Below are 144179 nucleotides of genomic sequence, written 5' to 3'. Positions count from 1 at the left end.
TTCGGTTGGCTGTGCGATCCATTAGCGCCTAAAGAGTCCGAGAAGTGGGTCGCTGACCAACTAGCACCCGGGCGCAGCGAACCCTGCGCCTCTTCCCATATTGAGCGGACAATTTGCGCCGGTGCTAAACCTTAGTGCCCGCTCACCGGCGCACGCAGATCATGACGTCATTTCAGTGTGCAACGCCTTTGGGGCGCCCCGGACCGGAAATTCAGTGGTGCCCCCCTCCGTTCCGCCTGGTGCTAACAAGGACAGGTTACCTGGAACGTTTCCCAGTCGCAGTCAGGCTCGGGGGGCGCTCTTTAAAGGGGACTGTTCTGGATTATTCTTGGTAGCCATTTTTGGACCACAACTTCTTGGAGAGAGAGAATTGCTCAGAGACAAATGGAGAGCCATTTCTGCAGTGAGCCAGCGTTGGCAGAGGAACTTTAGCCTTCTGAACATCACTTTGCAGTTGGTGAGCTTCTCAAACAGCCTAACTTTCAGTGCGCTCTTACTATGGGGGCTGCATTGGATGGGAACGTCGTGCTTCTCAATCATATTGACAGGGCACAGAGACGCAGGGATAGAGAGGCAGGCATGGCCAGACAGAGGAGGGCCTACAGACGTCACCCCACGAGACCTTACGCTGCCAGGGTTTTCCGCCAGCAGTTTTCATATATCAACATGGCGGAGGAGCAGTGGTTCCGAAGGCTGCGCTTCAGTAAGGAGGTGGTCACTGAGCTCTGCCACCTGCTTCAGCCAGATCTGCAGCCTCAACTAAGGTGCAGGACATCTCTGTCGGTGGCTGTGAGGATCACTGTGGCTCTAAACTTCTATGCAAGTGGCTCCTTTCAGGCCGCTACTGGAGACATTGTCAACATCTCAGTTCGCGGTGCATTGCTGCATCCATCAAGTGACTAATGCCCTCTTTAGAAGGAGACGGCAGTACATCTCCTTCCCAATGACCCCGAACAAGCAGCGAGAACAGGCAGAGGGCTTCGCTACGATAGCGGGCTTCCCCATGGTGCAGGGCGCCATTGAATGCACACATGTGGCTTTGCGGGTGCCTCTAGAGAATGCGGAGGATTTCCGCAACCGAAAGGGGTTCCATTCTTTGAATGTGCAGCTGGTCTGTGACCACCGACAGCTGATACTCGCTGTGAATGCCCAGTTTCCAGGCAGCAGCCACGATGCCTTCATCCTGCGCCAGACTTCTGTGGCAGACCTTTGAGGCCCCGGCTCACCCAGGAGGCTGGCTTCTCGGGGACAAGGGCTATCCTCTGTGCCCCTGGCTGATGACCCCGGTCCGTTCGCCCAGCACCCAAGCTGAAGAATGATACAACGAGAGCCACCAAATGACCAGGAACATCGTGGAGCACACAATCGGTGTGCTGAAGCAACGGTTCCGCTGTCTGGACCATTCCGGAGGAGCCCTTCAGTACTCGCCTGAGCAAGTCTCCCACCTCGTGGTTGTGTGTTGCATGCTGCATAACCTGGTAATCCTCAGGGCCCAGCCAATGCCACCAGACATTGAAACACCAGCAGAGGAGGAGGAGGAGGAGGAGCAGCACCAAGACGGGAGGGAGGCACAAACTGCAAGGGCTGTCCGTCAGAGGCTTATAGCAAGTCGCTTCTAGGCCCCTCTGAGGGAATGCTTGCTGCCATTCCAAGAACATGAATGGAACCATTCTGCTACCCCTAAGCCGGTCAAGGGCAAAATTTGTCCAAAGAACAGACATGGCCATTGTAAATAAAGAAAGTTGTTTATTGTACAAAATGTGCTTCCTTCTCGCCTGACAAAGCAATGGCAACAGAAAGCAAAACATACAGACTGCCACATAAGTGACTCTCACACCCGGGAGACTGTCCAAAACAGAAGTGGCTCTCACACCCGGGAGACTGTCCAAAACATAACCAACTCTCACACCCGGGAGACTGTCCAAAACATAACTAACACTCAGACCAGCATCCTCGACCTTGAATGAAGCAAATTACAGGAATCAGCAGCACCTTCTACATTTTCCCCCTCGATGGTGATCTGCTTCCCTTTCGGCATTGGTCCCTTCCCGCCCTGCAGCTCCTCCGTAATGGGACCCCAGTGGCTGCAGCAAGGCTGGTGGAGGCCTGCTGACTGTCTGAAACCGCAGATGCCCCTGAGGGACGGCCTGGACGAGCTCTGGGCATGGAGGGCCCGGCTGCTGACTGCTCCAACTCTGCATGGGCAGAAGCAGTCTGTCCTACAGGTGGTGGCAGCTGCAGTGGAGAAGTGCCAGTGGTGGCATCAGGAATGCTGTCATCCTGAGAGTGGACAGCAGCTCCCTGGTCGGCCGACACACTGGCACTCTGACGGGGCAGCACCGCAGCATGCGCAGCAATCGGCTGGCGCACAGATTGCTGGCCTGCTGTGGTGCTGCAAGGGCCCCGGGGAATCCTGCCCGATCCAGCAAGGGTGGCAGCAGTCAGTGCTCGCGTGGCCTCAATCTGCGTCTGCATGAGACCAGCGAGTGACTGCGTGGCAGCACTCAGCACTTGCGTGGCAGGTGCCATTGCTTCGCTGAAGCCCTGGACAATCCTTGCCAGTGCTTCGCTGAAGTCCTGCACACTCCTTGCCAGTGCTGCGCTGAAGTCCTGGACACTCCTTGCCAGTGTCTCAATGGATTCAGGCATCCTTCCCACTACAGCCATTTGCTCAGTGTGCCTCAGCCCAGCCTGGGCGCTCATTTCAGCGAGGGCACGCACCTCTTCTGCGTTCTGTGCAGCAGGACTCGCGGCCCGACTCGCCCTCCGGGGAGACGGCCCCCGAGCTTCCCTACCCCCCTCGGTTAGCTGCAGGCCGCTGGTTCCTGCAGCTGGGTCCTCCTCAGAGCATTGCCCCCCGCTCCCCTCCAGGGAAGGAGTCTCCCCAGTCTGGAGATGGGCTGTCTCGCCTGAGGGTTGAGCGGATGTTCCGGCTTCCTCCTCCTCGTCGCCTCTGGAGTCAGTCGCAGTGGGAGCTTGAGGGCCTGCCTCCCGAGCTGGTGATGCAGCATCTGAAAGCAGGGAGGTTCAAGAGTGGCTTTAGTGAAAGGACAGGGTGGCAGCAAGGGATGCATGAGTGCTGCAATGCTCTGAATTGGGTCGAGAGTGAAAAAGCATGCTGGTGTGGGGAACAACTGGAAGGAGAGAGGTCAAAAAGGTGATGACCTTACCATCGCTGTCCACAATGGGGTCGGCATCTCCAGAGGCGACGGGGCCAGTCATCCGGCTTGCGACGATCTGGTGGACTCGCTCCTCCAGGTCTGTAAGGGTCTGCAGGTGAGGCCGGCCTCCTCCGGTCTGAAGCTGCTGCCTGCGGTTACTCGCCAGCTTGGCTTGCAAGAGAAAGGACGGGGTGTGATGAAACATGCTGGCCTGATCTGATATCACATGCCTCCCATGGTCGAATAGCCCTGACATTATGCTGGCCTGATCTGGTATCACATGCCTCCCATGGTCGAATAGCCCTGACATTATGCTGGCCTGATCTGGTATCACATGCCTCCCATGGTCGAATAGCCCTGACATTATGCACTGAGCTGAATGTGCGTGTGTGTTTCCAGAAAGGGCCATGGGTTCTGGATGACAGCTGGCCATTGGGGCTTTGCACACCCTCTGGCCATAAAGGGAGGTGCAGATGGAGGGATGAAGATGATTCTGAAAAAGGCACTCACCCTGACGACCCGAGTGAGGTCGTTGAACTTCTTCCTGCATTGCACAGGAGTCCTCGGAACCATGCTGCTGGAGGTGACTCTTTGGGAAATCTCCCTCCAAGCTCTGCGGTATTCGGTTTGTTGAGGCCTCCTGCCATTCTCCGGGTACAGCACAGATCGCCGGCGCTCCACCGCATCAACCAGAGCATCCAATGCCCCCTCGCTGAAGCGCTGCACTCTCTCCCTGGCCCTCTCCATGTGGGTGAAGTTTTGGCTGCCACAGGTAGGTTACCGCCAATTTTGAGGCCTACAAGGCGCAGAGTGTGGCTGCAGATGAGAATCAATCTGGCCCTTTAAGAGCTGGCCGGCGCCAGTGTGTCTGGGTGAAATCGATAATTGACAGCACCTGCGCTGCGCCCGCCTGCGGAGAAATTGCGTCACGCCGCCGGGTTAGCGCCTTAAGAATACCGTGCAGCGCCTGATTTAGCACCGCAATCACCTCCAGGGGCGGTGCAACCCAATATCACTTGAGGTGGCGAGAACTTGCGCCTGGCGCTAATCTTTGCGCACCGCCAATACTAGCACCCCAACCGGGGCGATACCGAATTTCTCCCCCAAAGCCTTCAGGCTTGTTTTTTTAATGCTCTTAGACCTATTAGAATTATTATTTACTGTGGCCACGTTTGATTTAAACCGTTGACTTCTCTGACTGCCACTTTTGTTTTTCTCCTTCCTATCTTTTGCTTTTATCCTTGTTTCCCTTTCCTCTGTCTCCCTGCTCAGGTTCCCAACCCCCTGCCATTTTAGTTTAAACCCTCCCCCAGAACACTAGCAAAGGCCCCGATGTTCGGCTTGTGTGTGGAATGGTCGGATTTCCCCGAATGTGGGGTTTCTGACACACATAAAAAAGTGTCAGCCAGCTCCACGCAATTTTCCCTCAAGTGGCCAATTAATTCCCAGCATGTGGGAAGCCTTGCTAATTGTCCAATTCGAGTCAGAAATCCCCACACTATGATGTCATCATTCGTGGTGCTTTCAAAGTGTCCAGCAAGCTTCTCCACCTCTGCAGGCTTCTCAACCACTCTTGCACAATGGCAGAGGAGCCTGCACCAGCTGCTGCCAGCGGCAGAGGCCGAGCTGCCCTCAAATTCGACGAGGCTTCACTGCAGGCATTATTGGATGGGGTTAGGGCCCACAGGGAGGTCCTCTTCCCTAGGTCAGGGAGGAAGAGGTCTCCCACTGAGACCAATGGTGCATGGATGCAGGTGTCAGAAGATGCCAACTCGCTGGGAGTCACCAGCAGAACCTTGGCATTACATCTCTATCTCCTTCCTTTACTCCCCCACAGTACCATCCAGAGCCCCCATCCTCACTGTGGAGGAGGAAGAGGCTGTGCAGCCAGACTCCTCAGAGGAAGCTCCAACCTCTGAGGGCGCAGCATCAGTCGTAAGCGCACCCAGCACCAGCGCAGACACTCACACCTCAGGGGGACCTTTGGGACATAGAGTAGTGTTGTCACCTGGTGTTTCACAGCTCACAAGTGAGCCTCAGCAGATTCTGGAGACAGGGACAGCAGTGGAGAGTCCTCGTCGGAGGGCGCAGGACTCTGCCAGCTCAGCTGAGCTGCGCTGCATGTCGACCCTCTGCCTCTGGGTCCATTCCCAAGAGAAGAGGTGATGGATCTCCATGCACAGATGCAGGAGTCTCTGGCAGGTTTTGTCTCCAGGGTCGCTGCGAGTGCTGAGCAAATGGAGGAGTCCATAGCGACCATGAGCAGAGCCTTTGTGGAGTCATTGGCGCATGAACGCATCACCATGGAAAGGTTGGCAACCTCCATGCAGGAGATAACTCGCCAGGGTACGGAAAACATGGTGAGTGCTCATAAGAGAATGACATCTCTTGAGGAGCGTTGGCCATCTGTTGAACAGAGAAACCAGATCTTCATGGAAGTCCTTCTGAGTAGGACTGCCAGTGCAGAAACGGGTCCCACTGGCCCCCTAAAGCGCAGCAAGGTGCTCTCAAGCCACTTCCAAGCGCTGGCCACTTCCGGCCTGTGCAGCTTCAGGTGTGTGAGCAGCAGCCTGGTGCTCATCCTGCTGTTCCTGGTTCTGCTGCTGCCGCCTCTGCTGTTGGAGATCCTCTAATGCCAGGAAGGGAACATCCCAAAGGCCTCCCATGCTTCTGGCAGATGCCTCCGTTGAGGAGGTGCTGAGTTAGAGTGGTGAAAGGGGCTTCCCAGGAGCTCACACTGGAGAAGTGTGCGAGGCGCCAACTTTCTACAGCTGCTCCTAAGGCTTCAAAAAGCTCCCCCAAGCCTTGATCAACAAGGTCCTGCAGCCTGCAAATGCTGCCTATTTAAATCTCTTCAGCCCTCAGCGACCTGCTGCTGCAAGCAAGCAAGCAAGCCAGCTGTTTTCATGCCAGCTCTCAGCAGCGGGGTTCCCCGCAGGCGGGTTTCAGGTGGGGAAAGCCCCAAAGTCGCAACGGCACGGGAAAATCCACTTCAACAAGCAGATAATTGCTTGTTAGTGCTCCGACGACCAGCCCCGCCAGCGGCGGCCGGGACTGAAGCGGGGCGCGCGGAAACGGCAGTCCGAAAGTCGGACGGGGCGGGGAATCAGGCGGGTCCCGACCCGCTTTTTCACCGATTTTCGGCCCCCGGCTGCATGAAAAGCCGCCCGACGGCGGCCAGAAAATTGGGCCAAACACTCCCCCTAGGACATTGGTTCCAGCCCTGCCCAGGTGCAAATCGTCCGGTTTGAACTGGTCCCACCTCCCCCAGAACCGGTTCCAATGTCCCAGGAACTTGATCCCTGTCTTTCTTGCACCCCATATGCAGCCCCAGAACTTCCAAAACCTCCACCACCTTAAAGGGGCTTTCCCCAACCATTCCCCGCTACTCCTTCCTGCAACCAGGCATTGGGACTTACTATAATTTACTCTGGCTCCTGAAGCTCTACAATATTCCTCCACTACCTCCATAGCTTTCCTCACTGACACCCCATTTCTCAATGTTACCACCGACACCAGCCCATAATTGGGAACCACAATCCCAACTACACCTTAATTCTTTCGCATCATGTAACCTAATGGTTCTGCTACCAATGTGTACAACAATGGGGTGAGGGGACAACCCTATCTCACTGACCTCTGTATCAGAAAATACTTGGATAAAAAACCATTACATTTAACGCTGCTAAATATGTTTGAATAAAAAACCCTTATCCACTCAATGAAATTTTCTCTGAAACCAAATACTTCCAAAACCATCAATAAAAACTCATTAAAGACCCTATCCAAGGCTTTCTCTTGATCTATCTTTAATACATAAGCCTCCATCCCAATCTCTTCCATTAGCTCTATCGCATCTCAGATTGAGACCACAGAGTCAGCGATGTCCCGGCCTATGACTCCATAGGACCGAGAGGGCTAAACTATCTGCCGCAACACCTCCTTCATACAATTTGCCATAATCTTCGCCAAGATCTTATAACCCACATTTAATAATATGATGGGCTTCCAATTCTTCAGATCCCTTCTATCCCCTTTATTTTTATAAGCTAAGCTTATGTCACCTCTCCTCATAGATGGGGCCAGGCTTCCCTCAATTTTAATCTCCTTAAAAACCTCTAAGGACAATGGACTTAAAATCTCAAATTTTTAAAAATAAAATTCTGCAATTAGTCCATCGGATCCTGGGCTCCCCCCGCCCCTCTTCATTCCACTTATTGCTACTTTTATTTCCGCTAATCCTACTTCTTTGTAACACATGCTTCTCTCACCCTCCTTTAAACCCTCTTCAATAAAAGCACTAACCTTCTCCATCGCCAAATTGAAAATGTATTCTTTTGTATATAACTCTTGATAAAAGCTGCTAGCCACCTCTACAAACTCCACACTTTCATTAATGATCTTCTCCCCAACCTTCAACTCTCCAATTAATGATAATCTCTGTCGCAACTTCTCTTGCTCTAGAAAATATCTAGTGCATCTTTTGCCCTCCAATGCATCTTTAGCCTTTGCACGGAGAATGGCCCCCTTGCATTTTTCAGCTTTCATTAATTCCCACTCTTCCTTTAAAACCCGGAACTTAGGGCTGGATTTAGCCAATGGGGAGCTTTTGGAGGCGGGACTCCCACTTGTCGGGTTTCAGTCCCGCCTCCATTGACTTCTGGCCAACCCACGCTATTTTCCCTTGTTTGACCTTGTTAAGCCTGCCCAGCGGGTTTAGCAGGCCAATTAAGGGAAAGCTGGTTACTGAGAACGTCAGTGTATGACGTTTCATCTGTCAAAACTTTTTGACAGATGAATTGTCATCGTTTGACAGCTCTGTGAAGCTGTCAAACACTGACATTCTCTGCAGTTTGATGAGTCCTTGTATTCAAGACTCACAAAACCTCTTTCTTTAGCAGAAATGAGATGGTTGTTGCATTGGAGAAGGCAGCAGCCATCTGTCATCTCTACCGCGGAGGTGCGAGACTCTCCGCATCCCCATCGAATGGAGCTTGCAGGAAGAAACAAAGGTAAGTAAACTTTTTCTAATACTTTCCACTTACCTCACATACTCACCTCTCCACACTTGCACCCATCACTTACCTTCACAGCGCACTTTTGCACCCCTCCGACCCCCGCAGACCCACTGCTCGCCTTGGTGACCCTGGCGGGGTTCACAGCCTTTGGGAAGCCCGCATTTGTGTGGGTAAAATGGGGATAATCCCCTTAATTGCATGCTAACTACCTGTTAATAGGCAGTTAAGTGGCTGTAATCCCTTTCCCACCTCCATATTATGGCTCAACTCTCCCCTCGACCCATGCTGCCCTCTGCTGCCTTTGTCCTTTTCCACTGTACTTGGTGTGTTTTTCACCATCTCCATCCTGTTCTCTGCTCTGCAATTTTCTGCCTCTTCCTGCGCTCTTTTTCTCCTTCAATTCACCAGCCTGTCCTCCACCTGCTCCGCTCCTCCGGCCATTCCACTCACACTTCCTGCTCCTTCTCCCATCTCCTCGTCACTCAAGGGGCTTCCTTCTGCCTCACCCTCACAGCGAGTGGGGTCTTTGTGACACACCCCACAGCTCTCCGCCTTGCAGCTCCGAGCGATGTGTCCAGACTCGCCGCAATTATAACAGTACAAGTCTGGACAGTTTCTTACAAGATGGTCATGTCCAAGACAGTAATAACAAACCTTCACTTGGTTATCATGCAGTACTCAGAAGTACTGCACTCCTTCCATTGTCTCGAATTTCATGCTGTACGGTAATGACTTCACCCCCTCTGGGAACCGCACGTTTACGTAACGGGTTCCATCTGCTACCCGTGTTCCTGGACAGTATCTCCTGTTTATTGCTGAGCAAATTTTAATGTCCCACAACTCGAACTTTTTGATTAGCACATCGTCCTCAACTGGCAAGTTTAAGAATGAGACCAGCACCTCTTCCGAATATAGCAGAGATACCTCCAAGAACTTATCACCAACCTTCAAACTGAGTAAAAGTCTTTCCACCTCCTCTCGGCCACTGACTGTCACCTCGAACCCAACATCCGGCTTTGGTCGGCAGGCAAAGCAGCTTCCCTCGCCGCAGTCCTCATGTACCGCTTGGATAATATCCCAAGCTCGTATCTCCTTATCCTTATCCTCGCACTGAACCACCACCGTTTTCTTTTCCAAACCTCCTAGGGTCCTGGCCCAAATCTTTGGGCCTTTTTCTCTCCCTTCCAACAACAGTTACTCCCCTGATTAAATTCATCTTGGGAACAGTGTCCTCTGGGGGGCCCGGCACTCCGGACCCCTCAGCAGCCATCTGGCTGCTGTTTATGGGCCAAAAATACCCTAAAACCTGAAACAGAACCCAACAACCCACCACCAACTTTTTACAAGCTCACTCCAACTCCCTGCAGTAATCAGGCAGCCAGCAGCACCTGCTCCCTCCTAGCCCCTCCCACCTAGAGAGTGCTGCCCACTGAGCCACGGCTGACATAGATTCACAATCATTGGAAAAAGATCGAGAGGGGAGATGAGGGGGCGACAGCGAGGCGGCAGTCTGTTTTGCATTCTCTTCCGATTGACATCAATGGAAATAAAAATGGGCAGCGACGTAAACGGGCTGTGGACTCGCTGACACCCGTTTTACACTAAAACAAAAGTAAAATACTGCGGATGCTGGAAATCTGAATTGAAAACAGAAAATGCTGGAAACACTCAGCAGGTCAGGCAGCATCTGTGGAGAGAGAAACAGAGTTAACGTTTCAGGTCGATGACCTTTCGTCAGATCTGGAACCTTTGCCAGTTCTGACGAAGGGTCATCGACCTGAAATGTTAACTCTGGTTCTCTCTGCACAGATGCAGCCTGACCTGCTGAGTATTTCCAGCGTTTTCTGGTTTTATTACCGGTTTAAACTATTACCCAAGGTCAAGATCCACCCTCTGTTGGGAGAAAGCAGAAAATTGGAACGGTTATAACCGAGAGCCTCTGACTGTTCTAAGATTCCCAGCTTCTATCGGAACGTTGGAATATTCCCTGACAGTGCAAGTCATCTGATTCCAGTGTCAACCTGACCTTTGCCCTGTTTTCTCAGCAGCGTATTAATTGTAATGCCACCTTCATCCAGCAGATGTCAGTACAAGTATGGAACAAAACCCTCTCGAAGTTGCCAGAATATGATGGATTGAAATAAAAATCTCCTTCCAATTTACTCGCCTGTTTATTTGCACCGGATCCCAGCTCTCTGGGCACTGGAAGCCCTGCAGGCAAGTGATCATTCTTCATGTGTGATCTTTTCATTTATTCTCGGGATGAAGCCCATCCACCACCTTAAACATTCACTCCCTCCACCACTGGCGTACCGTGGCTGCAGTGTGCACCATCTACAAGATGCACTGCAGCAACTCACCAAACCCGCGACCTCTTCCACCTAGAAGGACAAGGACAGCAGGCGCATGGGAACACCAGCACCTCCAAGTTCCCCTCCAAGTCACACACCATCCTGGCTTGGAAAGAAATCGCCGATCCTTCATCGTCGCTGGGTCAAAATCCTGGAACTCCCTCCCTAACAGCACTGTGGGAGCACCTTCACCACACGGACTGCAGCGGTTCAAGAAGGCAGCTCACCACCACCTTCTCAAGTGTTGCTGAAGAAGCCTTGGCGAGTTGCTGCAGTGCATCTTGTAAATGGTACACACTGCAGCCACGGTACGCTGGTGGTGGAGGGAGCGAATGTTTAACGTGGTGGATGGGGTGTTAATCAAGTGGGCTGCTTTGTCCTGGATGGTGTTGTGTATTTTGAATGTTGTATTTGAATTGTCCCACATAGCTTACCATAGTTGTGATGTGCAATGCACTATGGGAAATAGAGTGCATAAAGTTGAGAAGCTCTCTTGAAAGTAATGGCTGTTAACTGAACTCTGTCTCCTGCGTACTCTTTTAATTGTTATACAGCAAGGTTATTAAACTCTTGAGATTTAACAAAAGTGGCGACGAGGACATCTGCACTTACGTGGCTCTGCTGTGTGGAGGATAGTCGGGTTTTACATGTTTAAAACTGTTATTTTTACCGTGGACAGTTAATTAAAGTGAGGCTGGCTCGAGGATAAAGGAGTTTGCAATGGCGGGAAGACGAGATGGCGTATAAGGTACTAACGACTTGAGGAAGGGGAGGAAAAGCAGTGAGTAAATCGGGAAGGACATTTATTCAACTGTGAAACGATCTGTGAATTGAAGCACTAAATAACAGAGTGATTTTAGTTGAGTCCAACATTGGAAGGATCCTTAGTGAATGATAATTAGGAGCCTGAGAGAAGGCAAATGGCTGGAATTATCGGTAACATTGGACCGTTTGATGAGAATGTCGAACAATGGAGCTCATACACAGAACGATTTGAATACTTCACACAAGCAAATGACATTGGAGGGAACAAAGTAGTACCTACATTGTTAAGTGTGTTGGGACCAAAGACTTTCAATCTTTTGTATACTTTAGTGCATCCAGATAAACCAGGGACTAAACAATATAGCAAAATTGTGGCGCTACTAAAAGGGCATTTTTCACCCAAACCCCTAGTCATAGCTGAGAGGTTTAGGTTCCACAGGTGTAACCAGGAAGAAGGAGAAAGAGTGACCGTGTTTGTAGCTGCACTAAAAAGACTATCAGAGCACTGTGTGTTTAATGACGTGCTAAATGATTATATAAGAGATAGGCTAGTGTGTGGTATGAGAACTGAAGCCATACAGAAGAGACTATTAACGGAGAGTAATCTGACTCTACAAAAGGCCATTGAAATCAGTATTTCCATGGAATTGGCAGCTAAGGAAGCTCAACAGTTGGGTGCAACAGAAAAACTGCACAAAGTAAGAACAGAGAGTCAAGGGCCATGTTTCCGTTGTGGCAAAACGGGGCATCTTGCGTCTGCATGCTGGTGTGTGGACATGGATTGCCACAGCTGTGGTAAAAAGGGACATATTCAGCGCGCATGCAGAAATAAAAAGGACACAGAGAAAACGTCAAAGACGGAAGGAAGAAAAAAAACATTCAGACAAAAGACAAAGAAGCATGTCCGCTCTGTAGAACAGGACAAAACAGAGGCAAGTGACACGTCAGAGGAGGAATTATCACTGAACGTGCTGACTGTAACTGGGGATTCGCATGGCTACTGGGTCTCACCCTTGCTAGAGGGGCAGCCTGTGCGAATGCAGATCGATACCGGGGCAGCAGTATCTCTTATGTCAGAGACAGTCTACAAAAAGACATTAAAGCACCTTCCACTTCAGCCAGCTAACATAGCGTTAAAGACATATACCGGTGAAAGAGTAACCGTGAGAGGTATCACTGAGGTCACAGTTCAGTTGCATGGACAAACTAGGAAGTTACCACTCTACGTAGTTAAAGCTGGGACGTTCATGGATGGAGAGAATAAAATTAGACTGGTCATCAGCCTACATGATGTCACACAATGATCCAGGCTTACCCGCCATCTTAAAGAAACATGCAGAAGTCTTTAATGGAGAACTGGGTAGCATGAAAGATATTACTGTGAAGCTTCGTATTAAGCAGGATAGCAAACCCAAGTTTATGAAGGCACGACCCGTACCTTATGCCATCAGACCAAAAGTCAAGGCTGACTTAGAAGCCCTAGTTGAAAGCGGAGTACTAGAACCAGTCAGCGTGAGTGAATGGGCAACGCCCATCGTACCAGTGCTCAAGAAAGGGGGTGGAGTTAGGATATGTGGAGATTTTAAAGTAACCGTTAACCCTGTATTGTCCGTGGAGCAATATCCGCTCCCCCATATTGATGATTTGTTTGCGGGACTTGCTGGGGGCCAGAAGTTTAGCACAATCGACCTCTGTCAAGCCTACCTGCAAATGCATGTGGATGAACAGTCACGAGAAATGCTGACTATTGTGACGCACGAGGGCCTATTTAGGTATCGTCGACTTCCTTTCAGAATTACATCAGCTCCAGCGCTTTTCCAACGTGCTATGGACCAGATCCTTAGTGGATTGCCTGGAGTCCAGTGCTACTTAGATGATATCTTAGTTACTGGGTGTGATGACCAAGACCATCTGCGTAACTTGGACACAACGTTACAGAGACTGAGGGATTACGGACTCAGAGTTCGCAGGGATAAATGCGATTTTTTTCAGGCATCAGTTGAGTACCTCGGTCATGTGATCGATGCCACAGACCTTCACAAGGCACCGTCCAAGACCAAGGCAATCGTGGATGCCCCAGCACCTGAAAATATCAGCCAGCTGCGTTCTTTTCTAGGGTTACTGAACTACTATGGATGGTTCATACCGAACCTAGCCTCGATGCTGAGGCCACTGCATTGGTTGCTATGTAAAGACAAGAAGTGGGAATGGACTAACAAGTGCCAGGAGGCGTTCATGACAGCAAAGGACACGCTCCTGAAGTCAGAGGCTTTGACGCATTTTAACCCTTCATTACCAATACAGTTAGCTTGCGATGCATCGTCATATGGTGTGGGTGCAGTCGTTTCTCATATCATGCCAAACGGAGAAGAAAAGCCGATAGCATTCGCATCTAGGACTTTGAACAGAGCTGAAACTAACTACGCCCAAATAGAATGAGAAGCACTGAGCATTGTTTTTGGCGTTCGCAAGTTTGACCAGTATTTGTACGGGAGACAGTTCACCCTACTAACAGATCACCGCCCTCTCATGACCATCTTCGGGCCACATACAGGGATTCCGTCACTTGCTGCGAGCAGAGTGCAAAGGTGGGGGCTGCTGTTGTCTGCACACACATTTGACATTAGATATCGCAAGTCTGACCTGCACGGCAACGCCGACGGTCTTTCCAGGTTGCCGCTGCCTGTCACCAAGCCTATGACGTGTAGCATGGACATCTGCTATTTTAGGCAGGTGGAGGACGCGCCTGTTACTTCGACACAGGTCCGATGAAACACCAGAAACGACCCAGTGTTGTCTGCAGTGCTGGACATTATCATCAGGGGCAAGCTTGACAGCGATGACCCAAACCTGAAACCATATCTCTTAAGGAGAAACGAACTGTCGGTGCAGTCTGGATGTTTGCTGTGGTGGAGGAGAGTGGTTATTCCACCATCGCTACGGAAACCAGTGTTACAGCAACTACACTCCGGACACTGCGGAATGGTTCGTATGAAAGAAATAGCGAGGAGCTACTTCTGGTGGCCGGGTATGGATGGACAGATTGAGGACAAAGCTAAAACCTGTTCCTCATGTCAGAGAGTTTGTAATGTGCCACAGCTTGCACCTCTTCACCCCTGGGACTTTCCGGAGGAAGCATGGCACCGCATTCATGCAGACTTTGCAGGTCCATTCGAGGAGAGAATGTTCCTGGTGGCTGTTGACGCGCACAGTAAGTGGCCAGAGGTTGTTATAATGAGGTCCACCACCGCTGAGAAGTTAGGTGAGGTGTTCAGCCGATTTGGATCTCCGATGCAACTTGTCTCAGACAACGGTCCACTGTGGGTGTCACAAGAAATGGCTACATTCCTGCAGGTGAATGGCGCACAACATATCAGGGCTGCACCATACCACCCTGCGACCAATGGTCTAGCTGAGAGGTTTGTTCAGACCATGAAACACTCTAAAGGCATCGTAAGGCCAGGGAACACTTCATCAGTGCCTGAATAGTTTCCTGTTGAGTTACAGGAACACACCACATGCGACCACAAAAGCATCACCTGCCACTCTACTGCTCAAAAGAAAGCTATGAACCAACTTCGACCTGCTGAAACCACCAAAGGTGAAAGACGTGGTACAGTGTCAGCAGGACAAGCAGATCAAGCGACGTGAACAACGCTCCAAAGACAGAGGCCTAGAAATTTGGTGACGCCCCGCCAAGCTCGCCTGGGCTCCGGAATTACCGCTCCGGACGGAGCCGCTTGCGCCAGCACGATATTCAGTTTCAGCGACCCAAACGGAAGCGGGGCGCTGCTAGAGGCGCCCCGCGTCCCTCTTGGGGCGCTGAAACTTAATATCGCAGCGCAACGTGCCGCAGCGCCACACGCTGCGGCATGGCGCGCTGCGGTACTGCAGGCCTTCCTCCCCTTCTTAAAGGGGAGGGGCCTGCACCAGCACGATCAGAGATCGCGAGTGCCGGCAAAAGAGCCCGGCACCGAGGAGAGGTGCCGGGCTCTTGGGACATATCCGGCACTGCCCGGGGGGGGGGCTCAGGAGGCTGGGGATGGTGGTGCGAGGAGGTGCTGGCAGGCGGCCAGCAAAAAAATGGCCGCCCTGCACCTCCCCTTTAATTAGCGCCACTACCGCCGCAGGTCGGCTCCCCTGAACCGGTCACAGATTGCGACCGGCGTTACAGCGGGGGGTGCGACCCAATATCGCGATCGGGGCGGTAGCGGGGTGCTGTGCACACCGATGACATCATCGGTGGTGGCGCAGCGCTACAGGCTAACGCCACCATTAGTGCCCCGCTACATTTCGCAGGGGGCGTGGCCAGTGGCGCTAAAGCCACTACGTGCCCTCTTTGGGCACTAACTGGTGGCGCAGCCCACCGAATTTCTAGGCCAGAGTCTTCAGTCCAGGTGAACATGTGTTGGCATGGAACTACAGTGGCGGACCTAAGTGGGTTCCTGCTACTGTCATTGCACAGACTGGTCCAGTATCCTGCACTGTACAGACACTCAAGGACATTGTCTGGAAGAGACACAGCGATCAGCTTCTACGAAGTGCAGCAACACCCACTAAACCACCAACAGCAGTTTATCTGCCATTGGGTGACGCTGTGGGTCATCCGCCTTCTACACCGAGAGGCTCACCTTCTGAGGAAGCAGCCGCTTCAGCCCCTATCTCATCAGCAAGGGAGACCTGTATACAGGCACCTCAGCCGCCTACACCTGTGCTGACGTCACCTGTGAGAGACAATGAACTGGAGAGCCAGGTTGACCGCCGGTATCCTACCAGAGAGCGGCGGGCCCCTATACGTTTGAACTTATAGTTCAGAGGCTTACCCTTTATCTGGGGCAGAATAATCCCCATGGGTATAGCCATGGTTGGAGGAAGTCTACCCTCACTCCCAGGTTATTGTGTTTTAAAAATTTTGTGGTTCTATTGGGACATTAAATGTAAGAGGGGAGGAGATGTTGTGTATTTTGAATGTTATATTTGAATTGTCCCACATAGCTTACCGTAGTTGTGGTGTGCAATGCACTATGGGAAATAGAGTGCATAAAGTTGAGCTCTCTTGAAAGTAATGGCTGTTAACTGAACTCTGTCTCCTGCGTGTAGTGTATGTAACCTGTACCACCTTAAGAGGATACCTTAAGGTGATGGACTACTTTTTGATGGCTCCTGTACATTGTAGTACCGGTGGTGACCACACCGGTATATAAACCCTGCAGAGCAAAGTGTATCCCAGTTCAGCCCTGACCCTCAATCACTAAAGACCTATTTAATTATTTCTGTAGTCTGTGTCCTGTTATTCAGCATAACTACAATTGAAAACACAGACTCAACAGTGACGACGAGTCTGATCTTACCTAGCGGCAGTTGCATCAAAGGAAGCTTCGTCCTCTGAAACGGGCGTCGAACAAGGACATCCACCCTCAACATCCTGCTGGGCACTGCATCGCACGGGAGGCCATCGGGAACCCGGGTTGGTTTCTGGCCACGAAGTCAAACATCAGTGAACATCCCTTCGACGACAGCGGCGGGTAAGCCCGATCGAGCGGCACGGGGGGGAAGTCGGCTGAGTTGTCAGTAAGAGAAGGGGAGGGAAACGACGAAAAGGGCGGAGAACATGACCGCAGCCGGTGTCGGGGCCGGACTGCAATCGGGGCAGAGACGTGCAGCAGCCAGAAAAGCGTTTATGACCACAAGGACCGCGGGAGCGGTGGGGAACAAGAGCAGCAGCGTAGGGGAAAATAAAGGACCGCTGGGAGGCGTGAACGGCAACAGCGCGGGAATCGCCATTTTGAGTCAGCGGGGGAAGAAGACAAGCGCGGGAAAAGCCGCCAAGCGCGGGAAGCCGCCATTTTGAAAAAAAATTAAAAATAAATAAATAAAATAATAATCATATCCGAAGGAAAGGAAACTCAACAAGGATGCCAAAAACAGGTAACATCGCTGCTTTTGATAACGATGTGGAAGATTGGGCCACTTATGTGGAACGCATCGAAGTTTACTGTACAACGAATGAGGTACCGGAGGATAAGAAAGCACTAACCCTATTAAACTCGATGGGTGCGAAGACGTACGGGTTATTAAGGAACCTTGTAACACCAGATAAACCGGTAGGGAAGAGTTTCGCGGATATTGTTACTATCCTGCAAGAGCATTTAAGCCCCACGCCGCTGCTGATAGCGGAACGATTTAAATTCTACAAAAGAATTCAACTTAAAGAAGAAAGCAACACTGAATTCCTAACCGAACTGCGCAAGTTATCAAAGTACTGTCAGTTCAGTACAGGACTAGCAGATGCACTGAGAGATAAGTTTGTGTGTGGGCTCCTAAGGGAAGGAACCCAGAAGCGACTGCTAGAGGAAAAGGACCTTACGCTTTCAGCATTGCAGCAATGCACGAGGCAGCAGCACGAGGCGCTGCAGAGATACAGCAAAGGCCATTGGAATTCAGCACCAATGAAATGGCATTGGGCACAGTAAAGTGCTATCATTGTGGAAGGACAACGCATGACCAGAACCAGTGCTGGTTCAAAGATAAAGAATGCAGGCAATGTGGCAAACTTGGTCACATAGCGAGAGTATGCTGGTCAGGAAAGAAGACCAGCAGCAAAAAGTCACCGCAGGAGAAGTACAAAAAGGTACACAAGGTGACAGAGAACAGTTCGGATGAACAGAAGAATTCCAGAAATTCATGAAAAAGAATGGGGTGAAACACTATACATCTGCCCCATATCATCCGGCTACAAATGGGTTGGCCGAGAGATTTGTTCAAACGTTCAAAAAGGCGATAAAGGCCATGAGTGAAGACCATATTCCACTACAACACAAGGTGGACAATTTCCTGATGGCGTATCGAAACGCCACACATTCAGTGACAAATCAAAGCCCTGCCATAATGCTCTATAACAGAAGGTTGCGGTCCCAGTTGGATTTGTTAAAACCCAATGTGCGAAGGGAAGTCGAAAACAAGCAATTCCAGCATGTAAATAACAAGGCCACTCGTAGTTTCGAAATAGGACAACCAGTGTTGGCCAGGGATTATAGGGATGATAAATGGCAACCTGGAACAATTCGTGCCCGACAAGGACCCTTGATGTACACGGTAGACGTTGGAGAGAACGTAATACGACGTCATGCTGACCAACTTGTGGAATCGAGAACAAGGGTCGACCCCATGTCTACGGCAGAGACACCAGTTGAAGAAGTTATTGAGCCTGTAGCACCTACCTCAGACTCGAACGTACATGATGATGTTCAATCCATAGGAGATCAAGTGGATGAGTCACCAACGAGAACCAGAGACCCCTGAAAGGCGTTATCCGGGCCGGATCAGGAGGCCTCCTCAGAGACTGAATCTTTGAACAGTTGTGTGTAAATTGTATATATGTTATCCATGTAATGTTTAATTTGGGGTGTACACTGTTAAGCTAAAAGGGGAGGAATTGTAGTGTATGTAACCTGTACCACCTTAAGAGGATACCTTAAGGTGATGGACTACTTTTTGATGGCTCCTGTACATTGTAGTACCGGTGGTGACCACACCGGTATATAAACCCTGCAGAGCAAAGTGTATCCCAGTTCAGCCCTGACCCTCAATCACTAAAGACCTGTTTAATTATTTCTGTAGTCTGTGTCCTGTTATTCAACATAACTACAATTGAAAACACAGACTCAACACTGCGTACTCTTTTTTTAATTGTTATACAAGCAAGGTTATTAAACTCTTGAGATATAACAGATGGGGTCGAGCTTCTTGAGTGTTGTTGGAGCTGCACTTATCCAGGCAAGAGGATAGTATTCCATCACACTCCTTACCTGTGCCTTGTAGATGGTGGAGAGGCTTTGAGGAGTTAGAAGGTGAGACACTTACCGCAGAATAGCTAGCCGCTGAAGTGCTCTTGTTGCCACAGTAATTATGTGGCTGGTCCAGTTAAGTTTCTGGTCAATGGTGACCCCCCAGGATGTTGATGGTGGGGGATTCGGTGATGGTAATGCCATTGAATGTCAAGGGGTTGTTGTTAGACTCTCGCTTGTTGGAGATAGTCATTGCCTGGCACTTGTGTGGCGCGAATGTTACCTGCCACTTATCAGCTCATGCCTGAACGCCGTCCAGGTCTTGTTACACGCGGGCATGGACTGCTTCATTATCTGAGGAGTTGTGAAAGGCACTGACCACTATGCATTCATCAACGAAGATCCCCATTTCTGATCTTATGTTGGAGGGAAGGTCATTGATGAAGCAGCTGAAGATGGTTGGGCCTAGGACACTGCCCTGAGGAACTCCTGCAGTGATGTCCTGGGGCTGTGATGGTTGACCTTCAACCACCACAACCATCTTCCTTTGTGCTCGGTATGACTCCAGCCAGTGGAGAGTTTCCCCCCCCCTCCCCCGATTCCCATTGACTTCAGTTTTACTAGGGCTCCTTGATGTCACACCTGGTCAAATGCTGCCTTGATGTCAAGGGCAGTCACTCTCATCTCACCTCTGGAATTCAGCTCCTTTGTCCATGTTTGGACCAAGGCTGTAATGAGGTCGGGAGCCATGTGGTCTTTGCGGAACTCAAACTGGGCATCAGTGAGCAGATTATTGCTGAGCAAGTGCCGCTTGATAGCACTGTCGATGACAGCTTCCATCACTTTGCTGATGATTGAGAGTAGACTGATGGGACGGTAATTGGCTGGATTGGATTTGTCCTGCTTTTTGTGGCCAGGACATACCTGGGCAGCTTTCCACATTGTCGGATAGAAGCCAGTGTTGTAGCTGTACTGGAACAGCTTGGCCAGAGGTGCGGCTAGTTCTGGAGCACAAGTCTTCAGCACTACAGCCAGGATGTTGTCGGGGCCCATAACCTTTGCTGTATCCAGTGCGCTCAGCTGTTTCTTGATATCACGTGGAGAGAAGTGAATTGGCTGAAGACTGGCTTCTGTGATGGTGGGGACATCGGGAGGAGGCCGATATGAATCATCCACACGGCACTTCCGGCTGAAGATGGTTGCAAATGCTTCAGCCTTGTCTTTTGCACTCACGTGCTGGGCTCCACCATCATTGAAAATGGGGATATTCATGGAGCCTCCTCCTCCCATTAGTTATTTAATGGTCCACCACCATTCATGACTGGATGTGGCAGGACTGCAGAGCTTTGATCTGATCTGTTGATTGTGGGATCGCTTAGTCCTGTGTATAGCATGCTGCTTCTGCTTTTTACCATGCATGTAGTCCTGTGTTGCAGCTTTCCCAGGTTGGCACCTCATTTTTAGGTATACCTGGTGCTGCTCCTGGCATGCTCTTCTACACTCCTTATTGAACTAGGGTTGGTCCCCTGGCTTGGTGGTAATGGTAGAGTGAGGGATATGCCGGACCATGAGGTTACAGATTGTGGTGGAATACAGATTTGCTGCTGCTGATGGCCCACAGTGCCTCATGGATGCCCAGTTTTGAGCTGCTCGGTCTGTTCTGAATCTATCCCATTTAGCACGGTGGCAGTGCCACACAACACGATGGAGGGTGTCCTCAATGTGAAGACGGGACTTCGTCTCCACAATGACTGTGCGATGGTCACTGCTACCAATACTGTCATGGACAGATGCATCTGCGACAGGTAGATTGGTGAGGATGAGGTCAAGTAGGTTTTTCCCTCGTGTTGGTTCTCTCACCGCCTGTCACAAGCCCAGACTGGCAGCTATGTCCTTCAGGACTCGGCCAGCTCGGTCAGTAGCGGTGCTACCGAGCCACTCCTGGTGATGGACTTTGCAGCCCCCCATCCAGAGTGCATTCTGTGCCCTTGCTACTCTCAGTGCTTCTTCCAAGTGGTGTTCAACATGGCGGACAACTGATTCATCAGCTGAGGGAGGGCGGTAGGTGGTAATCAGCAGGAGGTTTCCTTGCCCATGCTTGACCTGAAGCCATGAGACTTCATGGGGTCCAGAGTCAATGTTGAGGACTCCCAGGGCCACTCCTTCCCGACTGTATACCACTGTGCCGCCACCCCTGGTGGGACAGGCCATACCCAGAGATGGTGATGGAGGAGTTTGGGACCTTGGCTGAACGGTATGATTCTGTGAGTATGACTATGTCAGGCTGTTGCTTGACGAGTCTGTGGGACAGCTCTCCCAATTTTGGCACAGATGTTGGTGAGGGTTGTGTGAGATGACGGCGAAGGATTAGGAATACAGAGACCCTGATCATAGGCCCCTCCAGTGTCACCAGTGGCCATGATGGACGGGATGGTCTTCTCCATGGGGGTGAGTATGTGAAGGTGCGCTGGTACATCACCAGTTTTTTTCCTGCTGCCTCCTGTTATGTGACACCTTCGCCTGCAAGAAAGAGGGAAGTGTGTTAGTAAGTGTCCTGTGACATGTCTGGCTGATGTGGCTCTCATGGTGGACTAGCTCCCAATGTGAGTTGTGGTCGTGAAGGTTGCTATAATGCCGAGTGTTTGAGGGTGAGATTAAGCATATGAATTGAAGTGTTTAATACTCATTGATGAAAAATGTGGAGGATGGGGTGGTGTGAATGCAGCAGTTGATGAGGCTTGTGGTGCAGATGTTAGGGGAAGTCATTTGAAGATTGATCTTACCTTGAAAACTCCTGTCAGATCATTGAACTTCTTTGTGTGATTTGATTGTGTGTGAATGTAAGTCTGAATGTGTATTAGAGATTGTAATTCAGAGTAAGTGTAGATGAGTGTGAGAAATTGTAAATCTGAGTGTGTGTGGGTGAATGTGTGTGTAAATCAGAGTGTGTCTGGGTAATTGAGTGTGTTAATCAGAGCGTGTCTGGGTGATTGTGTGTGTAAATCTGAGTGTGTCTGGGTAATTGAGTGTGTTAATCAGAGCGTGTCTGGGTGATTGTGTAGATCCAAACCCCAAAGATCCAAACCCTATAGACCCAAACCCTATAAATCTAAACCCTATAGATCCTAACCCCACAGATCCAAAGCCTATATATCCTACCCCAAGGATCCATACTTCACAGAATCACAGAATCACAGAAACCCCACAGTGCAGATAGAGGCCATTTCGGCCCATCAAGCCTGCACTGACACATATCCCACCCGATCCCCGTATCCCCTACACCAACACATATCCCACCCTATCCCCGTAACCCCACGTATTTAATCCCCCTAACACTAAGGGTCAATTTATCATAGCCAATCAACCTAACCTGCACATCTTTGGACTGTGGGAGGAAACCGGAGCACCCGGAGGAAACCCACGCAAACATGGGGAGAATGTGCAAACTCCACACAGACAGTCACCCGAGGCCGGATTCGAACCCGGGTCCCCGGCGCTGTGAGGCAACAGTGCTAACCACTATGCCACCGTGCTGCCCGTGAGGCTACTTATAGAGGCAAAACCTATACATCCAAGCCCCAAAGATCCAAGCCCCGCAGATCCAAGCCCTATAGATCTAAACCCTATGGGGGAAAAATTGGGTAGCGCCCATTTTGGGGCACTAAAATTTAGTGCCCAGTGCTAATTATCGCCTCCGATTGCAAAATTTGCCTCTGTCACCCCTGGAGGTGATTTAAGCGCTAAATCAGGCGCTACACACCTCTCTCAAGACGCTAACATCGGGGAGCGAGGCGCTACCTCAGAATGCTACCGAAGCTCAGGCAATGTCCGTTACCATGGAAGCCAGACAGACTGACGCCGTCCAGTTCTTAAAGGGGAGGGGCCATCTTGCTGGCCAGCCACCCCCTGCTCATTGCAGCCTTGAATCTCGACCTGGAGAGAACTCAAAAGCAATTGTGTTGGAAGCACTAATGGATAGGCCCAGGGAAAGAGCTCGGCGCTGAGGAACCTCAAAAGTGGTGCTGAGGGCCAAAACTCCTTAGGACAGCGTTAAACCTCTCCAGACGTCTCTCTTCCTCTCAACCTGCGTGTACCAAAGGTTTTGCCAACAAGAAAAGGCAGGAAGCGCACGCCTTTAAATAGCGCTCCCCCCGCCCTTTCCCAACTTGTAAATGTTCCCCTCTACCTGTCGTTCCTAGCGGCAGGCGCTAAGGCAGGTGGCGCAACTCAATATCCGGTCCGGGATATTGACTGACATCACAATCTGCGGGCGCAGGAGAGCGTGGCGGTACTGTGTAACGCCGCCGCGAAGCGACTGGTCAATATTGCGAGCGGCGCTAAACTCGCCGCGCTCGGGCGCTAAGTTCCTAGCGCCATGTTAGCACGCCCCGGAGGCGCTAACAGGAGGTGCTGACCAACCAAATTTTTCCCCCTAAGTGCCTTTACACCACCTCCTGGATCCAGCACCACTGCCTAACCCACTCCCCGCGATCGGAGACGCCCCTCGAGGCCTCTGATCCCCCTCTGTTAGATCCGTGGTTCAGTGGATAAATAATTACACGGATGCTGTACATAAACAAATAACAGGTCTTTACTGGAGGAGGGTAATCTCTAGACTGGGGTACAGAGGCATGCGCACAGCTTATATACCGGTGTGGTTACTGCCGGTACTACAGTACACAGGAGCTGTAAAAAGTAGTTCTGACTTAAAGCACATACACTACAATTCCTCCCTTTTTAGATTAATAATACCCCCTTAATATTCAAATAACAATTACATTTTTACATGTACATTCAATAACAAAAGTCCATTTATAGATTCAATCTTTGGGGCGGCTTCCTGACCCTTTCGGGATAGCGCCTTTCCGGAGGTTCTTGTTCTTGGTGCAGAGGCGATTCTGACCCCCATTCATCGGGTAGTTCATCGGGTTCCACTGCTACTGGGTCTGAAGTAGATGCTACCAGTATGTCGGGTTCATCCCCAGGTACTCGAGACATGGGGTTGACGCATTCCTTTGACGCTAAGATCTGATCGATGTGGCATCTCACAATATTCTCCCCGACATCCACTGTGTACATTAATGACCCCTGCCTTGTACATATCGTTCCGGGTTGCCACTTCTCTGTTCGATAGTCCTGGGCCAAGACTGGTTGCCCTACATTGAAGCTCCTTGTCGGCTTCTCGTTGATGTGCTGGAATTGTTTGTCCTCAACATTTCTTCGCACATTTGGTCTGAGCAAGTCCAGACGAGATCTCAACCTTCGGTTAAAGAACATCACGGCCGGGGTCTGGTTGGTAACTGCATGTGTCGCGTTTCGTTAGGCTAATAAGAAATTGTCCATCTTATGCTGTAGTGGAATTTCCTCGTCGCATATGGCCTTTATCGCCTTCTTAAAGGTTTGTACGAACCTCTCAGCCAATCCATTGGTGGCTGGATGATACGGGGCGGATGTGTAATGCCTTACCCCATTCCTTTTCATGAATTTTTGGAACTCGTCGGACACAAACTGTGGTCCATTATCAGAGCAGATCTGCTCTGGCAACCCGTTTCTGGCAAATATGGTCCGTAGGACTGCAATCGTTTTCTCTGTAGTGGTTGAAGACATCTTTATCACCTCAGGCCACTTTAAATGAGCATCCACTGCTATTAAGAACATTGAGTCCATGAATGGACCTGAAAAATCAATGTGCACCCATTGCCATGGAGAGGAGGGCCACTTCCATGGGTGTAGAGGGGCATGTGGTGGTGCATTTTGGACCTTCTGGCATCCTAAGCAGCTCTTAGTTAGGCCTTCGATTTGTTGATCGATTCCCGGCCACCACACATAAGCCCTAGCTAGGCTTTTCACTTTCAGTCCCCCCAGATGACCTTCATGTAGCTCATTTAGCACTCTCTCCCTTAACTTGGGTGGAATCACCACTCTGGATCCACACATCACTGTCCCCTGGCATACTGACAGCTGTTCTCTTCTGGATGAGAATGCTGGCAACAGTGAGTCGCCATGTGTTGGCCATCCCCTCACCGTCAATTCATATACCCGTGAAAGCGTCGGATCATTGCGGGTCTCCTTCTCTATATCCGCGTTTGTTACTGGCAATCGTTCAATTATCGACGAATAAAATATCTCGATAGGGTCCACTGCTGGTGCTTCCTCCACAGTAGGCAGTGGCAGGCGCGATAGCCCATCAACGTTCCCATGCGGTCTCGTGCATTTATATTCTATTTCATATTGATTCGCCCCTAGAAACAGGGACCATCTTTGTAACCGCTGTGCAGTCATTACTGGCACGCCCTTCTTAGGATTAAAGATGGAGACAAGTGGTTGGTGGTCAGTCAGCAAGGTGAACTTCTGTCCATGCAGATAGTGGGTGAATTTTTTTACTCCCCATACTAAGCTGAGGGCCTCCCTGTCAATCTGGGCGTAGTTGCGCTCGGCTGAGGTTAGTGACCGAGACGCAAAGGCTACTGGCCTCTCCAACCCGTCTGGGAATTTGTGCGACAGCACCGCTCCAATGCCGTAGGGTGATGCATCACATGCCAAACGAATTGGTAGTGCTGGGTTGAAATGGGCCAACACCTCTTTTGATGTGATCAATTCTTTACACTTCTGGAAAGCTCGTTTACGTTCGTCATCCCACTTCCATGTTACCCCTGTTTGCAGTAGGGTGTTCAGCGGGTGTAATACCGTAGACAAATTTGGTAAGAACTTGTGGTAATAGTTTACCAGCCCGAGGAACGACCTCAGTTGTGACACATTTTCCGGTGCTGGAGCCTTGACTACTGCCTCTATCTTGTCAGGGGACTTATGTAACCCCTCTTCATCGATGACGTGGCCACAATACGAGATCTGTTTCTGGAAAAACTCGCACTTGTGGCGATTAGCTCGTAGCCCATATTCCTTTAATCTGGCGAGCACCTTCTCCAAGTTAGCGAGGTGATCACCGTCATTTTCGCCCGTGACCAAGATGTCGTCCAAATAACACTGGGTCCCTGGAATCCCTTGCAGGACCTGATCCATCACCCTTTGCCAGATAGCCGGAGCCGAGGCTACTCCAAACACCAGCCGGTTGTATTGATAGAGACCTTTATGGGTGTTGATCGTAAGGTAATGTTTCGAAGCTTCTTCTACCTCCATTTGCAAGTGCGCCTGGGCTAGATCAATTTTGGTGAAGCGTTTACCACCAGATAGCAAGGCGAAAATATCCTCAATTCGTGGAAGCGGATATTGCACCGTGTGAAGGACTGGGTTCACTGTCACCTTAAAATCCCCACAGATGCGGACCTTCTTTGGTTCCCCAGGCGTATTACTCAACGACCTCTTCATTACAGGAATGATGGGTGTAGCCCACTCGCTCCAGTCCACTTTGGACAGTACTCCTGAACGTTCCAACCCTTCCAGCTCTGCTTCAACCACTGGTCTGATCGCATAAGGCACTGGTCTGGCCTTCAGAAACTTTGGGCTTGCATTATCCTCTATTTTAATTGTTGCTGTTATTCCTTTTAGTGTTCCTAGTCCCTCCTGGAACACTTCTTTTGTGTCAGTTAGCATTTTTGACAGTCGTCCAGGTGTGACGTCGTCATCCTTTTTGGCCTCCACCTTCAGTGCCTGTATGGAATGCCAATCTAAATGTATCTTCCGGATCCATTCACGTCCTATCAGTGGTGGTCCTCCATTTGGCAATACATATATATCCATTTTAGGTATTTCCTGAACTTTATATGTCACTTTCACCCTTATTTTTCCTTTGGGGTAGACTTTTTGCCCCGTATACGTCTTCAAGACAATCTCTGTAGCTTTCAAGGGTATGTGTGAAAATAGCCGCTTGTAGTCTCTTTGATTTATGACTGTTAGAGCTGACCCTGTGACCAATTCCATTTCCACTTGGACTCCGTCTATCTTGAGTGTAACCCAGATAGTCTGGTGATCCTCCATTTCTGTTACATTATGTAGTTTCAGACAACCCAGCTCCTTGCTTCCGGAGTCTGTGTCACTTTTCTGTGCGTCTGAACCACTGTCCATCACCTGGTGTACCTTTTTGTACTTCTCCTGTGGAGATTTCTTACTGTTGGTTTTCTTCCCAGACCTGCAGACTCTTGCTATGTGTCCTGCTTTCCCACACTGTCTGCACACTTGGTCCTTGAACCAACAATCTTTCTGGTCATGTGTTGTTCTGCCGCAGCGATAGCACTTCCCTGTTCCATAGGTCATTTCGTTGGTGCCATATTCTTGCGGTCTCCATTGTATCTCTGCAGCGCCCCTTGCGGCTGCTTCGTGTGATACTGCCATACTGAAAGCTTTGTCCAGCGTAAGGTCCTTTTCTGATAGAAGCCGTTTCTGGGTTCCTTCACTTTGTAGCCCACACACAAACTTGTCCCTTAACGTGTCTGCTAGTCCTGCTCCAAACTGACAGTATTTCGATAGCTTGCGCAGTTCCGTTAGGTACTCAGCGTTGCTTTCGTCTTTGTGTTGGTTCCTTTTATGGAACTTAAATTGTTCTGCTATCAGCAGCGGTGTGGGGTTTAAGTGGTCCTGTAGGATTTCTACTATGCTTTCAAAATTCTTGTTTACCAGCTTCTCTGGGGTTATTAGATTTTGCAGTAACCCATAAGTTTTTGCACCCATGGAATTTAACAGAACCAGTGCTTTATTAGCATCTGGCACTTCATTCGCCCTGCAGTACACCTCAATACGTTCCACATATGTCGCCCAATCTTCGACTTCATTGTCGAACGTAGAGATACTGCCACTCTTCGGCATCCTTGGTTGTGCGTTAACTATCCCCAATGGCGCCTCCCGCGCTTCCCCTTCTTCTCCGCTGGCACAAAATGGCGTCTCCCGCACTTTCCTTCCTTCCCGCGCTCACCCGTCTTCTCCGCTGCGGCTTCGCAAAATGGCGTCTCCCGCGCTCTTCCTTCTTCTCCGCGGCTCAATGGTGCCTCCCGCGCTCTCCCTGCTTCTCCGCGGCTCAATGGCGTCTCCCACGCTCTCCCTGCTTCTCCGCGGCTCAATGGCGTCTCCCCTTGCTTCGCCCCGCGGACCCTGATCAGCCCGTGATCCCTGGCTGTGCTCTGCGCGTTCTTCTCTTGATATTTGTCGACGCCGCTCAGTCTAGAACCCGGCTGTTTCTTACCCTCTCTCTCTCCGGTTTGTAGTATTTTCCCTCGACGCCACTCGGTGATCAACCCCCGGCTGCGCCCTGCTCTCTTCACCCTCTTTCTTACCCCATCAACGCTGCCCGGCTCTCTCTCTCTGCTGTCGGTCGGCTCCAGCCGCCGCTGCTCAGGAAGGGTCTGCTCTGGACCTGTCGTCGGTCTCTTACTGCTCGTTGTGGCTGGGGAACCAAACCCGGCTCTCCACAGCCTCCCCAGCGAAGTTGGATCTCTGCCTGACTGCTGGGCGGTTGCTCGCGGTCGACGCCCGTGTTCCTGGACTCGACTATTTTTTTATTTTTATGTTGCAGGTAGATTCGCATCAACACTCGTCGCCACTGTTAGATCCGTGGTTCAGTGGATAAATAATTACACGGATGCTGTACATAAACAAATAACAGGTCTTTACTGGAGGAGGGTAATCTCTAGACTGGGGTACAGAGGCATGCGCACAGCTTATATACCGGTGTGGTCACTGCCGGTACTACAGTATACAGGAGCTGTAAAAAGTAGTTCTGACTTAAAGCACATACACCACACCCTCCTCACAGGCCTCTGATTCCGCACACGCCCCCCCCAGGCCTCCGGTCACCTTCCCAGCCTCCACCCCCACCAATGACCTTCAGACCACCCCCGATGTACTCTGCCTCGCGCCCCCCCCCCCCCCGCCGTGCTCTACCGACTCTCCAGTGTTTTCCGCCTCCCCCCATGCTCCTCCGGTCCCCTGAAGCTTGAGTCCGGCCCCCCGAGCACCCACCCGAGCAACTCCCCTGGGCCACCCCAATTATCCTCCGCCCCCCAACCGATCATCCCCAGCCCTCCCCCCGCCGACCATCTCTGGCCCCACCCCCGGACACACCCCCCAGCCCCCACTCAATCCCTCCCTCCTCTCTGCGGCCTAGTGCTTCAGGCCTAACTGCTTGCAGTCAGCCAGCCTCTCCATCTGGCTGCGGCTGGGAAATAGAGGCTTCAAATGCAAATCCAGCCCTGCCGTTAAATTCAGCAGGGACTGTGGGAAATCCATTCTCCCGGGATTCCCGACCGCTTCCGAGCCCCCAGCCCCCACTGCAAACCCGGCAAAGGATTAAAATTCAGCCCATAATCACAATAGGAAGTGATTTCTGTCCTGATTCAATCTCACTTCAGATAATTTTTCTCGTACCCAATTCAAAATCCATTTCCCCAGTGAGCACTTACTCGCTCTGGACTGAAACATGACCTGCTGCACAAATTATTCTAGTGTTGCAGGCCTCAGGGTGAACAACGAACCCCTTATATCATTAAGATGGACATTAGGACCAGTAAGAATCTCACTGTCCCTTCCTGATCACTCCGACTGCTGAGAAATAACAAACTAACAGACCACCAGACTCAGAAATACAAATCACGTTTATTAAGAATTAAGGTTACCAGAAACAAGATTAAAGCAAGCAGCAGATTTCACAGATTATAATACCTAAATACTGGAACACAATCTTGCAGTTGCAGACCCATCGATCCAATGAGGTGGCCTAGAAACCATGTGAGCAAGGGAGCTGGGGGTAGATTGGGAGGTGGGATGGGGAGGTGGGGGTAGATTGGGAGGTGGGATGGGAAGGTGGGGGGGAGTGGGAGGAGGGATGGAGTGGGAGGTGGGATGGGGAGGTGGGATGGGGAGGTGGGATGGGGAGGTGGGATGGGGAGGTGGGATAGGGAGGTGGGGAGTGGGGGAGGAGGGATGGAGGGTGAGGTGGGATGGGGAGGTGGAGTGGAGGGTGAGGTGGGAGGAGGGATGGAGTGGGAGGTGGGATGGGGAGGTGAGATGGGATAGGGAGGTGGGGGGTGGGGGAGGTGAGATTGGGACTGAGTTGGCATCTCGACTGGGATCAGATTTGAGTGAAACTAAGGCCATCTGCTTTTCTATCTACACTGAGTGCTGCAGAGAGCAGGAACTGTTGATAATCCACGACATCCCTCACAGGAGGAGGAGGCAGTGCCCGGTTTCCAAGTGGCACTGTGAGTTTGAGATTCCCGGAGCAGCTTTGCTCCAATGGGCCTGAGCTGGAGGGATGTGAGGAAGCAGAACCCGCTGGTGTACAAACACTGCACTGGCACTTTTCAACATTCCGCAAAACTAGATCTGGTTCACCACAGTACAGGACAATAGGGACATTCCACCACGTGGGCCTTCGCATTGCTGGACTAAGATAAAGGGGTAAAACTGAGTGTCCAGTGGGCTTTGGGACAGTTCCAATCAGGAGAGGAGGGAGGGAGAGCCCTGGCCACACACCCACCATACCGACACCGGCTCAGGGCAGCTTACCCATTGTACATGTACTGAACATTTAAAAATAGATTCACTTTCCACTTAGCACTGACTGTAACCTTAAGCAAAATAGCATTATGGTGATTTCTCACAGATGAAATTACGAAGACCATCACATGATTGATCATTCCACGTTCCAGTAACATACATTTCGGCACAGTCTTCATTATTATGATTGTTGGGTTCCCCCTTGTTCCAAAACCTAAATAACAAAACATGAAGAGAATAAAATTAATTACAGAATTTCCACTTGAAACTGATGCTCAATGATTAAGCAGGCCGTGATATCCCAGTGAGAATAATGTGGAGCTGATTAACTCCAGTGTAGCAATGTACCCAGGAATCATTCAACATGTGTTCAAGAGAAACCTGTTAGACTGTGGGAAAGGGCAGATCCAGGGTAGTAATCGAGAGAGAGGGAGGGGGCGATGGAGAGGGAGGGGGGCGATGGAGAGGGAGGGGGGCGATGGAGAGGGAGGGGGGCGATGGAGAGGGAGGGGGGCGATGGAGAGGGAGGGGGCGATGGAGAGGGAGGGGGGCGATGGAGAGGGAGGGGGGCGATGGAGAGGGAGGGGGCGATGGAGAGGGAGGGGGGCGATGGAGAGGGAGGGGGGCGATGGAGAGGGAGGGGGCGATGGAGAGGGAGGGGGGCGATGGAGAGGGAGGGGGGCGATGGAGAGGGAGGGGGGCGATGGAGAGGGAGGGGGGCGATGGAGAGGGAGGGGGCGATGGAGAGGGAGGGGGGCGATGGAGAGGGAGGGGGGCGATGGAGAGGGAGGGGGCGATGGAGAGGGAGGGGGTGATGGAGAGGGAGGGGGCGATGGAGAGTGAGGGGTGATGGAAAGGGAGGGGGCGATGGAGAGGGAGGGGGGCGATGGAGAGGGAGGGGGCGATGGAGAGGGAGGGGGCGATGGAGAGGGAGGGGGCGATGGAGAGTGAGGGGGGTGATGGAGAGGGAGGGGGCGATGGAGAGGGAGGGGGCGATGGAGAGGGAGGGGGCGATGGAGAGTGAGGGGTGATGGAGAGGGAGGGGGCAATGGAGAGGGAGGGGGCGATGGAGAGGGAGGGGGCGATGGAGAGGGAGGGGGCGATGGAGAGTGAGGGGGCGATGGAGAGGGAGGGGGCGATGGAGAGGGAGGGGGCGATGAGGAGGGAGGGGGGTGATGGAGCGGGAAGGGGTGATGGAGAGGGAGGGGGTGATGGAGAGGAAGGGGGGTGATGGAGAGGAAGGGGGGTGATGGAGAGGGAGGGGGCGATGGAGAGGGAGGGGGCGTTGGAGAGGGAGGGGGCGATGGAGAGGGAGGGGGCGATGGAGAGGGAGGGGGGCGATGGAGAGGGAGGGGGCGTTGGAGAGGGAGGGGGCGATGGAGAGGGAGGGGGCGATGGAGAGGGAGGGGGCGATGGAGAGTGAGGGGTGATGGAGAGGGAGGGGGCGATGGAGAGGGAGGGGGCGATGGAGAGGGAGGGGGCGATGGAGAGGGAGGGGGCGATGGAGAGTGAGGGGGCGATGGAGAGGGAGGGGGCGATGGAGAGGGAGGGGGCGATGAGGAGGGAGGGGGGTGATGGAGCGGGAAGGGGTGATGGAGAGGGAGGGGGCGATGGAGAGGAAGGGGGGTGATGGAGAGGAAGGGGGGTGATGGAGAGGGAGGGGGCGATGGAGAGGGAGGGGGCGTTGGAGAGGGAGGGGGCGATGGAGAGGGAGGGGGCGATGGAGAGGGAGGGGGGCGATGGAGAGGGAGGGGGCGTTGGAGAGGGAGGGGGCGATGGAGAGGGAGGGGGCGATGGAGAGGGAGGGGGTGATGGAGAGGGAGGGGGCGATGGAGAGTGAGGGGGCGATGGAGAGGGAGGGGGGCGATGGAGAGGGAGGGGGGCGATGGAGAGGGAGGGGGGCGATGGAGAGGGAGGGGGGCGATGGAGAGGGAGGGGGCGATGGAGAGGGAGGGGGCGATGGACGGGGGGGCGATGGAGAGGGAGGGGGCGATGGAGAGGGAGGGGGGCGATGGAGAGGGAGGGGGGCGATGGAGAGGGAGGGGGGCGATGGAGAGGGAGGGGGCGATGGAGAGGGAGGGGGCGTTGGAGAGGGAGGGGGCGATGGAGAGGGGGGGGTGTTGGCCCAGTGATGGAAAAGCACCCAGAATGGGTAGAATTGCAGCAACGTCCACTGGGAAACTGCCAGAAAGTCGGAGTTCAATGTCAAGGAACATTGAAGAGTCCGGCACCAACTTGGCACAGGGCTTAGCACAGGTCATGGAGCCCACCTTTCCAGTATAGACTGGGTGGCTGCCTCCATCAACGTGCCTGTGGAGCAACTAACCAGTAAGTAGTTAATGATCCTATAAATTGCACTGGTCAGGGGTCCTTAATGCCATTGAATTCCTATTCAGCTGTGTGATATTAAGAGAGTGTGTAGGCTGGAGCATGACGCTCCCTATAGACAGCACAATGATTGACGTCATGATCTGCAAGCTCTGCATGCTTCCAGCGGATGTTAGGTACGGGTATGCAAATCCCTTTTCCAACATGGCTTCCAGCGCACTTCGCGTCAGAAGTCCGTGCCCGCAAGCAACGAACATAGAAACATAGAAGATAGGAGCAGGAGTAGGCCATTCGGCCCCTTGAGCCTGTTCCGCCATTTAATGAGATCATGGCTGAACATCCAAATTCAGTACCCTGTCCCTGCTTTCTCCCCATATCCCTTGATCCCTTTAGCCTTAAGAAATATATCTAACTCCTTTTTGAATATATTTAATGAATTGGCCTCAACTGCCTTTTGTGGTAGAGAATTCCACAGGTTCACCACTCTCTGGGTGAAGAAATTCCTCCTCATCTCTGTCCTAAATGGCTTACCCCTTATCCTTAGACTGTGACCCCTGGTTCTGGACTCCCCCGCCATTGGGAACATCCTTCCTGCATCTAGTCTGTCTAGTCCTGTTAGAATTTTATAAGTTTCAAAGAGATCCCCTCTCATTCATCTAAACTCCAGCAAATATAAGCCCAATCGACCCAATCTCTCCTCATAAGTCATTCCTGCCATCCCAGGTATCAATCTGGTGAATCTTCGCTGCACTCCCTCCATGGCAAGAACATCCTTCCTCAGATAAGGCGACAAAAACTGCACACAATACTCAAGGTGTGGTCTCACCAAGGCCCTGTTCAACTGGAGCAAGATATGCTTGCTCCTGTACTCAAATCCTCTCGCTATGAAGGCCAACATACCATTTGCCTTCTTAACCGTCTGCTGCACTTGCATGCTTACCTTCAGCGACTGGTGCACAAGGACACCCAGGTCTCGTTGCACTTCCCCTTCTCCCAATCTATTGCCGTTCAGATAATAATCTGCCTTCCTGCTTTTGCCACCAAAGTGAATAACCTCGCACTTATCCACATTATACTGCATCTGCCATGCATCTGCCCAATCACCCAACCTGTCCAAATCATACTGAAGTTTCTCGGCATCCTCCTCACAGCACACACGCTCACCCAGCTTTGTGACATCTGCAAACTTGGCGATATTACATCTAGTTCCCTTGTCTAGATCATTAATATATATTGTGAATAGCTGGGGTCCAAGGACCGATCCCTGTGGTACCCCACTAGTCACTGCCTGCCACTCGGAAAAAGACTCCTTTATTGCAACTCTTTGCTTCCTGTCTGCCAACCAGTTCTCTAATCAAGTCAGTACCTTGTCCCCAATCCCATGTGCTTTAACTTTATCTCTTATGTGGGACCTTATCGAAAGCCTTCTGATAGTCCAAATACACCACATCCACTGGTGCTCCCTTATCTATTCTACCACTTACATCCTCAAAAAATCCAGTAGATTCGTCATGCACGATTTACCTTTTGTAAGTCCATGTTGACTTTGTCCAATCCAGTCACTGTTTTCCAAGTGCTCTGCCATTACATCTTTTACAATGGACTCTAGCATTTTCCCCACTACCGATGTCAGGCTTACATTCCTGTTTTTTCTCTACCACCTTTTTTGACTAGTGGGGTAACATTAGCTACCCTCCAAAGCATGGGAACTGTTCCAGAGTCTATAGAATTTTAGATGATGACCATAGAAATATAGAAACATGGAAAATAGGAGCAGGAGTAGGCCATTCGTCCCTTCGAGCCTGCTCCGCCATTCAATGAGATCATGGCTGATCATCCAAATTCAGTACCCTGTCCCTGCCTTCTCCACATATCCCTTGATCCCTTTAGCCTTAAGAAACATATCCAACTCTTTCTTGAATATATTTAATGAACTGGCCTCCACCGCCCTCTGTGGCAGAGAATTCCACAGGTTCACCACTCTCTGGGTGAAGAAATTCCTCCTCATTTCAGTCCTAAATGGCTTACCCCTTATCCTTAGACTGCATCTACTATTTCCAGGGTCACTTACTTAAGTACCCTAGGATGTAGATTATCAGGCCCTGGGGAATTATCGGCCTTCAATCCCATCAATTTCCCTCACACCATTTCCCTACAAATACTGATTTCATTCAATTCCTCCCTCTCATTAAACCCTATGTTCCCCGACATCTCCGGGAGGTTATTTGTGTCCTCCTTTGTGAAGACAGACCCAATGTATGTATTTAGTTGGTCAGCCATTTCTTTGTTCAGCATTATAACTTCCCCTGATTCTGACTGCAAGGGACCTACGCTTGACTTCATCAATCTTTTTCTCTTCACATATCTATAGAAGCTTTTACAGTCAGTTTTTATGTTCCCTACAAGCTTACACTCATACGCCATTTTGGAACTTTAAGGGGCCTCGTAGAGCCCAGAAAACGAACATTCCCGAGCCCCTTTGCCTCTAAATTGCTTCTCCTGTTCAGCTAAATATCTGAAGTTGAAACTTTAAAACAAATCCAGCTTTCTGTTTAATGTTCAGCATCACAGATATTGTACAGAATGTGCAACTGAAAAGGGAACTCACTTTACAGAGGAAGTATAATTCGTCCCATCCACCCAGCGCCAGTCACCTTCAGAGATCGAATCACTGAGGCCAATCCAGTGATATTGTCTTTTTATCCATCTTCCTATAAACGTCTGTCATGTAAATAAAAGTGTCACTACAGTATATGAAGCAACATAGATTGTCAGTAATACTGGAGACAAACCCTCTACTTGGCAATCTTCTGTCTGAGGCCTTAACCCATTTATATTAAACCAGCTAACCTCCCAACTGAAATAGGGGACAGAGGAATGGGAGATGAATGCAGTTTCAGCTTGGTTCAGTTGCTAGCACCTCTGATTGAATCAGAAGGTCAAGGGTTCAAGCCTCATGCCAGGACTTGAGTGCATAATCTAAGGTAACACTTCAGTACAGTACGGAGAAGGTGCTGCCTTTTGGATGAGACAATATTGTGGTGTTTTTTTTACTGGACTCGTAACCCGGAGAATTTGGGATCAAATCCCTCCATGCCAGTTTGAGAATTTGAATTCAATTTTTAAAAATCTGCAAATAATAAGCTGGTATCAGTAAAAGTGACAGTGAAGCTGTCGGATAGTTGTTTAAACCCATAATTGTTGCTAATATTTCATATGAGGCATAAATAAGGAGATCAGAGAAGCCTGTTGCAAAAGCAGAGTGGTTATAATAGGAGACTGTAGCGGTACCACCGAGTGTCCCTTACTTATTATACATAATTCCCTTTAACTTACCTGTTTGGGGTGTTGCCCCTTTAAGAAGTTCAGAGTTTGCATGTACGGGACGTCGTCCCTTTAAGAGCGCGACCTAACGCAATGACGTCACGTCGCGCATCACGTGACTCACCCAGGCGCGAGCCGGCCCAGCTCGGCCTCCCGCTCCCACGGCAATTTCCGGCCCGGCTCGGCCTCCCGCTCCCGCGACTTCGGCAGCAACGGCCAGCTCCAATGCTGGGTGCCGGGTAGACGTGATAACGTCATCACGCGAGTCACGTGACGCCCCAAGCGCGGGAAACACGAGCAACGCGATGATGTCACGACGCAAACACGATGACATCATCGTACAAACCTCCGGACTGCCCGGTCAGTCCTCGTGGCATCCCCACTGGGGAAAGACCTGTTCCACGACTTTCCTGCATCGGTCCTTTTGTTTGCTGTATTTCATCTAATTCAACATTAAAATCCTGTTTGTTGTTCTTCCGAGTCAAGCTCCGTTATTTGTTAGGAATACACCTATTCCTACAAGACTTTAATTTTCACCAAGACTGGGAGAAGCAGAACAGCTCAAGTCCCAATGGCAGCGAATTTTTTGAGTGTTTACTGGGACAATGTGTTCTTGAACCAACAAGAGGACAAGCCATTCTAGATTAAGTAATGAGCCAGAATCAATCTAATGGTATGGGAACACCGAGCTAACAGTGACCTTACATCATCGAGTTCGATATTTGTTGTTTTAAACAATATTCTGTTGTTCACTGCAATTGTAACGAATTCAGTCTTCTTGTTACAATCAATTTATTTGTTCTACTTTAACATAAAAAATAATCTAAAAGTTGAGTCTAATTTCTTCAGTGTATAATGCGATTTACAAGCGAAGTTTTGTGAGTAGATTTGAATGTAGGCAAGTGCTCATCCTTGTACATTTCTCTCTTCTAAAACATAGAAAAAGAGCTTCTTTTTTACACATTGTTTTCTCTTTATCCAACTGAAAATGGGTTAGCTTTATATCATTTGGGCCTAGGTCAATGCACCATCCTTCAGTCGGTTCTTACGCACACAAGTTTACCTTTCTCTACAGCATACATACATCAACAGCCTTTCACTTGCCCTTGTTGTTGTGACTGGAATAGTTATAATCTAAACCTTCTATTATGGCACCACTAAAAACATCCCAAGGCCTTACTTCAATCTTGAACACTGGCTGTTGCTCAGGTGATGTGTGATTCTTTCTCGCTCTCTCTCTCGACAAGGCTAGGGTATCTCTTTCCCTCATAGACCAACAATATTCGGTTTGAGAAGGAGAAGGTTGAGTCAGGAACCAGGCTTTTAAATTTAGGTAAGGCTGAATTTAAAGGGAGAAGGCAGAAATTGACCACAGTGTAACTGTAAATGGGTAAAAATACAGATGAACAGTAGGAAGTGTTCAAAAAGTATTTTTTTTAAATTTATTCATTCACGGGATGTGGGCGTCCCCGGCGAGGCCAGCTTTTATTGCCCATCCTTTAAAGAACTACATGAGCTCCCCACACTTGTTGATGGAGGGGAGGGTGGAGGACGCAGGGGAGCGGGGTTTATGAAGACGGTTTGTAGTAGAGGAAAGAAGCCAGCGGTTATAGCTGTATTCCAGGATGGTCCTGGAATAGTCAGCAGATTTGGCAGAGGAAAGCAGGACAGCTTCATGTGGTCCAGCCAGATTTGGCAATGAATGGCAAAACCACGTTCATTAAAGTTTGCGTCCATGGACGCAAGGGAGCAGAGGCAGTATCAGGGGAAACAAACTGGTGGGTGACAGAGAGAGAGAGAGTAAAGGTTTTAATGGGAACCAGGGCATCAAAGGTGGAGGTGATGGTATGGTGTAGGCATGTGCTCATCCTTGTACATTTCTCTCGTCTAAAACTTAGCATAAAACCTTCTTTTTTATACAATAGCTGCAGAAATGTCAGTGAAAACACTGCACTACTAGGACAGTGAGTCACACACTGCACTACTGGGACAGTGAGTCACACACTGCACTACTGGGACTGTGAGTCACACACTGCATTACTGGGACAGTGAGTCACACACTGCACTACTAGGACAGTGAGTCACACACTGCATTACTGGGACAGTGAGTCACACACTGCACTACTGGGACAGTGAGTCACACACTGCACTACTGGGACAGTGAGTCACACACTGCACTATTGGGACAGTGAGTCACACACTGCACTACTGGGACAGTGAGTCACACACTGCACTACTGGGACAGTGAGTCACACACTGCATTACTGGGACAGTGAGTCACACACTGCACTATTGGGACAGTGAGTCACACGCTGCACTACTGGGACAGTGAGTCACACACTGCATTACTGGGACAGTGAGTCACACACTGCACTACTAGGACAGTGAGTCACACACTGCACTACTGGGACAGTGAGTCACACACTGCACTACTAGGACAGTGAGTCACACACTGCATTACTGGGACAGTGAGTCACACACTGCACTACTGGGACAGTGAGTCACACACTGCACTACTGGGACAGTGAGTCACACACTGCACTATTGGGACAGTGAGTCACACACTGCACTACTGGGACAGTGAGTCACACACTGCACTACTGGGACAGTGAGTCACACACTGCATTACTGGGACAGTGAGTCACACACTGCACTATTGGGACAGTGAGTCACACGCTGCACTACTGGGACAGTGAGTCACACACTGCATTACTGGGACAGTGAGTCACACACTGCATTACTGGGGCAGTGAGTCACACACTGCACTATGGGACAGTGAGTCACACACTGCACTACTGGGACAGTGAGTCACACACTGCATTACTGGGACAGTGAGTCACACACTGCATTACTGGGACAGTGAGTCACACACTGCACTATTGGGACAGTGAGTCACACACTGCACTACTGGGACAGTGAGTCACACACTGCATTACTGGGACAGTGAGTCACACACTGCATTACTGGGACAGTGAGTCACACACTGCATTACTGGGACAGTGAGTCACACACTGCACTACTGGGACAGTGAGTCACACACTGCACTACTGGGACAGTGAGTCACACACTGCATTACTGGGACAGTGAGTCACACACTGCATTACTGGGGCAGTGAGTCACACACTGCATTACTGGGACAGTGAGTCACACACTGCATTACTGGGACAGTGAGTCACACACTGCATTACTGGGACAGTGAGTCACACACTGCATTACTGGGACAGTGAGTCAGACACTGCACTACTGGGACAGTGAGTCACACACTGCACTACTGGGACAGTGAGTCACATACTGCACTACTGGGGCAGTGAGTCACATGTTGCACTACTGAGACAGTGAGTCACAAACTGCACTACTGAGACAGTGAGTCACACACTGCATTACTGGGACAGTGAGTCACACACTGCACTACTGGGACAGTGAGTCACACACTGCACTACTGGGACAGTGAGTCACAAACTGCACTATTGGGACAGTGAGTCACACACTGCACTACTGGGACAGTGAGTCACACACTGCACTACTGGGACAGTGAGTCACACACTGCACTACTGGGACAGTGAGTCACACACTGCACTACTGGGACAGTGAGTCACACACTGCATTACTGGGACAGTGAGTCACACACTGCACTACTGGGACAGTGAGTCACACACTGCACTACTGGGACAGTGAGTCACACACTGCACTACTGGGACAGTGAGTCACACACTGCATTACTGGGACAGTGAGTCACACACTGCATTACTGGGACAGTGAGTCAGACACTGCACTACTGGGACAGTGAGTCACACACTGCACTACTGGGACAGTGAGTCACATACTGCACTACTGGGGCAGTGAGTCACATGTTGCACTACTGAGACAGTGAGTCACAAACTGCACTACTGAGACAGTGAGTCACAAACTGCACTATTGGGACAGTGAGTCACACACTGCACTACTGGGACAGTGAGTCACACACTGCACTACTGGGACAGTGAGTCACACACTGCACTACTGGGACAGTGAGTCACACACTGCACTACTGGGACAGTGAGTCACACACTGCATTACTGGGACAGTGAGTCACACACTGCACTACTGGGACAGTGAGTCACACACTGCACTACTGGGACAGTGAGTCACACGCTGCACTACTGGGACAGTGAGTCACACACTGCATTACTGGGACAGTGAGTCACACACTGCACTACTGGGACAGTGAGTCACACACTGCACTACTAGGACAGTGAGTCACACACTGCATTACTGGGACAGTGAGTCACACACTGCATTACTGGGACAGTGAGTCACACACTGCATTACTGGGACAGTGAGTCACACGCTGCACTACTGGGACAGTGAGTCACACACTGCATTACTGGGACAGTGAGTCACACACTGCATTACTGGGACAGTGAGTCACACACTGCACTACTGGGACAGTGAGTCACACACTGCATTACTGGGACAGTGAGTCACACACTGCACTACTGGGACAGTGAGTCACACGCTGCACTACTGGGACAGTGAGTCACACACTGCACTACTGGGACAGTGAGTCACACACTGCATTACTGGGACAGTGAGTCTCACACTGCATTACTGGGACAGTGAGTCACACACTGCACTACTGGGACAGTGAGTCACACACTGCATTACTGGGACAGTGAGTCACACACTGCATTACTGGGACAGTGAGTCACACACTGCACTACTGGGACAGTGAGTCACACACTGCACTACTGGGACAGTGAGTCACACACTGCATTACTGGGACAGTGAGTCACACGCTGCACTACTGGGACAGTGAGTCACACACTGCACTACTGGGACAGTGAGTCACACACTGCACTACTAGGACAGTGAGTCACACGCTGCACTACTGGGACAGTGAGTCACACACTGCACTACTGGGACAGTGAGTCACACACTGCACTACTGGGACAGTGAGTCACAAACTGCACTACTGAGACAGTGAGTCACAAACTGCACTATTGGGACAGTGAGTCACACACTGCACTACTGGGACAGTGAGTCACACACTGCACTACTGGGACAGTGAGTCACACACTGCACTACTAGGACAGTGAGTCACACACTGCATTACTGGGACAGTGAGTCACACACTGCACTACTGGGACAGTGAGTCACACACTGCACTACTGGGACAGTGAGTCACACACTGCACTACTGGGACAGTGAGTCACACACTGCATTACTGGGACAGTGAGTCACACACTGCATTACTGGGACAGTGAGTCACACACTGCATTACTGGGACAGTGAGTCAGACACTGCACTACTGGGACAGTGAGTCACACACTGCACTACTGGGACAGTGAGTCACATACTGCACTACTGGGGCAGTGAGTCACATGTTGCACTACTGAGACAGTGAGTCACAAACTGCACTACTGAGACAGTGAGTCACAAACTGCACTATTGGGACAGTGAGTCACACACTGCACTACTGGGACAGTGAGTCACACACTGCACTACTGGGACAGTGAGTCACACACTGCACTACTGGGACAGTGAGTCACACACTGCACTACTGGGACAGTGAGTCACACACTGCATTACTGGGACAGTGAGTCACACACTGCACTACTGGGACAGTGAGTCACACACTGCACTACTGAGACAGTGAGTCACAAACTGCACTACTGGGACAGTGAGTCACACACTGCACTACTGGGACAGTGAGTCACACACTGCACTACTGGGACAGTGAGTCACACACTGCATTACTGGGACAGTGAGTCACACACTGCACTACTGGGACAGTGAGTCACACACTGCACTACTGGGACAGTGAGTCACACACTGCATTACTGGGACAGTGAGTCACACACTGCACTACTGGGACAGTGAGTCACACACTGCACTACTGGGACAGTGAGTCACACGCTGCACTACTGGGACAGTGAGTCACACACTGCATTACTGGGACAGTGAGTCACACACTGCACTACTGGGACAGTGAGTCACACACTGCACTACTAGGACAGTGAGTCACACACTGCATTACTGGGACAGTGAGTCACACACTGCATTACTGGGACAGTGAGTCACACACTGCATTACTGGGACAGTGAGTCACACGCTGCACTACTGGGACAGTGAGTCACACACTGCATTACTGGGACAGTGAGTCACACACTGCATTACTGGGACAGTGAGTCACACACTGCACTACTGGGACAGTGAGTCACACACTGCATTACTGGGACAGTGAGTCACACACTGCACTACTGGGACAGTGAGTCACACGCTGCACTACTGGGACAGTGAGTCACACACTGCACTACTGGGACAGTGAGTCACACACTGCATTACTGGGACAGTGAGTCTCACACTGCATTACTGGGACAGTGAGTCACACACTGCACTACTGGGACAGTGAGTCACACACTGCATTACTGGGACAGTGAGTCACACACTGCATTACTGGGACAGTGAGTCACACACTGCACTACTGGGACAGTGAGTCACACACTGCACTACTGGGACAGTGAGTCACACACTGCATTACTGGGACAGTGAGTCACACGCTGCACTACTGGGACAGTGAGTCACACACTGCACTACTGGGACAGTGAGTCACACACTGCACTACTAGGACAGTGAGTCACACGCTGCACTACTGGGACAGTGAGTCACACACTGCACTACTGGGACAGTGAGTCACACACTGCACTACTGGGACAGTGAGTCACAAACTGCACTACTGAGACAGTGAGTCACAAACTGCACTATTGGGACAGTGAGTCACACACTGCACTACTGGGACAGTGAGTCACACACTGCACTACTGGGACAGTGAGTCACACACTGCACTACTAGGACAGTGAGTCACACACTGCATTACTGGGACAGTGAGTCACACACTGCACTACTGGGACAGTGAGTCACACACTGCACTACTGGGACAGTGAGTCACACACTGCACTACTGGGACAGTGAGTCACACACTGCATTACTGGGACAGTGAGTCACACACTGCATTACTGGGACAGTGAGTCACACACTGCATTACTGGGACAGTGAGTCAGACACTGCACTACTGGGACAGTGAGTCACACACTGCACTACTGGGACAGTGAGTCACATACTGCACTACTGGGGCAGTGAGTCACATGTTGCACTACTGAGACAGTGAGTCACAAACTGCACTACTGAGACAGTGAGTCACAAACTGCACTATTGGGACAGTGAGTCACACACTGCACTACTGGGACAGTGAGTCACACACTGCACTACTGGGACAGTGAGTCACACACTGCACTACTGGGACAGTGAGTCACACACTGCACTACTGGGACAGTGAGTCACACACTGCATTACTGGGACAGTGAGTCACACACTGCACTACTGGGACAGTGAGTCACACACTGCACTACTGGGACAGTGAGTCACACACTGCACTACTGGGACAGTGAGTCACACACTGCATTACTGGGACAGTGAGTCACACACTGCATTACTGGGACAGTGAGTCAGACACTGCACTACTGGGACAGTGAGTCACACACTGCACTACTGGGACAGTGAGTCACATACTGCACTACTGGGGCAGTGAGTCACATGTTGCACTACTGAGACAGTGAGTCACAAACTGCACTACTGAGACAGTGAGTCACAAACTGCACTATTGGGACAGTGAGTCACACACTGCACTACTGGGACAGTGAGTCACACACTGCACTACTGGGACAGTGAGTCACACACTGCACTACTGGGACAGTGAGTCACACACTGCACTACTGGGACAGTGAGTCACACACTGCATTACTGGGACAGTGAGTCACACACTGCACTACTGGGACAGTGAGTCACACACTGCACTACTGGGACAGTGAGTCACACGCTGCACTACTGGGACAGTGAGTCACACACTGCATTACTGGGACAGTGAGTCACACACTGCACTACTGGGACAGTGAGTCACACACTGCACTACTAGGACAGTGAGTCACACACTGCATTACTGGGACAGTGAGTCACACACTGCATTACTGGGACAGTGAGTCACACACTGCATTACTGGGACAGTGAGTCACACGCTGCACTACTGGGACAGTGAGTCACACACTGCATTACTGGGACAGTGAGTCACACACTGCATTACTGGGACAGTGAGTCACACACTGCACTACTGGGACAGTGAGTCACACACTGCATTACTGGGACAGTGAGTCACACACTGCACTACTGGAACAGTGAGTCACACGCTGCACTACTGGGACAGTGAGTCACACACTGCACTACTGGGACAGTGAGTCACACACTGCATTACTGGGACAGTGAGTCTCACACTGCATTACTGGGACAGTGAGTCACACACTGCACTACTGGGACAGTGAGTCACACACTGCATTACTGGGACAGTGAGTCACACACTGCATTACTGGGACAGTGAGTCACACACTGCACTACTGGGACAGTGAGTCACACACTGCACTACTGGGACAGTGAGTCACACACTGCATTACTGGGACAGTGAGTCACACGCTGCACTACTGGGACAGTGAGTCACACACTGCACTACTGGGACAGTGAGTCACACACTGCACTACTGGGACAGTGAGTCACACACTGCATTACTGGGACAGTGAGTCACACACTGCATTACTGGGACAGTGAGTCACAAACTGCATTACTGGGACAGTGAGTCACACACTGCACTACTGGGACAGTGAGTCACACACTGCATTACTGGGACAGTGAGTCACACACTGCATTACTGGGACAGTGAGTCACACACTGCATTACTGGGACAGTGAGTCACACACTGCACTACTGGGACAGTGAGTCACACACTGCATTACTAGGACAGTGAGTCACACACTGCACTACTGGGACAGTGAGTCACACACTGCACTACTGGGACAGTGAGTCACACACTGCACTACTGGGACAGTGAGTCACACACTGCATTACTGGGACAGTGAGTCACACACTGCATTACTGGGACAGTGAGTCACACACTGCATTACTGGGACAGTGAGTCACACACTGCACTACTGGGACAGTGAGTCACACACTGCACTACTGGGACAGTGAGTCACACGCTGTACTACTGGGACAGTGAGTCACACACTGCATTACTGGGACAGTGAGTCACACACTGCATTACTGGGACAGTGAGTCACACACTGCATTACTGGGACAGTGAGTCACACACTGCACTACTAGGACAGTGAGTCACACACTGCACTACTGGGACAGTGAGTCACACACTGCACTACTGGGACAGTGAGTCACACGCTGCACTACTGGGACAGTGAGTCACACACTGCACTACTGGGACAGTGAGTCTTACACTGCATTACTGGGACAGTGAGTCACACACTGCACTACTGGGACAGTGAGTCTTACACTGCATTACTGGGACAGTGAGTCAAATGCTGCACTACTGGGACAGTGAGTCACACACTGCATTACTGGGACAGTGAGTCACACACTGCACTACTGGGACAGTGAGTCACACACTGCACTACTGGGACAGTGAGTCACACGCTGTACTACTGGGACAGTGAGTCACACACTGCATTACTGGGACAGTGAGTCACACACTGCATTACTGGGACAGTGAGTCACACACTGCATTACTGGGACAGTGAGTCACACACTGCACTACTAGGACAGTGAGTCACACACTGCACTACTGGGACAGTGAGTCACACACTGCACTACTGGGACAGTGAGTCACACGCTGCACTACTGGGACAGTGAGTCACACACTGCACTACTGGGACAGTGAGTCTTACACTGCATTACTGGGACAGTGAGTCACACACTGCACTACTGGGACAGTGAGTCACACACTGCACTACTGGGACAGTGAGTCACACACTGCACTACTGGGACAGTGAGTCACATGCTGCACTACTGGGACAGTGAGTCACACACTGCACTACTAGGACAGTGAGTCACACACTGCACTACTGGGACAGTGAGTCACACACTGCACTACTGGGACAGTGAGTCACACGCTGCACTACTGGGACAGTGAGTCACACACTGCACTACTGGGACAGTGAGTCTTACACTGCATTACTGGGACAGTGAGTCACACACTGCACTACTGGGACAGTGAGTCACACACTGCACTACTGGGACAGTGAGTCACACGCTGCATTACTGGGACAGTGAGTCACACACTGCATTACTGGGACAGTGAGTCACACACTGCATTACTGGGACAGTGAGTCACACACTGCACTACTGGGACAGTGAGTCACACACTGCACTACTGGGACAGTGAGTCACACGCTGCACTACTGGGACAGTGAGTCACACGCTGCACTACTGGGACAGTGAGTCACACACTGCACTACTGGGACAGTGAGTCACACGCTGCACTACTGGGACAGTGAGTCACACACTGCACTACTGGGACAGTGAGTCACACACTGCACTACTGGGACAGTGAGTCACACACTGCATTACTGGGACAGTGAGTCACACACTGCACTACTGGGACAGTGAGTCACACTCTGCACTACTGGGACAGTGAGTCACACACTGCACTACTGGGACAGTGATTCACACACTGCACTACTGGGACAGTGAGTCACACTCTGCACTACTGGGACAGTGAGTCACACACTGCACTACTGGGACAGTGAGTCACACACTGCACTACTGGGACAGTGAGTCACACACTGCACTACTGGGACAGTGAGTCACACACTGCACTACTGGGACAGTGAGTCACACACTGCACTACTGGGACAGTGAGTCACACGCTGCACTACTGGGACAGTGAGTCACACACTGCACTACTGGGACTGTGAGTCACACACTGCACTACTGGGACAGTGAGTCACACACTGCACTACTGGGACAGTGAGTCAGACACTGCACTACTGGGACTGTGAGTCACACACTGCACTACTGGGACAGTGAGTCACACACTGCACTATGGGACAGTGAGTCACACACTGCACCACTGGGACAGTGAGTCACACGCTGCACTACTGGGACAGTGAGTCACACACTGCACTACTGGGACTGTGAGTCACACACTGCACTACTGGGACAGTGAGTCACACACTGCACTACTGGGACAGTGAGTCACACACTGCACTACTGGGACAGTGAGTCACACACTGCACTACTGGGACAGTGAGTCACACACTGCACTACTGGGACAGTGAGTCACACACTGCACTACTGGGACAGTGAGTCACACACTGCACTACTGGGACAGTGAGTCACACGCGGCACTACTGGGACAGTGAGTCACACGCTGCATTACTGGGACAGTGAGTCAGACACTGCACTACTGGGACAGTGAGTCACACACTGCACTACTGGGACAGTGAGTCACACACTGCACTACTGGGACAGTGAGTCACACGCTGCACTACTGGGACAGTGAGTCACACGCTGCACTACTGGGACAGTGAGTCACACGCTGCATTACTGGGACAGTGAGTCACACACTGCACTACTGGGACAGTGATTCACACACTGCACTACTGGGACAGTGAGTCACACACTGCATTACTGGGACAGTGAGTCACACACTGCACTACTGGGACAGTGAGTCACACGCTGCATTACTGGGACAGTGAGTCACACACTGCACTATGGGACAGTGAGTCACACACTGCACTACTGGGACAGTGAGTCACACGCTGCGCTACTGGGACAGTGATTCACACACTGCACTACTGGGACAGTGATTCACACACTGCACTACTGGGACAGTGAGTCACACACTGCACTACTGGGACAGTGAGTCACACACTGCGCTACTGGGACAGTGATTCACACACTGCACTACTGGGACAGTGATTCACACACTGCACTACTGGGACAGTGAGTCACATGCTGCATTACTGGGACAGTGAGTCACACACTGCACTCCTGGGAAAGTGAGTCACACTGCACTACTGGGACAGTGATTCACACACTGCACTACTGGGACTGTGAGTCACACACTGCATTACTGGGACAGTGAGTCACATGCTGCACTACTGGGACAGTGAGTCACACACTGCACTACTGGGACAGTGAGTCACACACTGCACTACTGGGACAGTGAGTCACACACTGCACTACTGGGACAGTGAGTCACACTCTGCACCACTGGGACAGTGAGTCACACTCTGCACTACTGGGACAGTGAGTCACACTCTGCACCACTGGGACAGTGAGTCACACACTGCACTACTGGGACAGTGAGTCACACTCTGCACCACTGGGACAGTGAGTCACACTCTGCACCACTGGGACAGTGAGTCACACACTGCACTACTGGGACAGTGAGTCACACAGTGCACTACTGGGACAGTGAGTCACACACTGCACTACTGGGACAGTGAGTCACACACTGCATTACTGGGACAGTGAGTCACACACTGCATTACTGGGACAGTGAGTCACACACTGCACTCCTGGGAAAGTGAGTCACACACTGCACTACTGGGACAGTGAGTCACACAGTGCACTACTGGGACAGTGAGTCACACACTGCACTACTGGGACAGTGAGTCACACAGTGCACTACTGGGACAGTGAGTCACACGCTGCGCTACTGGGACAGTGAGTCACACACTGCACTACTGGGACAGTGAGTCACACGCTGCACTACTGGGACAGTGAGTCACACAGTGCACTACTGGGACAGTGAGTCACACACTGCACTACTGGGACAGTGAGTCACACACTGCACTACTGGGACAGTGAGTCACACACTGCATTACTGGGACAGTGAGTCACACACTGCACTACTGGGACAGTGAAGGAACACCAGCTCTCAACGTTTACACCTTGGGTTCCTGGTATCTGTAATGTATGTACCTTTAAGGGGAGAACTACTTTTTACAGCTCCTGTATACTGTAGTACCGGCAGTTACCACACCTGTATATAAACCCTGAGTAGTGATTTGTACAGTCAGTTGCAGTTTGAACCTTCATTCAGTAAACACCTGTTGATCGTTCCCTGCAGTCTTTTGTCTGATTATTGAAGGACACAACATTAAGATACCTGGATCTAACATTGGCGACGACGCAGATTCGAACCTACCTGCAACTCTGCATCACCTCCCAGGGATTCACTCCTGGAGAACAGTGGAAGGAGGTCGAGTCCAGAAGCACGGGCGTCGACCACGGGCAACCGCCCAGTCATCCAGCGGAGATTTGTGCATCGCAGGGGAGGCTGTCGAGAGCCAGGCTTGGCTTTCCAGTCATGGTGGTCCAGCGAAATGGGCTGGCAACAGGTACTGCGCAGACGCTTCCCGGACAGCGGCGGCTAGAGACGACCGAGCGGCGTCAATGGGGGAGAGAGGCGAGAGAGAGCAGAGCGCAGCCGGTGTTCAAGGGCCGAGCAGCGTCAACGGGGGAGAGAGGCGCGCAGGAAAACGCGAGGCACTGCCATTGCCACGAGGACCGCAGAGAGCGGCATTGGCAGCAGCGCAGGAGCAGTGCACGAAACCCACAGGGCATCGCCATTTGCCACGAGGACCGCCGAGAGCGGCGTTGGCAGCAGCACGGGAGACGCCATTTTAAGCCGCAGCGGGGAAGAAAGGAAAGCGCAGGAGACGCCATTTTAAGCCGCAGCGGGGAAGAAAAGAAAGCGCGGGAGATGCCATTTTAAGCCAGTCTAACCACACCCAAAAATGCCGAAGAGTGGCAGTATCACAGCGTTCGACAATGAAGTCGAAGATTGGACGACATATGTCGAACACATAGAAGTATACTGCAAGGTGAATGAAGTGCCAGATGACAAGAAAGCGCTGGTATTGTTGAATTCAATGGGTGCAAAAACGTATGGCTTACTACGAAACCTAGTAACCCCAGAGAAGCCAGTAGAAAAGGATTTTGAAAACATAGTGTCAATCCTACAGGACCACTTAAACCCCACACCACTGCTGATAGCAGAAAGATTTAAGTTTCACAAAAGGAACCAGCATAAAGATGAAAGTAATGCTGAGTATTTAACGGAACTGCGCAAGCTATCGAAACACTGCCAGTTTGGAACGGGACTAGCAGATACTTTAAGGCACAAGTTTGTGTGTGGGCTTCAAAGTGAAGGAACCCAGAAACGGCTTCTATCAGAAAAGGATCTTACGCTGGACAAGACTTTCAGCATTGCAGTATCACACGAAGCAGCCGCACGGGGCGCTGTAGAGATACAATGGAGACCGCAAGAATATGGCACAATTGAAATATCATACGGAACAGTGAAGTGCTATCACTGCGGCAGAACAACACACGACCATAATGATTGCTGGTTCAAGGACAAAGTGTGCAGACAGTGTGGAAAAGTAGGACACATAGCAAGAGTCTGCAGGTCGGGAAAGAAAACCAGCAGCAAGAAATCTCCACAGGAGAAGTACAAGAAGGTACATAAGGTGACGGAGAGTAGTTCAGACGAACAGAAGAGTGATACAGACTCCGGAAGCAAGGAGCTGGGTTGTCTGAAACTACATAATGTGATCAAAATGGAGGATCACCAAACTATCTGGGTCACGCTCAAGATAACAGGAGTCGAAGTGAAAATGGAATTGGACACAGGATCAGCCCTAACAGTCATAAACCGAAGGGACTACAAGCGACTATTCTCACATATACCCTTGAGAGATACAAAGATTGTCTTGAAGATGTACACGGGGCAAAAAGTCTACCCCAAAGGAAAAATAAGGGTGAACGTTATATATAACGGCAAGGAAACACCAAAAATGGACCTGTATGTATTGCCAGATGGAGGACCACCACTACTAGGACGTGAATGGATCCGGAAGATACAGCTAGATTGGCATTCCATACAAGCACTGACTGTAGATGCCAAAAAGGATGACGACGTCACACCTGGATGACTGTCAAAAATGCTAACTGACGCACAAGAAGTGTTCCAGCAGGGACTCGGAACACTAAAAGGCATAACAGCGATGATCAAAATAGAGGAAAATGCAAGCCCAAAGTTTTTTAAGGCCAGACCGGTACCTTATGCGATCCGCCCAGCCGTCGAAGCAGAGCTGGAAGGTTTGGAACGTTCAGGAGTACTGTCCAAAGTGGACTGGAGTGAGTGGGCTACACCCATCGTTCCTGTAATGAAGAGGTCATTGAGTAATACGCCTGGGGAACCAAAGAAGGTTCGCATCTGTAGTAACCTGGGAGGTTATGAGTAACCACCAGGTGGTGCTGTGGCAATTGCTCTCCTGAGTTAAGTCTGATCTGTACTGGTTGTACTCTTTGTTTTTGCTGCCTCATGGCAGAAGCTTTTATGTGCAAGTGTTGATTAAACCATGTTAAGGAGTTAACCTGTGTCTGTCTCCATCTATGGCCACCTCAAGATACCACATATGGTGACGAGTATAAAGGACGGAAGAGTTTTGGAGTATTCGGAAGAGGTGCTTGGGTTGGTTAGCAAACTAGTCGGAAAAGCACGAGGCTAGGCCGCGGGAGTCGAAACAGAGTTTGATTTTTTGGCTGAAGTGACCGGACTCCAAGGATGGCAGGAACGGTAGGCTCCGTGGCACCTTTTGACGGCAAGTCGCAGTCTTGGGAGGAGTATATTGAAATACTGAGCCATTTCTTTATGGCAAACGAGGTGGACAGTGCTGAAAAGAAAAGGGCCATTTTACTGAGTTGTGTGGGAGCGCAAACCTATACACGGATGAGGAATCTGCTGAGCCCGGAGCGGCCAGGAGAAAAATCTTTTGACGAGTTAGTGAGTCTACTAAAGAATCATTTCAATCCGAAACCTAGTGAAATAGTACAGAGATGGAAATTCAATTTGAGGATTAGGAGGCCGGAAGAAAGCGTTACTGAGTATGTGGAGGAGCTTCGGAAGCTTGCACAGGACTGTAATTTTGGAAATACGCTCACAGTCATGTTAAGGGACAGACTAGTATGCGGAGTTAACGACGACAGTATACAGCAAAGGTTGCTGTCAGAAGAAGGATTAACGTTTGAGACGGCACTTAAAAAAGCACAAGCCATGGAGACGGCTAACAAGGACATTAAGGACTTAAACAGTATGAGCAATGAGAAATGGAGTAAACCAGTGGGAGGAGCTGTTTTCAAGATGGAAGCTGGCGCGAAAAGTCCACCAGTCGGGGTTGGGGATTGCTACCGATGTGGCGGGACGAGCCATTATGCAAAGGACTGCAGGTTTGCAAAGACAAAGTGCCACAATTGTGGAAAAATAGGGCACTTAAAGAAAGTCTGTAAAAGGGCAGTGAGTGAGAGAAGCAGTGCTAAAGGGGCAAAGCATGCAAAAGGGGGGAGGGAGAAGTACACAAAGCGGGCAAATTACATACAAGAGGAGGAAGAGTCTAGTGAGTCTAGTGAGGAGGTTTTCACTGTATACAGTATAGACACTTCAAGGCCCAACGTACCCCCTCTCACTCAGTATTTGATAGTGACCGGAAGTCAAGTAAAGTTTGAGATTGACACCGGATGTAGTGTAACCATAATGTCGCAGACTGAGTACGCCAAGCTATGGGGGGAAGCAAAAGTACCAGAGCTAGGTACATGCCCCATTAGTCTCAAAACCTACACAGGACAGAAGGTGGGCATTTTGGGGACGGCCGAAGTACAAGTGGAACACAAAGGAGTCACCAAAGAGCTTACGGTGGTAGTGGTAGCAGGGTCAGGGCCAAACCTGTTAGGGCGAGGGTGGATCAGTGAGTTGAGTGTGGACTGGCAGGCAATGAATAAAATGGAGGACAGTACAGAGGCACTGCAAGAAGTGCTGATGAAGCATGAGTTAGTGTTCAAGGATGAACTGGGCACCTTAAGGGGAGCCACAGCCAAGATTCATGTAGCCAGTGATGCCACGCCTCGTTTCTTTAAACCAAGGTCGGTACCTTTTGCAATGAAAACCAAGGTTGAGGCAGAACTAGATCGCGTGCTAAAGGACAAAGTAATAGAACCAGTGAAATTTTCAGACTGGGCGGCACCAATAGTCCCGGTATTGAAGCCCGACGGTAACGTAAGGGTGTGTGGTGACTATAAGTTAACAGTGAACAGAATATCATCACTGGAACAGTACCCCATTCTGAGAATGGAGGACATGTTAACATCGCTCGCTAGGGGAGAAAGATTCAGCAAACTGGACATGAGTCATGCGTATCAGCAGATATTGCTAGATGAAGAATCAAAAAAGTTTGTCACGGTGAACACGCACAAGGGGCTGTTCACGTATGCCAGGTTACCATTTGGTGTCAGTTCTAGCCCAGCAATATTCCAACGGACTATGGAGGGCATTCTGCAGGGCATTCCAAAGGTGGCCGTGTACTTAGATGATATTCTGCTAACAGGAAGTGACGATCAGGATCACTTAAAAACACTGGACAAAGTGCTACAGCGGCTGGAAGAGGCGGGGCTACGCCTGAAACGGAGTAAGTGTAGTTTCATGGAGAAGGAAGTTACATTCCTGGGACATCGGGTGGATGCCACAGGCCTCCATCCATTACCAGGGAAAGTGCGGGCAGTGCAGGATGCACCGGCACCCACCTCAGTGCCTGAACTGAAAGCCTATCTAGGGCTCCTGAATTATTATAACCGGTTTCTTCCAAACTTATCGATGCTGCTGGCACCCCTGCACAAACTGCTGAGAAAGGAGGAGCCATGGCGTTGGGGGCCAGAGCAAGCGAAAGCTTTTCAGCAGTCAAAGGAGCTACTTCAGTCCAGCAGGGTGTTAGTGCATTATGACGAGAAGAAGGAGCTGATAATGTCCTGCGACACATCACCCTATGGAGTGGGGGCAGTGTTGGCCCACCGCATGCCAGATGGAGCAGAAAGGCCCATCGGGTTTGTTTCACGCACGCTCACAGCTGCGGAAAAGAACTATTCACAGCTTGATAAAGAGGGGTTGGCCATTATATTTGGAGTAAAGAAATTCCATAAGTACATATATGGGAGAAGTTTATAATCAGTACTGACCACAAGCCTCTTATTAGCTTACTGAATGAGATGGAAGCGGTGCCTCAAATGGCATCACAGAGAATAATGAGATGGGCAGTAATACTAAGAGCCTATGAATATGTGATCACGTACAGAGCCGGCACGGAAAACGGGAACGCGGATGCTCTCAGCCGCCTGCCCCTCTCAAAATCTCCTCGCAGTACTTCCCCTGAGGAGCACGTCCTGATGCTGGATCAGGAGATCAGTCCCCTGATGACTTCAGCGCAAATCCAGGGCTGGACAGCCAAGGACCCCGTTCTGTCAAGGGTCCGTGAGTATGTGTTGAAAGGCTGGCCAGATCACCGTGAGGGACCGGAGTTCGCGCCGTACAGACAGAGACAGCACGAGCTCAGTGTCCAAGATGGATGTGTGCTATGGGGAGCACGCATCATAGTCCCAGAGTGGGGACGCTCTACTTTGATGGACCAATTGCATCAATCGCACCCAGGAATGACTAGAATGAAAGGACTGGCTAGAAGCTACCTGTGGTGGCCTAACTTGGATGCTGAAATTGAGTCAAAGGTAAAGTCATGCACTATATGTCAGGAACAGAGGAAAGCACCTGCTGGGGCACCACTCCATCCATGGGAGTGGCCCAGCAAACCCTGGAGGAGAATTCACATAGACTATGCGGGACCTTTTATGGGCAAAATGTTTTTGGTGCTGGTTGACGCTCACTCAAAGTGGATCGACGTTTATCCAGTGAGCTCTGCAACGACTGATGCCACACTGAATTGTCTCAGGAACAGCTTCAGCACGCATGGTATTCCAGAAATGATTGTATCCGACAATGCACAGTGTTTTGTTAGTGAAGGGAGCAAAGAATTCATGGTAAGGAATGGAATCACACATGTCACCTTGGCTCCAACGGGTTAGCCGAGCGAGCCGTGCAGACTTTTAAGGAGCTCTTGAGGAAGAGCTCAGGTGACACCCTGGAGACCAAGCTCAATAGAGCCTTGTTTAGTTATCGTATAACACCCCAAGCTACCACGGGGCTTTCTCCGGCTGAGTTGATGATGGGGAGAAAGTTGCGGTGCACGTTAGACCTGATACACCCAGATCTCAAAAGTAAGGTTGAGACAAAACAAACAAACCAAAAAGCGTACCATGACAAACATACTAAAGCTCGACATTTCGCCATAGGGGACTCTGTGTACATCCGGAACTTCGGCTATGGACCTAAATGGATACCAGGACTAATCCAGGACATGACAGGACCTGTGTCGTACTCCGTGTTACTAGGGGATTGTCGAGGGGTTTGTCGGCATGTGGATCAGCTTTTCAGCCGGCAGCAGGGGGAACTGCCTCAGATGGAACAAAGGGCAGTAGAGGAGGTTGTTCCAGGACCCAGCACGGCTTATAAGGTGCCAGTGGACACTGGTACTGCCAGGCCACAGCGGGACAGAGTAAAACCAACATCAGAGACTACTCCAATCTCAAGTGCGAATGAATCTGAGAATCCACCACAAGTGGAATTAAGACGTTCACAAAGGATTCGCAAGCAACCAGAAAGACTTATACAAACCTGTTAAATTAGTCAGGGGTTAACCATGGTTAGAGCATATTGGTTAATTAAAACGTAAGGGGGGAGGAATGTAGTAACCTGGGAGGTTATGAGTAACCTGATCCACCAGGTGGTGCTGTGGCAATTGCTCTCCTGAGTTAAGTCTGATCTGTACTGTGGTACTCTTTGTTTTTGCTGCCTCATGGCAGAAGCTTTTATGTGCAAGTGTTGATTAAACCATGTTAAGGATTTAATCGGTGTCCGTCTCCATCTATGGCCACCTCAAGATACCACAGCCTCTGTGGGGACTTTAAGGTGACAGTGAACCCAGTCCTTCACACTGTACAATATCCGCTTCCGCCAATTGAAGATATTTTCGCCTCGTTATCTGGAGGGAAACACTTCACTAAGATTGATCTGGCCCAGGTGTACCTGCAAATGGAGGTAGAAGAAGCCTCGAAACAGTACCTCATGATCAACACTCATAAAGGTCTCTACCAATACAACCGGCTGGTGTTCGGCGTAGCATCAGCTCCGGCTATTTGGCAAAGGGCAATGGAACAAGTCCTGCAAGGGATTCCAGGGACCCAGTGTTATTTGTATGACATCCTGGTCACGGACGAAAATGACAGTGATCACCTCGCCAACCTGGAGCAGGTGCTCACTAGATTGAAGGAATATGGACTCCGAGCTAATCACCACAAATGCGAGTTTTTCCAGAAGCAGATCTCGTATTGTGGCCACGTTATTGATAAAGAGGGGTTACATAAGTCCCCTGAAAAGATTGAGGCAGTAGTCAAGGCTCCAGCACCGGAAAATGTGTCACAACTGAGGTCGTTCCTCGGGCTGGTGAACTACTACCATAAGTTCTTGCCAAATTTGTCTACCGTACTACACCCACTGAACACCCTACTGCAAACGGGGGTACCATGGAAGTGGAGTGACGAATGTAAACGAGCTTTCCAGAAGAGCAAAGCATTGATCACATCAAAAGAGGTGTTGGCTCATTTCAACCCAGCACTACCAATTCGGTTGGCGTGTGATGCATCACTCTATGGCATTGGAGCGGTGCTGTCGCACAAATTCCCGGACGGCTCGGAGAGACCAGTAGCCTTTGCATCTCGGTCACTAACCTCAGCCGAGCATAACTACGCCCAGATTGACAGGGAGGCCCTCAGCCTAGTGTGGGGAGTGAAAAAGTTCAATCACTATCTGCACGGGCAGAAGTTCACCTTGCTGACTGACCACCAACCACTTGTCTCCATCTTTAATCCAAAGAAGGGCGTTCCGGTGATGACTGCGCAACGGCTACAAAGATGGTCCCTTTTTCTAGGGGCGCACCAATATGAAATCGAGTATAATGGCACGAAACAGCATGGAAACGCTGATGGGCTATCACGCCTGCCACTGCCTACTGCGGAGGAAGCACCAGCAGTGGATCCTGTCGAAATATTTCATTCGACTATAATTGAATGCTTGCCAGTAACTAACGCTGGTATAGAGAAGGAGACCCAAAATGACCTGACACTGTCTCGGGTATATGATTTGACGGTGAAGGGATGGCCAGCACATGGCAACTCACTGTTGCCAGCATTCTCATCCAGAAGAGAACAGCTGTCAGTATGCCAGGGGACCTTGATGTGTGGATCCCGAGTGGTAATTCCACCCAAGTTAAGGGAGAGAGTGCTCAATGAGCTTCACGAAGGTCATCTGGGAGGGGTGAAAATGAAAAGCCTTGCTATGTGTGGTGGCCGGGGATCGATCAGCAAATCGAGGACCTGACAAAGAGCTGCTCAGGATGCCAGAAGGTCCAAAATGAACCACCACATGCCCCTCTACACCCATGGGAGTGGCCCTCATCTCCATGGCAACGGGTGCATATTGATTTTGCTGGTGCATTCATGGACTCAATGTTTTTAATAGCCGTGGATGCGCACTCGAAATGACCTGAGGTGATCAAAATGTCCTCCACCACCACGGAGAAAACTATTGCAGTCCTACGGACCATTTTTGCCAGGAACGGCTTGCCAGAGCAGATTTGCTCTGATAACGGACCACAGTTTGAGTCCGAAGAGTTTCGAAGATTTATGAAAAGGAATGGGGTAAGGCATTACACATCCGCCCCGTATCATCCAGCCACAAATGGATTGGCTGAGAGGTTCGTACAAACCTTTAAAAAAGCAGTAAAGGCCATGTGCGATGACGACATTCCACTGCAGCATAAGGTGGACAATTTCCTGTTAGCCTACAGAAATGCGACACATGCAGTCACCAACCAGGCCCCAGCCATGATGTTCTTTAACCGAAGGTTGAGATCTCGTCTGGATTTGCTCAGACCAAATGTACGAAGAGATGTTGAGAATAAGCAATTCCAGCACATCAATGAGAAGCCGACAAGGAGCTTCAATGTAGGGCAACCAGTCTTGGCCCACGACTACCGAACAGAGAAATGGCAACTAGGAACGATATGCACACGGCAGGGGCCACTAATGTACACAGTGGATGTTGGGGAGAACATTGTGAGACGCCATGCTGACCAGATACTAGAGTCACAGGAACGAGTCAACCCCATGTCTCAGCCATACGTACCTGATGAGGAACCCGACATACAGGTCGCATCTACCTCAGAAACAGTAGCATCGGAAGCTGATGAACCAACCGACGACAGGGGGCCAGAATTGCCTCCGCACCAAGAGCAAGACACTCGGGAAAGGCGCTATCCAGAAAGGATCAGGAAGCCTCCCCAAAGACTGAATTTATAAACAGACTATTTTCAGCTAATGTTGCATGTTAAAAGTGTTAATTGTAATTAGTTTGATATTTAATTGTTAAATGAGTGTTATGGTACTGTTAATCTAAAAGGGGAGGAATTGTAATGTATGTACCTTTAAGGGGAGAACTACTTTTTACAGCTCCTGTATACTGTAGTACCGGCAGTGACCACACCTGCATATAAACCCTGAGTAGTGATCTGTACAGTTAGTTCTAGAATAACCCTCATTCAGTAAACACCTGTTGATCGTTCCCTGCAGTCTTTTGTCTGATTATTGAAGGACACAACATTAAGATATTCGGATCTAACAGTATCCACAGTGACATGCAATGAATCAGCATCTTTGTCCTGCACCATTCTATTAAGAGTATAACTGAGACCCTTTATTGTCACACACCCAGTTACAGGCCCTTCAGCAGTTAGCCGTCGCTGCAGATAAAGCTGGACTTCCCCACAGTGATGTCGTCCCCCAGCACAGGGAATCATTGTTTGTCCACATGGATTCACTCATGTGTTTATCTATAATCCCCCTGGGATACTCACATCAGAAGGTTATTGCTCCGTCAACGTGCAAATGGTGTGTGACTCCGATCAGACGATCGAGCACCTGAATGCACACTGCCCAGGGGAATGAAGCCATTCTAAGGCAGCAGAGGGAAGGATCTTGTTTTGAACCCCAGAGATATGGACTGTTCAGTGATTATAACATAAATTAAAAAGGAATTAGTAAAGTATTTGAACAGGAATATAAAATGATATGGGGAAAGGTCAGGGATATATGTTTAATGTAGCTAGATCCAGTTAACGAGCTAGTAACAGCACAGGAGTGCGGGCCGAATGGCCTCTGTCTCTGGCCTTATGGATCTACATCATCACTGAGCACGCTGACAAATTATCAGCTGTTGGTGAGTTTGAAAATATAATAAACTCCTACCTGTTCCTCAGCACTGTTAATGACAAGAAGATTGGCATCCTTTGATTTACAGCATCTTTGGGCATTTACCCAATTTTTCATGTTTAATGAAATGTAATAACAGTTTTGCTGGAACCGGCTCCAGTGGTCAGGACAATGGAAACGAGGCAGATCTGTGAAGACATTTAAGTAAATGTTAGAAACAGTTGGGGCATTACAGCACCTCACAAATCTCCTCATTTACCGAGGGTTTACCCAGCATTGTAAAACTACCGGTTACACACCATCGAGTATCCACCCCAGGGCATGTCCAACTCAGAGGCTCACACTACAGGGCCGAGTTGAACTACATAGACTACATTGGATTACACAATGTTTCTGCACTGGATTACACTGTAAACCATTTAGGACAGAGATGAGGAGGAATTTCTTCACCCAGAGAGTGGTGAACCTGTGGAATTCTCTACCACAGAAGGCAGTAGAGGCCAATTCATTAAATATATTCAAGGAGGAGTTAGATATATTTCTTAAGGCTAAAGGGATCAAGGGATATGGGGAGAAGGCAGGGACCGGGCACTGAATTTGGATGATCAGCCATGATCTCATTGAATGGCGGAGCAGGTTCGAGGGGCCGAATGGCCTACTCCTGCTCCTATCTTCTATGTTTCTATGTTTAACTGCTGTGTCTCTATCTCTGAAAAGATATAAAGATTTTTATCTTTAATCTTCCGGCTGTGTGTCTGCTGAACTGGTTCTACTGGTTTTTCAGCTCTGCTGGTTTGTAGGTAGCAGCTCCACTTGCTGTCCGGTGACTCGTTTTACCCATATTCAGCTTTGCTGGTCACTAGTTTATGGTTTTATTTTTTCTCCACCACTTTCATCTACGCTGACCTCCAACTTGCGTCAATTTCGCCTTCATCTCTCTGCATCGCTACCGACTCTCATTCCTGCAGCAACAACCACCATCCTCGAACTCTCTACCTTCAAATAGCTTCTGGACAGCGGTTCATCGATGCTCCGTACCGGCTCCATCCTGCTCACGTTGGCTTTGTCCTTCCATGGGATCTCTGACTTTGACCCTGGTCTTCCTACTATTGTCCCCAACCTATTCCCTGCTACCAGGAAATATGCATACCATTCATTATTACAGTTAAACAGGCCTATGTAACCTGAGCTTTTCCCGTGCACTTTGGCTGCTGCTCCGGACCCGAGCCATTCCACTTTTTCCCCCTATTTTCCTTTTCTCTCTATCCCTCCCTGACTGCACTCTCCTGTCATCTTGCCTCCTTTCATCTCTCCTCTCTCGGATACACTGCCCTCCCAAATCGCTACCCCAACCCTTCATTACTCTTCGACCTTTCTACTCTCCTGCCGCTGTCCCAGACTTCACTCCCTCTTAGATAAGCCCACAGCTTCCCTCTGTGCCTCTCTTGACATCCTACGAAGGTCCCACTGAGGCACTCGTTGCTGCCTCATTTCGAGCAGCAACCCCAACTGTCCTATCCGACTCTCTCGCCGACCTTCCCGCCCAACGCACCTACTGGCCGCAAACCTTGCCAATCTCCTCCCCGTCCAATTCATCCCCTCTCAGCGCTGACGCTGTGGACGCCGGCAGTGGGGCAGCCATCACCGACCCTCTCCGCATCTCCCTCCAGAATGTCTGTTCACTTGCGAACAAGGCCCTTGTCATCCATGAGCTTATTGTGGATGATTGCATCGACATCATGGCCCTGACGGAAACTTGGCTGAGGGGTGATGACAGATTCAGATTAGATTTATTTGCCATATGTAACAAGTACAATGGAATGCTTGTTCCCCGTGGGGACGTGTCAGCTATACAGACAGCGCCGCGTTCAGAGTCAATACAATGGCTTCCCGTGGCAGTGGGAGCACGATGTCCCTCAGCCACTCCGTCCTCCTCCTCACCGTGGCCTCCTCCTCACTGTTGCCGGCTCCACGTGTGGTGGCCTGCTTCTCCCGCTCTGGCCACCATGCCCGGCTCCCCTCCTCCCATCCGGACTGCGAGTTACCCGAAATGGAGCTGCCGGCCGACGTGCTGCAGCTTGTCGTTGAGTCTGCTGCTGCTGCTCGTTGCGCTGCGCTGCCTCCGCCCGACTCGCCGAACACATCGTCGGGATGTGAATGCTCCAATGCGGCCTCCTCTTCAACGTCGCCAGCTCCACGTTCCACGGCCCGGGGCCTACTTCTCCCTCTCCCGGGTCGGCCTATGGCCGCCATGCTCGGCTCCCCTCCTCCCAGTCGGAATTCCTTCCCGCCGAGGAGCTGCCGGCCGATGTGCTCCAGCTGGTCGGCTTGGCTGCTGCTGCTGCTCACCATGCTGCGCTGCCTCTGCCCGACTCGCCGAGCACCTTGCTCCGGTTGCGGGAGCGAGCGGCGAGAGCTGGCCGCCCGAAACAGGGAGAGCGATCTCAGCACCAGACCGTCACGGCCGCCATCTTGATCATGCTTCCCCACCTGGCTATACTTTCCACCACTTGCCCCGCTCAGACCGCCGTGGTGGCGATGTGGCTCTCATCACCAAATCACACCTTGGTCTGTCCCTCTACTCCTCCGGCACTTTCTCCTCCTTTGAGCATCGCACCTTATTTCACCCCTCTCACCTCTCATTTAAAGTTCATGTTCTCTACCGCCCATCCAAGTACCATAAAAATTTTATTACTGAGATATCGTCACTGCTTTCCTCTCTCAGCCTCTGAACCGAATGACTTCACATCCTCGGTGATTTCAACCTCCATCTCAATTCATCATGCTCTCTCTCCTCTGAGTTCACTGCTCTCCTATCCTCCCTTAATCTCTCCCTCCATGTAAACTCCCCAACCCATACTCACAGCCACTCCCTCGACCTTGCCATCTCTCGTGGCCTCGCTACTCCCATCGTGTCAATTGCAGATAAGGCCTTCACTGACCATTTCCTCGTATCGCTCTCCACCCACATCCCCCTTTCATCCACCCCATCTCAACCCTACTTCCTTCTGTGTCCGCCCCTGGAAAAAAATTCTCTTACAACTGCACTTATGAAATCCCAACTGTCCACCTCTGGCCCTCCATTCACCATGACATTCCTGCTCAACCGCACCCTCACCACCACCTTTGATGCCCTAGTCCCTACTAAAACAATTACCCTCTCTCACCCTGGCCACTCCCCCTGGTACGACTCTCATCTGCACTCCCTTAAGTCCAAGGGACGCAGACTTAAACGGATATGGTGGACAACTGGTTTAGCCATTCACCGCCAGGTCTGGCTGGACCACATAAAGTACTATCAGGCCCTGCTCTCGTCTGCCAAAATTGCTCACTATTCCAGAATCATTCTGGAATGCAAAGATAAACCCCGGCTCCTATTCTCTACTGCTAACCGTCTTCTTAAACCCCTCTCCCCTGTCTCCTCCACCCTTACCTCCGATAACAAATGTGAGGAGCTCATGGACTTCTTTGTCTCTAAGATTGAGACCATCCATTCAGCTCCCTCTGCCACTTCCCTTCCTTCCCCTAGCCCACTGAGCCAAGCTTCCTCTAAAGGCTCCCCCCTGCCCTAGCCCTGAACTCACATCTTTCTCCAGTTTATCTCCGATCTCCCCTCATGACCTATCCATGCTCATTGCTCATCTTGTCTATGAGAACCACCTCCTGCTCCCTCGACCCTATTCCCACCAAACTGCTGACCACCCAACTTCCTTTTCTGGCTCCCATGTTAGTGGATATTGTTAACGGTTCTCTCTCCTCAGGTACTGTCCCCCCCTCCCTCAAATCTACCATCATCACCCCTCTCCTCAAAAAAACAAATCTTGACCCCTCCATCCTTGCAAACTACTGCCCCATCTCCAACCTCCCTTTCCTCTCCAAAGTCCTTGAACGTGTTGTTGCCTCTCAAAACTGTGCCCATTTTTCCCGCAATTCCATGATTGAATCCCTCCAATCAGGTTGCCACCCTTGCCACAGTACCGAAACAGCTCTCATCAAAGTCACAAATTACATCCTTTGTGACAGTGACAAAGGTAAACTATCCCTCCTCGTCCTTCTTGACTTGTCTGCAGCCTTTCACACATTGACCACTCCATTCTTCTCCAATGCCTCTCCACCGTTGTCCAGCTGGGTGGGACTGCACTCGCCTGGTTCTATTCTTATCTATCTAATTGTAACCAGAGAATCACCTGCAAAGGCTTCTCTTCCCGCTCCCGCATCGTTACCTCTGGTGTCCCCCAAGGATCTATCCCTGGCCCCCTCGTATTTCTCATCTACATGTTGCCCCTTGGTGACATCATCCAAAAACACAGCGTCAGTTTCCACATGTGCGCTGACGACACACAGCTCTACCTCACCACCACTTCTCTCGACCCCTCCACGGTCTCTAAATTGTCAGACTGCTTGTCCAACATACAGTTCTGGATGAGCAAAAATTTTCTCCAATTAAATATTGGGAAAACCGAAGCCATTGTTTTCGGTCCCCGCCACAAACTCCGTTCCCTAGCCACTGACTCCATCCCTCTCCCTAACATCTGTCTGAGGCTGAACCACACTGTTCGCAACCTTAGTGTCATAGTTGACCCTGAAATGAGCTTCTGACCACATATCTGCAGCATAACAAAGACCGCCTACTTCCACCTCCGTAACATCGCCCATCTCCGCACTTGCCTCAGCTCATCCGCTGCTGAAACCCTCATCCATGCCATTGTTAGCTCTAGACTGGACTATTCCAACGCACTCCTGGCCGGCCTCCCACATTCCACCCTGCGTAAACGTGAGGTGATCCAAAACTTGGCTGCCTGGGTCCAAACTCGCACCAAGTCCCGTTCACCCATCACCCCTGCGCTCGCTGACCTACATTGGCTTCCGGTTAAGCAGCGCATCGATTTCAAAATTCTCATCCTTGATTTCAAATCCCTCCATGACCTCGCCCCTCCCTATCTCTATAATCTCATCCAGCCCCACAACCCCACCCGAGATACCTGCGCTCCTCTAATTCTGCCGTCTTGAGCATCCCTGATTATAATCGCTCAACCTTTGGTGGCCATGCCTTCTGTTGCCTGGGCCCTAAGCTCTGGAATTCCCTGCCTAAACCTCTCCACCTCGCTACCTCTCTTTCTTCCTTTAAGACGCTCCTTAAAACCTACCTCTTTGACCAAGCTTTTGGTCACCTGCCCTAATTTATCCTTCTGTGGATTGGTGTCAAATTTTATGTCTTAAAATACTCCTGTGCAGCACCTTGGGACGTTTTACTGCGTTAAAGGCACTATATAAATGCACGTTGTTGTTGTTGTTGAGTAATTGGATCTCGCCTGAATCAGACGCGATCTCGGTGCAGCGCACACTGCGCGGCTAAAGCGGCCCATGGCAGGACCATGGGAAATTGATCCTCCGGCCCCAATGGTTTACTACCGGCGAGCTGCAGGCCCCAGTCACAGTCCCAGAGTGCGCTCCCCAGACCCAGGCCCCAGAGGCAGCTCCCCAGACCCAGGCCCCAGACGCAGCTCCCCAGACCCAGGCCCCAGAGGCAGCTCCCCAGACCCAGGCCCCAGAGGCAGCTCCCCAGACCCAGGCCCCAGAGGCAGCTCCTCAGACCCAGGCCCCAGAGGCAGCTCCCCAGACCCAGGCCCCAGAGGGAGCTCCCCAGACCCAGGCCCCAGAGGCAGCTCCTCAGACCCAGGCCCCAGAGGCAGCTCCCCAGACCCAGGTCCCAGAGGCAGCTCCCCAGACCCAGGCCCCACAGGCAGCTCCCCAGTCACGGCCCCAGAGGGAGCTCGCTGGTCCCAGGCCCCAGAGGCAGCTCCTCAGACCCAGGCCCCAGAGGCAGCTCCCCAGACCCAGGCCCCACAGGCAGCTCCCCAGTCACGGTCCCAGAGGGAGCTCACTGGTCCCAGGCCCCAGAGGGAGCTCACTGGTCCCAGGCCCCAGAGGGAGCTCGCTGGTCCCAGGCCCCAGAGGGAGCTTGCTGGTCCCAGGCCCAAGAGGGAGCTCCCCAGACCCAGGAAGCACCATGATTGGCTGACCCAGACACCAGCAGAGGTAGTTTGGAGAGCTCGGGGTTGAGGGGGCGGGCAGTCAGGAGGGGGAGTGGAGAGATGGTCGGGGGAGGGTAGGCAGTCGGCGGGGTGGGGTGTGTGGCGGGTGGGTGAGAGGTTGCAGGCAGCGGCCCATAGAATTAATGTGGGTTGGGAGGAGAATTCCTGCTCTTCCCGGCTTCACAATGAGGTAAGTAAAAATATGATTACTTCACCATTCAGGTGTCAGCCTCCAGGGGTCCCTTTAAGGATGGCTGGTTTGGTTGCCAAGTTGCTGAGATTACTGATCGCAGCGAGCACGGCGCACGCTGCAGTCACTCACTGACAGATTGTGTAAAGGCCTCAGGCCCCCTAGTTCCATGTGCAAAGTGTCAAACACATGTTTCAGGCACACGCCCTGGACGCCTTTGGAGGAACCTTTAACAATATGGGGACCAGCGCACTTCCAGCGCGGAATGAGCGCGCTCCCCACCCGCCATATTGGACCCTTAAGCACCAGTACAATGGGCTCAGTCTGATTCAATTTCTCCGCCAAGATTTCTTGAGCCTCTGACCAGGAATGAGTCGCTGAGGTGTTTCCTGTTGCCTTCCGCACAGGATTACATAATAACATAAGAAATAGTGTAATGATCAATAACATGTCATTCTATAGTGGACACTAGGTGGAGCCGTAGAGCTGTGTAGAGCTGTATATAGCTGTATGTATAAGACTACACTACCCAGCTGTATATATATTAAGACTACATTACCCATGAGGCACTAGGCTACCCACAAGGCAGCAGTCAAGGTGGAAGCCTCTACAGATACTGTACCTAGTCCACATGTTCTCAATAAAAGGTCTAGCAAAAGCTAGCTGTGTTCATAATAAGAATGTCTATTTATTAATGAACATAACATGGTACCAGGATGGTGAAGATCTGCTGAAAATTGTGAAAAGTGAAATGGAGAATTTGAAGCCACCAGAGCATTTGAAACTCACAGGACACATCGACTACAATTGGCAGACTCTTAAACAACAATTCGAACTCTACATTGCAGCCATCGGATTCGGTACGAATCCAGACGCAAGGAAGATAGCGTTGCTGCTTACGGTTGCAGGCCCACAGGCGATAGAGGTATTTAATACATTTGTATTTAATCCAGTGGAGAACAGGGACAAATTAGACGATGTGCTACAGAAATTTGATGCACATTGTTCTCCCAAAAAGAATGAGACGTATGAAAGATACATCTTCCGTTCTCAGACACAGCAACAAAATAAGACTTTTGATAGCTTTATAACTGATCTGAAACTGAAAGCACAGACATGTAATTTCTCTGAGCTCAAAGCATCCATGATTTGTGACCAGATTGTGTTTGGTATTCATGATAAAAAAGTCAGGGAACGTCTGTTGAGAGAAACCGAACTAAATTTGGAAAATGCGGTGAAAATATGCCAAGCCAGCAAGCTAGCTCGAAAGCACGCGAAGACTTTCAGTGAAATCAATAATGATGCGATTGTAATGAGTGATAATGCTGCTGTCGGTGCTGTGTCCTACAAGGGGAAGAAACGTGGGCAGAACAGAAATGAAAAGCAATCGGAGGATGAAATTTTTAATTGTAAACGCTGTGGTTACAAACACCAGTTAAAACAATGCCCAGCTTTTGGAAAAATGTGCACAAAGTGTAATGGAAAGAATCACTTTGCCAAACAATGCTTTTCAAAAGTAAAAACTAAGAATGGGCAACGAGTTAATGTAATTGAGGACACTGATTTAAGTGAGACATTTTTTGTACGAATGGTGTCATGTGACAATATCAAAAAGGATACAGAAAAAGTGCAGCCCTCAGAAATGGACAATGCTGAACATAAAGTTAATGCAGTAAAAGAGGACAAATGGATGATCCCACTGCAGGTAAATGGAGCATTAGTTACCTTGAAACTAGACACTGGGGCAAAAGCAAACTTAATCAGTATGAGTGACATTAACAATATGAAAGAAAAGCCCAAAATACAGAAAAAGTCAGTACTACTGAAGGACTATAATGGACAGAAAATAGATAGCTTAGGTGTATGCAGACTTAAAGTGACAGTCAAAGACAAAGTGCATCATCTCATGTTTTCTGTTGTGGCTGAAAGACTTGATTCTCTACTAGGTGACAAAGCTTGTGAGGACTTAGAACTGATCAAGAGAGTCTACCGTATAAACTGTGCCATAAGCAGACCAGATGACTCGGTGGATTCTGTTGTGAATAATTTCCAGGATGTGTTCAAAGGATTTGGAGTTCTACCATTCACTTACAAGATCCAGCTAAAGCAGGATGCTCAGCCAGTGGTACATGCTCCACGAAGAGTTCCAGCACCCCTGCGTGACCGGCTCAAGAATGAACTGGACAGAATGACCACACTAGGAGTCATCAGGAAAGTCGAAGAGCCAACAGACTGGGTTAACTCCATGGTATGTGTAAAGAAAAAGAACAATGATCTAAGAATATGCATGGATCCAAAGGACTTAAATGCAAACATAAAACGTGAACACTACCAGATTCCCAAGCGAGAAGAAATCACCAGTGAAATGTCAGGTGCCAGATACTTTACAAAGCTCGATGCCTCACAAGGATTTTGGCAACTAAAACTGGATGAAGAGAGCACCAAATACTGTACCTTCAACACACCATTTGGCAGGTATTGTTTCCTCAGAATGCCTTTCGGGATAATATCTGCATCTGAAATCTTTCATAGAGCGATGGAACACATAATTGAAGGTCTGGAAGGAGTTCGGGTCTATGTTGATGACATCATCATCTGGGGCTCCACACTGAAAGAACACAATGAGAGATTGACTAAAGTGCTACAGAGCATACGCCGGAATGGACTGAAGCTCAACAAAGCCAAGTGTCAGTTTGGCGTCCAGGAAGTCACTTTCCTAGGAGATAATCTAACTGGTAAAGGAATAGAGCCAGATATGGAAAAAGTAAACGCCATACTCAAAATGCCCTGACCCACTGACAAAAATGGAGTGCTACACATCATGGGGATGATAAACTTCATTGGAAAGTTCATTCCTAACTTGTCAGCCAAGACAGCCTGTCTGCGAGACCTGCTACATAAAACAAATGAGTTCGCATGGACAGAAAGACATGAACAAGAGTGGATAAACCTCAAAACAGTGCTGACAACCACACCTGTGCTAACCTTCTTTGACCCAACAAAAAGAATCAAAGTGTCAATGGATGCATCAAAAGATGGCCTAGGTGCGGTCTTGCTGCAAGCAGAGGGTGAAGATTGGAAGCCTGTTGCCTATGCCTCCAGGTCTATGACTGATACTGAGTGTCGATACGCCCAGATTGAAAAGGAATGTCTAGGCTTGGTAGTTGGACTAGAAAAGTTTCATGGCTACATATATGGACTTCCCACCTTCACAGTTGAGACAGACCACAGCCCTCTGGTTGCCATCATTAAAAAAAACCTGAAAGAGATGTCTCCAAGGATTCAACGGCTCATGATGAAGCTGCAAAGATATGACTTTGAACTGATCTACACACCAGGCAAATACATAGTGTTAGCAGATGCACTATCCCTGTAGTGTATGTACCCGTCTACCTTTAAGAGAACTATTGTATGTAACCGTCCACCTTTAAGAGAACTACTTTAGGTGTTGCACTACTTTGTTGGCTTCTGTATACTGTAATACTGACGGTGACCACACCGGTATATAAGTGCTGTGTCAGGATTATTGGGCAGATTCGCCCTGACCTTCGAATAGTAAAGTCCTGTTTTAAGTTACTCTTGGAGTCTGTGTATTAATTAACTAAACAACCCACAGACTTTACAGTGGCGACGAGTCCGATCGTACCCTGCGGCAACAATACTTCCGAAGCAGTTAACGAGCGTCGAGAAGAGGCACCCGCCCTCGTCGTTCTGCTGGGAGAAAACTCGAGGCTGCAGAACTAGAAAGGAGGAAGAATTTAGAGACAAAGACTTCCATCAGCAACAGGCACTGACTGTCCCTTCTGCCACGGTGAGGAGTGAGCCGATCAGCACGAGAAGCAAGGCGGCCACGATGACTGTGAGTAAGGGAAAGTAAAAAGAATAACCGGAGGATAAGGGCGGTGCACTCGACCACGGTCGAGGGGGAAAGGAGCCGGACAGAAGTCGGGTCCAGAGGCGCTGAGACTGGGACATCGTGGAGCAAGGAAGCCGCGGTACAGACAGGCTGGGGACGCAACGGCGTCGTGAGACAGCTAGACCGCGACCGGCGAAAAAGGCCGGGCTGCGACTGAAGCCACGAAGCGCTGCGACCGGGAACGTAGGCGCGGGAAGAGATAAACTCAGCCGCAGCCGGGGAGGGAAGCACCGGACTGCGAGAGGGCTGGGAGGCGCGATTGGGAGCCGAGCGAGCGGGAGAGGCAGAGCCGACCAAGGGAGACTGAGCGAGAGCCAGTCCAGCGGCTGAAACTGTTCTCCGTCAACGGGGTGTACCCAGCGCCGGTAGAGCCGAGCGAGCGGGAGAGAGACAGAGCCCGAGCAAGGGGAACTGAGCGAGAGCCAGCCCAGCGGCTGAAACTGTTCGCCGTCAACGGGGTGTACCCAGCGCCGGTTGCCCTGCTGAGAAAAGGGAAAGCACTGAAGCCGACGCGCAGGCTGTGAACCTGAAAGCCAGCGGCCGTCGCCCGTGGGGAAAGTGTACCCCTCCCGCCAGGGGAAGAAACGCGGGAAACCGCCATTAGGCGGAGAAGAAGACAGAAGTGGGGAACCGCCATTGAAGTGGGCGGGGAGAGAAGATAAGCGCGGGAAACTGCCATTTTCGCGGGAACCGCCATCTTGAAAAAAAAAGAAAATTTAAAGAAATAATCCGTGGTGTTATCAGGAAGAGAGGAAGATGCCTAAGCGTGGTAACATCAACGATTTTAACTCCGAGGTAGAAGACTGGGCCACGTATGTGGAACGCATTGAGATCTATGGTGAGGCCAATAAAATAGAAGAAGATGACAAAGCTATAACCTTGCTAAACTTGATGGGCGCGAAGACATACGGGCTCTTGAAGCATCTACTAGCACCAGCTAAACCGGCGGATCAGACTTTCGATGATATTGTTGCTGTCCTGAAGGATCATTTTAACCCCGCACCACTGATGTTAGTGGAACGATCCAAATTCTATGCGAGAACGCAAAGGAAAGATGAAAGCAACGCAGAATACTTGGTCGAACTGCGTAGACTAGCGAAACACTGCCAGTTTGGAGGGAATCTGACAGAGGCATTGCGAGACAAGTTCGTGTGCGGGTTGTCAAAGGAAGGAACGCAAAAGCGACTACTCGAAGAGAACGACCTTACACTTGACAGGGCTGTCCTTATTGCAGCATCGCACAAAGCCGCAGCGAAGGGAACTGTGGAAATGCAGCTAAAGGCAGCGGCACTCAGTGTGGATCAAATTACCTCGAGTACAACAAAATGCTATCGTTGTGGGAAGACAACACACGACCAGAACCAATGCTGGTTTAAGAACCAGGAATGTAGGAAATGTGGCAAACTGGGTCACATAGCTAAGGTATGCCGGTCAGGGAAGAAGACCAACAACCAAAGGAAGCCATCACAGGAAAAGTACAACAAGGTACACAAGGTCACAGAATTACAGAAACCCCACAATGCAGATAGAGGCCATTTCGGCCCATCGAGCCTGCACCGACACACATCCCACCCGATCCCCGTAACCCCTACACCAACACACATCCCACCCTATCCCCGTAACCCCACGTATTTAATCCCCCTAACACTAAGGGTCAATTTATCATAGCCAATCAACCTAACCCGCACATCTTTGGACTGTGGGAGGAAACCGGAGCACCCGGAGGAAACCCACGCAAACACGGGGAGAATGTGCAAACTCCACACAGACAGTCACCCGAGGCCGGATTCGAACCCGGGTCCCTGGCGCTGTGAGGCAACAGTGCTAACCACTATGCCACCGTTCAGACGAACAGAATTCGGACTCAGACCCAAACGGCCAGGAGCTGGATAGTCTGAGAATTCACAATGTGAGTAATGAAGCTGACCGACAAGCTATCTGGATCACACTACAGATTGCAAAAGTCCAAGTGAAAATGGAACTGGACACCGGATCGGCGTTGACGGTCATGAATAAGCATGATTATAAAAAGTTATTCAAGCATATTCCCCTACGGGATACGGAACTAGTATTGCAGACATACACGGGGCACAAAGTATACCCCATCGGAAAGATAGAAGTCAAGGTGAGATACAAGGACAAAGATCACCAAAGGATGGACCTGTATGTGTTGCCTGAGGGAGGTCCACCACTTCTGGGACGGGAGTGGATCAGGAAAATAAAGATAGACTGGCATTCACTAAACACCATGACGGTAGATTCCGGAAAGGAAGATGTCAAATCTGAACGGTTGTCCAGAATATTGGACGAAGCTAAAGAGGTATTCCAGCAAGGACTGGGAACACTGCGAGGAATTAAAGCAAAGGTTAAGATTGCAGAACATGCAAGCCCAAAATTTTTCAAAGCCAGATCGGTACCTTACGCGATACGACCTGCTGTGGAGGCAGAACTGGAAGAACTTGAACGATCAGGGGTACTGTCAAAAGTGGACTGGAGTGAGTGGGCCACGCCCATTGTTCCCGTCATGAAGTCTTCACCAAGTAACAAGCCAGGGGGACCGGGGAAGGTCCGCATCTGCGGAGACTTCAAGATCACAGTGAATCCGGTGCTTCACACGGTACAATACCCGCTTCCGCGGATTGAAGATATCTTTGCTTCGTTGGCTGGAGGGAAACACTTCACCAAGATAGACCTGGCACAGGCATACTTACAAATGGAAGTCGAGGAAGAGTCGCGTCGGTACCTCACCATCAACACACACAGAGGCTTGTATCGTTATAATAGACTGGTTTTTGGGGTAGCTTCGGCTCCAGCAATTTGGCAGAGGGCCATGGAGCAGGTATTACAAGGAATTCCAAGCACGCAGTGTTACTTAGACGATATCCTGATTACGGGAGAAGACGAGGAAGAACACCTCACAAATTTGAAACTGGTGCTCACTAGGTTGAAGGAATATGGCCTTCGAGTTAATCGCAAGAAATGTGAGTTCTTCCAAAAACGGATCTCGTACTGCGGTCGTGTCATTGACCGAGAGGGGCTGCACAAGTCACCTGACAAGATAGAAGCTGTCGTGAAGGCCCCCGCTCCGGAAAACATATCACAGTTAAGATCATTCTTGGGGTTGATTAATTATTATCACAAGTTTCTGCCGAATCTATCCACGGTGCTGCATCCGCTGAATGCTCTGTTGCGGAAAGAAGTACCATGGAAGTGGAGTGAGGAATGTAAGAAGGCCTTTCGCAGAAGCAAGGCATTGATTACCTCTGAAGAAGTGTTGGCTCATTTCAACCCAACGTTACCTCTTCGTCTAGCTTGTGATGCTTCCCCCTATGGAATTGGAGCAGTACTTTCACACAAGTTACCAAATGGCTCAGAAAGGCCAGTGGCATTCGCGTCCCGATCATTGACCTCCGCGGAGCGAAATTATGCTCAAATAGATAGGGAGGCCCTCAGCCTTGTGTGGGGCGTAAAGAAATTCAATCATTACCTGCAGGGCAAGAAGTTCACATTACTGACAGACCACCAGCCGTTGGTGTCCATATTCAACCCTAACAAGGCCGTTTCCACCATGACAGCGCAAAGGTTACAGAGGTGGTCCGTGTTACTTGGGGCACACCAATATGACATCGAATACAAAAGGTCCAAACAGCATGGAAATGCTGATGGGTTATCGCGCTTGCCATTGCCGATAGTAGAAGAAGCGACTACAGTGGACCCGGTAGAGATGTTCCACTCATCCATAGTGGAATGTCTACCAGTAACAAATTCGATGATCGAAAATGAAACAAGAAATGACCCGACTCTCTCACGAGTCTATGATTTAACGGTGGAGGGATGGCCAGCACAGGGCGAACCAACGCTGCCAGCATTTTCGCAGAGAAAAGAACAGCTGTCAGTGTGTCGAGGAACCCTGATGTGTGGATCTAGAGTGGTGATTCCACCCAAACTTCAACAGAAGGTGTTAAAGGAGCTGCACGAGGGATATCTGGGTGGAGTGAAAATGAAGAACCTAGCAAGAGCGTTCGTGTGGTGGCCAGGCATTGATGGGGACATCGAAGAAATCACTAAGAGCTGTCTAGGATGCCAGAAGGTCCAAAACGCGCCACCACAGGCTTCTCTGCATCCATGGGAGTGGCCCTCATCTCCTTGGCAAAGGGTACACATCGACTTTGCTGGTCCATTTATGGACTCAATGTTTCTAATAGCGGTGGATGCACACTCCAAGTGGCCGGAGGTAATAAAGATGTCCACCACCACCACGGAAAAAACCATCACAGTGTTAAGGACCATGTTTGCTAGGAATGGGCTGCCGGAACAGATCTGTTCTGATAATGGACCGCAATTTGTGTCCGAAGAATTCAAGAAATTCTTAAAGAGCAATGGGGTTAAGCACTACACGTCAGCTCCATACCATCCCGCCTCCAATGGATTGGCTGAAAGGTTTGTCCAGACCTTCAAGAAGGCCATAAAGGCCATGGGTAATGAAGCCATTAACTTACAACATAAGGTGGATAGCTTCTTGTTGGCGTACAGGAATGCAACACATGCGGTCACAAATCAAACTCCCGCCATGATGTTTTTTAATAGACGACTAAGATGCCGGCTGGATTTGCTTAAGCCGAACGTCAGAAGGGACGTAGAGGACCGGCAATTCCAGGGCATGAATGAAAGGCCAACTAGATCTTTTCAGATAGGTCAACAAGTTTTGGCCCGGGACTACCGTACCGAGAAATGGCAGCCTGGAACTATTGGAAAAAGGCTAGGGCCGTTGATGTATACGGTGGACATTGGGGACAGTATAATAAGGCGCCATGTTGACCAGATCATAGGGTCAGCCACAAATGGCCAACCTACTCCACCACCTTACACGGTTAATGTTGAGACAGAGATACCCAGAACACCTACCTCCGATCTGGTAATACTGGAATCAGATGAACCTGACACTGTCCTTCAAGCCAAATCGACCTTGCCAGAAGCACCTACTACCCTGCCGGGTGTTACGACACCACCGAGGCGTTATCCGGACAGAGTCCGGAAACCTCCAGAGAGACTGAATCTGTGAACTGTCTTGCATAAAGTTGTATATATGTTATAATGTATGTTTAATGGGGAATCAGTATGTTGTAAGCTAAAAAGGGAGGATTGTAGTGTATGTACCCATCTACCTTTAAGAGAACTATTGTATGTAACCGTCCACCTTTAAGAGAACTACTTTAGGTGTTGCACTACTTTGTTGGCTTCTGTATACTGTAATACCGACGGTGACCACACCGGTATATAAGTGCTGTGTCAGGATTATTGGGCAGATTCGCCCTGACCTTCGAATAGTAAAGTCCTGTTTTAAGTTACTCTTGGAGTCTGTGTATTAATTAACTAAACAACCCACAGACTTTACAATCCCGAGCACCCACAATGAGTCATGTGAGCTCTACTGAAGAAGACGTGGATGTTCATGTGAGTATGGTCACTGCTGCGCTGCCCGTGTCAGACACAAAATCAAAGCAAATAACAGAAGAAACAGTAAAAGATACAGTATTACAAACAGTAATAGAGAACATTCATCATGGTTGGCCAAAAGGTTCCTGTCCAAAATATTTTCACATAAGGTCAGAATTGAGTGTCGCAAGTGGACTATTACTAAAACAGAACAGAATAGTCATTCCACAGGCTCTACGTCAAGACATGCTCAAAAGGATTCATGAGGGACACCTCGGAATTGAAAAATGCAAAAGGAGAGCAAGAGACACTGGCCTAGAATTTCAGTATAGCCAGTTTTGGGGCGCTAACGTTAGCGCCCGCCCGAAGTTAGCGCCCGCCCCAAAGTTGCGCCCCCTTGCCGGAAATTCAGTCGCTTCGCCCTAAGAGGTTGCTGGAGCGCTAAAAGAGGCGTTCCACTACTATCTTTAGGCGCTAAGCCGGCGGTGCAGAGGGATAGCGCCGAGGCAGGGCGCAGCGCAGGTGCGGTCATTTTTTGATTGACAGCAGACCCCGTGGCGCCGACCAGCTCTTAAAGGGGGAAGGGACGATTTGGTCTGCTGCCACACCCTGCACACTGCAGCTTTGCAAATAGGCCTCAACACTGCTGCTCAGCCCCAGGGAGTCATGGCAACGCCAGAGAAGGCCCGTGAGCGTGCCCTGCGCTTCTCAGAGCGTGATCTGGGAATAATGGTGACAGCTCTGGAGAAGAGGCGCAGGATCTTGTTCCCAGAGACTGGGAGGAATCCGACCCACCAAGAATACACCAGAGCCTGGAAGCAGATCGCCAACAGGGTGACGGTCACCGGCGATGCCCCCAGGACCCACACCCAATGTCGGAAAAAATACAACGACCTGACCAGGATTGTCAGGGTGAGTACCCTTTCTAGTCTCCTCCTCATTCTTGCATGTACACCTGACATGATGGGCAAAGGGAGCTGAAAGGCCTAATGGCCAGCCCTCAGCCAGCAGCTTTGGGACAGTCATGAGCATCAATTGCCCATTCTGCACTCTACACTCTGGCCAAGCTATTCCACCATGGGAGGCAGTGCACAGTACATCAGGGCTACACTCTGGCCAAGCTATTCCACCATGGGAGGCAGTGCACACTACATCAGGGCTACACTCCGTACTTACAGCCCGTCCTTTCTCTTGCAGGCTAAACTTGCCAATAATCACCAGGCCCGTGCCAGGACCAGGGGAGGCCGCGCCAAGCTGCAGAAGCTCACTCCCCTGGAGGAGCGCGTGAGTGGGCTCATGGGAGCCCGGCTGATCGTGCCCACAGCGTGCGGAGTAGCCGACCCTCCACTGCCCGGCAATGGTAAGGACCTCGCCTTTTGGCCCTCTCGCATCGCACTTGCGCATCCGAGCTACCTCCTTTGCCACTGTCCCACCAATGCGCTGAATGCCACCAGTCCTGACTCCCTCGCTGATGCCGTCTCCTCACTCTGAAGCTACTCTTGTGCATTCCTGCTTTCAGCTGGTGACGACCAGGTCCCTGAAGCTGCCAGTGACAGCCCCTCTGAGCAGGAGGAGGAGGAGGAGGAGGAGGAGGAGGAGCAAGAGCAAGCCGGACCATCAGGGGAACACTCAGTTCCCGCAGGAGAGGACGAAATGATTGACACGTCCTCACTGGACGAGTGCCTGGACCAACTGTCGCAGGGGATTGCAGCTGCTGGGACCAGTGGCGTCCAGCCACCCAGGAGCCCTGCGCGTGGGCCGCGGCCTTCCCCCCAAAGGGGGGAAGGATCAGAGGGGAGTGCAGTTGATCGGGACACTCGCCGCCACCAACGTGGCAAGGTTCCCCTAGTTCGGTCCCCTGCTCCCCAGCGGGAGAGTCCCGACTCCAGTCCGGCCACCTTCAGCTCGGAGGAGGCGCGGAAGCTGGACAAGATGGCCGAGGATTCGGACCGGCGCCACACGGAGCTCATACGCGTAGTGGGGCGCATGCCTGAGGCCATCGAGTCGCTGGCGACCAGTGTGCGCGAGTTCGGGGCATCAACTGCCGCGAGTGGCCGCATGCTCACTGATGCCGTCAAGTCCCTGGCGGGTGTGATGCGGGTGTACACCAGGACAACAGGGGCACTCACTGCTGCCACACGCGCTGTCTCAGGCAGGCATCGCCAGGGCACCCGCCGCGCTGCAGCATCCCAGCGAGCCGCCCCTCGGCTGATTGGTGCGGATCCTGCAGTGCGGGCCCGGCCGAGTGCCAGCGCGCCACAGCACCAGCCAGCGCATCCCAGACGCCAGCTTGCCCACATTGCGCCATCCGTCGCCGCCACTCCCCCACTGGGGCGTCAAGGGCAAGCGGCTGGAGCTGATGGTGGCCAGGCTCAGGTGCGCCACTCAGCAGCCGGCCCCTCGAGGCCCAAAGGCCGTGTAGGCCGCCCCCCAAGGGCATCTGGCGGAAGGACATCTGAGCCTCAGGCGCCTTCCCCCAGCCTCGCAGCAGCCACTGGGCAGAGCTTGCGAAGGAGCAGCAGGCCGGGCAGGGGAGTCAAAAGGCTGGACAAGGTCTCGCCCTCGCGGGCCACTCAGTAGAGGGTGTGGCCAGCTTTCGTTTTATATGGCGGTGGCCATCTTTCTTTTGCCCATGGTTGTTTGGTTCGTGGGCTTATTTTTTGCGTTAAGGCCGAGGTTGAGGCCAGGATTGTACAAATGTGGAGTTACTCCTCCCCAGTTTGTGGGAGTGAGTCGTTTGTTGGGCTTTTTGTGGGGCCCGTTGATTGTTTATGGGGATTCATGTGGGAAGGGGTTTTCATTTTTGTGTAATAAATAATTATCTTTATTCATAGAGTCTCCATGGTTGTTCTTGTTAGTGTTTGTTGGCTTCGCCGGCTGAGGGCTTGTGGAGCGGCTGCATTCATCTTCCCTCATGGCCACAAGGCATTCCCTGACAGGGGGCTTAGAAGTAACGTGTAATAAGGTGGCGTCGCGCGGCCCTTGGCCCTGGTCGCTCCCTCCTGGGAACGTACTCCTGCTCCTCCTCCTCCTCCTCCTGCTCCTCCTGCTCCTCCTCCTGAGGTGGTGGTCCAACGTCAGGTGGCAGTGCCTGAGTCCTGCGGATAGCCAGGTTGTGTAGCATGCAGCAAACTACCACAAATTGGGAGACCCGGTCCGGCGAATACTACAGAGATCCTCCGGAGCGATCAAGGCAGTGGAACCGCTGCTTGAGGACCCCAATAGTTTGCTCGATGATGTTGCGGGTGGTTTGATGGCTCTCGTTGTATGCCTCTTCAGCAGCGGTCCTGGGCGCGCGGAGCGGGGTCATGAGCCAGGTACACAAAGGATAGCCTTTGTCCCCGAGTAGCCATCCTCTTGGGGGAGGCTGTGCCTCGAACATGTCATGCACAGTACTCTGCCGCAGGATAAACGCATCGTGGCTGCTGCCTGGAAAGCTGGCATTGACAGCCATGATGCGCTGCTTGTGGTCACACACCAGCTGCACATTCAGAGAATGGTAGCCCTTCCTGTTGCGATACTGCTCGCCATGCTCCAGAGGGGCCCGCAAAGCCACATGCGTACAGTCAATGGTGCCCTGCACCAAGGGGAAGGCCGCGAGTCTTGCAAATCCCAATGCGCGCTGATGCTGGCTCTCCAGGGCCATGGGGAAGGAGATGAATTGGCGTCTCCTTCTGAACAGTGCTTCGGTCACCTGGCGGATGCAGCGATGCGCGCCGTACTGGGAGATGTTAGCTATGTCCCCAGCAGCGGATTGGAAGGAGCCGGTGGCATAGAAGTTCAATGCCACCGTCACCTTCACTTCCACCGACAGAGACGTCCTGCACCTGAGCTTTGGACGCAGATCTCTGCGAAGCAGGTGGCAGATCTCTGCAACCACCTCCTTTCGGAATCAGAGCCTTATAACACATCGCGCGCCAGTCATGTTGAGGTAGGAGTGCTGCTGGCGGTATAGCCTGACTGGGTAAGGCCTACGTGGCCGACGCCTGTTGCCCCCTCTGCCTCTAGCCAGGGCTGCCCCTCTCACAATGCGTCTGCAAGCCCTACGGACATGGCGCTGCAGCTCCGCGTTGGCACCCCATGCAACCCCCATCAAATCCTGGCAAACAGTCAAATTTCCAAAAGGCCACTTGCAGCGCTCTGGCCTGAGTCCAAAAATACCTGAGCTGTTGCTGCTTGAAACCAGTTAGCTATCCTCCTTGTTGTGTGTCCAGAAATGCGTTGCACAAGAGTGTTTGCTGCAAAATGGCTGGCCTTTATACTGGAGGGTACGTCCCCTTTAATTTGCGCCCCCCGGGGCCCGTGCTGGCTGTGTTGCGTTCCCTTTTTCAAACGCTCCGGCCACCAGCCGCACAATGGGGCGGTCCGATTGAAGTTTGGAATCGGGGCGGCCAAAGGGCGTTGCACGAGGATGTGACGTCATTTTCTGCGCGCGCATCCGGGCGGGCGCTAAACTTTGCGCCGGCGCTAACGGCCAACTTAATTTGGGGTGAGGCGCAAACTGCGCTGCGCCCGGGCGCAACACGCATAGCGCCCGACATTCACTTTTCTTTAGGCGCTAACTGCTGGCGCAACCAACTGAATTTCTAGGCCATGGAGTTATACAGCACGGATAGAGGCCCTTCGGCCCATCGTGTCCGCGCCGGCCATCAAGCCCTGTCTGATCTAATCCCATATTCCAGCATTTGGTCCGTAGCCTTGTATGCTATGGCATTTCAAGTGCTCATCCAAATGCTTCGTAAATGTTGTGAGGGTTCCTGCCTCCACAACCCTTTCAGGCAGTGAGTTCCAGACTCCAACCACCCGCTGGGTGAAAAAGTTCTTTCTCAAATCCCCTCTAAACCTCCCACCCTTTACCTTGAATCTATGCCCCCTAGTTATTGACCCCTCTACGAAGGGAAAAAGCTCCTCAGCATCCATCCTATCTATGCCCCTCATAATTTTGTACACCTCAATCATGTCCCCCCTCAGCCTCCTCTGCTCCAAGGAAAACAAACCCAATCTGCCCAGTCTCTCTTCATAGCTGAAGCGCTCCAGCCCCGGTAACATCCTGGTGAACCTCCTCTGCACCCTCTCCAACGCGATCACATCCTTCCTGTAGTGTGGCGACCAGAACTGCACACAGTATTCCAGCTGTGGCCTAACCAGTGTTTTATACAGTTCCATCATAACCTCCTTGCTCTTATATTCAATGCCTCGGCTAATGAAGGCAAGTATCCCATATGCCTTTTTTACCACCTTATCCACCTGTTCCGCCGCCTTCAGGGATCTGTGTACTTGCACACCCAGATCCCTCTGACCCTCCGTCTTGCCTAGGGTCTTACCATTCATTGTGTATTCCCTTGCCTTGTTAGTCCCCCCAAAGTGCATCACCTCGCACTTTTCCGGGTTAAATTCCATTTGCCACTGTTCCGCCCATCTGACCAACCCATCTATATCATCCTGCAGACTGAGGCTACCCTCCTCGCTATTTACCACCCTACCAATTTTTGTATCATCCGCGAACTTACTGATCATACCTTTTACATTCATATCCAAGTCATTAATGTAGACCACAAACAGCAAGGGACCCAGCACCGATCCCTGTGGTACCCCACTGGCCACAGGCTTCCAGTCACAAAAACAACCTTCGACCATCACCCTCTGCCTTCTGCCACTAAGCCAGTTTTGTATCCAATGTGCCAAGGCACCCTGGATTCCATGGGCTCTTACCTTCTTGACCAGTCTCCTGTGCGGGACTTTATCGAAGGCCTTACTGAAATCCATGTATACCACATCCACTGCGTTACCCTCATCCACACACCTAGTCACCCCCTCAAAAAATTCAATCAAATTAGTCAGACATGATCTTCCCTTGACAAAGCCATGTTGACAATCCCTGATTAATCCTTGCCTCTCCAAGTGGAGACAAATTTTGTCCCTCAGAATTTTTTCCAATAATTTTCCTACCACTGATGTTAGGCTCACTGGCCTGTAGTTCCCCGGTTTTTCCCTACTTCCCTTCTTGAATAATGGTACTACATTAGCGGTTCCCCAGTCCTCTGGCACATCCCCTGTGGCCAGAGAGGTCCTGAATATATGTGTTAGAGCCCCCGCAATCTCTTCCTTTGCCTCACACAGCAGCCTGGGATACATTTCATCCGGGCCTGGGGATTTATCCATTTTTAGGCCAGCTAAAACCGCCAATACCTCCTCCCTCTCGATGTGAATATGTTCGAGCATATCACAGTCCCCCCGCCCTATTTCTATGTCTACATCGTCCTTCTCCATAGTGAAAACAGATGCAAAAAATTCATTTAGAACCCCTCCTACATCTTCCGGCTCCACACACAGATTGCCACTTTTGTCCCTAATGGGCCCTATTTTTTCCCTAGTTATCCTCTTACCCTTAATATACTTATAAAACATCTTAGGATTTTCCTTTATTTTGCTCCCCAGTGTTATTTCATGGCCCCTCCTTGATCTCCTAATTTCTTTTTTAAGTATCCCCCTGCACTTTTTGTACTCCTCTAGGGCTTCCTCCATCTTTAGCCTTTTGTATCTGCCAAAAGCCCTCCTTTTTTTCCTAATCCATTCTCGTATATCCCCTGACATCCAAGGTTCCCTGTGGTTTTTGGAACCACCCTTGACCTTTACAGGAACATGTTGCCATTGTATGATCCCAATCTCCCTTCTGAAAGCCTCCCATTGCTCCGATGCGGATTTTCCTACAAGTAGCTGATCCCAGTCCATTTTGGCCAGATCCTGCCTTATCCTATTAAAATCGGCCTTCCCCCAATTTAGAACCTTTATTTCCGGCCCATCCCTGTCCTTTTCCATGACCACCTTAAATCTTACCATATTATGGTCACTGTCACCAAAGTGCTCACCTACTAGCACTTTTTCCACTTGGCCGGCCACATTCCCTAGAATTAGGTCCAGTACCGCCCCCTCTCTTGTAGGACTTTCTACATGCTGGCTCAAAAAGCTCTCCTGGATGCACTTTAAGAATTCTACACCCTCTGAGCCTTTCACACTCTGACTATCCCAGTTAATATTGGGGAAGTTGAAATCCCCCATTATTATTACCCTATTATTTGCACATTTCTCTGAGATTTGCCTACATATCTGTTCCTCTATCTCCCCCTGACTGTTTGGAGGCCTATAGTACACTCCCAGCAAAGTGCTTGCCCCCTTTTTGTTTTTAAGCTCCACCCATATGGCCTCATTAGAGGAACCTGCTAATATATCATCCCTCCTTACTGCAGTAATTGACTCCTTAATTAATATTGCGACACCCCCTCCTCTTATACCTCCCCCTCTGTCTCGCCTGAAGATTCTGTACCCCGGAATATTGAGCTGCCAGCCTTGCCCCTCCCTCAGCCATGTCTCCGTGATAACAACAATATCATACTCCCATGTGTTTATCAACACCTTCAGTTCATCCACCTTATTTGCAAGACTCCTTGCATTAAAATAGATGCCATCCAGCCTTGCCCTTATATATTTGCCCTGTCTACCAAGCTGACTTGTTTTTTTCTCTATAATTGGCAGCACATCACCCCCTATTTCAGCTCCCCTCTGTATCCCATCCCCCTGCCAAGTTAGTTTAAACCTCCCCCAACAGTGCTAGCAAACCTCCCCGCAAGGATATTTGTCCCACTCTGGTTCAGGTGCAACCCGTCCGACTTGTACAAGTCCCACCTTTCCCAGAAGCAGGCCCAGTGATCCAGGAAAGTAAAACCTTCCCCCCTACACCAACTCTTTAGCCACGCATTCATCTGTTCTATCCTCCCATTCCTATATTCACTAGCACGTGGCACTGGGAGTAATCCAGAGATTACAACCTTTGAGGTCCTGCTCTTTAATCTGTTACCTAGCTCCCTAAATTCTTGATGCAGGACCTCATCCCCCTTCCTACCTATGTTGTTGGTCCCAATGTGGACCACGACCTCTGCCTGCTCACCCTCCCCCTTAAGAATGCCCTGTAGCTGCTCAGTGACATCCCTGACCCTGGCCCCAGGGAGGCAACAAACCATCCTGGGGTCACGTTTGCGGCCACAGAAACGCCTATCTGTTCCCCTTACGATAGAATCCCCTACCACTATTGCTCTCCCACTCTTTTTCCTCCCTTCCTGAGCAGCAGAAGCGTCCCTGGTGCCAGGAAGCTGGCTGCTGCTGCCTTCCCCTGGTGAGTCATCCCCCTCAACAGTATCCAACTTGGTATACCTGTTTGAAAGGGGGATGTCCGCAGGGGTTCCCTGCACTACCTGCCTGCCTTTGTTGCTCCGCCTGATGGTCACCCCCTGTGCTGCCCTACCCTGAGGCATGAACAACTCGCTAAACGTGCTATCCACGACCCTCTCAGCATCGCGCATGCTCCAAAATTCATCCACCCGCAGCTCGAGCGCCGCAATGCGGTCTACAAGTAGCTGCAGCTGGATGCATTTCCCGCACACATGGTCATCAGGGACACTGGCAGCGTCCCTGACTTCCCACATGGAGCAAGAGGAGCAGAACACGGGTCTAAACTCTCCTGCCATGACTTACTCCTTTAATTAATTAAAAAATTTATTCAATACCCCAGTTACAGGTATACTCTAGGGCGCTTTATTTACCAACTGTCCCCATTACACCACAGAAATTTAACACCACAGAATTCAAGCTTGTATTGAAGAGAGAGAAATACTCACCAACCAATCACTTACCTGCTCCCTGGTGACGTCACACTTGGATTACTTTTTACCTCTCTCCTGGAACCTGGATTGGTGCCTCTGACTGCTCCCTCTCAAGCCTTTAAGCTCTCCCGCCTCGGGCTGCTCCCGCGCAGGTCCGCTGCTTCTCCGGTCTCGGGGCTGTGGGCCTCGGTGCCTCTGACTGCTCCCTCTCAAGCCTTTAAGCTCTCCCGCCTCGGGCTGCTCCCGCGCAGGTCCGCTGCTTCTCCGGTCTCGGGGCTGTGGGCCTCGGTGCCTCTGACTGCTCCCTCTCAAGCCTTTAAGCTCTCCCGCCTCGGGCTGCTCCCGCGCAGGTCCGCTGCTTCTCCGGTCTCGGGGCTGTGGGCCTCAACCAGACAAGGGAAACATCCTCCCTGCATCTACCCTGTCAAGCCCTGTAAGGATTTTGTATGTTTCAATGAGATCACCTCTCATTCTTCTAAACTCTAGAGAATATAGACCTAGTCTACTCAATCTCTCCTCATAGGACAATCCCCCCATCCCAGGAACCAGTCTGGTGAACCTTCATTGCACTCCCTCTATGGCAAGTATATCCTTCCTGAGGTAAGGAGACCAAAACTGTACACAATACTCCAGGTGTGGCCTCACCAGGGCCGTATATAATTGCAGTAAGACGTCTTTACTCTTATACACAAATCCTCTTGTAATAAAGGCCAACATACCATTTGCTTTCCCAATTGCTTGCTGTGCCTGCATGTTAACTTTCAGTTATTTGTGTATGTAGGGTTCTCAAAATTCCCACATTCCCCAAAATTATGGATAAAGGGACCCTGTATGGACAAGTTATGAAAAGACAGGGTACCCAAAATGGCTTCTGCAGCTTCATGACCAAAAGGACAGGATTTTAAAAGCAAGGCTCTGAAAGCAGGCAGGCACCTTTTTTTTCAAGCCTGGAACGAAACTTAAAATGCATAGACCTGTGAATAGACTCTGTGGGGCCAGACAAAGCAAACAGAGAATATGCATTCCATTCGCCTTGAAACAGATCAGGTTAGAATGGGCCTCAATCAAGGCCATCAGGTTTCTGCATATTTTAATCGGTAACAGCTCACAGAAGCCATCAAGTCAGGTAAACTCGATTAAGTCTCATACATAACCAACAACCAGGACATCGAAACCATTATAACACAGAGACAGCCTTTTCAGGAGTCGTTAAAGTAAATGGCTGTAATCAGTTTAAATGAGCCCGCCAAAAGTTAGACAAAGGACTGACCTGATTTGGCGCGCAGATAAGGAATGAAGAATCAGGTATAATTGTAGGCCCATCGGTAGTGATCAGTCTCATAGCTCTTGCTCTCGTGCCCTGGCCTCGTGGCGGGCTCTCTTCTCGCTCCCCGCGCCGCTCAACAACCAAGGACGCCCATTACACCGGGGCCAAACGCGGGAGGAGAACGAGACCCGAGTTCAAAACCACACAGGACACACAGGCCACAAACGAGCAGACGAGACGAGATGAAGAATACGGTAAAGGAAGAGAAGGGCAACGGAAAGACGTGTGGGGGGACAAACGCCCAGTTATAAGCTGGTGTTTGGTGAATAAATTGGCATTTGATGCATGGACAGTAAACTCAAGACAAACAGCCTAGTTATAAGCTGCCATTTGTGAGAATAAGTTGGCATTCAAAGCCTTTGAAAATAAACTAGCATTTAAAGCCTGGCTAGAAAATTGGACAGTAATAACCCAGGTAATGAACGAACTGGCGTTCGAAGCATGGGTAGCAAAATCATTTAGATGGTAAAGACCGCCAACCGACCCCCAACCGCAGCAATACCGCCGACGACCGCCCGAGGAAGAAGAAGAAGACCCATCGCGACTCGACGACGACGGTAGCTGATGGAAAGGAGGGTGCTTCGCACAAACAACTTCAGCACCGCGCCCTGTGACCACGTGGTGACGGGATACCCCAGAGAACAGGAAGAGCGGACCTCAAACCCCACCATCTAAAGCAACAGGTTTTGAATTGGTGAGCATGAATTCCTGGCCCCTCATAGCTTAATCTAGTTAGGCATAGGGGGTGGGATTAAGGATAAGGGGATTTTTAATGTATTTGTTTCCCTCGATGTGCCGTGTGTTCCCCATTCCCACATAAGTGTATTACCTATTTTATGCCTGTAACTATAACAGTGATTCTCAGTAGTATTGTGTTTTATTCAGCCTTTTAATAAAATTTTGGTTTTCTTGCACCAAACCAGTTGTCTACTCGATTTCCTGTATTGCTGCCTGTACCTAAGTCCGGTGTCTAGAACCCAGAGGGTGTGGGAGTGATTCGAACCGCTCAGAGGCAGTCAGGGGCAGAGCTGACCGGGCACACACGCCAAAACCCCCGACATGTACAAGGACACCCAGGTCCCTCTGAACACCAACATTTCCCAATCTCTCACCATTTAAAAAATACTCTGCTTTTCTATTTTTCCTACCAACATGGATAACTTCACATTTCTCCACATTATATTCCATTTGCCATGTTCTTGCCCACTCACTTAGCCTGCCTATAACCCCTTGAAGCTTCTTTGCATCCTCCTCACAACTTACATTCCCACCCAGCTTTGTATCATCAGCAAACTTGGATATATTACATTTGGTCCCCTCATCCAAATCATTGATGTAAGTTGTGAACAGCTGAGGCCCAAGCACTGAACCTTGTGGTACCCCACTAGTTACAGCATGCCAACCCGAAAATGACCCGTTTATTCCTACTCTCTGGGCTGGATTTTCATTCAGCAATCGGGAAGGAGGCTGGTCTACAACTTTTGGGTTTTAGTCCCGCCTCCATCGACATCCAGCCAATCCACACGATTTTCCCTTGATTGACCTTGTTAAGCCCGCCCAGCGGGCTCAGCAGGCCAAGTAAGGGCTACCCGACAACAGGTGACGTCACAGACTGCAATTTCATCTGTCAGGACGTCCTGACAGATGAAATATCAGTGTTTCACAGCTGTTTGAAGCTTTCAAACACTGACAGTCTGACTTCTAACCTGAGTCCTTCTACACAGACTCAGTTAGAACTCTCCCCAGCACTGAAAGCTGAAGGCTGTTACTTTTGACAGCTCGCAGCCATTCTGCTTTCAGTGCCGGTTGAATGATGGACTCCCGAAGCCTAGAGGAAGAAAGGCTGTCGAGGTAAGTGCAGGTAATTTAAACTTCGTTAGACACTTTAGACACACCAAACACACTTACCTTTGCACTCATGCACCCATCACTCACCTGAACACTGACATCGTGACCCCTCCAAGTCCTTCAACCCGACGGCCCGCCTGCTCTAACCTGGCGTGGTTTGGAGCCGTCGGGAATCCTACACACCTCTCAAAATAGGGATTAGGCTAAAAACTGCCTGTTAACTTCCTGTTAACAGGCAGTTAATTGGCACTAATCCCTTCCCGCCTCAGATCGGCGGGTCCCAGTGCGGGGCGGGTACCCGCCTCCCTTGAAACTTACGTGGAGGCGGGTTTTGGGCGGGATGGTGTCGGGACCCCCGAATTCGGGATTTTTGCCCCCCGCACGCCTAAAAGCCCGCCTCACGGCACACTGAAAATCCAGCCCTCTGTTTTCTGTCCGTTAACCAATCCTCAATTCATGTTAGTATATTGCCCCCAATCAAAGCACCATCTCCACCAAGGCTAAAGGGCTCACCTACCCTCCGGATAAGTGGGGGCCTCTGACACTCCTCAGACATGAGTACTGGGCTGGCATCCAGCAGGGTTTTGAGAGACTCTACTCTGGGCTCCACTCGCTGGCACTGTCTGCAGTGGGATTCGAACCCTGCACCTTCTGACTCCGAGGCAGGATTGCAACCATTGAACCAAAGGCTCATTCCAAGGTGCTGGATGCAGCCCAGATTACAGAAGTGGAGATGGGACTTTGTTTTCCCCAGGACTGCGCAGGGCTCACTCGGACCAATGCTATGGTCGACAGACAATTCTGTGACGAGCAGGTTGGAGTGGACGAGGTGAGATAGTGTCTATTTTTATGATGGTTTCCTCACATGTTGCAGCTCCAGTCTGGCCGCTGTGTCACTCAGAACGTGGGGAGCTCAGTCATTGGCCGCACTGTTGAGCCACGCTGGGTAGTGGACACTGAAGTCCCCACCCGGGTATATTCTGAGCACTTGGTTCCCTCAGTCCTTGCTCCAAGTACTGTCCAACGTGGAGGAGTGCTGATTCGTCAGTTGAGGGGGGAGTGGAGGTGTGATTGTGAGAGAGTTTCTTGGCCTTGCTTGACCTGAAGTCAAGGAATAATCGAATCACAGAAACTTACAGAACAGGAGGAGGCCATTCGGCCCGTCGTGCCTGTGCTGCCTCTCTGAATGAGCAGTCGCGCTCAGTCCCACTCCCCCACTCTTTGTCCGTAACCCTGGAAGTTCCTCATCCTCAAATACCCGTCCAACTCCCTTTTAACATTATTGATGAATCAGCTTCCACCACCTTCTCAGGTCGAGCGTTCCTGATCCCCACAACTCTCGGAGTGAAAACATTTCTCCTCATCTCCGCTCGAGATTCTTCCACTGATTTTGAATCTATGACCCCTGGTTATTGACCCCCTCGCCAGAGGGAATAGTTTTTCTCTATTTACTCGATCATCTTGAAAACCTCTATTAGGTCACCTCTTAACCTTCTCTGTTCCAAGGAGAACAGTCCGAACATCTCCAACCTCTCCTCATAACTGAAGCCCCTCATCCCTGGTAACATCCTGGTAAACCTCCTCTGTCCCCTTTCTAAGGCCTTTACATCTTTCCTGAAGTGCGGGGCCCAGAATTGTCCACAATTCTCCAGCTGAGGCCTAACCAGTGGTTTATAAAGTCCGAGCCTGATCTCTTTGTTTTTATATTCTGGGCCTCTATTTATAAACCCAAGCAACCCATTGGCTCTTTTAACCACCTGATCAACTTGCCCTGTCACCATTAAGGATTTGTGTGTATATGGACACCAAGGTCTTTCTGCTCATCTACACTTTTCATAATCGTGCACTGTCTTTCCCCTTTCCTGCCTCTGCTCCATCTCCATGTCATGCTGCAGCCCAAGGGGACTGCAAGTAGAGCCTCCAGGACTGGGAGCCAGTGATGTTCAGAGGCCTTCCTTTAGGAGCCAAAGCCTTGCAAGCATCCAGCAGCACTCCCTGCACACTTTAACAACTTTTTAAATGTATTACATCAAGCCATGACTCCAACAAAATGTAAAGAGACCAGGACACACGCAAAAATCTTTAAAGTTGTGTGTGTCCCTTTAAGAACTGCTGTTGGGGGGTTTAGTTGTATTACTGCACTTTGTGCGTGCTTTGGAGAGGACGTTAAAAGGAACGACAACGTCCAAAATACCAGATCGTACGTTAATTCAGCGTTGCACTTCGATTGACATCACGATCTGGCTCATCTAAATATCTGGAGCGAACGCAGGCAATGGCAGCATTGGCAATCTGACCAAAATGGCGGCTGCCGTATTCTGCGCCGGAAGTGGGCGGAAGCGAAGCGGCTGCCATTTTTTCTTCCAAACCAGCCTTAACGGCTGTCACAAGTGGGTCCAATTTCACGGCCCTTGTCTTTGTTCTGCTTGTAGAAATAAAAACTAAAATGTTGAAAGTTAAATTTTATGTGGGAACTAAACTGAATGATGCATGATATCACCGTGGACCTTTCCTCACAGGTCTATCTCTTCTAGGAACATAGGAACAGGAGGAGGCCGTTCAGCTCCTCGAGCCTGCTGCACCATTCAATGAGATCATGGTCGATCTGTACCTCAACTCCATTTACCTTCCTTTGCTCCATATCCCTTGAAACGCTTATCTAACAAAAATCTATCCCGCTCTGTCTGGAAAGTGCCAATTGAGCCCCAGCATCCACAGCCCTTTGTGGAGAGAGTTACAGATTTCCACTACCCTTTGTGTGAGAACGTGCTTCCGGATTTAGCTCCTGAACAGCCTAGCTCTAATGTTAAGATTATTACAAAGAGTCCACAGCACAGAAACAGGCCACTCAGTCCAACTGGTCCATGCCAGTGTTTATGCTCCACACGAGCCTCCTCCCGCCCCTCTTCATCGAACCCAATCAGCATATCCTTCTAAAATAACAACAGAAAATGCTGGAAATACTCAGCAGGCCAGGCAGCATCCGTGGAGAGAGAAACAGAGTTAACGTTTCAGGTCTGGGACCCTTCATCAGAACTGGAAAAAGCAGGAGATGTAACAGATATTAAGGAGGTGCAGAGACGGGAGGGGGGGGGGTTAGGAGGGGAGGAAGAAATAGAAAGGACATCCTGTACTTTTGTAACCCTCATGTGCTTATCTAGCTTCCCCTTCAATGCATCTGTGCTACTCGCCTCAACTTCTCCATGTGGTAGTGAGTTCCATGTTCTAACCACTCTCTGAGTAAAGAGGTTGTTCCAGAATCCCCGATTGGATCTATTTATAGCCCCTAGTTTTGATCTGCCCCACAAGTGGCCACATCAACTTTTCTAAAGCAAAGAGTCCCAGCCTGGTCAGTCTTTCCTGATAGTTATTGTAAAGTCTGTGGGTTGTTTAGTTAATTAATACACAGACTACCAGAGTAACTTAAAACAGGACTTTACTATTCGAAGGTCAGGGCAAATCTGCCCAATAATCCTGACACAGCACTTATATACCGGTGTGGTCACCGTCGGTATTACAGTATACAGAAGCCAACAAAGTAGTGCAACACCTAAAGTAGTTCTCTTAAAGGTGGACAGTTACATACAATAGTTCTCTTAAAGGTAGACGGGTACATACACTACAATCCTCCCTTTTTAGCTTACAACATACTGATTCCCCATTAAACATACATTATAACATATATACAACTTTATGCAAGACAGTTCACAGATTCAGTCTCTCTGGAGGTTTCCGGACTCTGTCCGGATAACGCCTCGGTGGTGTCGTAACTCCCGGCGGGGTAGCAGGTGCTTCTGGCAAGGTCGATTCGGCTTGAAGGACAGTGTCAGGTTCATCTGATTCCAGTATTACCAGATCGGAGGTAGGTGTTCTGGGTATCTCTGTCTCAACATTAACCGTGTAAGGTGGTGGAGTAGGTTGGCCATTTGTGGCTGACCCTATGATCTGGTCAACATGGCGCCTTATTATACTGTCCCCAATGTCCACCATATACATCAACGGCCCTAGCCTTTTTCCAATAGTTCCAGGCTGCCATTTCTCGGTACGGTAGTCCCGGGCCAAAACTTGTTGACCTATCTGAAAAGATCTAGTTGGCCTTTCATTCATGCCCTGGAATTGCCGGTTCTCTACGTCCCTTCTGACGTTTGGCTTAAGCAAATCCAGCCGGCATCTTAGTCGTCTATTAAAAAACATCATGGCGGGAGTTTGATTTGTGACCGCATGTGTTGCATTCCTGTACGCCAACAAGAAGCTATCCACCTTATGTTGTAAGTTAATGGCTTCATTACCCATGGCCTTTATGGCCTTCTTGAAGGTCTGGACAAACCTTTCAGCCAATCCATTGGAGGCGGGATGGTATGGGGCTGACGTGTAGTGCTTAACCCCATTGCTCTTTAAGAATTTCTTGAATTCTTCGGACACAAATTGCGGTCCATTATCAGAACAGATCTGTTCCGGCAGCCCATTCCCAGCAAACATGGTCCTTAACACTGTGATGGTTTTTTCCGTGGTGGTGGTGGACATCTTTATTACCTCCGGCCACTTGGAGTGTGCATCCACCGCTATTAGAAACATTGGCCTAGAAATTGGGTTTTGGCTTAGCCAGGGCTTTAGCGCCGGAAGTTAGTGCCGGCGCTAAGTCCCCCTGCGCGCGCCAAAAATTCAGTAGCGCCGCGCCCAAACGGCTGCCGGCGCTACTGAAGGGTCTTAGCGCCTGGAAAAGGGCGCTAACTGCCGTTTAGCGCCGCAATTCCGGCGCTGCGGCACCCGATGCGGTGCGGCAGGCTGGGGAAGTGCAGGCCTCCTCCTTCCGTTAAGGAGGAGCTGCCTGCACCCGGCCGCGGCCCGCGCAAAGCTGTTTAAAAATGAGCCCGGCACCTCGGACAAGTGCTGGGCTTGCATCTGTTCCGGGGGGGGGGGGAAGTCCGGGGAGGGAGCTGCGGGCAGGCGGCCGGCGGGAAAGCGGCCGGCCGCCGCGGGGCCTTTAATGCGCCGGCGCAAACACGTGTTGGACTCTGTTGCCAGAGTCTTAGTTGCGGCTGCCACGGGTGAGGCGGCCGCAACTGAATTTCGGCGCTGGGGCCCGTCGGCATGGCAACCGGGACGCTGCGCACACCGATGACGTCATCGGTGCCGGCGCAGCGCTACCGGTGCAACGGCGCTTTAGGGCCCCAGGGAATTTTTCAACTGGCCATAACTCTGGCGCTAGTCCCTCTAGCGCCTCAAAAGTGGCGCTAAGGCTAATGAATTTCTAGGCCATTGAGTCCATAAATGGACCAGCAAAGTCGATGTGTACCCTTTGCCAAGGAGATGAGGGCCACTCCCATGGATGCAGAGGAGCCTGTGGTGGCGCGTTTTGGACCTTCTGGCATCCTAGACAGCTCTTAGTGATTTCTTCGATGTCCCCATCAATGCCTGGCCACCACACGAACGCTCTTGCTAGGTTCTTCATTTTCACTCCACCCAGATGTCCCTCGTGCAGCTCCTTTAACACCTTCTGTTGAAGTTTGGGTGGAATCACCACTCTAGATCCACACATCAGGGTTCCTCGACACACTGACAGCTGTTCTTTTCTCTGCGAAAATGCTGGCAGCGTTGGTTCGCCCTGTGCTGGCCATCCCTCCACCGTTAAATCATAGACTCGTGAGAGAGTCGGGTCATTTCTTGTTTCATTTTCGATCATCGAATTTGTTACTGGTAGACATTCCACTATGGATGAGTGGAACATCTCTACCGGGTTCACTGTAGTCGCTTCTTCTACTATCGGCAATGGCAAGCGCGATAACCCATCAGCATTTCCATGCCGTTTGGACCTTTTGTATTCGATGTCATATTGGTGTGCCCCAAGTAACACGGACCACCTCTGTAACCTTTGCGCTGTCATGGTGGAAACGGCCTTGTTAGGGTTGAATATGGACACCAACGGCTGGTGGTCTGTCAGTAATGTGAACTTCTTGCCCTGCAGGTAATGATTGAATTTCTTTACGCCCCACACAAGGCTGAGGGCCTCCCTATCTATTTGAGCATAATTTCGCTCCGCGGAGGTCAATGATCGGGACGCGAATGCCACTGGCCTTTCCGAGCCATTTGGTAACTTGTGTGAAAGTACTGCTCCAATTCCATAGGGGGAAGCATCACAAGCTAGACGAAGAGGTAACGTTGGGTTGAAATGAGCCAACACTTCTTCAGAGGTAATCAACGCCTTGCTTCTGCGAAAGGCCTTCTTACATTCCTCACTCCACTTCCATGGTACTTCTTTCCGCAACAGAGCATTCAGCGGATGCAGCACCGTGGATAGATTCGGCAGAAACTTGTGATAATAATTAATCAACCCCAAGAATGATCTTAACTGTGATACGTTTTCCGGAGCGGGGGCCTTCACGACAGCTTCTATCTTGTCAGGTGACTTGTGCAGCCCCTCTCGGTCAATGACATGACCGCAGTACGAGATCCGTTTTTGGAAGAACTCACATTTCTTGCGATTAACTCGAAGGCCATATTCCTTCAACCTAGTGAGCACCAGTTTCAAATTTGTGAGGTGTTCTTCCTCGTCTTCTCCCGTAATCAGGATATCGTCTAAGTAACACTGCGTGCTTGGAATTCCTTGTAATACCTGCTCCATGGCCCTCTGCCAAATTGCTGGAGCCGAAGCTACCCCAAAAATCAGTCTATTATAACGATACAAGCCTCTGTGTGTGTTGATGGTGAGGTACCGACGCGACTCTTCCTCGACTTCCATTTGTAAGTATGCCTGTGCCAGGTCTATCTTGGTGAAGTGTTTCCCTCCAGCCAACGAAGCAAAGATATCTTCAATCCGCGGAAGCGGGTATTGTACCGTGTGAAGCACCGGATTCACTGTGATCTTGAAGTCTCCGCAGATGCGGACCTTCCCCGGTCCCCCTGGCTTGTTACTTGGTGAAGACTTCATGACGGGAACAATGGGCGTGGCCCACTCACTCCAGTCCACTTTTGACAGTACCCCTGATCATTCAAGTTCTTCCAGTTCTGCCTCCACAGCAGGTCGTATCGCGTAAGGTACTGATCTGGCTTTGAAAAATTTTGGGCTTGCATGTTCTGCAATCTTAACCTTTGCTTTAATTCCTCGCAGTGTTCCCAGTCCTTGCTGGAATACCTCTTTAGCTTCGTCCAATATTCTGGACAACCGTTCAGGTTTGACATCTTCCTTTCCGGAATCTACCGTCATGGTGTTTAGTGAATGCCAGTCTATCTTTATTTTCCTGATCCACTCCCGTCCCAGAAGTGGTGGACCTCCCTCAGGCAACACATACAGGTCCATCCTTTGGTGATCTTTGTCCTTGTATCTCACCTTGACTTCTATCTTTCCGATGGGGTATACTTTGTGCCCCGTGTATGTCTGCAATACTAGTTCCGTATCCCGTAGGGGAATATGCTTGAATAACTTTTTATAATCATGCTTATTCATGACCGTCAACGCCGATCCAGTGTCCACTTCCATTTTCACTTGGACTTTTGCAATCTGTAGTGTGATCCAGATAGCTTGTCGGTCAGCTTCATTACTCACATTGTTAATTCTCAGACTATCCAGTTCCTTGCAGTTGGAGTGTGAGTCCGAATTCTGTTCGTCCGGACTCTTCCTAGTCACCTCATGTACCTTTCTGTACCTCTTTTGTGGTGACTCATTATTGTTGGTCTTCTTTCCTGACCGGCATACCTTAGCTTTGTGACCGAGCTTGCCACATTTCCTACATTCCTGGTTTTTAAACCAGCATTGGTTCTGGTCGTGTGTTGTCTTCCCACAACGATAGCATTTCGTTGTACCCGAAGTAATTTGCTGCACACTGAGTGCCGCTGCCTTTAGCTGCATTTCCGCCGCTCCTTTCGCTGCGGCTTCGTTCGATGCAGCAATAAGGACAGCCTTATCAAGTGTAAGATCGTTCTCTTCGAGCAGTCGTTTTTGTGTTTCTTCCTTCGACATTCCGCACACGAATTTGTCTCTGAGTGCCTCTGCCAGGTTTTCCCTAAACTGACAGTGTTTCGCTAGCCTACGCAGTTCAATCAGGTACTCCGCGTTGCTTTCCTCTTTCCGTTGCGTTCTCGCGTAAAATTTGGATCGTTCCACTAACATCAGTGGTGCGGGGTTAAAATGATCCTTCAGGACAGCAACAATATCATCGAAAGTCTGATCCGCCGGTTTAGCTGGTGCTAGTAGATGCTTCAAGAGCCCGTATGTCTTCGCGCCCATCGAGTTTAGCAAGGTTATAGCTTTGTCATCTTCTTCTATTTTATTGGCCTTACCATAGATCTCAATGCGTTCCACATACGTGGCCCAGTCTTCTACCTCGGAATTAAAATCGTTGATGTTACCACGCTTAGGCATCTTCCTCTCTTCCTGATAACACCACGGATTATTTCTTTAAATTTTCTTTTTTTTTTCAAGATGGCGGTTCCCGCGAAAATGGCGGTTTCCCGCGCTTATCTTCTCTCCCCGCCCACTTCAATGGCGGTTCCCCGCTTCTGTCTTCTTCTCCGCCTAATGGCGGTTTCCCGCGTTTCTTCCCCTGGCGGGAGGGGTACACTTTCCCCACGGGCGACGGCCGCTGGCTTTCAGGTTCACAGCCTGCGCGTCGGCTTCAGTGCTTTCCCTTTTCTCGGCAGGGCAACCGGCGCTGGGTACACCCCGTTGACGGCGAACAGTTTCAGCCGCTGGGCTGGCTCTCGCTCAGTTCCCCTTGCTCGGGCTCTGTCTCTCTCCCGCTCGCTCGGCTCTACCGGCGCTGGGTACACCCCGTTGACGGCGAACAGTTTCAGCCGCTGGACTGGCTCTCGCTCAGTCTCCCTTGGTCGGCTCTGCCTCTCCCGCTCGCTCGGCTCCCAATCGCGCCTCCCAGCCGTCTCGCAGTCCGGTGCTTCCCTCCCCGGCTGCGGCTGAGTTTTTATATCTTCCCGCGCCTACGCTCCCGGTCGCAGCGCTTCGTGGCTTCGGTCGCTGCCCGGCCTTTTTCGCCGGTCGCGGTCTAGCTGTCTCACGACGCCGTTGCGTCCCCAGCCTGTCTGTACCGCGGCTTCCTTGCTCCACGCTGCCCCAGTCTCAGTGCCTCTGGGCCCGACTTCTGTCCGGCTCCTTTCCCCCTCGACCGTGGTCGAGTGCACCGCCCTTATCCTTCGGTTATTCTTTTTACTTTTCCCTTACTCACAGTCACCGTGGCCGGCTTGCTTCTCGTGCTGATCGGCTCACTCCTCACCGTGGCAGAAGGGACAGTCAGTGCCTGTTGCTGATGGAAGTCTTTGTCTCTGAATTCTTCCTCCTTTCCAGCTCTGCAGACTCGAGTTTTCTCCCAGCAGAATGACGAGGGCGGTTGCCTCTTCTCGACACTCGTTAACTGCTTCGGAAGTATTGTTGCCGCAGGGTACGATCGGACTCGTTGCCACTGTAAAGTCTGTGGGTTGTTTAGTTAATTAATACACAGACTCCAAGAGTAACTTAAAACAGGACTTTACTATTCGAAGGTCAGGGCGAATCTGCCCAATAAATCCTGACACAGCACTTATATACCGGTGTGGTCACCGTTGGTATTACAGTATACAGAAGCCAACAAAGTAGTGCAACACCTAAAGTAGTTCTCTTAAAGGTGGACGGTTACATACAATAGTTCTCTTAAAGGTAGACGGGTACATACACTACAGTTATAAACTCTCAGTTCATAGACTGTTGGAATAGTACAGCACAGAAGGAGGCCATTCGGCCCATCGAGTCTGTGCCAGCTCTTTCAAAGTGTAATCCAGTCAGTCCCACTCTCCCGCTCTTTCCCCATATCCCTGCAGATTTTTCCCCTTCAAGTATTTATCCAATTCCCTTTTGAAGGCTGCTATTGAATCTATATCCACTGCCCTATCAGGCAGCGCATTCCAAATCCTAACCCCTCATTGCGTAAAAAAGTTTTTCCTCATGTCGCCTCTGGTTCTTTTGCCAATCACCTCTGGTTATCGACCCTTCAGTTTCTCTTTATTTACTCTATCTAAACCCTTCATGATTTTAAACACCTCAATCAAATCTCCTTTTAGCCTTCTCTGCTCCAAGGGGAACAACCTCAGCTTCTCCTGTCTACCCACATAACTGTAATCCCTCATCCCTGGAACCATTCTAGTAAATCTCTTCTGCACCCTCTCCAAAGCCTCCACATCCTTCCTACAGGGTGGTGCCCAGAATTGCACCCAATACTCCAGCTGGGGCCGGACTAGTGTTTATATTGGTTTAGTGTAACTTCCTGCCTTTTGTACTCTCTGCCTCTATTTATAAAGCCCAGAATCCCACGTTAACGGCTTTGTTAACCTGTCCTGCCACCTTCAAAGATTTGTGCACAAACACCCCCAGGTCTCTCTGTTCTAGCACATTCTTTAAAATTGTGCTATTTATCCACAAGCAGGACTGCCCTGGTAGACCCATCGTTTCAGCCTGTTCTTGCTCCACCGAACTATTTGTTCCTATCTCAACTCTATTTTTTCTCCCCTTGTCCAGTCTCTTCCCACTTACATCTGCAACTCTTCCGGCGCCCTCCACCGCTTTAACAATTTCCAGTTTCCTGACTCTAACCATCTCCTTTTCACCATGGACGTCCAATCCCTCCATCCCCCACCAGGACGGCCCGAGGGCGCGCCGCTTCTTCCTTTAACAGAGGCCCAACCAGTCCCCATCCACCACCACCCTCCTCCGCCTGGCTGAACTTGTTCTCACATTGAACAACTTCTCCTTTGACTCTACTCACTTCCTCCAAATAAAAGGTGTTGCTATGGGAACCCGCTCAGGTCCCCTCCCTCACCTCTTTTTCCGGTACATTGGTGACTGTATTGTTGCCATTTCTTGCTCTCACCCTGAACTGGAAAATTTCATTCACTTTGCCTCCAATTTCCACCCTTCCCTCACCGTTACATAGTCCTTCTGTGACTCTTTCCTTCTCTTCATCGACTTCTATGTCTCCATTTCAGGGGATAGGTTATCGACCAACATTCACCAGAAGCTCATTGACTTACACATCTACCTGGACTACACTTCCTCCCACCCGGCTTCCTGTAAGGGCTCTATTCCATTCTCCTAGTTTCTCTATCTCCGTCACATCTGTTCTGACGATGCCACCTTACATACTAGTGCTTCGGATTTGTCTTCCTTTTTCCTCAACTGAGGATTCCCCTCTACTGTGGTTGACAGAGCCCTTGTCCGAGTCCGTTCCATTTCCCACACTTCTGCTCTCACCCCTTCTCCCTCCCAGAACCACGATATGGTTCCCCTCACCTTTCATCCCACCAGCCTCCACATTCAACGGGTCATCCTCCGCCATTTCCGCCACCTCCAGCGTGATCCCCCCACCAAACACACCTTCCCCTCCCCCCCTTTCACATTCCGAAGGGACCGTTCCCTCCGCGGCACCCTGGTCCACTCCTCAATCACCCCCAACACCCCTTCCCCTTCCCACAGCACCTTCCCGTGCAAGCACAAGAGATGCAACACCTGCCCTTATACCTCCTCCTTTCCTACTCTCCCGGGCCCCAAACACTCCTTTCCAGGTGAAACAGCGATTTACTTGTACTTCTTGAAATTTAGTATACTGTATTCACTGCTCACGATGCGGTCTTCTCTACACTGGGGAGACCAAACGCAGATTGGGTGATTGCTTTGCGGAACATTTCCATTCAGTCTGCAAGCGTGACCTTGAGCTTCCAGTCGCCTGTCACTTTAATTCTCCGCTCCACTCCCACTCTGATCTCTCCATCCTCGGCCTATTACACTGCTCCAATGAAGCTCAACGTAAGCTCGAGGAACAGCACCTCATCTTTCGATTAGGCACTTTACAGCCTTCTGGATTCAACATCGAGTTCAATAATTTCAGATCATAACCTCTGCCCCCATTTTTTCAGACAGCAGCAGTTGATGATTCTGCTATTCCCATTTACACCTCCTCTGGACCCATCTTTAGTTTCTTTACTTGTCCCCTTACCATCTACTTTTGCCTTGTACAATCATACCTTTGGTCATTTACCCTCTCCGGCCCTCCACCCCATCCCAGACCTTCCCTTTTGTCCTTTCCTCCCCTCCCCTTTCCCAGCCCCTGCACTTGCTTAAAATCTGTTACATCTCAAACCTTTTCCAGTTCTGATGAAGGGTCATCGACCTGAAACGTTAACTCTGTTTCTCTCTCCACAGATACTGCCTGGCCTGCTGAGTATTTCCAGCATTTTCTGTTTTTATTTCAGGTTTCCAGCATCTGCAGTATTTTGCTCTTCCAATTAGCTTGTATTGTCTCTACTCATTCTTCCTACCAAAATTGTGCCCTATTCCCCCAAGTCCAAGTCATTAATGTATATCCAAAACAGCTGTGGCCCTAGTACTGAACCCTGGGGAACATCACTGTATACCTCGCTCCAATCCAATAAACACCCATTCACCACAACTCTCTGGGCTAAAAATTCCAGTGTGCCGAAAACCTGCCGGTGCCACCGTGGTCCGCAGTTAACGGCTGCCCGAATTAATCGCGCAAACCGGTATTTTGGTGCTGCCTGCTGTTTAACATTAGCACAGCGCTAAACTTACCATGTAAGGCTGGCTTTCAGGCACTACTCTTAACAAGAGGCCTAATGTATCGTGGCCGTAGCCCCCCTGGAGCTTTAAGTTCTCTTAAAGCAAGGCTGTCATTTTAGAAAACAGTGTTGGTCCCTTAAAGGGGAACTGCTTTCTAAAATGAAAAATAATTTAAAATCATTTAAAAATAGGCAGTTTTTAGCCCTTAAAGCTCAACTGCCTTCTGAAAAAACAAAACATTCATAATAATTCCCAAATGGCAGTCTTCAGCTCTTAAAGCTGAGTTGTCTTCCGCACCTAAAAAAAATGCTAAAAGTGCTTCAGCACTAAACAAATGTCTCAGCAAGCTGGGGAAGGAGCACCCAGGGTCTTGCTCACAGCACTCCAGCTTTATGTAGGTGGTCAACACTGCAAGAGAGGTCCTCTACCCACAGGGGCCAGGAGGCCCTCCAGAAAGAACGATGGACCAGATCATCGAGGCAGTCACTGCCATCACCGTCACCCCCACCACCTGGCTCCAGTGCCCAAAGCTGTTTCATGACTTCAGACCTGTGGTCAAGGTCTGAGAATGCATCTTCAAAGGCCGTCTCCTACCAACTGCACCACCAGCCTCGCACACTGCTCAATGCACGGCCAAACACCAGTCACACCTCCCATTCCAAGCTGCACCTCATCCCCTTGGAGGAGACGGTGCTGGTCATGTCTGACAGGGGCATGGCTGAGCCCTTGGCCAGCGGCGGGGCTGAAAGGATACAAGATGCTGGTATCCTCATACATTATCCTCCTTCTACATGCACCTCTTGCTTTCCCGCCCTCCCCTCTCCCCTCACCACGACTCCACCCTTCCGCCTTCCTCATTTCACACACCCAAGAAATGCAGCCTGTCCAGCCAGTGGTTGACCAAGAAGAGGGAGAGGAGAGTGATAAAGCAGAAGAAACACCGTCACTCGATTCAACACTCCCAGCCACCAGTACCTCAAGGTCATCCTTCAAGGCCAGCTGCAGTCTCCCCCACTGAGGTGTGGGACAAATATTAAAAGGGGAATTGGGGTTGTGGTCACTGGTACCTCAGGTGGACAATTCCATCCCGGATAGCCCGGCCAGAAAGGGGCTGTCTGTGTTGCATCCTTCCTTCTGCTTCCTCCTCTTCCGCTTCCTCCTCTTCCGCGTCTTCCTCTTTCGCGTCTTCCTCTTCCGCGTCTTCCTCTTCCGCGTCTTCCCCTTCTGCGTCTTCTTCTTCCGCATCTTACCGGAGAGCGGTAAGTACCTGAATTTCTAGGCCTCTGTTTTCTGTCCCTGAGCCAATTTTGTATCCATGCTGCTGCTGCCCCTTTTATCCCATGGCCTTCAATTTTGATAACAAGCCTAATATGTGGTACTTTATCAAACGCCTTTTGAAAGTCCATATACACAACATCAACCGCACTGCCCTCATCCACCCTCTCTGTTACCTCATCAAAAAACTCAATCATGGTAGTCAAAGACGATTTGCCTTTAACAAATCCATGCTGGTTCTCATTTATTAGTTCTGGTAAATCTTTTTGCACCTTTGTTTTCCAGTGCCTTGATATTCTTGCTATAATATGCAGACCAGAACTGTGCACACTACTAAACAAGGTTCAATGCAAGTTCAACATAACTTCTATGCTTTTCAATTCAATCCTTCTAGAAATGAACCCCAGTGCTTGTTTTACATTTTAATGGCCTTATTAACCTGCATTGCTACGTTTAGTGATTTGTGTATCTACCCCAAGATTCCTTTGCTTCTCGACCTCATTTAAACTCTTATTATCCAAGACGTATGTGGCCTCTTTATTCTTCCTAACAAAATGTAACATCTCACACTTATCAATATTGAAATGAATTTTCCAATGACACCCCCATTACCTCCCGGGCTAGCTGGAAACCCTGGGGTATCCTTTCCCCCTCCTGTCAGTCAGGGACTGAGTGTCCCCAGGAGCAGAGAGCGGAGGGCAATTGTTTGCTGATGTGATCACACCTGATACAAATGTATGTAGTAACCAGAGCCGGTGGTCAGTATCTGTGCAGTATTATCAATCCACCCGATCCCAGTGTCACCAACCATTCTGGTAGTTTCCAGAATGAATAATTGGAGATCAAAGGTCCCTCTGATGGTTATTAAACTTACTCTTCTTCAGCTGTGAAATTTCAGTCCTAAGTTCAGCGAGTGAGCTTCTTGTCTCCTCAGACATTCCTGTAACTGAAAGAGGAACAACACTTTAGATCGTGCAGCACTGTTTCTCCATGAGATCATTATCACCTTCGCTCCAGATTTACTTTGAAGCGCAGTGATACTTGCCATCACATTATCGAGCTTTATATAAAAATATTAAAAACTTGGCCGAGAAATTGGGGAATGCTGGAAACCTGCCGGTAACATTATCGATCTTTATAGAGTTGCCTCCCCGACTCCAGCTGGTTCCGTTTCTCGTCTCCATTGAGCGGGAGTCGGCACTCTGTGCAGGCAGAGGAGCGGGGGCAACATCAGTCAATGGGGGGGGGGGAATGTTACACAGTGGGGGGACACTCTTTAATATTTACATAAATGGATTGGCAAAACTACTTGAACAATCTACAGCACCCGGCCTCACCCTATATGAATCCAAGGTTAAATTCCTCCTCTATGCAGACAACCTGGTTCTGCTGTCACCAACTAAAGAGGGGCTACAGCAGAACCTGGACCTGCTAGAGTCGTACTGCCAGACTTGGGCCCTGACAATAAATCCCCAAAAAACCAAAGTCCTTGTGTTCCAGCAAAGATCCAAACATCAGGGACCCAAAATAAATTTCACAGTAGGAACAACCAAAATTGAACAAACCACTAACTACACATACTTGGGCTTAAAAATCAGTTCTACGGGAAACTTCAAACTGGCTGTGAATGAACTGAAAGAGAAAGCAAGAAGGGCTTTCTATGCCATCAAAAAATCAATCCAAATAGAAATCCCAATTAGCATTTGGCTCAAAATTTTCAAATCAGTAATTGAACCAATTGCACTCTATGGCAGTGAGGTATGGGGACCGCTAACTCAACAAGAATTTACAAAATGGGACAAACACCCAATTGAGATCCTACATGCAGAATTCTGTAAAAGTATCCTCCGGACTCAAAGGAAAACAGTAAACAATGCATGCAGGGCGGAACTAGGCTAATATCCATTAATAATCACTATCCAAAAAAGAGCCACCAAATTTTGGAATCACCTACAAATGAGCAACCCCCAATGCTATCACTACGACGCCCTGAAATGCCAAGAGCTGACCATAAAGAAGAATACCCTCAGTCAACTAGTCCTGGGACTCAGTGAAGTAACTACTAACAATACTAACAATAACCAGCCCCAGGACAGTGACAGGGTAACACAAAGAATTCGACCCAACACAATCGTCGCTAAGCAAAAGGAAAAATATCTGACATATTGGGCAGAAACAACAAAAACCCAAAGCAAACTCAATTGCTACTTGGCCCTAAACAGACAATACAACATAGCTGATTACCTGACCATGGTAAAGGATAACAAACTGAGAAGAACCTTGACAAGGTACAGACTTAGCGAACATAGCCTAGTGATCGAAAAAGGCAGACACAGGCAGACCAGGCTGCCAAGAGAAGACAGGATATGCTCTCACTGCAGTCAGGGAGTAGTGGAGACAGAGATGCACTTCCTCACAGCCTGCGGAAAATATCAGGGCATCAGGGAGAATTTCTACCAAAAATTCTCACAAATATGCCCTGATTTCAGAAATCTGAATGACAACCAAAAACTCCCATTCCTACTGGGAGAGGAGAGAAGCTGTGTAACACTGGCGGCACACTATGTTACAGCTTGCCATGAACAGAGGGACAACCAGTAAACTAAGAAAAGAATATATATAAACAATGCGAATGTATATTTATACACTCAGGGATATACCTGTTTATACACTGTATGAATAGAACTGCGTTTATGTGCTAAACCATAAATGTATTTTGATGCTTTGGCAACATAAGATGTAACTTATCATGCCAATAAAGCGATTTGAATTGTGAATTGTGAATTGTGATGTTACACAGTGGGGGGGGGGGGTGATGTTACACAGTGGGGGGGGTGATGTTACACAGTGGGGGGGGGTTGATGTTACACAGTGGGGGGGGTGATGTTACACAGTGGGGGGGTGATGTTACACAGTGGGGGGTGATGTTACACAGTGGGGGGGGGTTGATGTTACACAGTAGGGGGGTGATGTTACACAGTGGGGGGGTGATGTTACACAGTGGGGTGGTGATGTTACACAGTGGGGGGGTGATATTACACAGTGGGGGGGGTGATGTTACACAGTGGGGGGGTGATGTTACACAGTGGGGGGGGTGATGTTACACAGTGGGGGGGTGATGTTACACAGTGGGGGGTGATGGTACACAGTGGGGGGGTGATGTTACACAGTGGGGGGTGATGTTACACAGTGGGGGGTGATGTTACACAGTGGGGAGTGATGTTACACAGTGGGGGTGTGATGTTACACAGTGGGGGGGGTGATGTTACACAGTGGGGGGGGTGATGTTACACAGTGGGGGGGTGATGTTACACAGTGGGGGGGGTGATGTTACACAGTGGGGGGGTGATGTTACACAGTGGGGTGGTGATGTTACACAGTGGGGGGGGCGATGTTACACAGTGGGGGGGTGATGTTACACAGTGGGGGGGGTGGTGTTACACAGTGGGGTGGTGATGTTACACAGTGGGGGGGGGTGTTACACAGTGGGGGGGGTGTTACACAGTGGGGAGTGATGTTACACAGTGGGGTGGTGATGTTACACAGTGGGGGGGTGATATTACACAGTGGGGGGGGTGATGTTACACAGTGGGGTGGTGATGTTACACAGTGGGGGGGTGATATTACACAGTGGGGGGGGTGATGTTACACAGTGGGGGGGTGATGTTACACAGTGGGGGGGGTGATGTTACACAGTGGGGGGGTGATGTTACACAGTGGGGGGTGATGGTACACAGTGGGGGGGTGATGTTACACAGTGGGGGGTGATGTTACACAGTGGGGGGTGATGTTACACAGTGGGGGGGGTGATGTTACACAGTGGGGGGGTGATGTTACACAGTGGGGGGGGTGGTGTTACACAGTGGGGTGGTGATGTTACACAGTGGGGGGGGGTGTTACACAGTGGGGGGGGTGTTACACAGTGGGGAGTGATGTTACACAGTGGGGTGGTGATGTTACACAGTGGGGGGGGCGATGTTACACAGTGGGGGGGGCGATGTTACACAGTGGGGGGGTGATGTTACACAGTGGGGGGGTGATGTTACACAGTGGGGGGGCGATGTTACACAGTGGGGGGGTGATGTTACACAGTGGGGGGGTGATGTTACACAGTGGGGGGTGATGTTACACAGTGGGGGGGTGATGTTACACAGTGGGGTGGTGATGTTACACAGTGGGGGGGTGATGTTACACAGTGGGGGGGTGATGTTACACAGTGGGGGGGGTGATGTTACACAGTGGGGGGGTGATGTTACACAGTGGGGTGGTGATGTTACACAGTCGGGGGGTGATGTTACACAGTGGGGGGGTGATATTACACAGTGGGGGGGGTGATGTTACACAGTGGGGGGGTGATGTTACACAGTGGGGGGGTGATGTTACACAGTGGGGGGTGATGGTACACAGTGGGGGGGTGATGTTACACAGTGGGGGGGTGATGTTACACAGTGGGGGGGTGGTGTTACACAGTGGGGTGGTGATGTTACACAGTGGGGTGGTGATGTTACACAGTGGGGGGGGTGATGTTACACAGTGGGGGGTGATGTTACACAGTGGGGGGTGATGTTACACAGTGGGGGGGTGATGTTACACAGTGGGGGGGTGATGTTACACAGTGGGGGGGTGGTGTTACACAGTGGGGGGGTGATGTTACACAGTGGGGGGTGATGTTACACAGTGGGGGGGTGATGTTACACAGTGGGGGGGTGATGTTACACAGTGGGGGGGTGATGTTACACAGTAGGGGGGTGATGTTACACAGTGGGGGGGTGATGTTACACAGTGGGGGGGATGTTACACAGTGGGGGGGTGATGTTACACAGTGGGGTGGTGATGTTACACAGTGGGGGGGTGATGTTACACAGTGGGGGGGTGATGTTACACAGTGGGGGGGTGGTGTTACACAGTGGGGGGGTGATGTTACACAGTGGGGGGGTGATGTTACACAGTGGGGGGGGTGATGTTACACAGTGGGGGGGGTGATGTTACACAGTGGGGGTGATGTTACACAGTGGGCGGGTGATGTTACACAGTGGGGGGGTGGGGGGTGATGTTACACAGTGGGGGGGATGATGTTACACAGTGGGGGGTGATGTTACACAGTGGGGGGGGTGATGTTACACAGTGGGGGGTGATGTTACACAGTGGGGGGGGCGATGTTACACGGGGGGGGGTGATGTTACACAGTGGGGGGGTGATGTTACACAGTGGGGGGGGATGATGTTACACAGTGGGGGGGCGATGTTACACAGTGGGGGGGGTGATGTTACACAGTGGGGGGGGTGATGTTACACAGTGGGGGGGTGATGTTACACAGTGGGGGGGGTGATATTACACAGTGGGGGGGTGATGTTACACAGTGGGGGGTGATGTTACACAGTGGGGGGGTGATGTTACACAGTGGGGGGTGATGTTACACAGTGGGGGTGTGATGTTACACAGTGGGGGGGTGATGTTACACAGTGGGGGGGGTGATGTTACACAGTGGGGGTGTGATGTTACACAGTGGGGGGGGTGATGTTACACAGTGGGGGGGTGATGTTACACAGTGGGGGGGGTGATGTTACACAGTGGGGGGTGGTGATGTTACACAGTGGGGGGGTGATGTTACACAGTGGGGGGGTGATGTTACACAGTGGGGGGTGATGTTACACAGTGGGGGGGTGATGTTACACAGTGGGGGGGGCGATGTTACACAGTGGGGGGTGATGTTACACAGTGGGGGGGTGATGTTACACAGTGGGGGGGTGATGTTACACAGTGGGGGGGGTGATGTAATTTAAAAGTCCCAGCTGACCAGGGCTACTGAAGGAGGGCCCGGGAGATTTGCTTCATTCCAGGAGACTCGGCAAACCCGAGGCTCAGGACACCATGGGCTCAATGAAACTGTTCCGCGGGCCGTACATTTGACTCTCCTGAGATAGACTATAACAACAAACTACACAACATCCTATCCATGCAGGCTGGGTACTAGATTTTAGCTTCAGTCACAAACCAAAACCTTGACCAAAATACAGAATATTTGTTCCAGCGACTTCCACCCAAACAGGACCATCCGCCTTTGCTGTATCTTCCACAGGAGGAGCTCGAATCCCCCAGACTCAAAAGGAGCTCAATACGGTCTCAGGGTGAGTGTCTAGAGAACAACCAGACTGCCTGAAAAACTAGAGAACTCTCTGAATTGGAGACACAAAGATCTGTAAGATGGGTTTTCACACTCACCATTGCTCTTCAACTGGGAAAGATCTGTCTTGAAATCAGCATCTGATGTCTTCATTGCACGGAACATCTGGGAAACTGAAATGGAAACAATGCTTTGACTCTCACACATTAGCATAAACTGGATTTGCCTCCACTGTCCCTCATGGAGAAAATCACACGGTGAGGCCAGCCTTTGTGTTCCCACCCTAAACACAATTTCCCTTCTCCCAACACCCACACCCCGAACACACACGTAAACACAAAGCTATATTATACGTACATGTTTACGTGTTTGTATATGTGTGTTTTTGTGTACGTTTGTGTGTGTGTTACTGAGTGTATTTCTGTTTTTGTTTGTGTGTGTGTATATGTGTGTGTGTCTGTGTCTATGTGTGTGTGTCTGTGTCTATGTGTGTGTGTCTGTGTCTATGTGTGTGTGTCTGTGTCTATGTGTGTGTGTCTGTGTCTATGTGTGTGTGTCTGTTTCTATGTGTGTGTGTAGGAGTGTGTTTGTGCATTTGTGTGCCAATATGCTGACCCTCTCCCTTTATACACTTTTGTATCGGTTCCTGGGGAATACTGAATCTCTCCTAATATACAGTTTCTAATCTCTGATCCTGGGGAATAAGGACCCTGTCATTTTATACACTTATCCGATCCTGCGGCATAATCACTCTACCTTTACATACTTTCTTATCTGATCCTGGGAATACTGTCTTAAAAAACTCCTGTGCAGCGCCTTGCGATGTTTTACTACGTTAAAGGTGCTATATAAATACAAAGTGTTGTTGTTGTTGTAATTGGCCAGGTTGGACATGTCCTGCTTTTTGTGGAACGGACATACCTGGGCAGTTTTCCACATTGTCGGATAGATGTCAGTGTTGTAACTGTACAGGAACAGCTTGGCTAGAGGTGCGGCTAGTTCTGGAGCACAAGTCTTCAGCACGATAGCCGGGATGTTTTCAGGGCCCATAGCCATTGTTGTATCCAGTGCGCTCAGCCGTTTCTTGATATCACGTGGAGTGACTCGAATTGGCTGAAGGCTGGCTTCTGTGATGGTGGGGGACCTCAAGAGTAGGCCGATATGAATCATCCACTCGGCACTTCTGGCTGAAGATGGTTGCAAACGCTTCAGCCTTGTCTTTTGCACTCACGTGCTGGGCTCCACCATCATTGAGGATTGGGGTATTCTTAGAGCCTCCTCCTCCCGTTAATTGTTTAATGGTCCACCACCATTCATGACTGGATGTGGCAGGACTGCAGAGCTTTGATCTGATCTGTTGATTGTGGGATTGCTTAGCCCTGTCTGTAGCATGCAGATTCCGCTTTTTACCATGCATGTAATCCTGTGTTGCAGCTTCCCCAGGTTGGCACCTCATTTTTAGGTATACCTGGTGCTGCTCCTGGCATGCTCTTCTACAGTCCTCATTGAGCCAGGGTTGGTCCCCTGGCTTTATGGTAATGGTAGAGTGAGCGATATGCTGGGCCATGAGGTTACAGATTTTGGTGGAATACAATTCTGCTGCTGCTTATGGCCCACAGCGCCTCATGGATGCCCAGTTTTGAGCTGCTAGATCTGTTCTGAATCTATCCCATTTAGCACGGTGGTCGTGCCACACAACGCGATGGAGGGTGTCCTCAGTGTGAAGGCGGGTCTTCGTCTCCGCAATGACTGTGCAGTGGTCACTGCTACCAATACTGTCATGGACAGATGCATCTGTGACAGGTAGATTGGTGAGGATGAGGTTAAGTCGTTTTTTCCCTCGTGTTGGTTCACTCACCACCTGTCATAGGCCCAGACTGGCAGTTATCTCCATCAGGACTCGGCCAGCTTGGTCAGTAGTGGTGCTACCGAGCCACTCTTGGTGATGGACATTGAAATCCCCCACCCAGAGTATATTCTGTTACCTTGCTACTCTCAGTGCTTCTTCCAAGTGGTGTTCAACATGGAGGAGTACTGATTCATCAGCTGAGGGAGGTAGGTAGGTGGTAATCAGCAGGAGGTTTCTTGCCCATGCTTGACCTGAAGCCATGAGACTTTATGGGGTCCGGAGTCAATGTTGAAGACTCCCGAGGACTCCCACTCCTTCCTGACTGTACACCACTGTGTTGCCACCCCTGGTGGGTCTGTCCTGCCGGTGGGACAGGACATACCCAGGGATGATAATGGAGGAGTTATGCCTGGTGCTGCTCCTGACATACTCTTCTACACACCTCACTGAAAGAGGATTGGTCATCTGCCTTGATGGTGATAGAGGAGGGAGTGAGTGATATGCCAATCCATGAGGTTACAGATTGTGGTGGAATACACATCTGCTACTGCTGATGGCCCTCATGGATGCCCAGTTTTGAGCTGCTAGCTCTCTTCTTTATCTCTCCCTCTTAATACGGAGGTAGTGCACATGGCAGGATGGCGGGTGTCCTCAGTGTGAAGACGGGGATTGATCTCCACAGGGACTGTGCTATGTTCACTCCTACCAATGCTGTCATGTACCGATGCAACTGAAACAAGTTGAGGAAAAGGTCAAGCGGGGTATATCGTGGTGATTTTACTGGACTAGTAGTCCAGAGATTCTGGGCTAGAAATTTGTTTTAGCCAAGGAATGGGCAGTATCAGTAGAAATGTTGAAGAATTAGCGCTAGGCGCAAATGCTTTAGACTGCACAAAAAATTTGTGCTCACTGCTCAATAAAACGATTGGAGTCCTAAATCAAGTCTTAAAACCTAAGCTCATTCGCATTAGACTGAAAGGGTGGAGCAATATCAGGTGCTGTCTAATAGCAACTTATCATTGCCACAGCCTTTTTTCACTACTTAAAGGGGAGGTTCACTGATGCTGCACCACTTCATTCTCAGCATGGCTGGCTGTGCAGCTGCCTCAGCTAGCAGGAGCAGGACAAAGAGAAGGAGCTGGAGGACTGAACTAGGTATTATACTCATGTTCTTTCCCTATTCACCGTATCAAAAACCTTCATAATTTTAAAGACCTCTCTTACATCTCCTTTAGCCTTCCCTGCTCCAGTGAGAATAGTCCCTGTATCTCAAGCCTCTCCTCATATATTTATAGCTTCCCATCCCTAGCATCATCCTGGTGATTCTACACTGTACACTCTTTATATCTTTAATGTTCTTTCAATAATGGGATGCCCAAAACAGCAAACAGATCTCCAACTGTGGCCTAACCATTGCCTTGTACGGATTTACTATTTCTTGTTTTTTCTCCAGTACGCCCCTCATTATACATCTCAAGGTGTTATTGGCCATCAACAAATTGTGTTTGAACCCCCAGGTCTCTCTCTTCATTCACAACCTTTCACTGTCTTTCCATTGCATGCATATGCCCATTCCTTCTCATTTCCATCCCAAACTGCATCATCTCACACTTCTCCACATAAAATTGCATCAGCCACCTGTCTGCACATTTCACTAACTTGTCTATGTCTTCATGAAGTTTTTTATATCCTACTTCACTCATTGCAAAACTCTTACTTTTGTGTCTTCAATCATTGTGGGATTGGGCTCGCTGCCAAATTCCAAATCATCTTAAACCAGGAACAAATGTGCACCCAGCTCTGGCCCCTGGGACACCATTTCCAACCCTTCTCCAATCTGAGTAACGCCCATTAACACTAACCCTTTGTTTCCTGCCTAACAACAGATTTTCTGCTACATTTCTGCTTCTGCAATTTCCCTGAATATTCGTCACTTGCCTGTTGTAAGAAACAAGCTTCTGGACCAGAGATAAGAAAGTGTATAAAGGGTGTTGGTCAGTATTCATCAGGAATGGATAAGAAAGTGCAAAGAGTGAGAGTCAGTATGCCCCAGGATCAGAGATAGATCCTCGGGAATAATGATCATAGTATCATAAGTTATCTACTAAGTTCGATTAGTTATGGAGAAGGAGAATAAACATACTTAAATAGAGGAGGGCTAATTTCATCAAATTGAGGAGGGATCTGGCCTGGGTAAATTGGAGTCAAAGACCAGCAGGCAGAAATGTAATGGAGTAATGGTCGGCCTTTAACGAGCAGATGGTTCGGGTACATTCTAGATGCATTCCCACAAGGGGAAAGGGAGGGCAACCAATGCCAGAGCTCCCTGGATGAATAAGGAGATAGAGAGTAGGATAGAGCAGACAAAAGGGGGTGTATGACAGATGTCAGCTTTACATATGATTACATCGGATATACGGCACAGAAACAGGCCATTCGGCCCAACCAGTCCATGCCGGCGTTTATGCTCCACTCGAGCCTCCTCCCGTCTTTCCTCATCTAAATCTATCAGCAGAACCCTCTACTCCCGTCTCCCTCATGTGTTTGTCCAGCCTCCCCTTACCTGCATCTATACTTTTCACTTCAACCACTCCCTGTGGCAGCGAGTTCCACATTCTCACCACTCTCTGGGTAAAGAAGTTTCTGCTGAATTCCCTATTGGATTTCTTGGTGACTATCTTCTATTGATGGCCTCTGGTTATGCTCTTCCCCACAGGTAGAAACATTCTCTCTGTAACCACTCTATCAAAACCTTTCATAATTTTAAAGACCTCTATTAGGTCACCACTCAGTCTTTTTTCAAGAGAAAAGAGACCCAGCCTGTTCATCCTTTCCTGATATGTATACCCTCTCATTTCTGGTATCATCCTTTTATATCTGCACTGCACCCTCTCCAGTGCCTCGATGTCCTGTTTAGAATATGGCGACCAGAACTGTACGCAGTAGTCTAAGTTTGATAATACAAGGGAGAATAAAGATGAATATAAAAAGTACAGAGGAGAAGTGAAAAGCAAACAAAGAGAGCAAAGAGACAGTCCGAGAATAGATTGGCGGCTAACATCAAATGGAATCTAAAGGTCTTCTGTAGGCTTATTAACAGTGAAAGTTTTGTTAGAGGAGTGCTGGGGTCGATTAGGGACCAAACTGGAGATCTATTGATGGAGGCAGAAGGCATGGCTGAGGTGCTAAATGAGTACTTTACATCGGTGTTTACCAAGCAAGAGGCCTTTGCCAAAACTATGGTAAACAAGGATGTTGTCAGGATACTGGATGAGATAAAATTAGATAAAGAGGAGGTACTAGAAAGGCCGTCAGTACCTAAAGTGGATAAGTCACCCGGTCTGATGGGTGGGTCCTAGGTTGCTGAGGAGAGTAAGGGTAGAATTTGCGGAGGTGCTGGCCACAATCTTAAGAAATAGGAGCAGGAGTTGGCCATTCAGCCCTTCGAGCCAGCTCCGCCATTCGATGGGATCATGGCTGATCTTCTGCCTCAGCTCCATCTTCCAATCCTCGTTAGATATAGGGGTGATGCCCGAGGACTGGAGGATTGCAAATGTTACACCTTTGTCCAAAAAAGGGGAGAAAGATAAACCTGGCAATTGCAGACCAGTCAGTTTAACATCCGTGGTGGGGAAGCTTTTAGAAACAATAATCCGGGAGAAAATTAACAGCCACTTGGACAAGCACGGACTAATAAAGGAGAGCCAGCACGGATTTGTTAAGGGCAAATCGTGTTTGACTAACTTGATTGGGCTTTTTGATGAGGTAACAGAGAGGGTGGATGAGGACAGTGCAATTCATGTTGTGTAGATGGACTTTCAAATGGCGTTTGATAAAGTACCACATAAGAGGCTTGTTAGCAAAATTGAAGCCCATGGGATAAAAGGGGCAGCATGCAGCATGGATACAAAAGTGGCTCAGGGATAGAAAACAGAGCTGTGGTGAATGGCTGTTTCTCGGACTGGAGGGAGGTATACTGTGGAGTTCCCCAGGGTTCAGTACTGGGGGATGGAGGGAGGTATACTGTGGTGTTCCCCAGGGTTCAGTACTGGGGGATGGAGGGAGGTATACTGTGGAGTTCCCTAGGGTTCAGTACTAGGGGATGGAGGGAGGTATACTGTGGAGTTCCCCAGGGTTCAGTACTAGGGGGTGGAGGGAGGTATACTGTGAAGTTCCCCAGGGTTCAGTACTAGGGGATGGAGGGAGGTATACTGTGGAGTTCCCCAGGGTTCAGTACTAGGGGATGGAGGGAGGGATACAGTGGAGTTCCCCAGGGTTCAGTACTAGGGGATGGAGGGAGGTATACAGTGGAGTTCCCCAGGGTTCAGTACTAGGGGATGGAGGGAGGTATAATGTGGAGTTCCCCAGGGTTCAATACTGGGGCCACTGCTGTCTTTGATATACATTAAAGACTTGAGGGGAGAAATTGAATATGGGACGATACCCTTAGCGTTAATGAAAAAGTAGAGCCGGGCGCTACGCCAGTGGATCCGACATGAACTTCGGGTTTAGCGCTCCAGGAAGGAAGTGGAGCGCTAAATCAAATGCTACCACTTTGCTTGGAGCGCTATAGTTCGGCAAGATGGGCGGCAGCAGCACAGCGCTGCCCAGTGCCGAGGGCAGCGCTGTCGGGAACAGAGGCTCCTACCCTCCCTTAAAGGGAAGGGTCATTGGTGCAGGCTCTGCATTAAATCGATGTCCATCATCGCCGACAGCAGCCACGATCCACGCCGATCAGCCCCAAGCATTCGAACAGAGTGCAGGGCTGATCAATCGCGGCACAGGAAAATGTAAAAAAAAAACCTAAGGGGTGAAAACAAATTCTTCATTGAGAGAAGCGGCCTTACCTTTAAGTAGCGCTCCCCAAGCGGCCGGCCTCCCTGACAACGCCTCCTGCAGCTGTCGGTGTTATCGCCCAGAGATGCTGCAGGGGGCGGAACCGAAGCTCAGATCCCAGGCGCTACCGGGACGCTGCGCAGCCAGATGACATCACGATCTCCAGGCGCAGGAGATTGTGGTGCTAGTGGTTACCGCCGCCGCAAACCACCACGTCAATTTCACGGGTGTCGGTACTATTGTCGCAAAGCCAGTTGCGCTCCGATATCACCCCCCGGAGGTGCTAACGGGAGGCGCACAGGCGGTGAATTTCTAGCCCTTGGACTTGGAGGGACAGGGCACAATTTTGACATTTGCTGATGACACAAAACTTGGAGGTGGAGTAAACAGTGAGGAAAGTAGTAATAGACTTCAAGAGGACACAGATAGGCTGGTGGAATGGGCAGACAAACAGCAGATGAAATTCAATGCAGAAAAGTGTGAGGTTGTGGCGGTACCACTGGTTGTCCCTTACATTGAGACACATAATTCCCTTTAACTTACCTTTTGGGGCCGTTGCCCTTTTAACTTACCTGTTGGGGCCATTGCCCCTTTAAGGCGCGCCCTAGCGCGCTGACGTCACGTCACGTACGACGTGATGTGCGTGCGCCGGCACAGCCCAGCCTAGCGTCTTCGGCCTCAACGGCCAGCCGACGGGAGCGACGCGATCTTCCGCTCTCGCGGCAAGCACCGGCACAGCCCGGCCTCCCGACTTCGGCCTCAACGGCCAGCGACGCAATGACGCACATCACGTGACGCCCTAAGCGCGGGAAACGCAAACAACGTGATGACATCACAACACAAACCCGATGACATAATCACGCTCCCCACAGGACTGCGAACTCAGTCCTCGTGGAGTCCCCGCTGGGACAAGACCTACACCACGGTGCTCCTACAGTCAGCCATCTTACCTGCTATCTTACCTGATGTAATTAGTCTGTTCCTGTAAATAAACAACCTGTTAATAGTTTGTCGAAGTCAAACTCTCTTATTTAGTGGCGATCTACACGAACCGCTACATTGGTGACCCTACGACGTGAGTACGGGAGCTCATCAATTCCAACGCTACAATTGGTGAACCCGTATCCGTGAACGATTTTCACGGTAGCAATGCGCGCCTGAACCTCGTCTTCACTCAAGTCGACCAACGCACAACCGACGAACAACCACGGAACAGCAACTGCCTAACACCGATTCCACCAAAAGCGACCCCGTCTTTGCGTACGTATTCGCAATGGAAGCGCAGCTTGGAGGTGAGCCCGTTTTTCATGAACGATGTCACAGAGGTAGAGCACGACCAACAGCAACCGTCATCCACCAGCGCTACAATTGGTGGGTTTGTGAACGTCTTTCACAAACGAAGCACGCTATGGAAGCATCAGCCGTTCTGCTGTCGCTACCGCAATCCAGGGAGCCACGGTCTCCCTCGTGCTTTATGCAGGTAGAAGCCCTGTTCGCCGAGAACATTGATGCGGCACAGACCACGCACGTGCTCACGGTCTCCGTATTCAACTCTTCTACCGCCACACGGATCGTCCGCCTCTACATCCAAAGCAACAGCAAGTATACATCTCTCCAAGCGCGGGGTACAGCATGTTCGGGCCCACAAGATCGGAGTGCGCCCCGCGGGGATACCACGAGGACTCACCCCCGCAAAACACGAGGACGCACTCCTCGCGCACGAGGACCCATCCCTCGCGAACCACGAGAACCCATCCCTCGTGAACACCGACGACTCTTTCCCCGCCGACGACGCACCAGCCCTTCAGCCTGCTGGTTGTGTTACCTACTACACATTTCGGCATCAACAAAAAGCGTGCCGCCCTCCCGGCTGTTTTCTCCTAAATCTACAACTGTTACAAGTGTTGCCGCCCTCCAGGCAGAGTAACCCCTCCTGAAAGCAACAACAACCTGGACCGTTGCCGCCCTTTCTCCAGTTTTCCCTTTAACAAACGCAAACGTCGACTGAAGCTGCACACATCGAGGACGGGTCCAACGGGCATCCTGCGGCCGTGATCAGCCATGTGAAAGTTGCTAGCCTCACCGATCACTGATCAACGCAGCAACTCTTCACCCTCCGTTGTGTTCACATCGTAGCACTATGGCATGCACCGTTCCGTGCGTTCCAGCCTCCCGAAGGTTTCGCTCACCAGCCAACGGAGACATCGCCCGCGTCCGCCCAACCTGCCCGTCACTCTGACAAGGCCTGCTGTTTCACACGTCTCCACGGTCCTTCGCCTGACAGATACGTTTTATTCGCCACGACGCGCGTAAGGATCCGCTCACGAGCAGCATCTTCATACCTCGCCTACCAAGCCGAGACAGAACGACCGCCGAGACCACCACATCTCATCCTTGGACTTTCGTTAAAGCGAATTCTGGGGGGGCCTATGTGGCGGTACCACTGGTTGTCCCTTACATTGAGACACATAATTCCCTTTAACTTACCTTTTGGGGCCGTTGCCCTTTTAACTTACCTGTTGGGGCCATTGCCCCTTTAAGGCGCGCCCTAGTGCGCTGACGTCATGTCACGTACGACGTGATGTGCGTGCGCCGGCACAGCCCGGCCTAGTGTCTTCGGCCTCAACGGCCAGCGACGCAACGACGCGCATCACGTGACGCCCTAAGCGCGGGAAACGCAAACAACGTGATGACATCACAACACAAACGCGATGACATCATCACGCTCCCCACAGGACTGCGAACTCAGTCCTCGTGGAGTCCCCGCTGGGACAAGACCTACACCACGGTGCTCCTACAGTCAGCCATCTTACCTGCTATCTTACCTGATGTAATTAGTCTGTTCCTGTAAATAAACAACCTGTTAATAGTTCATCGAAGTCAAACTCTCTTATTTAGTGGCGATCTACACGAACCGCTACAAGGTGATACATTTTGGTAGGAAGAATGAGGAGAGACAATACAAGCTAAATGGTACAATTTTAAAGAACAGAGAGACCTGGGGGTGTTTGTGCACAAATCTTTGAAGGTGGCAGGACAGGTTAACAAAGCAGTTAATATGGGATCCTGGACTTTATAAATAGAGGCAGAGAGTACAAAAGGCAGGAAGTTACACTAAACCAATATAAACACTAGTCCGGCCCCAGCTGGAGTATTGGGTCCAATTCTGGGCACCACACTGTAGGAAGGATGTGGAGGCTTTGGAGAGGGTACAGAAGAGATTTACTAGAATGGTACCAGGGATAAGGCACTTCAGTAATGTGGAGAAATTGGAGAATCTGGGATTGTTCTCCTTAGAGCAGAGAAGGTTAAAGGGAGATTTAATAGAGGTGTTCAAAATCATGATTTACTGGAATGGTTCCAGGGATGAGGGATTACAGTTACGTGGATAGACTGGAGAAGAAAACTACAGGCCAGTTAGCTTAACCTCTGTCATAGGGAAGATGTTAGAAGCTATTATTAAATACGTTGTAGCAGGGCACTTAGAAAAGTTCAAGGTAATCAGGCAGAGTCAACATGGTTTGGTGAAAGGGAAATCATGTTTAACCAATTTATTGGAGTTCTTTGAGGAAGTAACATGTGCTGTGGATAAAGGGGAACCTGTGGTGTACTATACTTAGATTTCCAGAAGGCATTTGACAAGGTGCCACATCAGAGGTTATTGCGGAAAATAAAAGCTCATGGTGTAGGGGGTAACATATTGGCATGGATAGAAGATTGTCTAGCTAACATGAAACAGAGAGTAGGCATAAATGGGTCATGTTCTGGTTGGCAAGATGTAACAAGTGGTGTGCCACAGGGTTCAGTGCTGGGGCCTCAACTTTTTACAATTTATATAAATGACTTGGATGAGGGGACCGAAGGTATGGTTGCTAAATTTGTTGATGACACAAAGATAGGGAGGAAAGTAAATTGTGGAGAGGACATAAGGAGGCTACAAAGGGATATAGATAGTTTAAGTGAGTGGGCAAAGATCTGGCAAATGGAGTATAATGTGGGAAAATGCGAAGTTGTCCATTTTGGCAGGAAGAATAAAAAAGAAGCATATTATCTAAATGGTGAGAGATTGCAGAGCTCTGAGATGCAGAGGGATCTGGGTGTCCTAGTGCATGAATCACTAAAGGTTAGTATGCAGGTACAGCAAGTAATTAGGAAAGGTAATAGAATGTTATCGTTTACTGTGAGGGCAATTGAATACAAAAGTAGGGAGGTTATGCTTCAGTTATAAAGAGTATTGGTGAGACTACATCTGGAGTACTGTGTACAGTATTGGTCTCCTTATTTAATGAAGGATGTAAATGCATTGGAAGCAGTTCAGAGAAGGTTTATTAGACTAATACCTGGAATGGACGGCTTGTCTTATGAGGAATGGTTGGACAGGCTAGACTTGTATCTGCAGGAGTTTAGAAGAGTAAGAGGTTGTAATGATATCAGCAAATAGTGATGGTATTTGCCTGTTTGATTATTTATGCCTTACCAGCATATTTGCCTGATTGATTATTTATGCCTGACCAGCAGAGGGCATGTGAGAGACAAGCAGTTTAGTTTTAGTTTCATTTTAGATGGATCTCTAAGATGGTGTCTCCTGTAATGCTGTTAACTGAGTTGAACATACTTTAGATAAAAAGTCATTCTCTTTCAAGAATGTGTCGTCATTGAACCCACATACAAATCAATACATGGTGTCAGAAGTGGGATGAAAGAGATGAAGAGGAAAAATCTGAAGTTAAATCAGCTCTCCACATATTAGCAAGCCAAAAGAGAACATCGTTACTTACCATTGGAGAATAGCTAACGAAGTGAAAAAATGGAAGGTTTACTCCCACCGGTGAAGCTTCAGTTGACAGGTAATGTGGCTGAAAATTGGAGGAGGTTCAAACAACATTTGGAGTTGTATTTAGCGGCAATCGGAGCTGACGAGAAAAGTGATAAAATGAAAGCGTCAGTGTTCTTACATGTCGTGGGTGATGAAGTGCTGGAGGTGTATAATAACTTCACATTCGCTGCTAATGGAGACAAAATGAAGCTGGATAAAATAATGGAACAGTTTGAGGCCTACTGCATACCTAAACGTAACGTGACGTTTGAGAGGCACAGATTTTTCACATGTGTACAGAAAACGGGAGAGAATATTGATCAGTATGTGACTGAACTGAGAAACAGAAGCAAAACATGTGAATTTGGGGGACTGACAGACTCGCTGATAAAAGACAGACTGGTGTGTGGTATTCCAGATAATGGTCTAAGGGAAAGACTGCTAAGAGAGCAAGATCTAGACCTGGGAAAAGCCATAGCACTGTGTAGGGCTACAGAGACTGTGAAGTTGCAGGCAAAGGAGCTGTTCAGTGACAGTAGCTGCAACGTGGATGCAGTGAGAATGAACGGACACAAACCGTTTAACAAAAAGAGCGCCAATGTGAAAAAAGAGGCGTGGCCAGCGAACAAAAATGAAAGGGGCAATCGAAAGTCATGTAGTCGATGCGGTACACAGCATCCACCAAAAAAATGTCCAGCATACGGTAAAACATGCATTAGTTGCAACAAAAACAACCATTATGCCCGTTGCTGTAAGAACCAAGCGCAACAAAGCAAGGTCCATGCAGTAGATGAAAGCGAGATAGAGGAGTTCTATGTGGATGTCGTGTCTCAAAACAAAAAAGAAAAAAGAGACTGGATGTTGACACTAAAAGTGAATGACATACACATTCCTTTAAATTGGATACTGGAGCACAAGTTAATGTGATATCAGAGACTGATTTTAAGAAAATTAGACCCAGACCAAAGATACATGGAATAAAAGTGAAAGTGACAGGATACTCAGGTACTGATATACCAGTGAAAGGAAAATGCATTGTCAAAGTGACACACAAGGACAGAGAGCACACGCTAGCATTAATCGTGGTGCCAAAGGATGTGCAGGCCATACTAGGTTTAAAAGCCTGTGAGAGACTGAACCTGGTAAAGAGAATCCTCGTTGTAGAAAGCGAAGGAGAGACAGTCTATGATGAATTCATGAAAGAGTACAACGACCTATTTAAGGTTCTAGGCTGCCTTCCAGGCGAACACACGATCAGAGTAGATAAAAGTATGCCAACGGTCATACATCCATGCAGAAAAGTTCCGTTTGCTCTTCAAAAGCAACTGAAGGCAGAGTTGGACAGGATGGAAAGCCTGAACGTGATTCAGAAGATAGATGAGCCAACTGAGTGGGTGAGTTCCCTCATCGTTGTGGACAAAAAGAATGGAAAGCTCAGAATTTGCCTGGATCCAAGAGATCTAAACAGAGCAATAAAGAGAGAGCACTTCAAGCTTCCTACACGTGAGGAAATCATGTTACAGTTTGCAAATGCAAAGTATTTCAGCAAGTTAGATGCATCATCAGGATTTTGGCAGATGAAACTGGACGAGGCAAGTTCAAGACTGTGCACGTTCAACAGTCCATTTGGCAGATACAGATTCCTAAGGTTACCATTTGGCATTGCCTCAGCTCCTGAAGTGTATCACAAAACTATCCATATGATCTATGAGCACCTGGAGGGAGTTGATACATCAATGGATGACATCATAGTATGGGGAACCACGAGAACTGAGCATGACGAGAGACTGAAAAAAGTGCTGGAAGCAACAAGGAAAACAAACCTGAAGCTGAATAGAGAGAAATGCCAGCTCGGGGTGACAGAACTGACATTCGTGGGAGATATCCTTAGCAGTGAGGGCATCAGACCAGATCCCAGAAAGGTGTCCGCCATTGAGAATATGCCAAAGCCACAATGCAAAAAGGACGTGCAGAGGTTTAATGGAATGATCAACTACATAGGTAAATTCATATCCAACCTCTCAGAAAAGATGGCGCCACTGAGAAGACTAACTGAAAAGAACATAGAATGGGAATGGAATCATGAGCATGAGAAGTCATGGAGCGATCTAAAGAAACTGCTCACAGAGGAACCAGTTCTGAGGTTTTATGACCCAGCGAGACCCATCAAGATATCATCAGATGCATCACAGAGTGGGCTCGGTGCCGTTCTTCTGCAAAAATATGACTACTGGCAACCTATTGCATATGCATCGCGCTCAATGACAGACGCGGAGACGCGATATGCTCAAATAGAAAAGGAGCTGCTCAGCATCACATACGCCTGTGAAAGATTTCACCAGTTTGTGGCAGGACAAGCAATCAGTGTAGAGACTGGCCATAAGCCCTTGATTGCATTGTTCCAAAAGCCACTAAATAGCTGTCCGCTTAGAATACAAAGAATGATGATCAGGCTGCAATGCTATACACTGAATGTTGCGTACACACCGGGTAAGCTGATGTATACAGCAGACACGTTGTCCACAGCTGTAGACCCAAGTGAGCCCGCAAACACCAAAATGGATGAAAAAGTGAACGCCTACGTGGACATGATCACAAGTGCACTGCCCATAGCAGATGCAAAAATGGAGCTCATAAAGACAGAGACAAACAAAGATGAAACAATGAGACGACTGAGGAAAAGCATCTTGGATGGATGGCCCAACATGAAGCAAGACTGCTTACCTGACATGGCAGAGTACTGGAACTGCAGGGCGGAACTATCAGTGGTCGAAGACATCATCTACAAAGGAAGTAAAATAGTTATCCCAAAGAGTCTGAGAAAAGAGATGCTAAAAAGGATCCATGGAGGACATCTGGGAATCGAAAAGTGTAAGAAAAGGGCACAAGAGGTGATGTACTGGCCACGAATCAACCAAGATGTGACAAATGAGGTGTCAAACTGCACAATATGCCTGAAATATCGAGCAAGCAATCCGGTAGAACCACTAAAGCCACACCCAGCGCCAGACAGACCTTACCAGAAGGTAGGCGCTGACCTATTCGTATGTCAAGGGAAAGACTACCTTGTAGTCACAGACTATTACTCCCTGTATCCAGAGGTTTGTAGACTGTACACCACCACTGCAGATGCTGTGATAACATGTATGAAAGCCATATTCTCCAGACATGGCGTGGCAAGCGAGGTCTTCACAGACAACGGACCCCAGTTTTACAATGCAAGTTTCCGACACTTTGCCAAAGAGTGGGACTTTGTCCACACAACATCAAGTCCTCACTTTCCACAGTCCAATGGTCTAGTGGAAAAATCGGTCCAGACAGTGAAAAGACTGATGTACAAGGCAAAAGACAGTGGAACTGACTTCTACCAGAGCATGCTTGTATACCGCACAACGCCGCTCGAGTGTGGTATGTCACCAGCCCAACTCCTTATGGGACGTCTGCTAAGGTCAAACCTACCCATCCCGGAGAACCTCCTGAAAACAGAAGAGGGGGAGAAAGTGAGGAAGTTCAAAGAACAACAGAAAGAAAAGCAAAAGTACTACTATGACAGAGGAACACAAAACCTACCTGAACTCCACACTGGTGACCAAGTAAGGTTCAAAGACAAAACAAACATATGGACTCAGAAGGGAACTGTCCTGAGTGAAGTTCAACCAAGATCATACACCATTCAGACAGATGAGGATGCTGTTCTGCGAAGAAATCGTCGGGATCTTCTCATGGGACCAGCCACAGCAGGTCAAAAGACTGATACTGTTGAACAACCTGATCACACAGCAGGTCAAAAGACTGATACTGTTGAACAACCTGATCACACAGCTGAGAAATCATCATCTGAGGCAACAACTCAGATTCAAGGACAATCAATCAGAAAATCCTCAAGACGCGTGAAGCCTCCTGAGAGACTCATTGAGCAAGTTTAAGGACTCTTGTTATAGAAGGAAGTAATGTTACCTTATTCTTTCTTCAAGTTCTAGGTATTTACATATTTCATGTGAACACACAAAACAAGGTTAAAAAACCTTGATAATGATAATGTAAGTTCATTAATTGTTACAGTTAAAATGCAGAGTAATACAAAGAAAACATGTTGTTAGATAAAAGTAAAATACTTTTGTTTTAAGAAAGGGAGATGTAATGATATCAGCAAATAGTGATGGTATTTGCCTGTTTGATTATTTATGCCTTACCAGCATATTTGCCTGATTGATTATTTATGCCTGACCAGCAGAGGGCATGTGAGAGACAAGCAGTTTAGTTTTAGTTTCATTTTAGATGGATCTCTAAGATGGTGTCTCCTGTAATGCTGTTAACTGAGTTGAACATACTTTAGATAAAAAGTCATTCTCTTTCAAGAATGTGTCGTCATTGAACCCACATACAAATCAATACAGAGGTGACTTGATTGAAACATATAAGATCCTGAGGGATTTTGACAGGGTGGATGTGGAGAGGATTTCCTCTTGTGGGGGAATCTAGAACTAGGGGTTACTGTTTAAGTGTAAGGGGTCGTCCATTTAAGACAGAGATTAGGAGAAACTTTTTCTCAGTGTATCGTGAGTCTTGGGAACTCTCTTCCTCAGAGGGCGGAGGAACCAGCCTCTTTGAATATTTTTAAGGCAGAGGTAGATAGATTCTTGATAAGCAAGGGGATGAAAAGTTATCGGGGTAGCAGGAATGTGGAGGAATCAGATCAGCCATGATCTTATTGACTGGCGGGGCAGGCTCGAGGGGCCGAGTGGCCTACTCCTGATCCTAATTCGTATGTTTATCCAATTAGATTCACTCCACGTGATATCAAGAAATGGCTGAGTCCACTGCACACAGAAAAGTCCACGGGCCCTGACAAAATCCCGGCTGTAGTGCTGTAGACTTGTGCTCCAGAGCTAGCCGCGCCTCTAGCCAAGCTGTTCCAGTACAGTTACAACACTGGTATCTACTCAACAATGTGGAAAACTGCCCAGGTATGTCCTGTCCACAAAAAGCAGATGGAGTTCAATGCGGAGAAGTGTGAAGTGATGCACTTTTGGAGGACTGATATGGAAAGACAGTACACTATAAATGGAATGATTTTGAAAAGTACAGTTGGTGTCCATATACCCGTAGCGGTATCGAAAAAGTATCGCCGGGTGCTATGCCAGTGAATCCGACGCGAACTTCGGGTTTAGGGCTACGGGAAGGAAGTGGAGCGCTAAATCAAACGCTACCACTTCACTTGGAGCGGTAAAGTTCTGCAAGATGGGCGGCAGCAGCGCAACGCTGCCCAGTGTCGAGGGCAGCGCTGTCGGGAACAAAGGCTCCTTCCCTCCATTAAAGGGAAGGGTCATTGGTGCAGGCTCTGCATTAAATCGATGTCCATCATCGCCGACAGCAGCCACGATCCACGCCGATCAGCCCCAAGCATTCGAACAGAGTGCAGGGCTGATCAATCGCGGCACAGGAAAACGCTGAAAAAACAACCTAAGGGGTGAAAACAAATTTTTCATTAACACAAGCGGCCTTACCTTTAAGTAGCGCTCCCCAAGCGGCCGGCCTCCCTGACAACGCCTCCTGCAGCTGTCGGTGTTATCGCCCGGCGATGCCGCAGGGGGCGGAACTGAAGCTCAGATCCCAGGCGCTACCGGGACGCTGCGCAGCCGGATGACGTCACGATCCCCAGGCGCAGGAGATCGTGGCGCTAGTGTTTACCGCCACTGCAAACCTCCACGTCAATTTCACGGGCGTCGGTACTATCGCTGCGCCCGGTCGCAAAGCCGGTTGTGATCCGATACACTCCCCGGAGGTGCTAACGGGTGGCACAAAGGCGGCGAATTTCTAGCCCTTGGACTTGGAGGTAAACGGCACAATTTTGAAATTTGCTGATGATACAAAACTTGGAGGTGGAGTAAACACTGAGGAAAATAGTAATAGACTTCAAGAGGATACAGACAGGCTGGTGGAATGGGCAGACACACAGCAGGTGAAATTCAACACAGTAAAGTGTGAGGTGATACATTTTGGTAGGAAGAATGAGGAGAGACAATACAAGCTAAATGGTACAATTTTAAAGAATGTGCGAGAACAGAGAGACCTGGGGGTGTTTGTGCACAAATCTTTGAAGGTGACAGGACAGGTTAACAAAGCAGTTAATATGGGATCCTGGACTTTATAAATAGAGGCAGAGAGTACAAAAGGCAGGAAGTTACACTAAACCAATATAAACACTAGTCCGGCCCCAGCTGGAGTATTGGGTCCAATTCTGGGCACCACCCTGTAGGAAGGATGTGGAGGCTTTGGAGAGGGTGCAGAAGAGATTTACTAGAATGGTATCAGGGATAAGGCACTTCAGTAATGTGAGAAATTGGAGAATCTGGGATTGTTCTCCTTAGAGCAGAGAAGGTTAAAGGGAGATTTAATAGAGGTGTTCAAAATCATGATTTACTAGAATGGTTCCAGGGATGAGGGATTACAGTTATGTGGATAGACTGGAGAAGGAAACTACAGGCCAGTTAGCTTAACCTCTGTCATAGGGAAGATGTTAGAAGCTATTATTAAATACGTTGTAGCAGGGCACTTAGAAAAGTTCAAGGTAATCAGGCAGAGTTAATATGCTTTGGTGAAAGGGAAATCATGTTTAACCAATTTATTGGAGTTCATTGAGGAAGTAACATTTGCTGTGGATAAAGGGGAACCTGTGGTGTATTATACTTAGATTTGCAGAAGGCATTTGACAAGGTGCCACATCAGAGGTTATTGCGGAAAATAAAATCTCATGATGTAGGGGGCAACATATTGGCACGGATAGAAGATTGTCTAGCTAACATGAAACAGAGAGTAGGCATAAATGGGTCATGTTCTGGTTGGCAAGATGTAACAAGTGGTGTGCCACAGGGATCGGTGATGGGGCCTCAACGTTTTACAATTTATATAAATGACTTTGATGAAGGGACCGAAGGTATGGTTGTTAAATTTGCTGAGAAAACAAAAATAGGGAGGAAACTAAATTCTGGAGAGGACATAAGGAGACTACAAAGGGATATAGATAGTTTAAGAGAGTGGGCAAAGATCTGGAAGGAAAAGTGGAAATCCAGCGGACTGGGGAGCTATAAAGAGCAACAAATGGAAACAAAGAAAGTAATGTGGTACAAATGGGCCAGAACTTCGGTTCACCACGGATGAGTACGCGTTGGGTACCCACGTGTAGGCCCAACGAAAGTGCCGGTTTCGTGCATGCACTGCGCATGCACGCGAAACTGGAACTTCCGTTCCCTTAAAGGAAGGCGTTCACAGGTCGAACGCATGCGCCGGAGAGGCAGCGCGTATGCCTGGAACTTCCGATTTTTTTGCAGGTTTCTCCGGGAAGGTAAGGCCTGCTTTTTACAAGGTAAGTGGTGAATTAAGTCAAATTAAAACATTTTTCCACAGGTTTATTATTTTTAAATACTTTAAAGAAAGGTAAGTTTAATTTAAGCCCTGTTAGAAACTGTAATTATTTTTTTCAAAAATTTAAATTATTGTTAAAAATAGTTATTTTATGTAATTTATAGTTATTTTAAAAATATGATTTAAAAAAAAAATTATTTGAAGTTTTAGTGATGTTTTGGGGCTCTCTGGCCTAGAAATTCACTAGCCTTAGCACCGCTTTTGAGGCGCTAGAGGGACTAGCGCCAGAGTTATGGCCATTTGAAAAATTGAGTGGGGCCCTAAAGCGGCGTTGCACCGGTAGCGCTGCGCCGGCACCGATGACGTCATCGGTATGCGCAGCGTCCCGGTTGCCGTGGTAACCCGCCCGAACTCCGAAATTGAGTTGCAGCCGCCTCGCCCGTGGCAGCCGCAAGCAACGTTCTGTAAAAGGTGCCTTGCTGAAGTTAGCGCCGGCGCATTAAGGTCGCGTGGCGGCCGGCCGCTTCCCCGGCGGCCGCCTGCCCGCACCTCCCTCCCCGGACTCCTCCAAGGCCCCCCCCGTGGCACAGATGCGTGTGGGCCGCGAGCCCGGCACTTCTCCGAGGTGCCGGGCTCATTTTTATTCAGCCGTCAACGGCCAGCGGTCGGGTGCAGGCAACTCCTCCTTAACGGAAGGAGGAGGCCTGCACTTCCCCAGCCTGCCGCACCACATTGGGCGCCGCAGCGCCGGAACAGCGCCGCAATGGGGCAGGTAGCGCCCATTGGGAGGCGCTGAAACCCTCCAGTAGCGCCGGCAGCCATTTGGGCGCGGCGCTACTGAATTTTTGGCGCGCGCAGGGGGACTTAGCGCCGGCACTAACTTCCGGCGCTAAAGCCCTGGCTGCGCCAAAACCCAATTTCTAGGCCATAGTATTTATAGGTTTGACAGCTTTTCCTGTCAAAGTTATGAATGGGCATTCCCTGCTAACATTGGCTCTCCATGGCCCACGTGATCCCAGGGGACGCTTTGAACTAACTGCGCCCCTGGGATATGCAAGCACTGCGCGCCGGCAGTTGGAGGAGGCCCAGGATCGGAATCCCACGCGGGCCCACAGCTCAACAGCCGGTGCGGTAGGTAAGTGCAGGTCGGAGGCATGCACCCGCGGGAAGACTCCGACCCGAATTTCTGGGCCAATATGAAAAATAACTTGCAAGCGATATCAAAGCAAACAGCGAAATATTTTGGCGACAGACTTCTGGATGGGGCCCTTCAACGCGGTTTGGCCCCTAATTTGCATATTTAATATGTAGAACCCCCAAGTCTCAATACAGAACTAACCCCAGTCCCAATCAAACACCCCCGATTCCCAATCTCCTGAACCCTTGAGTCACAATACAGAACTTACCCCAGTCCCAATCAAACACCCCCCATTCCCAACCTCCTGAACCCCCGAGTCCCAATACAGAACCAACCCCAGTCCCAATCAAACACCCCCCATTCCCAACCTCCTGAACCCCCGAGTCCCAATACAGAACCAACCCCAGTCCCAATCAAACACCCCCGATTCCCAATCTCCTGAACCCCCGAGTTCCAATTCCACTGCCCCCAACCCCCACCACCCCCGCCCCCGAGCCTTGTACTAAATAAGTCCTGGAAGGAGCTCAAGACGATCTCAGGGTGAGTGTTTAGAGATCAACCAGAACGTCTAAAAATCTAGAGAACTCCCTGAATTGGAGACACAAAGATCTGTCAGATTGGGATTTCACACTCACCATTACTGTTCAACTGGGAAAGATCCATCTTGAAATCAGCGTCTGATGTCTTCATTGCACGGAACATCTGGGAAACTGAAATGGAAACAAGGCTTTGACTCTCACACATTAGCATAGACTGGATTTGCCTCCACTGTACCTCATGGAGGAAATTGCACGGTGAGGCCAGCATTTGTGTTCCCACCACAAACTCAATTACCCCTCCCCCAACCCCCTGCTGGGATTGCTGTGATTACCCACCACACAGAAATTATAGCAAGGTGGCAGGGCCTGGCAAACCGCCCATTTCCCAAACTTCAACCATAGCAGCAGGGATAGAAAATCGTTTGCTGGCAGGAAACAAAGGTTTTAGTTTAATGGGCATTACTCAGATTGGAGAAGGGAAGAAGTGGTGTCCCAGGAGCCAGAGCTGGGTCCACTGTTGTTCCTGGTTTAGATGATTTAGAAGTGGATAAATGTGAGGTTATCCACTTTGGTGGCAAAAACAGGAAGGCAGATTATTATCTGAATGGCAATATATTGGGAGAAGGGGAAGTGCAACGAGACCTGGGTGTCCTCGTGTACCAGTCGCTGAAGGTAAGCATGCAGGTGCAGCAGGCGGTTAAGAAGGCAAATGGTGTGTTGGCCTTTGTAGCGAGAGGGTTTGAGTACAGGAACAAGGATGTCTTGCTGCAGTTGTACAGGGCCTTGGTGAGACCACATCTTGAGTATTGTGTGCAGTTTTGGTCGCCTTATCGGAGGAAGGATGTTCTTGCCATGGAAGGAGTTCAGCGAAGATTCACCAGGCTGATACCTGGGATGGCAGGAATGACGTATGAGGAGAGATTGGGACGATTGGGCTTGTACTCGCTGGAATTTAGAAGAATGAGAGGGGATCTCATTGAAACTTATAAAATTCTGACAGGACTGGACAGACTAGATGCAGGAAGGATGTTCCCGATGGTCGGGGAGTCCAGAACCAGGGGTCACAGTCTAAGGATACGGGGTAGGCCATTTAGGACAGAAATGAGGAAGAATTTCTTCACCTAGAGAGTGGTGAACCTGTGGAATTCTCTACCACAGAAGGCAGTAGAAGCCAATTCATTAAATATATTCAAGAAGGAGTTGGATATATTTGTTAAGGCTAAAGGGATCCAGGGGTATGGGGAGAAAACAGGGACCGGGTACTGAAATTGGATGATCAGCCATGATCGCATTGAATGGCAGAGCAGGCTCGAGGGGCCGAATGGCCTACTCCTGCTCCTATCTTCTATATTTCTATGTTTCTATGAATTTGGCATAGCTCAATCCCACAATGCCCAAAGGCACAAAATAAGGGTTTTGCAAAGAATGAAGTAGAATGTAAAAGACTTCAGGATGTCAGACAGGTTAGTGAAATGGGCAGACAGGTGGCAGATACAATTTCATGTGGAGAAGTGTGAGATGAGAGGTGAGAGAGAGAAACCAGGATGTTACAAAGCTGTTAGTCTAACATCTGTTGTGGGGAATTTATTGGAAGCTATAATTAAGGACTGAGTAACTGAGCATTTAGTGAAATTTGAGCTGATTAGAGAGAGCCAGCATGGACTTGTGAAGGGTAGGACATGTTTAACGAACCTAATTGAATTTTTTGAGGAAGTACCTAAAGTAGTAGACAGGGGAATGTCTATGGATGTCGTTTATATGGACATCAAGAAGGCATTTGATAAGGTTCCACATAAGAGGTTAGGAGATTGGTTTGGCGGTCGAAGACAGAGAATAGGGATAATGGTTATGAACTTGAATTGGAAGGAAATGACTAGTGATGTTCCACAAGGATCTGTGCTGGGGCCTCAACTGTTTACTATATTAATGACTAAGATAGAGAGCCATAGATCCAAGTTTGCCCCTGACACAAAGGTTGGTGGCATAGTGAGTGGTGCAGGTGAGAGCACAACATTTCACAGAGATATTGATAGATTAAGTGATGCCAAATTCCAAATCATCTAAACCAGGAACAACAGTGGACACAGCTCTGGCCCCTGGGACACCACTTCTTCCCTTCTCCAATCTGAGTAATGCCTATTAAACCAAACCCTTTGTTTCCTGCCAGCAAACAATTTTCTATCCCTGCTGCTATGGTTGAAGTTTGGGGAATGGGCGGTTTGCCAGGCTCTGCCACCTTGCGATAATTTCCGTGCGGTGGGTATTCACAGCAATCCCAACTGCGAGGAAGTGCATCATCCTGGTGAATCTACACTGTACACCCACTATGGCCTTCATGTCCTTTCAATTATGGGATGCAAAATAAACCCAGATCCCCATAACAGTGGCAGATGAATATGAACTCTGGTAAGTGTGAGGTCATCCATTTTGGACCAAAAAACAAGACATCCGAGTACTTATTGTGATGAAATATTCCATTCATCACTGCCTGTGACTGTGGTCGGTTTCAGTGTCATTTCCCCTCCCCCAGTCCTCATTGTATTGTTTATTGGAATGTGCTGGAATGTGCTGTGTGTGTAGGGCTCCGCCCATACCTGGCCCCTTTTGTAAGCTAGCTCAGTCTGGCCTCAGTCTCCAGAAGGAAGATACCTCTCTCTCTTACGTGTTACTTTCTAAGTTAATAAAAGCCTTGTTTTGTTTTGCTAACATCGAGTCTCGGAATTATTGAGGCACATCAATTTTATTAACTTATTTTTCAACACTATGGATCAACTCCTGAAACCCGAACGTTTGGATTTGGATCAACATGCTCCGGACGCATCAGCACGCTTCGGACACTGGTTTGAGTGTATGGAATTCTTCCTGGACAATTCTGCAGCCGTCAAAGACGCTACGGACGCTGCGAGGATGAGACTCGGAATTCTGCGGAATTGGGTAAGCCACCGGGTTTACCCCCTCATCCAAGACGCCGATACGTACCTGGCCGCCTGCGACATCTTAAAGGCGCATTACCAGCAGCCTACGAATGAGGTGTATGCTAGGCATCTGCTCGCTACTCGCGCACAGCGACCTGGGGAATCGGTGGAGGAGTTCCTAAGCACCCTGAAAATGCTTGGCAAAGACTGCAAGTGCCGAGATGTAAAAGCCATAATGTACACTGACGAGCTTGTTCGCGATGCCTTTATCACAGGCCTCAGCTCCACTTACATCCGGCAAAGACTGCTGGAAAAAACGGGGTTGGACCTGAAACAGGCTGCGGACACCGCGCGATCCCTGGATGTGGCCCAGAGAAACTCGGACGCCTACTCTTCAGCCCGCGCCGTCCACGCCGCCACGTGTGCACCGAGGACGCCGCCATCTTGGAAGGCATCTTCCCCGCCCGGCAGCCCGACACCGGCGGGGCCCCGCTCTCCCCCCAGAAGCCCTACGACAGCCGCGACGCGTCAGGGACCCAACTGCTACTTCTGCGGGCAGCCAAAACACACCAGAAACCTGTGCCTGGCGAAAGGCACCACCTGCTTTAAGTGCGGTAAGAAGGGGCACTTCGGGAAGGTGTGCAGAGGGAACCCCGCCGGAAAACCAACCGCCGGAAAACCCGCCACCGCCGCGTGTGCACCGTGGGAGCGGCCATCTTGGACGCCATCTTGCCCGACCTCGTGGGGTCCGCCATCTTATGAGCAGACAGCGTGGATGCCATCTTGTATCGATCAGGGCCCTACAGTGGCATCGGTCACAGTGGACCAGACCAGGCCGCACCCGCTATCCAAATCAATGGTGGACATCGAGGTAAACGGGTGCCGGGTTAAATGTTTAATTGACAGTGGAAGCACGGAGAGTTTTATCCACCCTGAACTGGCACAGCAACTCTCCCTAAAGGTGGTCCCTGCTCAGGGTACCATCTCTATGGCTGATAAAACCCAGACATCGACCATTCTGGGTTACTGCACGGTACAATTGGGCGTTAACGGAACTGTATACGATAATTTTAAAGTATTAATCATGAAGAACCTATGTGCGAGCGTGATCTTGGGCCTGGATTTCCAGTGCAACCACCAAAGCATCACGCTCAAGTACGGTGGGTCCCAGCCGCCCCTCACAGTATGCGGTCTGGCTACCCTGAAGGTAAAGCCGCCTTCGCTATTCGCGAACCTTACCCCTAACTGCCGGCCAATAGCGACCAAAAGCAGGAGGTACAGCTGGGAGGACAGGCGGTTTATCGCGACCGAGGTAGACAGGCTCCTGAAAGAGCGCATTATTGAACGCAGCAACAGCCCGTGGCGCGCCCAAGTGGTAGTGGTAAGGGGTAGCGAGAAGAAACGGATGGTGATCGACTATAGTCAAACGATCAACAGGTACACCCAACTAGACGCCTACCCGCTACCCCGCATATCAGAAATGGTGAACCAAATCGCCCAATACCGGGTGTTCTCCACCATCGACCTCAAGTCAGCGTACCACCAGCTCCCTATCAGACCAGAGGACCGCCCGTACACCGCCTTCGAGGCGAACGGACGCCTCTACCAATTCCTCAGAGTCCCCTTTGGGGTGACGAATGGGGTCTCGGTTTTTCAGAGGGAGATGGACCGCATGGTCGATGACCACCACTTGCAGGCAACCTTCCCCTACCTCGACAACGTCACCATCTGCGGCCACAATCAGCAGGATCACGACTCGAACCTCGAGACGTTCCTGGAAACCGCACAAAAACTCAACCTCACCTACAACGAGGACAAGTGCGTTTTCAACACCACGCGCCTCTGCATACTAGGCAGCGTGGTGGAGAATGGGGAAATCGGACCAGACCCTGACCGATTGCGCCCCCTACGGGAGCTGCCCCTGCCCAACACTCCCAAAGCCCTGAAAAGGTGCCTGGGGTTATTTTCTTATTATTCCCAATGGGTCCCCAACTACTCCGACAAAGCCCGCCCCCTCTTGAAAGCATCCTCTTTTCCGCTCTCTGCTGAGGCCCACGCCGCCTTCAAAAGCATTAAGCAGGATATTGAGCGGGCCACGCTACAGGCAGTGGACGAGAACACTCCATTTCAAGTGGAAAGTGATGCGTCTGACTTCGCCTTGGCGGCCACCCTCAACCAGGCAGGGCGGCCCATAGCTTTCTTCTCGAGGACCCTCCAAGGGCCCGAGATCAGACACTCCTCCGTGGAAAAGGAGGCCCAAGCCATCATGGAGGCAGTGCGCCACTGGCGCCACTACCTAGCCGGCAAACGCTTCACCCTACTTACCGACCAGCGGTCGGTAGCGTTTATGTTCAATAATAAACAGAGGGGGAAGATTAAAATTGATAAGATTCTTAGGTGGCGGATCGAGCTCTCCACCTTCGAGTACGACATCATTTACCGGCCAGGGGCCCTTAACAAATCCCCTGACGTTCTCTCACGAGGGATGTGTGCCAGCGCCACTGGGGATCGGCTACAGACCCTCCACAACGACCTCTGCCACCCAGGGGTCACGCGGCTGTTCCACTTCATAAAGTCCCGTAACTTACCCTACTCGATTGAGGAAGTTCGGTCTCTGACCAGGAACTGCCGCACTTGCGCTGAGTGCAAGCCTCGGTTCTACCGCCCAGATAGAGCCCACTTAATCAAAGCTACACGGCCCTTTGAGCGGCTCAGCTTAGATTTCAAGGGCCCCCTCCCGTCCGTCGACCGCAATGTTTACTTCCTGAACATTGTGGACGAATACTCCCGGTTCCCATTCGCCTTCCCCTGCCCAGACATGACCAGCGCCACGGTCATTAAATGCCTCAACAGCCTGTTCTGCCTGTTCGGTATGCCGAGCTACATCCATACGGATAGGGGGGCGTCCTTCATGAGTGAAGAGCTACGCCAGTACATGCTGTCCAAGGGGATCGCCACGAGCCGTACCACCAGCTACAACCCCCGGGGTAATGGCCAAGTGGAGCGAGAGAACGGGACAGTATGGAAAGCAGTCACTCTAGCTCTAAGGACCAAGGGCCTCCCTATCTCCTGCTGGCAGGAAGTCCTCTCGGATGTGCTACATTCGATACGGTCGCTATTGTGTACGGCCACTAATGCCACGCCTCATGAACGAATGTTTGTCTTTCCCCGGAAATCCACCTCAGGCATATCCATGCCGTCATGGCTCTCCACCCCAGGTCCGGTACTCGTGCGAAGGCATGAGAGGGGCCACAAGACGGACCCTCTCGTGGAGCCAGTACACCTACTCCACGCCAACCCCCAATACACATATGTCCGGCACGCCGACGGAAGGGAGGACACCGTGTCCATAAAAGACGTCGCCCCAGCCGGCATCGACAACAACCACGGCAATAGCAGCAACAACGATCACAGCAACTCTTACCCACCCACTACTCTTTCATCACCCCCGGAAGAACATCGACCAACGGCACCCCCACCAACTACCCCTTCAACAACCCTGGCGGCACCCCCGGCAGAGACCCAGGAGATTACCGGGGACACCCAGCCGACACCCGCGGCACCACAACAGCCACGTCGGTCGCAGAGGACTATCAAACCCCCGAACAGACTAAATCTATAGAAGGGGTGAATGTGATGAAATATTCCATTCATCACTGCCTGTGACTGTGGTCGGTTTCAGTGTCATTTCCCCTCCCCCAGTCCTCATTGTATTGTTTATTGGAATGTGCTGGAATGTGCTGTGTGTGTAGGGCTCCGCCCATACCTGGCCCCTTTTGTAAGCTAGCTCAGTCTGGCCTCAGTCTCCAGAAGGAAGATACCTCTCTCTCTTACGTGTTACTTTCTAAGTTAATAAAAGCCTTGTTTTGTTTCGCTAACATCGAGTCTCGGAATTATTGAGGCACTGTGGTAAACCACTGTTTGTATTCCTGTTTGTCCTGTTTGTATTCCACTGTGTACATGCCTGGACATGCCTCGGCTGACTCCTCCCACAGGTCCTAGTATAAAGGTGACTGCTCCCCAGCCCTTAGTATCATGGACCGGTCGACCACGCGAGGCAGACCTCCATTCTGTTGTTAATAAAAGCCTTTAGTTACTCTTCTAAGTCTCAGTCTTTTATGAGTAATTGATAGCGCATCAATTTTATTAACAACATTTTTATAATGGAGAAGATCCTCACACCAGCATGCCTGGACTTAGATCATCGGGAGGCGGACTCATCCACCAAGTTTACTCACTGGCTTAAGTGTTTTGAAAAATTCCTGACCGCCTCCGAAGCAATCAAATCGGACGAGGACAAACTGGATGTCCTGACCTCCAAAGTGAACCACCGAGTGTACTCGGTCATCCAAGACGCGACCTCGTACGCGGATGCTATCAAGCTCCTCAAGGACCAGTACACGCGCCCAGTGAACGAAGTGTACGCCAGGCACCTCCTGGGGAGTCGTAAACAACAACCTGGGGAATCGACCGTGGAATACCTTCAGGCACTGTCTGTGCTTGGCCGGGCCTGTGGTTGTAAGGATGTAAAGGCCGCCGTGTACACAGAGGAACTTATCCGGGACGCTTTTGTAGCGGGCCACAGATCCAATTACACCCGACAGCGACTGTTGGAGCAGAGTAACCTCGACCTCAACAAGGCCTCTGAACTCGCACTATCGTTGGATGCAGCCTACCAGGGCATGGATGCCTACTCCTCTGCACCGTGGACGCCGCGGGGAATGACAGCCTGGGACACGGTAGGACCGCCTCATAGCGCCGTGCCACCCCAGCCACACCCCAACAACGGCCCAACTACCGCAGCAGTGTCCCAAGGCCAGACAGCAGTGCCCCAAGGCCAGAAATGCTACTTCTGTGGCCAGGCAAAACACCCCAGAGCGCGCTGCCCGGCGAAAAACGCGATCTGCTCGGGCTGCGGGAAGAAGGGACACTACGCTAGCGTCTGCAGGGCCAAAGCCACCCCGAACCCCAGCAGCGCCGCGTGTGGGCCATGCGGGCCGCCATCTTGGACCTCCCCGGCCATGTGCAAATCACCGGTACAGCAGCCATTTTGGACGCCTCCAGCCACATGGGGATCATGGACGCCGCCATCTTGGACGACAGCCGGGACGCAGCAGGCCCCCGACACCGCCTCATCTGATACCCGCAGCGACACACCGACCCCTACGCTGGCATCCGTTACACTGGACCAAGCGAGACCGCACCAACTGGCCAGTTCCACAATGGACATTAAGGTAAATGGTCACGATACAATCTGCCTTTTTGACTCTGGGAGCACAGAGAGCTTCATCCACCCCGACACGGTGCGGCGTTGCTCTCTCCCAGTCCTGCCTGCGCAACAGCGGATTTCTATGGCCTCCGAGTCCCAGTCGGCGGACATCGGCGGCTACTGCGTGGTGACACTCGTAGTAGACGGGACCGTGTACGATCATTTTAAACTTCTGGTCCTGCCTGACCTCTGCGCTGCCGTCCTGCTGGGGTTAGATTTTCAGTGCCACCTTAAAAGTGTTACGATGGCGTACGGTGGACCCCTACCCCCACTCACAGTCCGCAGCCAGCAGCTTCCAAACTGCCCGCCGCGCACCAGGTGCAACCTCTCCACACTCAGAGTCACCCCCCCCAACTGTTTGCTAACCTCACCCCCGACTGTAAGCCCATCGCCACAAAGAGCAGGCGATACAGTGCCGGGGACAGGGTTTTCATTAAAACCGAAGTGGAGCGGCTCCTGAAAGAAGGGATTATTGAGGGCAGCACCAGCCCCTGGCGAGCCCAGGTTGTGGTCGTTAAGACCGGCGAGAAGCAGCGCCTGGTCATCGACTACAGCCAGACAATAAATCGCTACACCCTGCTGGACGCCTACCCACTCCCCCGTATAGCTGATATGGTCAACCAGATCACGCAGTACCGCGTCTTCTCGACCATTGACCTGAAATCAGCGTACCACCAGCTCCCCATCCGCCCTGAGGACCGCCAGTACACTGCCTTTGAGGCAAACGGCCGCCTCTATCACTTCCTTAGGGTTCCCTTTGGCGTCACCAACGGGGTCTCCGTCTTCCAAAGGGAGATGGACCGGATGGTAGATCAAAATGCGTTGCAGGCCACTTTCCCATATCTGGACAATGTGACCATCTGCGGCCGTGACTTGCAGGACCATGACGCAAACCTCGAAAAATTCCTCCGCACCGCCCAACTCCTAAACCTGACATATAACAAGGAGAAGTGCATATTCCGCACAAACCGCCTCGCTATCCTTGGCTGTGCTGTGGAACACGGAGTCATCGGCCCCGACCCCGACCGGATGCGTCCCCTTATGGAACTTCCACTGCCCCACTGCCTCAAGGCCCTGAAGAGGTGCCTAGGGTTTTTCTCCTATTACGCCCAGTGGGTCCCCTACTAAGCGGACAAGGCCCGTCCGCTGATCAAGTCCACCTCTTTTCCCTTGACGGCAGAGGCCCGCTTAGCCTTCCACCGTATCAAGGAGAACATTGCCAAAGCCACCATGCATGCAGTGGACGAATCCATCCCCTTCCAGGTGGAAAGCGACGCGTCTGACTTTGCCCTGGCCGCTACCCTCAATCAGGCGGGGAGACCCGTGGCCTTCTTTTCACGAACCCTCCAAGGCCCGGAGACCAGACACTCCGCTGTTGAGAAGGAGGCCCAGGCGATTGTGGAGGCTGTGCGTCATTGGAGGCACTACCTGGCCGGAAAACGATTTACCCTGCTCACTGACCAGCGTTCAGTTGCTTTTATGTTTAACAACAAGCAGAGGGGCAAAATCAAAAATGACAAGATCTTGAGGTGGAGAATCGAACTTTCCACCTACAACTACGAGATCTTGTACCGGCCCGGGAAGCTAAATGAACCCCCGGATGCGCTATCGCGTGGCACCTGCGCCAGCGCGCAGATCGATAGACTGCGGGCCCTCCACAATGACCTCTGCCACCCGGGGGTCACCAGGTTCTTCCACTTCATCAAGGCCCGCAACCTGCCTTACTCTATTGAGGAGGTCAGGACCATGACCAGGAACTGCCAAGTCTGCGCTGAGTGCAAACCGCACTTTTATAGACCAGACAGGGCCCACCTGATAAAAGCCACTCGCCCCTTCGAGCGCCTGAGCGTCGATTTTAAAGGGCCTCTCCCCTCCTCCGACCGCAATGTGTACTTCCTCAATATTATTGATGAGTACTCCCGTTTCCCGTTCGCCTTCCCCTGCCCGGACATGACCAGTGCCACGGTCATTAAATGTCTGAACAACCTCTTCACCCTGTTCGGCTTCCCCAGCTATATCCATAGCGACCGGGGCTCATCGTTTATGAGCGACGAACTCCGTCAGTACCTGCTAACTAGGGGTATTGCCACAAGCAGGACCACCAGTTACAACCCCCGGGGGAACGGACAGGTGGAAAGAGAAAATGCGACAGTTTGGAAGGCCGTCCTGCTAGCCTTAAAGTCTAGGGGCCTTCCAACCTCCCGCTGGCAGGATGTGCTCCCCGATGCGCTCCACTCTATTCGGTCACTGCTCTGCACTGCCACTAACGCCACCCCTCATGAGAAAATGTTTGTCTTCCCAAGGAAGTCCACATCGGGGACATCGCTACCGCCATGGCTGACGTCCCCAGGGCTGGTCCTACTGAGAAGACACGTGAGGACCCATAAAACGGACCCCCTGGTCGAGAGGGTCGACCTCCTCCACGCCAACCCCCAGTATGCTTACATCGCATACCCGGACGGGCGGGAGGACACAGTCTCCATAAGAGACCTTGCACCCTCGGGGGCCGCAGTAACCCACTACCCACTACCACCCCCCCCCCCACGATCCGATATCCAGCCCCAGCAGACGGCAGGCCTGGGCCCCGCGACCCGCTCGACATCTACGAGGACGACACGCCTGTGCCACAGCCTACGCTGGACTCGACGCCGGAAACTTCACTACCCCTGCCGTCGCCACGCAGATCACAGCGGCAGACAAGACCTCCGGAGAGACTCCAATACACTAACTTTTAATACACTTCACCCCGCCGGACTCAATTTTAAACAAGGGGTGAATGTGGTAAACCACTGTTTGTATTCCTGTTTGTCCTGTTTGTATTCCACTGTGTACATGCCTGGACATGCCTCGGCTGACTCCTCCCACAGGTCCTCGTATAAAGGTGACTGCTCCCCAGCCCTTAGTATCATGGACCGGTCGACCACGCGAGGCAGACCTCCATTCTGTTGTTAATAAAAGCCTTTGGTTACTCTTCTAACTCTCAGTCTTTTATGAGTAATTGATAGCGCATCAGGCACATCACTTATTAAATGGTGAAAAGCTCGGAACAGTGGGGGTCCAAAGTGATTTAGGGGCCCGTGTACACCGATCACGAAATTGTAGTGGTCAGTTACAAAAAATTATCAAAAAGACGATGGAATGCTCGCCTTTATAATGAGGGGGCTGGAGCATAAAGGGGAGGACGTATTGCTGCCGCGATACAAAGCCCTGGTTAGACCACATCAGGAGTACAGTGAACAGTCTGGGCACCACAACTTAGAAAGGATTTAGAAGGAGTGCAGCACACATTCACAATTCACTTAAAATCAGAGCCAGACCATTCAGGGGAGGAGTAAGGAAACACTAATCCATAGAAACGGTGATAGAAGTGTGGAACTCCCTCCCACAAAAAGTACTAGATACTAGCTCAATTAATCATTGTACACCTGAGATCGATTAGATTTCTGCTAGCCAAGGGTTTTAAGGGGTGTGGCGCAAAGGCAGGGGGATGGAATTGGGATCCATGCTCTCACAGAATGACGGAACAGGCTCGAGGGGAGGAATGGGCTACTGCTGTTCCTAGTTTGGGATGGAAATGACAAGGAATGGGAATATACATGCAACGGAAAGACAGTGAAAGGTTGTGAATGAAGAGAGAGACCCGGGGGTTCAAATACAATCCCTTGATGACCAATAACTTCTTGAGATGTATAATGAGGGGCGTACTGAAGAAAAACAAGAAGTGATGAATCTGTACAAGGCAATGGTTCGGGCAGAGCTGGGGATCTGGGTTTATTTTACATCCCATTATTGAAAGGACATTAAGGCCATAGCGAGCGTACAGTGTAGATTCACCAGGATGATGCACTTCCTCACAATTCTTTGCAATAAATCCCATCTGCCCCTGTCCGCCCGGCTCTGTATTACAAGGCAAGCTCTGTTTGAAGGATACAAGCATTCACACATTTGCTCCCTTTCTGTTATTGTTCACCTGGAAGAACATGTCAGCACTGCCAGAGGGTCAGAAGATGACAGGATCTCACAGCACCCCGAGATCTGCTCAGCCTCCCAAGCACCATGATGGAGGATGCATCTATTGAGCTTGGGGAGTGGCACCGGGTGAGGAGGGACAGGTGCTGCCCAGATGGTCACATGGCTGCCATCAATGGCCACCCTCTACCTTCTCAAAGTCAGCAGAGAGCTAAAGTTGGACGGCCAGATTGTGACAGAGCACAACGCTGGGAAATACTGCAAGGGCTGCCAGCACTGTGTTATTCTGCTCCCACTACTGGCCCCGGCACTAGAGACACGACAATCACCCCCTCCAAGTGTCAGTCCAAATTCCCTGTTCGATTAGAGAGTTTATACTCGTGATACGGGATTGCTAACTGTCCTGTCCCGATAATGTCGGCTAGGATCACCTTAAGAGTTATTGTTCCTCAGTCCCACTGCTGAATTAATATTACCTACATTATTAATGCATGCTAATTGCTGCACAGCCCTGAATTAGCTTTGTTAACTAACATTGCAGAAGAACAATAAGTTCCATTATTTAAAATATCACAAAACTTACACAATATAACTGCAGTGCCAAGAATCACTACAGACAGCAGGATGGAGAGACCCAGGAGAATGTAGATGACCAGAGGTGACCGTTTTCCTCGGACAGGCTCTGCTGATCGGACACCACGTTCTGCAAAGTGTAAGTGAAAGTCATCACTGAAAGGATTAGAGGGAACCATCTTGTGAAAAAGGCTCCAAACCTTTTCTCATTTGGACCTGGAGAAGAGGCAGAGGAGCCGAGTGTTGTTGTCAACACTGGAATGTTTGAAACTTTGCACCATTGGGCCTCTCGAACACACATTTCTTCAATTCAAGAACATTCATCAACAGCAGGTTAGAGATCTAAACTGGGCCGGGAACTGAAGTGATGCAAGTTATGGACAGTTACAAACAACAGGCACAAAATATCATTTACTCAGGTAATCTGCAGGCTACAAGGAATAAAGACCATTCGTTCATCTCACCCCTCTGTCCTCATCATTTCTTCAACATTTCACCATCCCTCATCCAGCATCTTTACATCATCACCTTCCTCACAGATTTCAGTGTGAGCCAACAACACCATCAGTTAAAGGGATGGTCACGGGGGGTTTCTGACCCCACTGCTTTATTTCACTGTGTGTTAACAACACCATCAGTTAAAGGGATGGTCACGGGGGGTTTCTGACCCCACTGCTTTATTTCACTGTGTGTTAACAACACCATCAGTTAAAGGGATGGTCACGGGGGGGTTTCTGACCCCACTGCTTTATTTCACTGTGTGTTAACAACACCATCAGTTAAAGGGATGGTCACGGGGGGGTTTCTGACCCCACTGCTTTATTTCACTGTTCAGATCTAAAACCCATCAGTTTTCTGAAGTAGTGGAATTTCCTGACAACAGGTTCTCTCAACCAACGAGAAATGACCTTTTCACTGTTGTTAATTGATCTGAAGGTGTTAATAAATTCGAGCTAATTAAATCAAACTGAATAAACTACAATAATGATCAGATCACTGATGTGTACCTGGCTTCAACTCTTCCTGTTTTCCTCTGTCTCCTCTTAGTTGATCAGAATGAAAATCGTTGATATTTTGATAATTGTCTAGCTCCATGTTATCAGCTGGAACAACTTCTTGTCTTTGAAGAACGTGTGAGAGGCTGTTAGAGAAATGGGACTTTTATTCTCACTCAGTTCCTCTTGCTGCGCTTGCAGTGTTTCTCAGATAAACCACAACTATAGGTTGTGCCTGATGGACACCAGGATATTTTAGCACTTCTGGTTTTAGATGATGGGTTTAAATGGCAATGCCCTGAACTGAGGACCTTGAGGAGTCTGTCAGGCATTCCTGCCCTAAACATGCTCTCAGACCGAGGGCTTTGATACAGATCTCTTTGGGTTTGTAGATATTCACTGTCGGTAGGAGCCCATGAGTGAAAGTGGCCTTTAGCTCCCTGGACTGCTATTGGGTACAATAAGTGTGCCAATAAAGAGAATTATCTCAGGTGTTGTTTAGTTCCCCAGTGCAGTTAATTAAATAAACCTGGAATAAAAGGTTAGTATCAGTAATGGTGACCATGAAACTATCGGATTGTCGTAAAAACCCATCTGGTTCACTAATGTCCTTTAGGGAAGGAAATCTGCCGTCCTTACCTGGTCTGACCTGTATGTGACTCCAGACCCAGAGCAATGTGGTTGACTCTTAACTGCCCTCTGAAATGGCCGAGCAAGTCACTCAGTTGTAACTAACCGCGACAAAACAAAATAATAAGAATGAAACCGGACGGACCACCCGGCATCGACCTCAGCACAAGCTACGGACACGGCAAAGGCGCACCCAGCCCAGTCAACCCTGCAAAGTCCTCCTCACCAACATCTGGGGACTTGTGCCAAAATTGGGAGAGCTGTCCCACAGACTAGTCAAACAACAGCCTGACAGTCATACTCACAGAATCATACCTTTCAGCCAATGTCCCAACCTCCTCCACCACCATCTCTGGGTATGTCCTGTCCCACCGGCAGGACAGACCCACCAGGGGTGGTGTCACAGTGTGAGTCCTCAACATTGACTCCGGACCCCATGAAGTCTCATGGCTTCAGGTCAAGCATGGGCAAGGACACCTCCTGCTGATTACTACCTACCGCCCTCCCTCAGCTGATGAATCAGTACTCCTCCATGTTGGACACCACTTGGAAGAAGCACTGAGAGTAGCAAGGGCACAGAATGTGTGGTATCTTGAGCTGGCCATAGATGGAGACAGACACAGGTTAACTCCTTAACATGGTTTAATCAACACTTGCACATAAAAGCTTCTGCCATGAGGCAGCAAAAACAAAGAGTACCACAGTACAGATCAGACTTAACTCAGGAGAGCAATTGCCACAGCACCACCTGGTGGATCAGGTTACTCATAACCTCTCAGGTTACTACACTCCTCCCCCCTTAAGATTGCCGTATGCAATTCTTAAACAATAACCCTTACTAGGTACTATGGCCTAGAAATTCACTTGCGTTTGCGCCCAATTAGGGGCGAAAGAGTGGGTTGCGCCGGAAGTTGCGTCGCGCCCGAAATTAGGTGGGCCCTAACATCGGCGTTAGCCGGTAGCGCTGCGCCGGCACCGATGACGTCATCGGTGTGCGCAGTGCCCCGGTACCGCCCGAAACCACGCCGATCCCCATCTTCAGTAGCGGCCGCCTCATCCGTGGCGGCCGCTAACAACATCATGAGGCCGGGTCCTTACAGCAGCCTTAGCGGGGCGCTTTAAGGTGGAGGTGCGGCCGGCCGCTTTTTCGGCGGCCGCCTGCCTGCACCTCCTTCCCCGGCCTCCTCCACCACCCCCCCGCGGCATTGCCGGCTGGTTTCCGTGGAGCCCGGCACTTCTCCGTTGTGCCGGGCTCTTTTGCCGGCACTCGCAATCGGGGCTCCGGCCGTTGCAGGCACCTCCCCCTTAAGAGAAGGGGGAGGCCTGCAGTACAGCAGCCTGCCGCACCGCATCGGGTGGCGCAGCGGGACTGGCAGCGCTGAAATTCACTTTCAGCGCCCCAAGCAGGGCGGCCAAACCCTGGAACAGTGCCCGGTTCCGCTTTGGGGCGCTGAAAGTGAATATGGGGCGGGCACAACTGGCTCCGCGGCGGGCGCAAAATTTACGGCGCAAACGAGCTGGCGGGGCTATACCCAATTCCTAGGCCTATGTTTTAATTAACCAGTATGCTTTAACCATGGTTAACCCCTGACTAATTTAACAGGTTTGTATAAGTCTTTCTGGTTGCTTGTGAATCCTTTGTGAACGTCTTAATTCCACTTGTGGTGGATTCTCAGATTCATTCGCACTTGAGATTGGAGTAGTCTCTGATGTTGGTTTTACTCTGTCCCGCTGTGGCCTGGCAGTACCAGTGTCCACTGGAACCTTATAAGCCGTGCTGGGTCCTGGAACAGCCTCCTCTACTGCCCTTTGTTCCATCTGAGGCAGTTCCCCCTGCTGCCGGCTGAAAAGCTGATCCACATGCCGACAAGCCCCTCGACCATCCCCTAGTAACACGGAGTATGACACAGGTCCTGTAATGTCCTGGATTAGTCCTGGTACCCATTTAGGTCCATAACCGAAGTTCCGGGTGTACACAGAGTCCCCTATGGCGAAATGGCGAGCTTTAGTATGTTTGTCATGGTACGCTTTTTGGTTTGTTTGTTTAGTCTCAACCTTGCTTTTGAGATCTGGGTGTATCAGGTCTAACGTGCACCGCAACTTTCTCCCCATCATCAACTCAGCCGGAGAAAGCCCCGTAGTAGCTTGGGGTGTTATACGATAACTAAACAAGGCTCTATTGAGCTTGGTCTCCAGGGTGTCACCTGAGCTCTTCCTCATGAGCTCCTTAAAAGTCTGCACGGCTCGCTCGGCTAACCCATTTGAGGCTGGGTGATATGGAGCCGAGGTGACATGTGTGATTCCATTCCTTACCATGAATTCTTTGCTCCCTTCACTAACAAAACACTGTGCATTGTCGGATACAATCATTTCTGGAATACCATGCGTGCTGAAGCTGTTCCTGAGACAATTCAACGTGGCATCAGTCGTTGCAGAGCTCACTGGATAAACGTCGATCCACTTTGAGTGAGCGTCTACCAGCACCAAAAACATTTTGCCCCTAAAAGGTCCCGCATAGTCTATGTGAATTCTCCTCCAGGGTTTGCTGGGCCACTCCCAGGGATGGAGTGCTGCCCCGGCAGGTGCTTTCCTCTGTTCCTGACATATAGTGCATGACTTTACCTTTGACTCAATTTCAGCATCCAAGTTAGGCCACC

General features: G+C 50.2%; 1 protein-coding gene across 1 annotated transcript; it reads right to left on the bottom strand.

The window, feature by feature from the left end:
- Positions 1 to 29897: 29897 nt before the first annotated feature.
- LOC147097552 (uncharacterized) lies at positions 29898 to 140999 on the bottom strand. Its single transcript, XM_085971402.1, has 8 exons — positions 140905 to 140999; positions 139908 to 140027; positions 127268 to 127342; positions 106727 to 106801; positions 101379 to 101450; positions 59304 to 59455; positions 35464 to 35576; positions 29898 to 30741 (listed from the first exon to the last, which is right to left on the bottom strand). Exons 1-8 carry the CDS (start codon positions 140990 to 140992, stop codon positions 30615 to 30617), a joined length of 822 nt encoding a protein of 273 aa, XP_085827528.1. The 5' UTR covers positions 140993 to 140999; the 3' UTR covers positions 29898 to 30614.
- Positions 141000 to 144179: the final 3180 nt, after the last annotated feature.

Source organism: Somniosus microcephalus, chromosome 31 (genome assembly GCF_052327205.1).
Source record: "Somniosus microcephalus isolate GS21.2 chromosome 31, FLI_Smic_1.0, whole genome shotgun sequence".
Classification (NCBI taxonomy): domain Eukaryota; kingdom Metazoa; phylum Chordata; class Chondrichthyes; order Squaliformes; family Somniosidae; genus Somniosus; species Somniosus microcephalus.
Note: the sequence above shows the minus strand (reverse complement) of the source record. Positions and strands in the feature narration are given on the sequence as shown.

Coding starts and splice junctions, on each gene's coding strand:
- LOC147097552 (XM_085971402.1), bottom strand. CDS start 140,992: ATGGAGCTAGACAATTATCAAAATATCAACGATTTTCATTCTGATCAA. Junction 101,451..106,726: donor TTCCCAGTTGAAGAGCAATG/GTGAGTGTGAAA, acceptor TTCCTCTTTCAG/TTACAGGAATGTCTGAGGAG. Junction 59,456..101,378: donor AATTTCACAGCTGAAGAAGA/GTAAGTTTAATA, acceptor ATGTCTTCACAG/ATCTGCCTCGTTTCCATTGT.